This window comes from Lissotriton vulgaris, chromosome 5, assembly GCF_964263255.1.
Source record: "Lissotriton vulgaris chromosome 5, aLisVul1.2, whole genome shotgun sequence".
In the NCBI taxonomy this organism is placed as follows: domain Eukaryota; kingdom Metazoa; phylum Chordata; class Amphibia; order Caudata; family Salamandridae; genus Lissotriton; species Lissotriton vulgaris.
Window position 1 is genome coordinate 857,603,047 of NC_141693.1, and position 144,179 is coordinate 857,747,225.

At 45.3% G+C, this 144,179-nt stretch overlaps 1 protein-coding gene across 1 annotated transcript; it reads left to right on the forward strand.

Moving 5' to 3' along the window:
* Positions 1–21,019: 21,019 nt before the first annotated feature.
* RASGEF1A (RasGEF domain family member 1A) lies at positions 21,020–105,033 on the forward strand. Its single transcript, XM_086922419.1, has 13 exons — positions 21,020–21,348; positions 62,792–62,971; positions 70,996–71,124; positions 81,520–81,657; positions 83,639–83,860; positions 84,956–85,030; positions 86,425–86,520; positions 89,215–89,317; positions 90,241–90,320; positions 94,910–95,101; positions 95,550–95,673; positions 99,120–99,192; positions 101,083–105,033. Exons 1-13 carry the CDS (start codon positions 21,343–21,345, stop codon positions 101,105–101,107), a joined length of 1,443 nt encoding a protein of 480 aa, XP_086778545.1. The 5' UTR covers positions 21,020–21,342; the 3' UTR covers positions 101,108–105,033.
* The last annotated feature ends 39,146 nt before the right edge of the window (positions 105,034–144,179 follow it).

A 144,179-nucleotide genomic window follows, 5' to 3' on the forward strand; every position in this document is an offset into this window, starting at 1 on the left:
GACTAACCCTTTTACAAAGACAAACATGAGCATTTTTGGTAACAGACAGTCCTTCAAAGTGGGGCAAAAAACGCAACAAGCATATATCCCCTTTAATCCAGAATATTAGACCCAAGGGATAATTTGGAACGCAACCTGAAAAAACACATGAATGAAGATGTGATTTCGTAAAAGTCAAAGTGAATAATATAATATTTTACTTTTAATACATTTATGAAGAATCTAGAATGCTGAACACCAGAATGAAAGATAAGCGATGTCCTATATAAAACAATAAGCTAACCCTGACATTCACACTTAACAGGGTACTAACCATAAATATAAAGCTATACTGCAACATAAACCTAAACACAAACCCATCCCTAATCTTAAACAAATCCTAACTATAAAATGAAACATATCCCTACCCCATACACAAATCACAGCTTTTTAGCCCTTTCTCAGACATGTGACCTAACTAAGTCAACCCACATTCTTACTGTATCCACAACCCAAATCTCAATCACACCGTACACTTTAACATTAGTGCAACCATTACCTTCCAAACACCTTTAACCACTACTAACCCTCCTCCAACACAGCTAAAAATTTATTCCTTATAAATTCTAAACATGCGCATTTCTGCATTTTGTTTTTTGTCATGTTGGGTTTCTGCATAATGTTTTTCTCATTTTCAGGTAATGCCCATCAGATTAAGCCTCATAAATGTCCTTCTCTCACACACTCTGCTTACAACATTGATCCAGTTATGTCACCCTTCACATGTCTTCTCGGTCGTTACGCAATGTCTTTAATTGGCTACTGAGAATAGATTAGGGAGCATCTCGGGGTAGGGCAGGTGCTTCTTTACTTCCGTCTGGTTTATTAATAGCCAGCTGTATCCTTAGCTTACAGAGGGCGCGCTTCCACATCCAGGAAGGGCAGCATCTCCCTTGAGAAGAAGCGGTGGTGGGCATTGGTTGGACGTCTACGAAACAAGCAGCCAATCTGCACCCATAAAATAACTCCTATGAACTGAAGCAGATTGAATAGTATTCGCAATTCACAAAATGTAAGAAGCCATTGCTCCAACTCTCTCCCCCTTTTAATGTGAGTGACAGCATTTATTTCCTGATCGCGTGTGCACATCCACCTAAAAGGAAGCGTTTTTCAGTCCACTAGTGCTGGTTGACCCATACCTTACTTTGCCAGTGCTTTTTGTTTCTTTCCCATTGCTTATCCTTTTTTTCAATCGTCATTTGTGTGCGTTGACTTTGTCTTCAGTAATTCAAAGCCAGGAGAGACTTTTCTTCAAGTCAATAAGAAGCGCATTTTTCCTATGCCATCTATTAAAACTAATAAAAAGTGTCTACACTTTTTCTAAGTGGCGGCCGCTAGCAGGGGAAATCAGGGGGGCAGCGAGGGTTGGGGGGGTAAAAAACACCTTACCTGCAGCCTGGTGTCTGCCTCCTCGACACCTCTTCAGTTTCGATGATGCTCACACAGGCTCCAAGATTCCCCTGCGCCATTCCAGAAGCTACTCTCAGGCTGGTATGACCAAGTCTGAGAAAAGCGTAGTGATTGGGCGGGGCGGGCTTTTTACACGCTCCAGCAGGGACTGGAAGCCTGTGCTGCTGAGCCATGCTGATAGATATCTACAAGCAACACGTTTTTTGGGGGGATAGTTGATTAAAAGGTGAACACCTTTGAGCAGTGGCGGTAACAATCACCCCGGCAGTCCCCTTTGGTGCAGGAAGACTTCGAGCTCCAGGGGGGCCTCCTTGGGCACTGTGCATTGGCGGCGGGAGAGCTCCTGACTGGGTCCAGATCATGTGGGGCCACCTCAATATACTTTGCAAGGGGACCCCCCCTCAAGTTTCGTTCTGCCACCATCTTTGAGTCTTTGTACGCCACACTGGATATTTGAAGTTTCTTTTAGGAGGCAATTTATCCGGTATCCAAGAAATGTTCATGCTTCAATAGAGTGACGTGTTGCAATGGGCAAGGGCTTCGCTGAAGCTGGATGAATTTCTTTTTACGGTTTGGCATTAGCCACAATCTTTTAATTGTATTCAAATCATATGTATGATATACTTATGTAAAGGGACTCTGAGCCACCATCTTTGTCCAGTGATCTATTATCGGAGCTTTAAGTGGGATGAAAAAATAGGGTGGGGTGACAGGTTTTAAAAAGGGCTTTGCCAAAGGAGCATAACCGGCAATGTTTTTCACAGAGGCATATCCATATAATTAAGGGTGTGGCTTACAATATTTAAACTGAAATCCTGTTCTCGTGTCGCGTGACATCTGTCAAGTATTTTCGTGCCTCTCTGTGAACTTTCTGTTATGGCATTCAGACAGACGGATATACATCTATACCCAAGACAAACCTTTCCCTCCCCCCCACACCTTTCTGAAATCTTTCATTTGCATAGCTCTCACCTCATCTCCTTCCTCTTCAGCACCCTCAGGTCACTCTCTCCTACATGTACTTGCTCGCATCTACTTCGCTGCACCACCATCCCCATACACAATATACCCACTCACCTGTAACAGCGGCATGTCACCCTCTAAATATTTCGCCAGCTGTGTACGTCCTTCACACACTTTCGCATGTATTTTTCGAGTAAAAACGGAAGGTGCACTCGTTGTGAAGTCAAAATGCACGAATCAAAATCTGTTCCAGAATTGCTTCTTTTTATTTGAATTAATCTTTAGAACTGTTCTAAAGATTAATTCAAATAAAAAGAAGCAATTCTGGAACAGATTTTGATTCGTGCATTTTGACGGCGGGTGTGGGAAGCGATTGCACCACTTTCAAATTCATTGTACATGTGGACTGGATGTGCTGGACCTTGGTCTGCCGTTTGCTCTTTCTTTGTCACTTTCGCATGTATCACCATTACAAATGGCACATGTGACCATTGCTCCACCCCAATGACAGGCACGGTCAGAAACTTGCACTCTTCCTCCAGCCTCAACTTTGGAGCTCTCAATTATAAACGCCCACCCAAATCCTGACCTCACAGAGACAACTAGAGGTGATCAGGAGTGGCCCGTGCAGGTAAGAGCGGTGGGGCCAGGTTAGGGGGAATTCGACAGATGACCACGAGGGAAAATTAAATAAATAATTAATTTTCCCTCAACGTCGTCTGTTGAAATCCCCCCTACCCGGCACCACCGCCCCACCACTCTTACCTGCCCGGGCCACAGCTGGAGGTGATGGAGTAGTTAGTGTTCACTATACAAGACTAATATGCTGCACAGAAATTAAAAAATATATCCTGTAAAAAGCAAACAGTTTAGGAAAAGCAAGATTGAGTAAAACATGTGAAAAGTATAATGGGGCCACATCACTGACTTGGATAGACTTAACAGTTGTTAAAGTCGTTCGAAATATCAGTGTTTTTGCCTGCAAAGTTAAGGACATGAATAGAGAGCCCATTAGGGACCCAATTAAATGTCAGTTTTTAATCACTACCGGTCTGAGACTTGGAGTGGCCAACATACAGCAATACTGCCAGTGGCCAATCTCACGTTGAGTGTCAGCATTCAGCCCTTTCACAAAGAGCACATCCCCACACAAAGTTTTTACCTTCAGTTCCAGGGACTATTATGGTAATGTTTGCTTTTTGAAACCTAAAAAATATTTTTGATTCATCCGTTTTTATAGGTCTCGCCTACGCAGCACGCATGCGCTGCAAAGGAAGGCCTTTAGCCGTCACTCTGCTCCTTTTCAAGCATTGCTTGTGGCGGCATCTACCTAGCGGGAGCGCGCAGCGGCACGCCACAAGCAAGAGTGCAGTGCATGAAAATGATCAGGCTGTTCGCTCAAGCGCGTGTGCACGCGCCAATTGCGTATTCAAGCTTTTATCAAATTCTACCAGAATGTTTATTTAGAAGTGTTTTGTGCCCAGCATGGGAATACGAGGCCTACAGTAAATCACGCATCTTTCAGCTTTATTAAGCAATTTGATCTCAAAACAGTATGCACTTGAAAACTTTTCATGTCGCACTGCACAGGAACATTATCATTTTCAGCTTTTATTGTTTATTCAGTAATCCTGTTCCATATGCGCGCGTGTACAAGCTGACACCTAGTGACTAATAGTGGTAATAATAAATAATTGTTAAACATTGTACAATTTGCGTGAAATAATGATCTCATATGGCGGCGCGGGACGGAACCGTTGCAAGCAGATTAATTAGTTTGGAGGGTTCCTGGACTGACTGATTTTTTTTATTATTATTTCTGCCTCTTGCTAGATTTTCTTCTTTCAGTTAAAAAACGTGCATATCTGCTTTGTTGTTTTTTTTTTTATACAGACCCTGGGAAAGCCAACACCGAGATTCAAACCTGGTTCCTTAGTCTCAAAGTTAGCAGCTCTGTTCTTTATTTGTTGTGGCAATAGGTGCCTAGACAGGCTTCATGCGTAGTTTCTTCTGTCCTTGATTTCTTGCCTTGACACTTTCACACAGATGATATTCTTTGTTCAGTGCAGTGGATTGCTGTTTAACTCCACGCCTTTTGTGTGTTTGTTTGGTTCTGTTTACCACTTCCATTACATCTCCTGCGTTCGATCACGTGAATGCTGTACTTGAAAACTGAATGTGGTTTCGGCGTTCAGGCACCTACACTCTTTTGGCGGTTCGTAAAGGCGTTGCATTTACTCCCAAGGTAATTACTTTCACTCATACCATGAATGGTAATTTCTTGTTTCCTAAATATATTGCACCACAAGAGTAGCCTTCACTGGAGAGTTTTTCAGTCAAAGCTCCTGCCTCCTTCGGTCACAGCTATTTATTTCATGTGGCGCCACTGCCAGCGGATAGTTGTGTTATGATGAAATCTTCTCATTGACATCCAAAGAAATGTATCCGCTATATAAGAACATGCCTCTTTCACCTTTAGAGATGTACGGCCAGATTCATCAAGCTTAATTGCGCTCGCAAAGGGCCAGATTCTGAGAATCTGGCCCTTTGCGAGTGCAATTTTTGCATTTGGGATTCATCATCCCAAATGCAAAATTCGCTATTAAAGAATTCACACATTTGTGAGGAATTGCATTTAAGGAATCTCTATTTGAGATTCCTTAAATGCAATTCATGAACCATTTTAAAATTGCGAAATCGCAATTTTGGGCCGCTATTTACCGCGAGGTCAAACCTAGTGGTAAATAGCGAAAACTTAGAAAAAAGCATTTAAGTGCATTTTTCTCAGTTGCATGTTACACACACACATGTCCTTTGGACATGTGTGTGCGCAACACCAATGTAGATTACATTTTAGGGGTGCTACAGGGTGTCCTTTGGACACCGCTGGCACCCTTGAAATCGCTTCCTTATTTGTGATTAGTTAATTGCTAATCACAAAGAAGGAATGACTCCCCATTCATTCCTATGGGCCTTTAGGCCCATAGGAATGAATGGGGAGTCATTCCTTATTTGCGATGCGATTAGCAATTAGCTAATCGCAAATAAGGAATCAGTGGGAATCGCAAATTCAATTGCGATTCCTACATGAATCCCGTTTTGCGAGTCCTTAATAGCGAATCCTTAAAATTCGCTATTAAGGACTCGCAATTCCTTACCTTGATGAATCTGGCCAGTAATTTCCAGCAGTTTAACTCGGAGTCTTTGTTTATTCCACCACTTCCGCTTTAATTAGGCCCAGCCTTTTTGAACACTAGGGGTGCCGTGGCTTGTGCTAAGTTTATTAATACAGGAGTTGTTTTGGTTTAGATTGCATGACTGCCACCTTTGTTTGAATCAGCATTGTCTTGATTCAGAGGTATTGCATAATTAAGGCTCACACACATATATCATGTTACAAAAGGGTGTTTGCTCGGTCTAACTTCGGATTACATTTTTCCATCAGGCCATGTCTCTTAATGTCAGTAGTGCACCAAAATATAATATCATAGAGATGGTTCCCATCTCCATTAATAACGTCGGAACATTGATTGCTGATACGAGCGTAAGCGCTCCCTTCTTGCGATCACCATAACTAGTGCATGATGGAAAGTGTAGTTTCTTTACGTCTCAATGTCTACACCTGAGCAAGTGATAGTGTTAAACACATGTACCTGAAATACACATACAAAATGGCACCACACAAAAGGCATTCAGATGCCAGCAATACACCTCGTTCAAAGCACGGCTGTTGCAACACAATTTATTACATGCAATTGATCTATGCATTCGAAATGGGCACTTTTCACAGCATGTGGCTGAACACTCCATGATCACACCTCTATTAACTGTCCACAATATAGCACACAGACTCCTCTCTCTCGTGGCACTCACCAGTTACCTCACTTCACTAATACCTCTCTAATTCGTAGAACTACAAAGCCAAGCAAATGTGCAGGGCCGTACTGGCCATAGCGGGCACTGGGCATTTCCCCGGTAGGCTGCTAGGGTGGTGGCTGATTTGGGCACCTGGGGGCCGTTTTTTACAGGGACGTAACAAAATCGGCCGAAACCAGCCTTGGCAAACAGCTCAGCCGCGCTCCCAACCCCTCGGGGGAGGGCTGGCCGAGCACTTTGCCAGGACCTGTTTTGGTTCCCAGTCCGGCCCTGCAAATGTGCAATATAAAGACAAGTTTCTTTAAAAGGAAAAGGTAGTAGGCGCCCTTACATAGAAAGGACAACCAACTCTGCCCATTATTCAAATTCATTCCTCCCACGACTCGAGCTGCAAAAGACATGGAGTGTGTTTGCTCACGCATGCAAACCGCTGCACAGTCTGTTTCTGTGCGCTATAGATGTTCTTCCAGTGCTTGGAAGTCCAACAGACGAGTAATTAGTAACAAATGGATATGCCTGTGCTTTCCATGCAGTGTGGGGTTGCATAACACTGAAGCAAATCTGCACATACTTAACACCACGCCCAATGCTTTCTGGCAGTTAATGAAAATATCAATCACTTCCTGACAAAACAATAATTATAAGTAATGTGCTTACATATTTATTTGATGTTTTTTTTACACTGGCACTGACGCTGTCCCAGTCCTTCCTGTCCTTCTATGCATTAACATGGCATTATGCCTAGAAGTGATCGAATTAACGCTGGGCAACCAGGTTTAACTTTTGGCAGGAGATTCCACATCTTCTGCTTTTGGGCAAATCACATACTATCCCCATGCCTAAGAATGAATGTGTCCGTTTGTAATGTAACTGGTGCTTATGTGAAGTGTGCTGATTACTTTGGCTTGAGTTCACATTATATAAAAGTTCCAGAAACAGCCAAGACTAAAGGCTTATTGTTTTAGAGGACATTTTTTAATGACAGGGGTGTGACTTAATCTGGTTATATCTATACAAATGTTTTAACTCTGCATACATCATGTGTGTGATTTTCCTTAATGGCCAAAGCAAGCTTATACAAACTAATTTTTATTTGTGCACATCCGCTAAGCGCCTATATTCACCTCACTTGACTTTCATCTTTCATAACTACCATCTTTCTTCTCTTGTATTTCAGCTTTTTATTTCTGACATTACCTACACTTTTAGTTCTCAAACATTCTCATTATTTCTTTAAAAACAATACGTTCACAATTTGTTTCACACATTTTCACATTCTCCCCTCCAATACTTTTCTTTTCTCCCTAATTTTCATATATTTTCCTACAATTCACAATATCCTTAATATTCATTTCTATCACGTTCACACTTCCTTTCTTTTCCTCCACTTTCTCTACTCTGTTTCTCTCTTTCCAATAATCCTCTCAACATTCCCGCCTACTCTTTTGCTTTTCTGGTATAGTACTCTTTTTCTACTCTCATGCCTTCTCTATTTCCATCGCTCACATTTACCCACACACTATCTATTCCTCCTCTTTCATTTTCACTAATTCTCACTGTTCTTACTTCAGTGACCTCAACTTCCATCTTGATATCAACAACCCACACGCAATTTCTTACTCTTTCTCTCTCATTTCAAAACAAGCTGACATAATTGCCAGCAGCCACACTGCTCTACAACATAGTTTAAGCACGTTGGCTAAGTCAATAACTCTAGCTAAACACTTATAAGGACCCAAAGGCGAGACCTATTGGCTATGTCAGTGCTTGGGTATTTTTTAGATGGTCGAAGGGCCGCCAGTTTCTCTAACAATAAAGTTTTGGAAAAGCCATGGCAAAACAAAACATGTATTGACAAAGCCCAAAGCTGTAAGCCAGTGCCAAACCTATTGGTGTGACCAATGCTTGTTCTAGCCTAGAGTACTTTGATGCTTTGGCACCCCAATAGCATTCTGAGAAAATGTGTCGCATATTGCATTGTTTCAAGATGTGTTGACGCATGCCCATTGGTTAATATCTGAGAGGCTGTGGGAAAGTCTGGTTTCCAACTCCAGTCGCTTGGTTCCACCATCCACAATTTAGAGGACATCTACTTCTCTTTGCGGCAAGTGGCAGGCTGTGCTCCAGTACAGGAATTTTCCTTTACTTTTTGGATCTTGTAACCCCGGTTCTATCGTGTGGTAAACTAGATTCTCACAATGGAAAGGAAAAACTTGGACTGCTGGTCAGCCAGGGGCCTGTGAAACTTGGCAGGTTCAAGGGCAGAAGGTTAATGGCATCAGTGCTGCACAGCCCTGGTATTCAACTGGGCAGCTCCCAAACCCAGCACATCTGACCACCCTACCCCAGCCCTTGAGGACTGCTATTGAAAGTCGTAGATTTCTGGTGCCTTTGTCACTTTCCCCAGCTCCCTGAAATTAATTGCAGGAGTCTCAGGGAGGCTTCAAGAGAGAAAGAAAGAGAGGGAAGTGACAAGAGGGAAGGTAGAAGGAAAGTGATCAGAGTGGAGGACAGGAGGACAGGGAGAATGGATGGATTGAACGTGAAAGACTGTGCAACGAGAGGAAGGAAGTAGGGGGGAGGAGTTAGCCTAATGGCTAGGGCAGTCAACCTCAAATCTGGGGACCTCAAATCTGGGTAACTAGGTTCGAGTCTTGGCAATGATGCTGAACATCCTGTGATTCTGGGCAAATCACGTAATCTCCCCGTTCCTAACAAAAATGAATTTGTCCTCATGTAACTCAAGTGGTGCTATGTAAAGCGCTCTGATACTAGATTCGGGTCAAGTTCGCGCTATATAAAACTCTGTAAAAAAAAGAAAAAGTAGGGCCAATTTTAGCTTTTTTTTTGTCTGGGCTTGTTTGCGTTCCTCAGTCCTGCCCTGGATGCCACGGACTACATCTGGGTCCCTCTGAGGCACGAGTGTGACTTGTGAAAGAGCCCGACTTGGCCACCATGCAGCAGAGAGATTCAGCCCAGCTTGTGTGCAGACCCAGGAAGAGCCGGAAGCAGCGAGGTGGCAGCGCCATGTTACATAAAACTAAGCTCCCTGTCACAGGGCCGTCGGGTGGAATGTGTGCGCACAAGTTCCCACGGGGATCCATTCTACGCGGTGCTGCTGCCCTGACACCCAGACGTACAGTCAGCGGATTTTGAGCAATTTGAGAGGCTGTTCTCCTCTGTATGAAGCAAGAGCCGCCACGTAAGGTTTCTCAGACATTCCTCAGATTTCTGGAGAGGAACTCTAGTATCTGTAGATGTGCGCGACAAAGGAAGAGAAAGATGGCTGAGTATTTTTTTTAAAAATTACCTTAACATGCATATTACGCCCCAAATTCTCGTCTGCCATCACCGAGTGACATAACGTAAAATGATGAGCCCCGCCTGCAGAATGTGAAGAAGGGTCCCAGAGCCTTACCATATTTCATAGATATTCACCAGCCTTGAGTGGAATGGAGTCCCTCAGAAAGTTATTTTTGTTTGGGGGGGGGGGGGGGGCGCATAGCTGGACTGGCCAGCCGGGGAGGAGGGCAAACCCGCGGGGGGCTGGAGCTCCAGGAGGCCGATTGTGACACTTGGAGGCCGGTTACACTATCCCGGCAGCCTGCATGACATTTTAGATTAGTTTCAAAGGCTAATGAATGGAAGAATTAAAAGAAAGCCTCTCATAACGGTACCAACATGCTCTTTTTGTCGACAGGCACACTATTTTTTCACAAGTGCATGTATGGTTGGAAGCCGTGTAGAAACAGCGCTAAGAGGCAATTTGCTAAACTCCAATGTACAGAAATATTTTAATTTATTTATTTTCAGAGCAGCCAGTAAAACTAGCAAATGTAATTGAAAAATTGAGCAGTTAACATGCACCTTTTGGCTTTACGTTTCCAAAATTATCCTAGGGAAAATCATTCTGAGCAACTTGTCGGGAGTCACTCATTTGATGCAAATGGGGACTGAATTTATTATTTTTGACAGGGCTGTTTGACATTCCCCGCCCGGCCCTGGGTAGGGGTCCCTAAAGGGTTGGGAGCCCCCTGCGCCATGCCCCCACCACCAGCTTCTAATTAACATTTTTAACCTGTCTCTGTATTTGAATTTTTCGACAGTGATTGTTGAAAACTGAGATGTTGTTGTGGTTGCTGCCAGTGACCCTTGACCTCAACCACGCAGGACCAGGAAACCCTTCTATGCTGTGGCGGCTAAAATATGCAGACCAGGGTCAGTGGGACCTGGCATAGTTGTCATTTTTCTTAGATTTTTGTTTGTTATATTGAATTCAGGCTTAGGTGAAAAAAACAGAAAACAACCAATTGCAACTATATAAATCTCCATGATACTAGTGACGTTGCAGCTTGCGATGTAGACTACCGTATTCCCTGGGCACCTGCGAAGAAACCTCTCTTAAAAGCGTTAAGTCTTGTGGACAGGGCAATGCACTGTGCGGACGTCCATTAGGGCAGCATCGGCGCGTTGCATCCTGGGAGAGACGTTCTGCCAAAGAGAATCATGGACCGGAACCCAAACCATCTCGCAATCCCTGGACCAGGCCGCGAACCTGAATTTCTCTTGAACCGCTGGGCCCAGTGTCCTGAGACGTTCAATGTTGGCCTTCATTTTACTCAACTGTCTGTAAGGTGTTTATTCTTCTAAGTCACCTTCTATGTGAGTGATGTAACCTTTGCTGGACACTCATGTGTACTGTGTGATAATTGTGTTATACCATGTCTAGCTCATCTTCCTATGTAATATGCTTTGACTATTTGACAAGGTCCCCGTGAACATCCCCCGACAATAAACAGCTACAAGCATGAGGCCTACCTTGGCCTCATCGCCTACCTGCCACACTACAGCTTCTTCTGCCTGTGAAACACCAGAGGCCATAGTACACATAGTACACACCAGCATGGGGCAACATTCCTGCCTGCATTTTATGTCTTGCCTCCATGGGCACTTTGGTATTACACAAGGGGTCACAGATGAGTCTTTAATATGGATCATGTCCATGCAAAATACACACTAATGAAGATGACAAGTGGGTGTTCCCTTATTTGCATGGTTGTGTGCCATTTGCAAAAGAACCCGTGCGCTGCCGCAGTAGTACAGACGTGGGCGCAAGGGCAAAGAAGCCCCTGATTTTCCATCACAAAGAATTAGGCCAACATAAGTATTACCCTTGGCAGGGTACATGGCAGCCACGGTCGGTAGTAGGAGTTTCTGCAGGGTGGAGACGTGGGGAGGGGGAGGGGCGGGATGGGGGTAGTAATGTATGGATTACGGAGTTTAACAGGTAAGTAAACATATAAATAAATAAAACGAATTTCGTTGCACGCACTGCATCGCATTTGGTGATGCAGTGCACGCAACGAAATTAGTTTTATTTATGTATATGCTTACTTACCTGTTAAACTCCGTAATCCATACATTACTACCCCCTACCCTGCCCCTCCCCCTGCCCACGTCACCGCCCTGCAGAAACTCCTACTACCGACCGCGGCTGGTACATGGTGCTACTAGGGGCGCCCCAGGCATCCGCCCTGGTAGGTGTAGTCAAACACTGCGCCCACCGGAAGGGGAATCCCCCACCCACTGGCACGGGAATCGCTGTCTCACCTTAGAAATGAGATTGGATTCGCTTCCAATAAAAAAAGGAGTCAGAGTTCTAAACTGTTACACCCTCTCTCACAGTTTAACTGCTGGAGTTTCCACAAACCACTGGGGACAGCACAGTTTTCCTGTAATCTGGTGCCCTGATCTGATCTGCGCTGGTAAAGGTGGACCGCGGCACAAACCATGGCAGTGCACCTGTAATTCAGAACAAGTTCGGTGTGCAACAAAAAATTATTTATAGCCGCGGCCCATGCAGGTAAGAGCGATGGGGCTGGGTTGAGGGGGATTCGACAGACATCCAGCAGGGAAAAATTAAATAAATAAATAATTTTCCCTCATTGTCATCTGTCGAAATCCACCCCCCCCCCCCCAACCAGGCCCCAGTATCCCACCATTCTTACCTCACGGGCTGCGGCTGCTTATTTATCACAGTCCAAGGGGACTCTCGTAGACACACCCCATGACTCCCAACGTCCAATATTCCACAAAGCAAATGCCACGTTCATCCACTCAGTGCATGTCTCCTGTAATAATGAGGCTGTAGCTCACCCACTTAAGAAAAAAAATTGGCAAAGCCAATAGTTCTTGCCTACACGGGTTACTGGCTTTGACAATTTGGTAGCCATGTTGTACAACAGTGCATCACCTATGCAGCATGGCTGGAAGTTAAAAAGAAACACGTGTTTGCAATGCAATAGGTCTCGCATTAGTGAAAGTTTGAGCTATTGGCGTTGCTAATAATAATGTAGCGCCAATAGCTCAAACTTACATTAAAAATCAATTGCAGCACTTGCATTTTAGCTTCAAATATCATAAGCTAAAGCGTAGGTGTCGCAATTGCTTCCAATGTAGACAAGTACAAAAAACTTTTTTTCTTCTATTACTTTACTTTTGAAGCAATGGTCGCGCCCGCACTTTAGCTTGAGATATTTAAAGCTATAGCATGGGGGCCGCAATTGTAACAAAAGTAAAGAAATAGAAAAAAAATGTTGGACGCATACATTTTTTTCTATTTATTTATTTTTGTTACAAAGGCAGCCGTGCTGCCATTTTAACAAAAGTTAAATAAGTAAACCGTAAAAAAGGCATGTGGCCACATTTGGTGCCGCAAATAACGAAAGAAAGGCGTGCCGCTATTATGTTAGCCGAGGGGTGCAGCGCTGGGTACATTAAAAATTAAAAAGCGTTGTGGTAGGGTATGTCCGGTCTGGAACAGCAGGCAGGAGAAAGCCATTTAAGAAAATAGTGCTCTGAGGCTGTAATTAAAACGTACTAAGTAACAACACATGTACCAGGGGGTGTCCTCATGGGAGGTTACAAGAAGAGAAAATACGGTACAAAGGAGGGACTACTAAGGCTATTAACCAATGAAAAGCCATAATTTACAAAGTTCAGTGACAGGAGCCAATTAAAAAGATGGGTGGAAAGTGGGCAGAGCTTCATGCCCATATCCTGAATATAGCATGTCTCGAAGAGACAGTGCAAGAGATGCCTAGGTGAGACCTAAAAAAGCACTATGGCATCAGTACTAGCAGTATATTAGTGCTGTTATTTAACTGCTGTAGGCAACACGGGGTAGGTAGAGACAACATGCGGGTAGAGAAAAGAAAACTCGATGATGCAGCAAGAATTATCCATGTCAGATCGCTTTGTGGTGGCCAGTAAGGGAGAAACATGGGCAACAGGGTAATTGGGTGGGAGGGACAAGCAACACTGACAATAATAGAAGGGGACAGGCAAGCAAAAACTGAGGTAGGGAGTGCAGGAGGGTAGTTGGAAACAAGCACAAAGGAAGGAGAAAAGGTGGGTGAGGGCAAGCAAAAACAGAAGAAGGAATACAGGGAGGGTGGGTGATGCAAGCAACAACAGAAAGAGGGAGGGTGTGAACCTAGGTGGTAAAAAACATCAATTGAAGAATGAAGGGCTGGTGGATTGCTTGTGGTCAGGCAATAATGGAAGGAAGGAGCGTGGAATACCTGGAGGGGGCATGCAACACTGGTAAGAATAGGAGGATGGGGGCTGGTGTAACAGACAGCGGAGGGGGCAGAAGTACATGAGTGAGGTAACTGAAAAAGAAGCACTCCAGTAGAGTGCTTAAATACACCTAGTATGGTGCACCTACAAAAATGAGCACTGGAAGGACTCAAGTAATGCATTTATGCACTGGGGGAGAGACAAACACATGAGGGAGAATTGAGCTTTTAATAGTTGACCAATATCAAGCATGCCAGAGTAACAATGAAGCTGACCAATTGTATGCCATTGGTTGTCCCTACGATTCAGAAAAGGGGGTGGTGATGAACAGAGTGTCTGAATTAAGCAGACCACTCTTACCCAGTCCAAAGATCAGGGCTTGATCCATCACCGTTTTTTAGCTCACTGCACCATCCCAGCTCAGAACCTGGCTACATGCAAATTAGTCTGTTCCTGTCCCAGTGCATGATGGGAACAGGGCAAACCAAACTACCAAGCCAATTCTTATACTGGGAAGGAAACAAGCTTCCGGGGACCGGTTTCTGGCATTTCAGCCGTCGTCGGCCCGGCTTGCTTGAATCCTGATGGTGCAGTGAGCAAGGGACTCATGTCTGAGCATGGTGATGGATAAAGCCCTGATCTGTTGACTGGGTATGAGTGTTCTGTTTAATTCAGATACTCTGTCCATCACCACCCCCTTTTCTGAATCGTTTTGTCCACCATAAGCATGGAAGGGTGTACTCAGATGTGAGTCCCTTGCTCATTGCACCATCAGGATTCAAGCAAGCCGGGCCAAAGACGGCTGTAATGCCAGAAACCGGTCCCCGGAAGCTTGTTTCCTTCCCAGTATAAGAATTGGCTTGGTAGTTTGGTCTGCCCTGTTCCCATGATACACTGGGCCAGGGACAGACTAATTTGCATGTAGCCAGGTTCTGAGCTAGGATGGTGCAGTGAGCTAAAAAACGGTGATGGATCAAGCCCTGATCTGTTGACTGGGTATGAGTGTTCTGTTTAATTCAGATACTCTGTCAATCACCACCCCCTTTTCTGAATCGTTTTGTCCACCATAAGCGTGGAAGGGTGTACTCAGAGGTGAGTCCCTTGCTCATTGCACCATCAGGATTCAAGCAAGCCGGGCCGAAGACTGCTGTAATGCCAGAAACCGGTCCTCGGAAGCTTGTTTCCTTCCCAGTATAAGAATTGGCTTGGTAGTTTGGTCTGCCCTGTTCCCATGATGCACTGGGCCAGGGACAGACTAATTTGCATATAGCCAGGTTCTGAGCTGGGATGGTGTAGTGAGCTAAAAAACGGTGATGGATCAAGCCCTGATCTGTTGACTGGGTATGAGTGTTCTGTTTAATTCAGAAACTCTGTCCATCACCACCCCCTTTTCCGGATTGGTTGTCCCTAAGCCCACTGGTTGAAAACAAAGGTTTAGAAGAGACAGCTCATCCGCTGTCTAGGCCAGACCTAAAAATCACTGCCTCAGCATCTGCACCACCTAAGACCCTCATCCTTTGTTTGGTCACATTACCATCCCCTATGCTCCTCTGTAGGCTGACACTAGGATTGCTGTGGAAAGCTTGCAGCACTGTCCTCAGCCCTTAGAGTTCCCACTCTGCCCTCAAAAACCTATGGATTTCAACAACCATATAAAGAACATGACACCTCTTCAAACAACCATAAGCCACTCATGTCCACAACACCTACTTGCTGCCAACTCAATCCAATTGTAGAATTGATAGCATACTCCACTCGCATCTTCATGCCATGTCATGTTATTTTATGTTGTTATTAGAGTGCTCAAACACCCAAAGGTCTCTTGGGCTATCTCAACACATAAGGTAAAGAAATGGTGGTTGAAAAGCTTTAGATCTTAGATGCTTTGATCCACCTTCCTCCAAAAACACACACAAGCTTGCTGGCCTATATGTATCGTTTATGCTCAGTTTTTGTAACACATTTCTTAGAATATAATACAGTGCCAATGCTTATTTTGTGAGTAAACAGGTGCCAGGGCCCTGTTATTGCTCAGAAGGCCACTGCAACTTGCCCAACCAACTGGAAATCACGTCACTGCCACATCCTATTATAAACGCTCACTACTAAAAATACTAAACATCACACTTCTATAAATGTCGCAGTTTAGACAATACCAAAGTGGATGAGAGACGGAGCGTTTGAGCAAATCAAACACTCACCCCCTGTCAACTGATCTTGGTTTAATCCATCATCATTCTTTAGCTCACTCCACCACCCCAGTTCAGAGATGGCCATATGCAAATCAGTCTGACACTGTGCCTCATGGGAACAGTCCAGCCCAAACTGCCAACCCATGTCTTCACTGAACCAGAAACAAGCATCCTGGGACCGGTTTCTGGCTATTCAGCCGTCATCAGCCAGGCTAGCTTGAATCCAGTGGTAAAGACCCACGTCTGGGCATACCCTGCCAATTTAGGGCGAACAAAGCTATACCAAAGGGGATAATGGACGGAGCGTTTAAGCAAATCAAACACTCATCCCCAGTTTTTTGGTTTTGCGCAGGTTAGACAATTCCAAGCCATACAGAGCATTAAGAATGGACTGGCCGCTCTATGTTTACGTTGAGGGAATTTGTTAAGCGCACTTATACCAAAAGGTCTCTTGGCGCTATAAGGGGAGGGAGAAGCTTCCTAAGGACTACTAACAATAGGCTAGAGTGAACAACCATGTTTTCAGTTGTTTCCTTGAATTTGGTGTTCTCAGATGTTAGTCTAATGTCCATTGGCACGGAGTTCCATAGAGTAGGGCCGAGAACAGAGAAGCAGGAGCCATCACTTCTCTTGCGCTTGAATCTTGGAATATTCGCCATAAGCATAGTGGTTGTTCTGAGATTCCGTTTGGGTAGATACCTTGAGATCTTAGCAGATATGAATATGGGGCCCTTCTCGCTAAGTGCGTTGAAGGCCATGCAGCCTGTCTTAAACATGGACCGTTGAGTCACCGAAAGCCAATGTTATTGCTTCAGAAGTGGTTTGATGTGACAGTGTCTAGGTTACTGAAGGACCAGGCTGGCTACTTGGTTTTGCATTAGCTGCAACTTATGGGTCTGATTAGCAGGGAGCCCTAAGTAGATGGCGTTGGCATAATCCAGCCTGGACATGATCAGTGCCAGCATGATAACCGTGCTTGCTTCCCTGGTGCAGAATTTCCAGATTTTCTTAAAGGTCCTCAGATAGTAAACGCAAGAGGAGGTAACCAAGTTGATCTATTCATGCATGGATAGCTTAGCATCAATTTTAATCCCCAGACGTTTAACCAACATTTTTGGAGGTGGGTGGAGGGCCCTATGCAGCTGGCCAGTGTGCTGGCGTACACTGATCAAGTATATTATTAGAGATAACTATCTCAGTTTTATCCGAGTTTAATTTGAGATAGTTATGACTCATCTAGTCTTTAATGAAGAGCATGGTGTGTTGGAAGAATTCCTTAGATTCCTCTGTCTCATCAATCGGGAAGATCAGCTGCATGTCATCGGCATAGTTATATACCTGCAATCCCCTGGTTTTCAGAGCATGAATCAGAACATATATATAGATGTTGAACAAGTGAGGGGAGAGAGATGAGCCTTGTGGTACAAGTGATGTTGACAACAAGTGGTGTTGACCCAAGCTCTACCATTGTGTTTTTAAATATGCAGTTCACTGGTAACAGATGTGCTCTTAGAGAAATAGACAGCGCCACCATGTGGTGGGCTGTGATACGTAGCCCCTTCTTAACCCCTTCTACGTCCAGCGCGACACAAATTTCGCGCCTGCGCTGGACGTTCCATTGAGCGGACGGGGCCATGACGGAACAGCTCCGTCATGAGCACAGCTCAACCGCGGCTCGTGACGGAGCGGCTCCGTCACGAGCATGCGAGCGCCGCTCGGCCCCCTCGCCCCTTAGCGCTGCGGCGGAATTCCCGCCGCAGCGAAGGGGTTAAGAGCCTGTGTAAACAAATGAGTGCCAGTGTCAGTACTGGAAAACTCCAGCACAAATTAAGCACTGATTATAACCCCTGGGGATTGGGAAGAAATACATGCAAATTGATCTCTCCCTCTACCCAAGATGTTACGATCAGAGTGGCAAACTGGGGAACCTGGTTTGATTCTCGGCTTCGGCTCAACATCCTGTGATTCTGGTCAGTTCACTTACTCTCCTGAGGCCCGTAAACAATACTTCCGACCTTGTTTAATGTAACTGGTACTTATGCAAAGTGCTTCAATACCTTTGGGTCGAGTTTGTTCTATATTTTAAGAACCACAGAAACATGCACTGAAAGGTAAAAACAAAGCCTTAACATAACAAATAGATACTCCTTTACTAGCTAATTTGCACAAAGTGAACAATAAAACCCGGATAAATCGCAGCTTCCCTTAATTGTGTGACCTTATGTAAATATTTTATTTTACCAAAACTTTATTTTCTTCATTATTTTGTATGAAAGCACTTTCCAATATGTGAGTTTAGACTACCAGTTGCATAAAACTACTACTTTTGATAAGAACTTTCTCACTGGAGTGCTATAATGTGCCCCATTGGTGTCAAAACGTAAAGGAATGCTCCTTTTTATTACATTTTGAAGAGACTTTATCCTGTTTTTCGCGGTTATTGCTGTATGATTTACATAGCAAATATTGTCAGGGCTCAGCTCGTGCACAGGTTCTAAGATCCGAGTCAGACCCTTGGCTCGGCTCTGGCTGGGCTCTCCCTGTAAATTTGCTGGCTCACCCGCCTCTAAAAAGGGGCACACTTATATTTCCCTGAGCATGTTGAAGTCAGACAGAAACATAATTCAGAATCTCTAGTGACTGGCTCAAGATTAGAGTCATAAACAACAACCTCGCCACGTTTCCCGTTCCAGGAAAGCCTGCCGGAGTCTCCGAGACCTGTAGAACCCCCCCCCCTGCGCAATAAAATAAGTTATAGGAAATACTCGCGGGACCAGCCGCGCAGCAGCTGAAGGCGATGAAAGTGCAGTGGGTGGACTCGGGGAGACACGATGCTGCGCGTGCTGTGGTGAATCGAGAACCATGCATGCTCTCTCTGTGCCTGTGGCATGAAATGGGAGGGGCGTGCTGGAGGTCCCGGAGGGGGCGTCAACGGGGATGAAGCTGCGGTTCAGTACATCGCGCCGTTCTCAGACACTTTTCTGCTCTACCAAGCTATAAAGTGTTCTAATTGATATATCGATCTGAATGTATTTATTGGGGAAAAAAACTGAGCCCTTCGAACTGCAAGGCGTGCAAGGCGAGCTGGCCGTGCACATGGCATTTCAGCTGGATGCTGGTAGCGGTTCGAGGTGAAAGCTTGTTGGGGGGGGCGGGGGGTCGTGTTAAGTTGTAATCCACTCTAATGCCTTACCCAGCAATCGTGCGCTTTAATGCCCTGTCATATTATAAGTCTGCCTAATAACCTGTTATGCGGTGAATCCCTTGGATGCGCTTTCAGGCAGCGCTTTAAATGGAACTATAGAAGTGCAGGTACTCACTGCTTCGAGTACTTGTTTGCGCCTGAGAAGTGCTGGTACCCAACCATTAAATGTATTGGAGAGGTGCTGAGTACTCTGCCTCTCAATTAAAGAAGTGCAGGTACGCAGTAACAGGCAGCACCGGCCTATTTAAAGCACTGCTTTAAAGTTATACAGCGCCCTGGTAACCAGTATTTACATAAAGCCGGCTGATGCCTTGGTGCAACAGAGCACTTTTAAGCAATGCTATAAAGCCCTTTGATGTCTTTTAGTGTTATGAAGCCCTCTTATAAACTGTCTTTTTGTAAAGCGCTTTGATGCCCCCATGTACCGCAAAAGTTTTTTTGACAAACAGTCATAGGAAAATTGGAACACGCCAAGTTAGATCTCTGACGTCCTTTCATAGAAGGGATGGTGTTCAAGCACCTCACCCCAGAAAGAACCCTGATGCCAAGTGATGCTTCAAAGTTCTACGATGCCATACCATATTGTAAATGCAAAACAAACAATTGAGTTGACTGAATGCTGAACAATGTCATACATTCACCCCCATTACACAGATCTGGGCCTAAATCCATCGTTTTTTTGCTCACCATGCCATTCCAGTTTAAACCCAGCCATATGCAAATCAGTCTTTACCATGCTCCCCATGGGAACAGTCCAGTCCGAACTCTCAAGCCAGGTTTTCCCGGGACCAGAAACAAGCATCCTAGGACATGTTTCGGGGTATCACCCCTCATCAGCAAGGCTAGCTTGAATCCAGTGGCATGGAGAGCAGGGGTCCCACGTCTGGGCATACCGTCCCACTCGGAGTGACAAATGCAAAAAGAACATTTGATGGACAGAATGCTAGACAATACCAATCATTCACCCCAGTACAAATAAATGGGCCTAAATCCATTGTTTTTTTGCCCACCATTCCAATCCAGTTTAAACCCAGCCTCACTGGGTGGGAGGACCTGACTTGGCAGTTCGGGCTGCACTGTTCCCATGAGGAGCAGGTCAAGACTGATTTGCATATGGCTGGGTACAAAGTGGGGTGGCATGGTGAGAAAAAGAACAACGGATTTAACCCAGATCTTTTGACTGGGGCTGAATATTTGATTTGTTCAGCATTCCACACATCATTTGTCTGTCTTTTGCTTTTATACGATATTGTAAAGCGCTCTGAAGCCAGACATTTCAATGCGACCTGACCTTTATTAAAAAAAACGTAATGATACATGAAAATGAGCTTGCCCCTCTCCTCACAGAAAAAAATGGTCACACCTTCCTCAGAGGTCAATATAAACTAAATAAATGAAATCACTTTAGCCAAAAGCACTTAGGGGCAGATTTACAACCCCCTTGCCCCACTTTATTAAAATGACGCCAAGGTGGCCCAAGGGCCTTGTAAATAAGCCCCTAAGCATTCCGAGACGTGCATACTTGCAATGCAAAAAGTGAAACCACAATTCCCAGAATGCCACTGTGTTCCTACAAGCACTGTACATGGTCGGGGCGTCTTGGGTTGCGACTGGCGGGCTCGGCTGCTACAGTTCACTTTATAAGCCGGGTTTCCTTCTCGGTCGCTGAGGGCTCAGTGCAAGGGGCGTGCCCAGCGAAGGGGGCGTGGCCTGGGAGCAGGGCTGCCTTTAACCTGCAGAGCGAGTCTTCGCCGGCCCAGGAAGGAGGAGGCGGTGTTTCGGCCGGGAGTATTCAGAGCGCATACAAAAGCCGCAGCGCTTGGATCTCTGGAAAGAGAGGCGCTGCAGCAGCCTGTGGGTTCAGAGTCGGAGCAGGACCACCCAGGGCAGGGCGCAGGAGACCACCCCCGCCGTACAGTGGAGACATACATAAACACCCCCACGGAGGGCGGGCTGCATTGGCTTGAACCGAAGGATATTTATTCTTGCTGGGGGCAAGCACTGGACTTCTGAAGCCCCCACCTGTGGATCTCAACGGGGACCCCACGGTTCCACAGGCGCCGCCTGGTGCGCAAAATGAGGGTGAGATTCTGTCCTGCAATACTGCTGTTTGGGGTTTTGACAAGGCGTCGGGGCGGGTTGAGAACATTGGAATTCCTAGGGTTCAAAGAATGTGTGGGAGGGCAGAGAAGACGTCAAAATGTCACGACGAGCTGTGGGCGCTCAGTGTGGGTACCTGTCAGTCTCTCTCACGCCATCTAGTATTTTAGTCAGTCGTTGCAGTGTGTTCTTCATACCCCTCCTCCCTGTGTATCCACCTGTTGATTTCTGCCACTTTTCCCCCCCCCAGGGCGTGATTTTTGCAGCGGGTGGGGTGTTGAAGTAGGCAGAAGAAATTAGTTTGCATTTATTTTTGTATTGTTAGTAAAACAACAAATATGGATATAATTCAGGGGGGCTGGGCTTAGTTGAAAAGTGAGTCTTCCTTGAGTCTTCCCGTCGTTCTATATCACATCCTCATCCAAGAGCAGGCTGCCCCCTCATGTATGAGGGACAACGGTTCTATTCCAGAGGAGAGCCGGGGCCGGCTTGTCTGACAGTTTTCCCGGGCGGGGGCTGCGGTTTCTGTTTGAAATAAGTAGGTGGCGCGACTTTCCCTTTCCACTGGCCCCGCTGGTAGGCGGGAACCCGAGAGGGGTTCACATTCACATCATACGAAAGAAGTAGATAGCGAGGCTGGCGGGCTTCTTTAGAGTCTACAGGGCTCCCCCTGGTGGCCAAGGTGAGGAGGGCGTCTCTCTTCCCGGCTCTTCATTGTAACTTGTTTGTTGAAAGTAGAATGCGCAGCGCCTCTCGGGTACTTCCCGTGCAGGTCAGATATTTCGGTTTGTGGTTTCAGAAGGCACGTGCGGCTTATCTGATCGGCTGTCTTCCTTGTTTGTGTGCTGCTGTCACGAAACTCTTGCGGCTCGGCTATGGGAGCATTCTTTCTCCGTCTCCTTCAGTGTACGGTTCGAGTGTGTTTTGCTCCATCCTTGTGCAGTTAAAATGTTTCTGTGATGCCATAACACGAGGACATTCTACCCACTTAACTGTGCTTTTAGATTGTTTTTATTGTAAGAGTGCGCGGCGCTTGTACCCACTGTGCTTGCAATGCAAATCAGGGCGTAGCTTCCGTGGGTGCAGCAGGTGCAGTGGCACCGGGGCCCAGGGACCGAAGGGCCCACTGAACACAGATTATTACTGTGTGTTGTATTTCAAACACCAGGGCCGCTTCTGTCCTTGCACTATGGCGCGCTGGCTACGCTTCTGGTTAAAATGTTTCTGTGACGCCTGACAACTAGAAACCCCCCATTGCCGTTTCCTTGACATCATAAACGACGGGTTCCTTTTTTCCTTGCATTGTAGTTGGAGTGCTGTCATCATTCAAGGAGGTTCCACTACTGTTTGATGTTATGCTTGTGGGTATTTTTCTGGGTACGCCTTCTAACTAACCCCTTCCCTCTGCAGGGTTTTCTGTTGTCAGAATTTTCGAGCGATGAAATATTTCGAGAGGCCGTTATGTTTTATCCAAGCGCAGTGAGAACGTTTGGGTAAATTCGTAAAAATAGCGAGTCTCCAAAACCATGCTTTGCAAATAAAATGTTTGTGGTAGTCAAACATGAGGCTCCCATAACCCATTCTTGTTGCAGCTCCAGAACTAATTATCGTGTCAAAAATACGGGCGGCGACCCCTTACAAACGTGCCTAGCAGTTACGTTCTGTCATGTTATAATCAATGGGTCCAAAGTGTTTGTATTCTATTATAATGCAACCCGTTTCCCTTTCCTCACTCTCTGTGATTGCTGTCACGAGGAACTTCAAGCGCGCGCACGCTACCCAAGTGCTGTATACAAGTTTGGGTTGTGGAAAACCAGGTGTGCGGATCTCTCGTTGATTTCCATGTGCCTTTAGAATGTCCGCGTGATTTCAAAATGCAATACGGGCTCCTGTCTCTGATTGATCAAGAACAGTGGGTAATAATGTAGCTATCCTGATATTGATATTCAAGTTCGGTTCAGCGTTCTTAAAAAACACAGGTCTTAAACATGAACTTTTTTTTTTTTTTTTTTTTTTTTTAATGCTCCGTTCCATATGTTGTGGTCAGTATCGGATGGTGAATGTGATTTGGGTGGACATACCCATTGGTGCAAGACACAACTGCGCTGCAGGGCCATAGCTTGGTGTATGCTTCTTTGCCCTCTCCAGAGCACCTGTCTGTAAGCACTCTGAAGTGAAATGTTAATTAAACCATTCATCTCTGCTGACTTGTTTCGTAAAGGACTGAAAAATATAAAGCTGTGTTCACAGTGGAGAAGTGTGGTTCACCGGTTAGAGGCGGCAAACCCAGAAGCATAAGTCGGACCGGGACCAGGGTTCAATTTCCGACGCGGCAGGGTATGGAACCAATGTCAGCGGGCTCGATAAATCTCGCCTCGGTGCCTCTCTAACCATGGGTCCCACGCTGCAACTCTGGGCAATAGCTTGCTTAATCTCCACAACGGCCCCTCGCTGCCGGGGATGCCTAGCTTCACCTTGGGGATGCCCAATAGGGACCATCTCACAGGGAAAGCCAGGACGGGTTCCCCAGCGGCACACAGCGCCAAGAAACCCTGGGGTGAACGTGCGCTCTACAAATTCATACTAACATAACATAACACAGTGATCCCTGGAATGTGTGACCAGGCCCCTTCTGCGAGGCTGACGTGTGTAGCGTTTTATGGACTCGTTTGTGCACAGGGACAGGCATCAGTGCCTTGTTAAGATGAATGTGTGTAGCACCTATACACTCTTTTGTGGTGCCAAATAATCCTCCCCGAGGGGTAACTTTACCACTGAAGGCAACAATATGGTAATGATGAGGCAGCTAGGCACGTAGGGAGTGTAGACTGGGGGGCTGTGTTTAAAGGTTGTTGTGTTGGCGTAATAGAAGAACAGTTCTCTTGCTCACAGCTGCTAGGTTAGAGAACTGGAGCGATGGGACAGTCTCCAGCCGTTTCAAGTGATCGGTTGGTTGGAGTGTTGAAGGGATGGAGAGGTTGGCAAATCACTGAAAGCTCAAGCCAGATTCCTAGCTCTGGCTCAGCTCGAGATCCTCTTGGAACCTTGAGTCTGCTACAGTGAAGCAAGCTTTCATGCGACTTCTGCTAGCCACCCGCCATATATCCTCATGCACCAAAAATTTAAGGTAAAACAAACTTTTATGTAAAATAGGAGATTGAAAGGGGTACCCATCTAGTAGCTTAACTGGACAGGGTGAAACCAGATAATCTGGGCCCAAACCAGTCTTACTTGCTTTACCAAATAATTTGATGTGGCGTAATGGCCAGAGCTGCCATCTTTGGAATTGGTGAACCAGGTTTGAGTCTGGGCGTCGGCTCAACATTCTGTGTTTCTGGGCAAATCACTTAATCTCCCCTGTGCCTATTTCAAAGTTGAAACTAAGTTCAACCTATTGCTTTTAATAAATGCCTCTCAATGCAGTGATTATGCTCTGATGTAGTACTTTCAAACACTTCTGAATGTTAAAGCAATACACTTGTTTACATTTTGAAGAGGCGTCCTGTTTTTAATGATCTTTGTTGCACAAATTACATGGCAAACATTTTCATGCAAAATATTCACAATTGATGGATGGAAATGCAGAACAAATCAAAACATTCACCTCCCAGTCAAGAGATCTGGGTTAAATCCATCATTCTTTTGCTCACCATGCCACCCCAGTTTAGACCTGGCCATATGTCAGTCAGTCAAGATATCTTTATTCGACTTTAACCAAGTCATACAAAGAAACATAAACAATAAAAAACACATGGCATAAAAAATACATATATACAGTTAAGTGTTTAAAAAAGTACTATATACATTGATTTAAGAAGGCGAAATTTTACCAGCAGCTTTCGCCCTTGCTGCGGCCACTAAAAAGTTAGCAATACAAAATGTTGAATGTGGGTTTGACGCAAGCTGTAGATAGAGCAGCGCCGGGCGCACCTGAGTAAACCCTGCTTCTCTCAAAATGGGGAGCAAATATTTTTTCCTCGGCTCCTGATAGTGGGAACAGAACATGACGATGTGCATTGTGTCCTGCACCGAAAAGTCATCGCAGCTACACGGTGGTGCTAACTCTGGCTTCTGCCATTTCTTAAAAGAACCCAGATAAAAATGTATCAGGTTAAACCTGAACTTTGTTAATAAAAACCTGTGGTAGGGATGTGTAACAAAGCTAAGATAAGGGGCGAGTAAGGGAGCGCTGACCAGGAGATTATGTGCCCTCACTGCGGGCTTCAATATTTCAACATCCTCTCGACTAGCTGCCTTCTTTTCCATAAATGCCTTTTTTATGAGGGAAATATCTGATGCCTTAATTTTTTCTGGACATAAGAAAAGTTCTGGACGGTCTAAATCAGTGAATGACTTCTCTAAGTAGGACAGCCATGGGATGCTCTTAGATTTATCTAGGGAGAGTACATCTTTCAAGATGGTATGGTTCAAAGGGAGATCGTCGTTCAACCACATTTTCAGCCATAAGGTCAGCGGCGCTAGGTTTAATAGATCCGACAGGTAGGGTAAGCCCACCTCCTGATGTATTGAGTAAGTTGGGGCTGACTGTGGTAGGGAGAGGAGAGATCTAATAAATTTATTCTCCGCTCTCTGGATAGGCTCGAGGTTAACATAACCCCATAACGGAGATCCATAAAGGGCTATGGCCACAGACTTGCACCTATAGATCTTTAAAAGGGCTTCCATTGGCCTTGCCCCCAGCTTACCCGCAAAGCCAAGGATCGCTAAGGAAGACCTGGTTACCGCCAATCTTTTAGCTGTTACCTGCGGCCCCCATGTTCCCTTATTATCGAACAAGACTCCCAAGTAGGGGAACATAGTGACTTTCGAGACGGGGACCCCATTACAAAAGAATGATTTATGACGTTTTTTTGTGCACTCCCTCCCCATGACCATCGTGTGAGATTTGGACACATTCACTTTCAAGTCCAAATTGTCCATAAAGGAGCCGAAGGCGTCCAATAGGTGCTGCAATCCGACGCCAGTACGAGCGATCAGCACCGCGTCGTCCGCATACAGGAGTGCCGGTATTTGCACGTCTCCTGCGCGCGGAACGTCCGCGTCCTGACCACGCAGATGTTCTCCTAGGCCATTAATGTACAGGGTGAATAGTGTTGGGGCCAGGATACACCCTTGCCTTACCCCCTTTAAAGATTTGAACATGGAGGTGCACCTGCCATTGGTTGAGACACGCACTGCGGCAAATAGTTCCCGGTGCAATGCGGCCATGAATGAAACCAAAGCTTTGTCAATACCCAACTCTAATAGAATCGCCCACAGTTTTGATCTATTTACAAGATCAAACGCCGACGAGAGATCCATGAAGGCGAGGAATACGGAGCCCTCCTTGGCGACTGTGTACTTGGAGATGAGTAGGTGCAGGTTGCAACATTGCTCAATAGTCCCTTTCCTCTCCCTGAAACCGTATTGTAATTCAGACAGCCCCCCGCGGGCCTCAACATTCTCCCTCAGTCTTGCTAGAAGTACTCGACCCAAGATTTTTACAGTTGAGTCCAGGAGGGATATTGGCCTATAAAATGCTGGGTCGTCCCGCCGGCCTTTGTTTTTAAAAATGGGGACGATGATGGATTGAGCCCATGAGGTGGGAGCTAAATTTCCGTTCACCGCGTTAAATACGTTTGTCAGGACCTCAGCCCAGAGTTTAGGTGAGAACAAGAAGAAGTCTGCAGGTACCCCGTCTGGCCCAGGAGCCTTATTTTTTGTGGTTGCCAGCAGAGCTTTTTCCACTTCTTGGGGGTTGAAGGTGATATGGTGACCATCGCTGTACGACAGTGAGTCTTTCTTTGTTCCTTCGTCCTCACCCCCGTATACTTTTTCAAAGAAGGACAACCAAGACTCATCAGTGATCACGCAGTCCATGGGGTCGTTGGTATCGTCCAGGAATAAAGGCTGTTTGATTATTTCCCAAAATCTCCTACTGTCTTTCAAAACAGCTGCCGATAGGAGATTCTCCCATGTTTCGTGTTTGATATTATCTTTGCGGTGCTTTATGGCCGCTTTGTAGGCTTTCCTTAAGCGCACAATGTCCTCTTTGACCCTAGGCACAGATTTAAGGGCCGCCAATAATTCCCTGTGAGCTTTGGAGCATGCATGGTCGAACCAGCGCTTGTGTCCATCAATACCCTGGATTGGTTTAACAAGTAAGTCCTTCGAGACCTGATCACAAATTGCCTCGTAAGCTGCAATGATTTTATGCCTTTGGGGACCCGGATCTCTGCACTGCTCCACGTGTGCTTTTATTTTAGGATAACACTTTTCATAAAAGTTTTCCGGGATGACTTTAGCCCACTTGATGCGTCTGGCTTGGTCTGTAGACCTCAGGGGATGGGTAGGTTTGTGCTTTGCTGGTGGTGGCCCCAAATGAGCTCCCCATGCCACTTCGAGCAGGACTGGATTGTGATCACTATGGATTGTAGGGACTGTGCGATAGGCCATAAACCGCTGCAAGATGCCTGGTGAAACAAAAATGTAATCAATCACTGTTCCCTGATGAGCTCCGTTAAAGGTTGGATTTCTCTGCCCACAGTCCGGTTCGTGTAGATCGAAAAAGGCCAAGAGCTCCTCGAGCTCCTGCCCCTCGGCGGAATGTTCGAAATGGGGTCCACGTGTGGCTGCCTCATCAGCCTCGTCAACTTCTCTACCCTTGCAGGCAGAACCACATGGATGAATGTTAAAATCGCCTAAGAGAATTAACTCAAAAGAAAAATCGATATCTTGTGAGACTGAATTTAAAATATTTTCCAAAGTAGCAATGTTGCGGCCGCTGTAGTCACTATTCCCGGAATTGTAAAAATTAACAAACAGTGTCCTGCATTCTTTGTTTATCACCCTCTCGACTATCAGGATATTGTCAGATTCAGAACTAATCTGCCTGTAGGTACCTTTTAAGGCTAATGAAAATAGAAGCGCCAGGCCGCCTTTGGCTCTACCCGCTCTGCTGGGTCTTGCAGGTTTAACAAAACTAGAGAACCCATCCAGCCAAAAGCTGTTTGAAGTGTCCCACGTTTCTTGAAAGGCGATGATATGATGTTCTGAGACAAAGCTCAACCAGGCTTTGTCCTGACGTTTTGCATTTGTCCCTGCTACGTTCCAGCTTATGATCTTGCATGGAGCGGGCGATGATGGTTTTTGAATAATTGGAACTGCCGGGACTATTCCGACTGAGTGTTGTAAAACCAAAGCATCACTTACTGGTGGTGACTCATTTGGTGCCTCCCTGGTTTGCCTAAGATCTGTATCAAGTCAATCACATATGTTAAGATCCGATAAAGGGGCGAACCTGTTACCTGTGCTAACACCCCAGTCAAACGGAGTAGCCACCTGGCCCTGGCCATGTTGTAGTGGGTTCCATGTAAGTAGAGGAGTGTTGGGGTAATGCGGTAACTGAGCGTTTCTCTGCCACTGAGCTTGCCTAAAACCCCATGTGTTGCGAACCTCGCCCGGCAAGCCCCCATCCCAAACACTACCTCTTGGTTCACGCCCCAGGGCAGACCTGGTGTTCAGGTCTGTTGGGCGAAAAATTTTTCCAAAGTCCTGATAGGCTGTGGGCTGGAGCCAATCATTCGGGTGTCGGGGTCTGGCGGCGTCTCTCCAATTATTCCTAGTGGTGTATCTATTATAGCCATTAGGGTTAGGTAAGGTACGAAATTTTGTCTTATCATAAAAGAATTTGAGAGTGAGAGGCACTATGGATCCTCTGCGTCGTTGGGGCGGGAAGACATTATTCAGAACATCTGGAAGGACCTCCGCGTTAGCGAAGTTTAGAATGACACAATCCCCTGTGAACTTTTTGGGCTTACTTCCTATCCAGGATACCCTCCTGGACATAACGATATCTCCTGCCAACTTATCGTAACCTTGGGCTGACATATGCATATTATTAGTGAGCCAATACAGCGCCTTGTCTTTTAAATCCAGATTGGACTCTGTTTTGCCTTCAGCTAAGGTAGGGACATTTGCCAAAACCAGAACGACCGGTGAGGCTTCCAGGATAAATTCGGCAGAAATATCCTCCTGCTGGATCCCCCTGGGGGCTGGGGTTGTGCTGGTGCCGGGGTCTACTGCATCTACGGCTTGACCAATAGCGGGCAGTGAGATTGGTAATGAGGAGGGTGGGAGCAAAGAATCCTGATGAGTAGATAATGGGTTACTTGCATTTGGGGTGTTCTCCTCGTTAATAGGTATCAAGTTTGAGACGAGAGAAGACAAGTTTTCCATCTCTTCCGCCAATTTGCTATGGGCAGTACCCAGTTTTTTGACCTCAGATGTTAATTTATCCAGCTTCCCTATCAGGGGTTTAATTATGGTCTTGATTTTAATGTCCATCATTTCCTGGATTCTATTAAAGAGATCATCACCATTGTTGCTTCCAGAGTCAATCACGATATCAAAGTCAGCCTGTTTCCCTAGCCGCTTTGGAGGTGGGGTGGAGGCCTTTTTCCTGCCAGGATGTTTCCCCCCCCGTTTAGATGTAGATTTGCGGCAGGCTCTGACCGCCCGTGTTGCTGGCCGCGGTGATTGAGGTTCTACTTCCGTGCTAGATGACTGGTGATTTGGATCGTTAATGATGTTTAATGATAGATCTACTGGGTCTTCTCTGACAGTTTGAAGATTATCATCGGCGTTATTGATGTCCTCACAACCATTAGAGTGAATGGTCAGGTCTGTGAGTTGTATTGCGGGGTTCACTTGCAGTATGTCAGATGCCCCAGCGCTAAGTACACTTGTGGATGGGCTTTCAGGAGGCATAATGGGTGACTGACTAAGTCCAAGGGATTGCCTTCGCTTATTATTGATGTCATTTACCACTTGTACCATGTATGAGTCTATAGTGTTCACTGTCACCGCCTGTGCTGGTAACCGTTTTTTTCCCATTGCCTTTTCAAAATGTATGACAACTTACCAACGACTCGTCTTCAGCCGAAATTAGCCTAGAAGAGAGCCGATGTGACTAAACGACGGTATCTGTAATGATACAGGCCTTGTGTGTCCCAGCGTGAAATGGCACTAAAATGTTACAAAGGATTAACACAGTACCTTGATGCAGATGAAAGGGTGAGGCCTCGCCTGGCCTCCTCGTGCCTCTGAGGGCCTCAGAGGGCCCGCCCTTTGCCCGGGCTTCGCCTGGGCGTCCCGCTCGCGTCCCGCGACGCGGGTGGCTTGCTTCCTTTGAAGCCCCTCCTGTCGCGTTGAGCGCGTCAGGGAACGCGCCGCCGCAAAGGCTCACGGGAACTGTAGTCCCGGAGCGGCGGCGCGACTGGCGGCAGAGAAGTGCTGCTGGCGCTGGACCAAGGATGTTGGGCTGGGACTGGTCTCCTCGCGGCTCTCTCTCCTGTGTCCCCACAAACGGTAATCCTCTCACTGCTCCGGTACTCGTCTGGTCAGGTCAGGACCCCCTGCTCCGCCGAGGGCTTGCTTCCTTTGAAGCCCCTCCTGTCGCGTTGAGCGCGTCAGGGAACGCGCCGCCGCAAAGGCTCACGGGAACTGTAGTCCCGGAGCGGCGGCGCGACTGGCGGCAGAGAAGTGCTGCTGGCGCTGGACCAAGGATGTTGGGCTGGGACTGGTCTCCTCGCGGCTCTCTCTCCTGTGTCCCCACAAACGGTAATCCTCTCACTGCTCCGGTACTCGTCTGGTCAGGTCACACTGTATATGAGGACCGTCTACATTTTTTTCTAAATATCTCCAGTCTCCCCACAGAAGCTCTTAAACCTCCGATTGACTCTATATTTTCCTTCCGACTACAACCAACTTCAATATGCGAAGGCGAGGGGGCCTGGCCATATGCAAATCAGTCTTCACCCTGTGCCTCATGGGAACAGTCCAGACCGAACTGCCAATTCAGGTCCTCCCTGGACCGAAAACAAGCATCCCAGGACCTGTTTTAGGGTTACACCCCTCTTCAGCCAGGATAGCTTGATTCCAGTGGCATGGAGAGCACGGGACCCATGTCTGGGCATTCCCTTCCCACTCGGGGTGGCAAATGCAAAAACAGTTTATGCCATGAGGCACATGGTCAAGACTGATTTGCATATGGCTGGGTTCAAACTGGAATGGCATTGTGAGAATAAAAACGATGGATTTAGGCCCTTCTCTGTACTGAGGTGGGTGTATGACATTGTTCTGCATTCTGTCCATCAACTGTTGTTTAAACATTTTCCTGCATCTGCTCTAGCACAGGCTCTTAGAGCCAAGTCGCACACCTGGCTCGTACCTGGCTATTGGTTTGCAGTCTTGCCTTGTTTGAGGGACTGCTTGGTTGGAGTGTTGAAGGGATGAGAGGGTCTCATGCTGTTTAAAGCTATTGATCGGTCGGAATATTGAAAAGACGGGACGGTCTGAAGTTGTTTCTGAGGGGCCTAGAGTTTGCGTTTCGTAGTAGTGTATAGTGTCTGAGATGCCCGTAGGTTGGAATATAGAGTGCATGGGAGGCTGTGAGTCCTCTTTTTTTTTTTTAAGCCCAGTATGTTGTAGTACTGGTGGGATGATAAAGTTTGTAGTTTTTTCCAAGAGGCCATTAGGTTTGGAGTTTTGAAAGGACAAGAAGGTCTTCGGTTGTTTCTTGAAAGCCGGTAGGTGGATTATTGTAGGGTTTGAGTTATTTATGAAACGCCTGTATTTTAGATTGTTAGAGGGAATGAGGAGTCTTCTGTTGTTTCCAAAAGGCTTGTTGACTGGACTATTGAAAGTATGATAGTCCACAGTTGTTTGAAGAGGCAGCTTCACTGGAGTATTGACAGGATGATGGTCTTTAGTTGTTTCAAGAGGTTGGCTGGTTGCAGTATTGAATGAATGAAAGTCTTTAGTTCTTTGACTAGGCTGCTTGGTTGGAGTATTGAAAGGATGATACTTTTTGGTTGTTCAATGATTTTTTATTTTTTCAAATTTTTGTATTTTTTGTATTTATTCATAATGTTTTGTGTAGCGCGAACATGAGCCTAGTGGGTTTCAGAGCCCTTTACATGAAGGGATGGTAGGGTATAATTGAACCAAGTAAAATGATCATATATATGAATGAAGTAAAGAGCCTTGAGAATACACAAATTATTAAGCTTGTTTTCAAAGGTAGTCCGCAATGAAAAGATCAGGCATCATAGAAAGAGTCACAGGTATGGTTACACTCAATAGATACAGATGTGATGGCCTAGGGTAAAAACTTGTTCATCAGAAATGATTTTGCTTTGTTGGAGTATTGACATGATAATAGTCTTTAGTTGTTTCAAGAAGCTGGTTGGTTGGAGTATTGACATGATGATAGTCTTTAGTTGTTTCAAGGATTTGGTTGTTTGGAGTATTGACAGGATGAGAGTCCTAAGTTGGTTCCCAGAAGAAATGTTGCTGGACTGTTGAAGGGACAGGAAGGTCTCGAGTTGTTTCTTGAAGGCCAGTAGGTTTGATTATTGAACCAATGAAAGGATTCTAGTTATCTGAAAGACCTGTGTGTTGAAGGGAAGGTTTCAAGAGGTTGGTGGGTTGGGTATTGAAGGGATAGTAGTATTTAGTTGTTTCCCAGAAGAGGTTTGGCTGGAGTGTTAGAGACTGGAAGGTCTTGCACTGTCGTTTTGAAGGTGAGTACGTTGGAACGATTCAGTACTTGTCCTTTGGGGCAAGTTCTGGTTATTGACATTGATAGATCAATGAGCCAGGGATGGCGGAGTTGACATCACAAACTCTTTGACCCCTGATCACACTATTGACTATTTAATTTTCCGCACCTGTCGCTCTTTTACAGGCTCCTGTCTGTTTTTTTTTGTTTATATTATTATTCTCCGGGGTTAGAAGAGGGACACGGAGTCTGAACTTCAAAATACAAACGTGGCTCTGCAAGAAGTGTGCTTTGTTTTCCTGCTGCCGCTTTAATGCCCTGAGGCCAGGGGTAGCAGGGCCACGGCCAAAGGTACAAAGGGGGCACGACCCTTAATTGCCACCTGTGCTTTTAACCCAGCCTCTCCCTCGCACCACGCTCTCTCTCGGTGGGCTGACCAGCAGTTTTCGTCCCCCACAGAACTGCCCGTCGCTCTTTCGGAACCGACATAGCAGCACGTGCCGGTGTTTGCATCTCCTCACACGTCCTTCCACCCCTCCCCTCCTCCACAGCCCCCTGTATTCCGACCCTTGCTTCCCCGCTAGCATGATCCTTGCTAAGCAGGTCCCTGGCGTGTCACGCAGATAATTACATTTTAGATGTCAGAGCTGCCTGTTTCCAGCTGCCAAATCGAATTGACGGTGTAAATTGCCATTGAAGGAGCAAAGCCAGCGAATCCGTGTTTTCCAGAACCACCTTCGTCTCTCCTATGAATATTGAAGGCTCTTTATCCGCTGCTCTCTCTTCACCTAGGCAGAGGGGTTGTTCGAGTTTCATTTCCTGGTTGTCAAAGCTGGAACTATATGAATGGATTTTTATATGTCCATTGGAAATCAAAATGACAAAGGGTGGCTGGTTTATAAACTGATTAAAATCTTTTAATGGTGCAGTATTACATTGCAGTGTTACATTGCAACACATATTTAATTCGTTTGTGCCTCCAGCGAATGGGTGCCATAAATAAACTGAAACATCCGCGCCTCTTCCCATTATGTCTAATTAACATGCCATTGACGATCCCATCTTAAATAATACATCGTGGCTAATTTTAATTGTCCGCTTAGCACATTATGGTCAATTGTAGGGGTGTGTGGCTTTTGCGTAATTTGCTTTTACGTAATTATACTAAGGATCAGACAAATTATGCAAAATTACACTTCATTATGTGAAACCAGCATTTGGCACTATGTTTTAGCGCAATATGAGTCCCAGCGCCCATTTTAGCGCCTTTAACTAAAAAACACGAAAAAAAACTCCAGTATCAAACAACAGCTACTTGCAGGCTATTCTTTTAATATATTTTTTTAAAACATTTTTTCCATGTCATTTTCCATTTGGCCCAGTTAACAAATGATGGGGTCATTAACACATCATGGCCTGTTACAAGTATGCCTAACTGAATGATCACTGCCAGTTTCAAGTATGACCCTTAGCATATAATATACATTTTCCATTTTGCCAACTGGTGCATACCAAACTGGAATATGAAAGTCAGCACGTTGTGATTATTGTTTAGTTTATTTATTTAGCTTAGTTAATTAAAACCATTGCTATAAAAAAACATATTAAAACAATTATCACATCAAGAAACAAAGCTGGAGAAATACACTGTCATTTGTGATTATTGTTGGATTGCCTCCAGTTAGCGCATCATTTCCAGTTTCCAGTATAACTGGATAACATCAACTACTTTCACCATGTCCTTGTAGGACAGCACGGCCACTTCCAATTTTGCCTCTTTGGTAGAATTGCTCTTTTCACTTACAGCCAGCTAAGACATCGTGGTCTTTTCCTTATGACCAGGAAGGACTGGAGATCTGTTGTGAGGATTTTCTGATCTCTCTCAGGATTTCCTGTCATTACCAAAGGTGAGACTCTTGTGTTGCCTACTGCTGTTGGTTCCTTTCTCTGGGATGGCCCAATGAGCCTCAAACCATCTTCATTTCTCCTTGGTGTTGGTTGACCACCCAAGACTTGGTCTATGGCAAGTCATCTGACAGTGGAGTCGGATATAGGGTGACACAATTATGTACATACATGTGGAGCCAGGATTACTACTTGAAAATAAATATCACTGTAATAAAGACACAAAATAAACTTTGAGAACAGTGGTATGCTCAAGTTTCAAGCCCTTAAAGTTTCGGATTTCCCATAATCTAATGTCAAGGCAGGGGGACAAGTCGGTGCTTCAGATGTCTTCGTGGGGCTGTCTCCTGGTACAGTTGTAGGAAACTTGGGGCCAATGCTGCCCCATTATTCAGAAGCCAACATGCCGCCGGAGCTGTCCACAGTGCTGAAAATCCTTAGAATTAACTTTACAGATGCCCAAGGGTACTTTAAAGAGAAGTCACAAGATTCATAGTCTGGGGGACTCGCTTCTGCATGTTCCCCTAAAAAATCTTTAAATCAATGGAATCCGATATCGCACTTTCTACTGCACAAAGTCAATAGTTTTTTTGTTTCTTCAAGCTTTTGGACTTGGCTGGAACGTTCCAGCCGGAGTAGAAGGTCCTTGTCAGATGCCAGGACCAATATCTTGGAATCTACTTGTCTTAGGTAGACGTGTGTAATGTGTGGGTTGCAAACCCCTATCCAGAAGGCAGTTGTGTACTCTATATTGTTGAAGGCTTCGATGCAATCAGAGCGAATCTAGGCAGAGGTGGTGCATTCTGACAGCATTACTGTATAGCGATGTAGTGTACTTGGAGTTGTCCTCCAGTGGTGCAGCAGTGGGTCATAGTGCTAGCAAGGAAAATGCCACCGCTCAACCGCCTAGTTGGGTAGAAAAACTAAATATTAATCAGGGTGCAGTGGACCCCTTGGCTCCCTTCTTCCTGGTGCCAATGCACCACTGATGACTATGTCCCTGGTGTCTTCCGCTCTGTACCAACCCGAAGAAAGGATAGGATGGATACCCTGCATATGCTGGTATTATTTATCCTGATGTCTTAGTTTCTGCTTCATGAACACCTGTGTTTAAAAAAAAAAAAGCACTACCTTTTACAGTTTCTTCACTTTGCAGTTGGAAGTTGGAAGTTCAATGGCTTGTGATCCTTTCCTCCTGCACTGATGAGCTAAGTCATCGGCCATTTTGGCTACCCGCCTCTGGATTTCCCTCAATCTGCCTAGATCTTTCTAGAGAGGTGGCCGGCAGAACCAATGTACAGTAACCCAGGTAGGGCCTTCAGAAATGGACTCAACACTCCACTTGGGAACCTATTGCAGTACTGTAGATGTGCCCCAACTCCCCGGAAATGGACACAATACTCTAGACTGAAACTCTGTTATTCCTTGAGAACTCTTGGTGTGACCTTGCGAACTGGACTCAATGGTACTGGACGTAGTGGCCTCCAGAGGTGGGAGCTCTACTCTACATGGGCTTAAAGCAGTGATATGAAGAATGGTGTTCTTCTCTCCACAACCCCATCTCCACCTTTATACTTTCCCCACATTCTTTTATTGCTTTCTTCATCTTCAGTTTTGAAACTGCGCGGAACTAGATTTGTGCGCCGCTTGTTATTAGCGAACTTAATAAATGAGATGAACGGTTATTTTTTGTAATTAGTTCTTAGCCTGCAAAGAAAAATGCACAGGCAATTTTTTTTTTATACAACTAGAGAATTTACCCCCAGTAAAGAAAAAAATGTATACTGTTCTTGTAGATTTGATGTGATGTCAATTAGGATAGATCTATTGAGCTGTTTAAGAAAATGCAGATTACTTCTTCATCTGAACTCCAGAAGGAGCCTGGTTTGAAGAGAAAATGGCTCCCACAAGAAATTTGCTGCATGAACCAGACTCTTGCGACAATGTTAGCCAAATTTCACAAAATTCACAAGACTTTGTGGAGGTGAAAAATCAACCGCCCGTAATAACTTTTTTTTTCCTGCTTAGCGCTTCTTATTGATCTATGTAAATACCTGATGTTACTATTACCCAGTTTAATGATAACTTAATTTACGGACTTCCAATGGTGGAAGGCATGACTCTGGCCTGCAAGGACTCTGATCTCGAGAGCATCAGATCACCCCAGATGTCAGTGGTGGGCGTCAAGTTACTGAGCCATGAGTCTGGTGACTCATGTACTGTGCCCCTGGAGCCGGGGCCTGATGACATACTGTCAGCTGTCTGCCAGAAAGCCTTGGTGAGAGGGTTACAGTCACGTGGGTGCTTATGAACAGGGTAAGGACAAGTGGAACAGCACAAAGGGAGGGGCGACCCTGGAATTCTGCCAACCGGGGCTTGTCTGACGCCCGCACCCCTCCCTCTGTTCTGTTCCACTTGTGCGTACCGCCTTCTTACTCCGTGTTCCCAACAAGTCGCTCATGTAACAACTTATGTAATCGGTCACATCGGAGAATGCCATGCAGAGCTACGCTCCTTTGCCAAGAATGGAAGTTAGGGAAAATTGGTCACGCGTGCGCGGCCCTAATGACTGCCATTGTTCTCAAAGTCTCGGGATATAAAACAAAAACATGGCGGCAAGTCAGCAAAATAAATACCGGGGGAACGGCGATCAGAGAGAACTCTCAAATTCACTTTCTGACGATTTTATTTTTAACAAGACTCAAATGGCCTTAGGAGTTCTCGCCGTATTTTTCTATAGAATTACTGTAATTTTGGCACTGAATTGTCACCACTTGCATACTCGTAAACATATTTCATTAAAGGATTATACATATTGCTGTCACCCCAGTGGAATTATACTTTTGCTCCCTCCTACCCGTAACACTCTAGTTGCCCGTGACACCACTGGTGAGTCTTGCACCAGGATTTCATTTCTTGCTGGCTTTTCTCCACCGGGGACAAGGCCCTGTGTTTCCCTGCTGAGCCTGACCCCTCTGCCAGACCACCATCCGCTACTGACGTGCTTGTGTTATGCGCCCCTGTGTAACTCTTGAAGACTGGAGGTCTAGTCAGCTGGTGATGTGTGATTGGTTCTCTTCCTCTCGTCAGTCAATGTGTCCCATTCATTGAGTTGTGGTTGAACATTTTGGGTGATTGATGGGTGAGATGGAAGGTCTAACGAGATGGGCTTAACTCAGAGTGTTGCTAGAATCCTTAGAGCAAAGGGCATAGGTCACATCAGACCACCCCTCTTATTCGGAAATAGCCGTGTGGTGAAATGCGCATGCCAAGAATAATGATGGGCTTTACATTTTTTTTGGCATGGAATGTGGGGACCAGCTGCTTTTCTGGTAGGAATAATTTGCAAATGGTGGTGTTTTTTGGTAAGGACATAGCACAGTACAACAAGCATGCAGTGCTGCTCGTTTGTGTAGACAGTTTTGCCATGGCGTATTTTGTAATTGGTACGTAAAACCTGTAATTTTGTATTTTCTTTGAAGGCAGGATAAATGACAATTAAGGGTTGTTTACAAGCAAAATAGGAAGGCGTGGTTCGGAGCCTTAGATTTTTTTTACCACAAATAGCTGTGATTTGTTCTTTGGCACAGAGCCCGCGGTTCCTGCCTTCCAGATAGGGCAGAGGTGAAACCTGACGTGCATGCCTCATGTTGGTGTCAGCGCTCTTAGTTGTAATTGGGACCTTTAACTCTGAAATACGTCAGGAGCTTTTGTCGACTCAGTGCAAATTAATTCGGCCTTTCCAACTGCGCCATTGTTAGGTCTCCCGATTCAGTCCTAGAAATGTGTTCATTTTTTTTTCGAAGGCTTTTTTTTTGCCTCTCCTGTAAATGTGTTTCCCTCCACAAATAGAAACTATTACCGTAGCATCTGTGTATGGCCGTGCAGTAGGAAATGTTGCCAGGCTTCTACTCGCTAAAAGGACCTGTGAATGGGTACATGCACCAACATGCATGTATAAGCGTGTCGATGGAGTGCAGACCTCACAGGCTTGCGCATAAAGGCCCAAAGGTGCTAATCTAGTTGTACATTGCCGTGGTTCCGATGACCGCATTTATACACCTGAACACCTGGTTCAGAGCAGAAGTAGATCTTTTCTCAGGTGCAGGCACTAGCAAAGGGTTTGAGGAAACCACAGGCGCACTTTCACAGGGTTTGAGGCAACCTTGGGCACACGTACACAGGGTATGAGGAAACCATAGGCACACTTTCACAGGGTTTGAGGAAACCATGGGAACTCTTACACAGGGTTTGGGGAAACCATAGGCACACTTTCACAGGGTTTGAGGAAACCATGGGAACTCTTACACAGGGTTTGGGGAAACCATAGGCACACTTTCACAGGGTTTGAGGAAACCATGGGAACTCTTACACAGGGTTTGGGGAAACCATAGGCACACTTTCACAGGGTTTGAGGAAAGCATGGGCACACATACACATAGTTTGAGGAAACCATGGGCACACTTTCACATGGTTTGGGGAAACCATGGGCACACTTTCACCACAGGGTTTGATGGAAGCATGGGCACACATACACATAGTTTGAGGAAACCATGGGCACACTTTCACAGGGTTTGAGGAAAGCATGGGCACACTTTCTTTCACAGGGTTTGAGGAAAGCATGGGCACACATACACATAGTTTGAGGAAACCATGGGCACACTTTCACATGGTTTGGGGAAACCATGGGCACACTTTCACCACAGGGTTTGATGGAAGCATGGGCACACATACACATAGTTTGAGGAAACCATGGGCACACTTTCACAGGGTTTGAGGAAAGCATGGGCACACTTTCACACGGTTTCAGCATGGCAGATTATGGCTATTTTAAGGGCACATAATTTGGTTCTGGGTAACAGGACGTCGTTTTGCATCACACTGGCAGTGCTTGGCGTCACAAGGCTACTGCCTTCACGAGGCAGCTGGGCTCTCTTGAGAGTGGAATTTCTCTTTGCTCTACACATGGATTTATGTCAGCTGCAACCAGGTGCTCGAAGTGTTGGTCTTCAGTATGATGCTTGTTCTTACAATATCCAACAGATGTCACCTGGTCTTCCTCATCTGCGGTGGTTTCTGGGTAATGTCTGCATCGCTTGAAGGCTTGAAGCAATTGGACGTGGCATGAGGCAAGGGATGAGGAAGTTGAGCCCGAAGCTACAAGAATGCAACAATGTGTGTTTACACCGTCCTTCTCGCCCACGACGTCTCGCAGTGGAGTTGACTTTGGCTCAGTTCAGCAACCGCTCCCTGGGCAAATACAGGAGCACATCTTGTGACGGCGTGGCAACCACAATACAGCTTGCGTGCTTCACCCTGCCTGCACGGGGAAGCCTCAAGCCTGCCGCTGCACCAAGTAGCTGCAGCCGTTGAGCATCATTGTGCAATGTTTAAGCCATATATTCAGGAAACGCTGCCCTACAATAACCCAATCCTGCTTTGCTTTTTACTTCCTGCTGTGCTGAGTGGGACTGCTGCAGGAGTTTGTCATGGATTAGGTCATCTGTGTAATGGAGCCTCAGTTTCGTAGGTGTGTTACACTAGGATGTTGTACAAAATGAGCTGAGATCCCTGCAATAGCTTATCCTTGATTCATGCATGGCTCACTGTGAGCTATTTTGGGGTCAATAGCACGTGAGCATTGTGAACCTGATGAAGAGGTCACCTTATTGTGGAATTTGCATGGTCTTCACGATTTACATAAACTGAACATGAATGAGTTCCAATAGCAGTCAAAAAAACTAAGGGCACGATGAAAAATTATTTTGTGGTTGCAACACCTACAATTTGCAAAATCCGAGGGTTTTGGGCGAAGAAAAGTCTATTAGTTATATACTAAAACCATTTAGTTATTCTTTAACTTGTTACTGAATAGGAAAATTGTTTGAAACGTATAACAAATAATATTCCGAAAGGGCGCGTTTAGGGCGTCCCTTCCAAATAGTAATTTTGTTATAATATGTATCTATGTTTTAGTTGCAAAACATTGACATTTTATGAACACTTCAAAGGAGGTGGTAACCCATTCGCAAATGGGCAGGGGTCGGTCCACTTTGTGAATGTTCAAGGAAACAAATATATTGAAATGCATGCAGTGGTCCATAGGACAACTACCAACTCTCAATCAAAACCATTTCTTTTTAAATACCACCCTGATACCTTTAAGGAAAACGGGCAGCGTTTATATATATATATATATATTTTTTTAAATGCCATCAGACAGATGGTCTGCCGCCCGCAACAAGCCACCTTCCCTGTGATGGCATCCAAACGTGGAGAACCTTCATTAATATTGATGCCGTAGATTGGATTTCACTCACTACGATTCAGAATATTGTGAACTGATCTAGCATTGCATAGGTCGATTTGTAAAATTCCTTTCCGTTCACAAAAAGTTGGTGTGCAATTTGTGGCCACCTTTTGAGAGGAAATTTCGTACAACGTGCACTAATATGATTAAGAACTTTGATGAAGCACTAGGCCTCTGTGTATTTCTAAAAAATTGTTGTGTACAATGTTAAGATGCGCTCATCAGCCTTGCGGGACCGCTCATCCGTGCTGTTCCCCAAGCTACTCACTTAATTGATGGCGTTCTCTGCTCCCGCCCCCACCATGTCCATGTAGCACTAATTATGTTCAATGCTGTGGAGAAACAATGACGGTTCTTACTGCGGCCTCCCGACACACAACTGTTACTATGGATGCTGGAGGGAGTACCACATAGTATAGGCGATAGTGGAGAAGTGTGGCTCACTGGTTAGAGCAGCAGACTATGATGCAGAGGTCTAGCCCAGGACCAGGGTTCAATTCCCCGCCTCGGCGGGTCTTGGGCTCAAAATTCCACGGACCTGATAATTCTCGCCTCTGTGCCTATTCTAATCATGGGTCCCACTCTGCAACTCTGGGCAATAGCTTGCTTAATCTCCAACGGCCCCCACAACGCTAAGGATGCCTGGTCTCCACCTTGGGGGTGCCCAGGAGTGCATACCTCACAGGGAAAGCCAGGATGGGTTCCACAGCGGTATTCGTACAAGCGCCTTGAGACCCTTGCTGGTGAGTAGTGCGCTATACAAGTATCAATTTACAAAAATTTTTATAGTGCATGGTGAACTGCACCATAAGACTGCATAGAAACTGCATATTAATGTAGGAGATTTGAAAAAGTGCTCTGTTACCATACAATGTCTTGGCGCTTGTGAGGTTACCATCGGTCATTCTGCGAGACTGGTAATATGTGCTGTGTGCCAGGTGATAATTATTAATACCTAATTTTTAATAAAGATCCCAGGGACTGAGTAGCAGTACTGTGTGATCTGAGTACTGCTGTTTTGGGTGGTGTAGAAGTACTAGGCCAATCTAAGATACAAATATTATCTTGTTTGCTAGAAGTGGCTCTTAAGTAGGCCCTGCAGCAGTCCAAAGTTGAAATTAGAATAAATGTAGAGTTGTTTTGCTGCTACCTTACATAAGGTGTTTGCGCCCATTGTTTGGGAGGTTCAGCAAAACTAATTTTGTTTTCAGCTGACAGAGGGCGGGTCCGTGCCCGGTTAATAGTTCGGTTTCAGGAAGGGTGTCCCCAGGCCTGTGCACAGGTGATTGACTGGGACGTCCTGTGCTGCCTGGGGCAGGGGCCCCGCCCTCGGATGGGGCCCTCGCTTGGACTTGTATCACTGAGATACTCAGCACTTCGACGGTGTCTGTTGTAGCAGCGGACCACCATTTGTTTTCATGGTCGCGCGCATAGTCAACTCAGGGCGACATAACATTCCCCCGCCCCACATACCCAAACCCGCAAAGGAAACACAGACAATTATAAGTTTGGGTAAAAAATTGCTGCAGGATTTATTTACATACAACATATGTAAAGATGGTGGGTTAGCTTACGGGCGATCCAGGACAGGCCGCATTCTCGCCACCTGTCCGCCTGTTTGAGCCAAACAGCACAGTGGCGAACCACCCAACTGCTGTATAATAGAATTAAATACTGACACACCCATTTGCTGGGCGTGACTAGGCAAACCCCCGGCTGCACAGGCCCACAACCGCCCGAAGGACTACTGGGGCGCCGACACGGATTCCTGCACCTCCCATGAGGTTACAGGTTAGGCTCTGGCACCCCTATGTGCCCGCTGAAGTACATCATTTGCACCTCTCTTCTTCCGGATCGCCCCGTAACTCCGCCTGCAACGAAAAACAAACACATTACAACACCCCCACTATTGACACTCTGGGTAAGAGGAAGGGAGGGAAAAGAGTGTCCAGCAAGATCGCGACGGCGTCCGGGCGGCAAAGAGGCTTAGGAGAAGGGCACCGCAGCATAAGTACCCCTGAAGCCCCTCCCCGCCGCCCGGACGAGATTCTCGGCCGGCCGCCTCCTCCAACCGGTGAGGCGGAAGTGCCGGACATACCAGTGGGGGCGGGACCGCCCTCCTTGACTAGGTGCCCGCCCTCTTGATGGCCACTGCGTGGCCTCGGGCAGGCGCATAGTCAACTCAGGGCGACATAACATTCCCCCGCCCCACATACCCAAACCCGCAAAGGAAACACAGACAATTATAAGTTTGGGTAAAAAATTGCTGCAGGATTTATTTACATACAACATATGTAAAGATGGTGGGTTAGCTTACGGGCGATCCAGGACAGGCCGCATTCTCGCCACCTGTCCGCCTGTTTGAGCCAAACAGCACAGTGGCGAACCACCCAACTGCTGTATAATAGAATTAAATACTGACACACCCATTTGCTGGGCGTGACTAGGCAAACCCCCGGCTGCACAGGCCCACAACCGCCCGAAGGACTACTGGGGCGCCGACACGGATTCCTGCACCTCCCATGAGGTTACAGGTTAGGCTCTGGCACCCCTATGTGCCCGCTGAAGTACATCATTTGCACCTCTCTTCTTCCGGATCGCCCCGTAACTCCGCCACAGCCTGTGCGGTGGTCACCGCTGCCGCACAGGCCCCCCACCATTGTCACCTATTCTACCTGCATCCTCTGCTCATGAGTGCCTCTTTTAAGTCCAGCAGAAAGAGGTCTAAGCCAACAGGCGTGAGGTGAACACCATCCTCCTCAAAGTACCCCTTGACCTTTTCCTGAATCAAGTCATGTTTAATGAAACCCAGCCCTCTGCGCTGCGTAAACTTTTTCATGGCTGCATTTATGCGCCTTCTAGTTCTCTCGATTGCCTCGCTGGACTTAGCACCCCGCCAGTGTCTCCTGGGCACTAATTCAGACCACCAGACCTCGCATTCGCGCAACATGCTGCCAATGATACCCAGGTCTGTTTTCATCTTGAGAAGCAGAGCGGACTTCCCTACAGAGGTAATGTCATTGCCACCCAAGTGGATTATTAAATGCTGGGGAAGAGGCCCCCCCCCGGGCAAGGATCTCCCGCAGTCGAAAGAGTAGGCTATGCCAGCGCATTCCCGGGAATCCCAACCACACGCACTCTATCTCTGAGAAGGTACCAGTCCACTGTCTGATGGCAGCCCATCGTGCCAATCTGCTGACCATAGAGTGCCCCAAGACCCACACGCGAGCACCTGTCAAAGAAAGACGCAATATGTTCAAGGGTGTTTATTCAAATTCACATGTTTATACAAATATACGAAGCACAGCAAACAAAATGAACACAAAACTGAAAAAGGGGATCAAGGCCTAACATAACACCTATAACAAGCAGATTCCCAACGCCCAACCGACTGCACCTGCCCAGGGGACATCCCAGCGCGGAAGGCCGAAGTGGCCGCACCTATGCGGAAGGAGTGACTAGAGAACTTCTTCCCTAAAACCAACAAGCCAGCCCTATCAAGGCAAGCCAACATGATCTTGTCCATTTGATATTTTGTTAAAGGGCTGAAATCGGCATGCACTAGGAGGTAACCAGGCCCCGACGGGCGCAATGCTAGGAAGGCTTGCAGCACTGCCACGGGGCAGTAACGGGAATCCCCAAGGGGGGAGAGACTAATAAGAGACCCCTTACCAGACTGGTCAGTTTTGGATCTTCTCAGCTTAATAGACAACCCACCCTCGAAATTAATATCCGCCACACCCAGGGCATCCATAGAGGTATCTGACTTAGAGCGAGCCACCAGCTCACTACTCCTGAACGCACCAAAGAAAGCTAGGACAAAAGCAGCAGCGAAGAGGGCCTCCTCGTACCCGGAGTGCACAACTGCTTGCAACATGGCCTGGAGAGAAGGGAAATCAATGGGAGACCTGCCATCTGGGGCCCTAGGATCCTCCCGCGCCCAACCCTTCAAGGCCGCCCTAATCGCAAAAGAAGAAGTGGGATCTTGCCCCCCACCCAATCGAGCCTCGTGACCAATGGCCGCTAGGTGGCCGCAAACCCAAGAATGCGATTTCAACTGCTTCTTAGCCCATACTATAAAGGCATGAACTTTCTTCTCTAATGGCAACGTTTGCAAACCCAGGTCAGTGATAACTTTAGTGAATGTAGCACGGTGGCTTGAGTAGCGCTTACGTGTACTCAACGCTAAGGATTTTTCGCCTAGTTCCCTCATGTGCTGCTCCACTCCAAGATGTGCCAAAGCCTTGGCGCAAAGGGGGTCATCTCCTCTCTCGCCTGGGGGCAAGCTGCCCGGAAACGATCCAGCTGAAAACGAGAGAGAGCGTCAGCTGCGACATTGGTGACACCCACAATGTGTCTGGCTCTAAATTCGACATTGCAAAACAGGCACCTGCTAGCCAGTTCCCGGAGTAGAGACAGCACCAAGGGGCAGCTGGCAGACAACCCATTGATCGCCTGCACCACTGCCATGTTACCTGACCAGAACAAGACTTTTCTGTGGGACAGGACCTCAGGCCACAGGTGTAAGGAAATGACAATAGGGAAGAGTTCCAGGACAGCAATGTTGGAAGTAATGCCCCGCTTGCGCCATGAATTGGGCCAACCCTGCGCGCACCACTGCTCTCCCAAAATGGCCCCAAAGTCCTCGCGGCCCGAGGCGTCCGTGTACATGTTTAACTCTGGACTCTCCACCCACGGGGACCTCCACTTCACGGTCCCATTAAATTCTGCCAAGAAAACATCCCACATCCTCAAATCCTTCTTGAGACCGGAGGTCAACCTGACAAAATGGTATTGTTTGTTAATCTTAGCAGTGGCTTTGGCCAGGCGCCTTGCAAAGACGCGCCCAACAGGAATCACTCTTGCAGCAAAGTTTAGCTTACCTAGTAGGCTCTGAATGACCCCCAGAGGCGCTTTGTCTCTGCCCAGCAAAGCTTGAATGTCACCCCTCAAGGCCACCACCTTTTCTGCTGGAAGACGGGACACTCCCTGTACAGTGTCAAGCTCAATCCCCAGGAAAGTCAGCACCTGAGCAGGGCCTTCGGTCTTACCTGGCGCCAAGGGCACCCCCAAGCGACCAGCCAGCTCCACAAAACAGTCCAGGCCCTCTTGGCACTCCTGCGTGCCCTCCCTCCCAATGAAAAGGAAATCATCCAGGTAGTGAGACACCGCAGCCACATTGTATTCCTCTGTGAGGGCCCACTGCAGAAAGGTGCTGAATGCTTCAAAGAAGGCACACGAGACAGCGCAACCCATGGGCATACACTTGTCGAAGTAATACCCCCCTTTCCATTTGAAGCCCAGGAGATGCTGACTGTCAGGATGGACCGGTAACAAGCGGAAAGCCGCCTCTATATCTGCCTTGGCCAGCCAGGCTCCTTCTCCTGCCCTCCTCACCAAATCTATGGCCATGTCAAGAGAACAGTAGGAGACCGAACAAGCCTCTTCAGGCAACCAAGAATTGACAGAGTTCCCCTCTGGGAAGGACAAGTTGTGTATCAACCTGAAAGCCCCAGGTTCTTTTTTAGGGACCACACCCAAAGGGGACACGACAAAGTCCTGGAGGGGGGGGACAGGAAAGGCCCAGCCACCCTCCCCAAAACTACCTCCTTGGTGATCTTTTTGTCGACAACCTCCGGGAGCTCCCTCACCAATTTTGGTTTTCAGCATCTCTGCTGACTCTAGGACCCTGATCGGGGATCTGGAAGCCCTCGAGGAAACCATGAGACAGGATATCCCTATCTTTCACATTGGGGTATTTATGAAGGAGGGCAAGCAACCTAGGCAAAATGATTGGGGATGGGCCTTTGGACCTAAGATGGGGAGGGTCCCTGACGGGCAACACAGGTGGGCAATGGGGGTGGATGAGAAAGTCGGGCTGCTGGGGCACCTCAGAACCGGGGGAAGGGGGGGGGAAGTCCCTGGAGATACTACTTGTCTTTGCTGGCAGCGTTGGGGGCGGGGGATCTCTTCTCACATGAAGACTCGGGGTGGGAACCACCGCACCTGCTGCACGCATGGGAGAACTTACAGGCTTTCCCCCAGGTGCAGTTCCCCGCATTGAACATCCTGCAGGAGGAAGGGGCATACTTCTTGGCGAATTGTTTGTTATAACCGCCCCCCCACGGCCCCCACGAACGGACTGGCGAAAATTACTCTTCTTCTGCGAGAACTGCTTCTCATTATCCATCTTCCTGGCCTGGACAACACTGTTACCACTTTCTACTTTACTTTTGCCCATATGAGCAATCCACAATCTGACCTCAACCTGGTCCCATTCCAGTTCGGGGCAGACCGACATCTTTTTACGGAACTCGCAGTCATACAAGTACCACCCCATCCCTGATGTTGCTTCCGCTTCATTAATTATGACGCTATTGTATTGGAAAAGACCCTGTGCTTGATCAGGGAAACGCTCAGTTATGACAGCCGCCAAGATGGCGAAGGCCTGACGCCAGTTTTTTATTGTCTTCTCAGGCCAGGATTGGAAGCGAGCTTTCTTTTCCTCATCTTTAGACCCCATCCTTCTCACATCTACCCCATCCGCCCCCAGCATGAGGAGCGAGAAAATGTCTATGAACTCCCTCCTCCAAATGCCTTCCTTAGCCGCCTGAGGAACCTGCCAGGCCAGGGAGCATTTGCCTGACAGAAGGGGAGCCATGGTCATGAGGGCTGTGGGCGCAGGGATGGACACCACAGCTGTCGGTGGAGCCACAGCACTAATAGTTGGCAAGGGTGGAGGAGCGGCAGATGCCCCCACCAATGGCTGGACTGCGACCACCGCAGGCAAGAGGGCTTCCTGGGGCACACTCTGCACCGGCGGCAAAACCTGTGGAAGAAGAGCTCCCGGCACCAGACTGTTGGGAGAGCTGACCGTCGGGACAATAGGAAAACTGACGGGACCCGCATTAACCACCCCTTGGGAAGGAGTACCGCCCCACACTTGAACAACATCTGCCTCCCCGGCAGAAGACAAAGGGGCCACTGCTAAAGGTGGCAAAATCACAGATTGCATAGAAACAGATGACCGTGACTGGGCAGGGCACAAACTGGCTCTAATTTCAGACATAAAAGACGCCAGCGAGTCAGTAATCTTACCCAGGTCCGCCCGGGTAGCGAATTCCGCACTAGAGGCCGCCAAACGAGGAGGAGAGGGGGGGCACACCCGGACCACCGCTGGGGGGGATGCGGGGGCGTGCACTATCACATTTCTGACCGGGTCAGCCGCCCTGGACTTTGCGGGGGGCTCCGGTGGGAAGTCCTTGACTGTTGGCTTCCTCGTGCGTTTAGACCTCACTGTGGCTGTGTCCTCTGCCACCTCTATTTCAGTTATTTGTGGGGCCGGGGCCGGCCCTGGTGCTTTTGGGGGGTTGGCTAGTAAAAGTCCACTCGCCCACGCCACCCCATTGGCCTTTATCGCATCCAAAAGGGCTTTCATCTGAGGGTCCTGCGACGGTCCTAGCCCAGAATCCTCAACCTGGGATGTCTGTGAGAAAAGAGCGGGGGACCCCTGACTCTCCATGCCGCCTTCGAAAGTATCCTGCAAAAGAGATGACCGTGAGCAACGTATTCACACGACTTTCGTCAAGCCAGCAGACACCTTCCACCCCCTGTAAGCTCTCACCCCAAAGCACCCTAAGACACTAGACCAGGAAAAGACTTGTCCCTCCAACAAACTCCTCCTAGGGAAGGCCCACTCGTTGCACTAACATACCTCTGCGAATATCCTCGTGACTTTGCTCGAAAGTAACGCACCGATGCAGTTCCCCAAAACGAGTAAAATTCCTGAAACAACAGAGTGGGCTGTGAGACACCTGAATTCAAACATAAAATGCCCTTACCGGGACACAATGAGCGCCCATGCTTCTAAACCGCCGGTGAACACCCCGGGGGAAGCGGGCCCAAGAAGGCAGGAAGCGTGAGAATTCCTACACGGGAACACCAAAACGCACGCGCATGAAAACATACCTACACTGTCTCCGCGTAGGCGTGGGCGCAATATGGGAGCGGGGGGGGGGGGGGGGGGGCGCGGGCTAGATGCACCGATGCCTGGCAACCCCGGAAGGCCTGAGTGCGGATGCGACTGCACGCAACGGCCGGAATCTGTAAGAAAAAGGAAAAGGCATGTAAATAACCGGGCGCCGCCGAGGCCGCAATAGCCGGTGCGCGCGCCCACACAGAAAGAAAAGCCCATGAATCAGCCTCGACAGACGCTTCCTGGAAAGAAGACCACAATATTAGTACATTTTGCATGGGTGAAAGGCCGGCGCCAGGCCACAACACCCTAGCAGGCCCGGGACCCTAGCAACGCAGGCCCCACCTTCCTCCCCCTCCAAGAAGGCAAACTCCCGCCAGCGCGATCACTCCGCGACCTCGGGAAGGGGGCTTTCAACATAGCGGACTCGCTGCGCGCCCACCGGGTCCCCCCACCACGCGCAACACCCTGACCATATCGGAAGAATGAGGCCTAGAGAGCACGAGGGCATATCGGTAAAAAGAAACATTCGGCCAAATGATGCACACGAACATAGCCAGCGTAGCACACTTCGGAGGGGCCATCCCACCAATACACTGAAAACACTGGCGAAAACCGCATAAATTAAAATGACAGCAAGCGTGTGGCCGCGAGGGGGTACCGCCAAAATTGCTCGCCGGATCCCGCGCCCACAAGGACCGGACACCGCCAAGCTCAGCGCTCCTCCCCCCCCACACCGCTACATACATTGAATAACTGTTAAATGGTTCCCCGCATCCCTTCGAAAACATTCGCCGCGCCATCAGAAGTGTAACACAAGGCAACCAGCATAGCGATGAGACAACAGTACCAGCATGGATACGGCATTGCTAAAACATGGATCAGATAAGCACAAATCATCGATGAAACTACGATACAACATGAATGAGCCTGCAGACTGTTAGCTGGTTCCCCGCCTCCCTTCGAGAACATACGCCGCGCCTTCAGGAAACGTAACACAAGGCATAAATCATAGGATAAGAACTACAGTACTACATGGATACGGCATTTGCTTAAACATCGAACAACAGATGCACAAATCGTACAATGAATCTAAGTTACGAACATGAATCAATCTGCGGACTTTGAATATAACGTTTAAATAAAACATTGTGCGGCAAACATACCATGAGCGACTGGCAGGCAATGGGGGAAAACACACGCGCACAATCCGAACATTTTACCTTAACCACAGCGTGCAGCCCCCCCCTGAACAAACCGCACGCCGACCAAAAACATAAAATGGCCACCCAGACCGGAGTAAGGAGGGGCGGGGAAGGAAGAACGGAGGTAATGTGCCCCCGGAGAATACAGGCCCCATCTTGCGGCGACTGCACCCTCACCCCTCCCCCTAGGCCGCACAAATTTACAAAGGCCCGAAACCGGGAAAACCGGGGCTAGCCGACCTAGGAATCACAGCGGGGCCCGACAAGTACAGGCCGGACCCGCACTGCCCATGCAGACAAAGACCGTAACAGCCGCGGACGTCCCCCCCCCCCCACAGCAGCCCGCTCTAGCGGGCCGCCTCGCCAGGCTCACACCTCACCTAGAGGGAGCAGGCGGCAACGCAGAAAGGGGGGGGGATGGGGTAGGCCCGAGGCCACGCTCACCTCAAAACGACGAGAGAAACGAAAAGAGTGTCCAGCAAGATCGCGACGGCGTCCGGGCGGCAAAGAGGCTTAGGAGAAGGGCACCGCAGCATAAGTACCCCTGAAGCCCCTCCCCGCCGCCCGGACGAGATTCGGCAAACATACTCGGCCCCCCCCAAGCCTGTGGTGGCCCTCCGAAATGGGTATCCCTCCTCTACCCAGCACCAATGCGAAAAATCTGGGAGTAAGATGGGATGAGAGTCTCTCCTTTTCTTCACATATACAGCAGGTCTCTGCGTGCTGTCTCCATAAACTAAGAAACCTTCGCAAATTTCTGTCCCTCCTGCCTGAAGACTGTCGCAAGTCGGTGGTCCATGCTACAGTCACTTCCAGACTGGACTACGCAAACGGCCTCTACCTCGGCCTACCCAAATATCTGGTGCAACGACTGCAGATCGTGCAGAACGCGGCTGCGAGACTGCTAAAAAACATCCCTTTTAAACAGCATGTCTCTCCGTACTTGCGCGATCTGCATTGGCTCCCTGTAGCCTGCAGAATCAAGTTTAAAGCTCTAACTCTGGCGTTTAGAGCCCAAAAGGGGACCTGCCCCTCCTATTTAAAGCTTAGACTCCCCAGATACTATCAGGAGAGATGCTTGCGCTCTAATTCACGAAACCTGCTCTCCATCCCCCGCGCCAAGAGAGCCAGACTCGGAGGCAGATCTTTCTCTGCCTGCACGGCGACACTCTGGAACGCCCTACCGGTCAACATCCAACTGGCTCCAACGGAAGCCAGTTTTAAGAGGCAGCTAAAGACCTGGCTCTTTTCCCAGAATAACTAAACACTCTCTCCCCTTTCTCCGCCCATTCCTACCTGGAAAAATGATCACTCAGCGCCGGGACACCTCCTTGTGAGGTAGCTGTTCGCGCTTTATAAATATCGGTATTATTATTATTATTATTAAGCCCCTCCCCGCCGCCCGGACGAGATTCTCGGCCGGCCGCCTCCTCCAACCGGTGAGGCGGAAGTGCCGGACATACCAGTGGGGGCGGGACCGCCCTCCTTGACTAGGTGCCCGCCCTCTTGATGGCCACTGCGTGGCCTCGGGCAGGCGCAGAGTTTACTGATGCTGATGAGCGCGTGCCTGCAGGTGCTGCAGCCACGAGCGCAGAGCGCGAAAATCCAGGACCAGCGCACCCGGTGTTTGTGGTACACGTGTCTCCAGACCCTGCAGTGGCGTCCCATAAGGCACTGCGAAAGAGTACGCTGCGTCTCGTTGATCAAAGCGGAAGAGAAGAACCTCCCAATGACCATAGAAACCCACTGACTGGAAGCAAGGTAGCTCGCTCTCAGATATCAAACAAACTGGGAGACACTCAGGTGCTCCTCACTGACCAGAGACAAAATAAATTCGAACAGGTGCCTCTCAATGACGGTAGAATAATATACACTGAGCGCAAATAGGTACTCTTCCTAACTATAGGTATATACACACTGACAGCAAGGCGTGTTAATTACACTGACCCGCAGCACATGCAAAAGAGGGAGCAAACCTATAGGCACTGACAGCTACAGAAACACTTTGCACGGACCACATAAATATACACGCTGCAGCAAGCTAGGCCCCCCAATCCTGACCATTGGGACAGAGATTGGGAGCAAGAAGGCACTTCTCATTGAATTTAAAGTCACACTGCCCGTAAGGAGGATGCCCGTCCCTTAGAGGTGCGCGAGCCACTGAAATCGTGAGCCAAACTCGATCCAGATTCCTGGCTCTGGCTTAGATTGAAGCCCTTTTTTGACCCCTAGCTTACGCAAATATAAACGTTCATTAAAAAAATGCAGCTACTTTGTCATATTTTTATTACATGATGCTTGCTGCATAGTTTACCTGGCACTTATTTTGAGGGCTCGGTCTATGCACCGGCTCTTAGATTCATACCAGACCCCTGGCTTGGTGTTCCCTGTTAAATTGTTTAACTCGCCCACCTCTCCTCTCACTTTTGCTAGAAACTTGCACACTGAGAACAAGTGAGGCACCTCACACCAGATACACACTGACAAGTTGCCATGCGTGTTGAAGGTGAGTCTATCGCCACAGGAATACACCATTAGCAGGTGATGACCCTCTCGCCAGAAGCACGGTCTCCACTGGAGGGGGGCGGGGGGGGGGCGGTGTAGACCGTGGTGGGGGGGGGGGGCAGAGAAGTGGGGGGGGGCGGTGTAGACCGTGGGGGGGGGGGGGGGAGAGGGAGAGAGAGAGAAGTGCCTCCTTGCAAGGAGACAATTGAGCTTTGAACCTGTGTTTTGGACACTTCCGCCCCCATGGCTCTGCACCCTGGAAACGACCTTACCCAGAGCACATTTTTCAATGCGAAATTAAAGTTTTTTACAGTAAATGTCTGTACATGTAGTAATTAGCACACAAAATGTTTACCATATTATGAGGCGCCATTTTCGAATGGGGAGAAAAAAGACTCACTCTGGTCCTCAGCCGACTATACTGATGGGCGAGATGCCGCCACCTTGGACCACAAACACCTATACACCGATATCAAATCAAATCAAATCAAATAAGACTTTATTTCGGTTAATATTTCAAACCATAAAATACACCGATATCAAGAAAGAGGGTGTCACTGACCGAAACGTATCACTGCCAGCAAATGATGTTCCTGGCCCGGCCACAGACCCACAACTGAAGGGCGCTCTAGTGGGTTGAGAACTGTGTGTACATTCCAAGATCTCGGGTGTCAATCCCTTCGGGGTTCACCCCACTCTTCAGTGTTCAAATGTTGATTTTAAAATGAGTCGGTGGGCCTTTAACTTGAGCATAAATAGCCGATGCCGTGTGTGATGTGCAGACAGACCACCATATAAGCAGTCAGTGCGTGTCAATGTACATATTCTATCCATCCACTCACAAATAATTGAACGAGCATTTGACCAAACTAAATTTGATCACGAGTGTAGGGTTCGCCCTACCTCAGGCCTAAGTCCTTCTACGTGATGCACAATAAGAGGGGAGGTTTTGTTTTTATTTCATACACGCTTTGCGCAGTTGTTGATCCGTATGGCAACAAGCACGCTGTTTGCTGTAAATACTCGGGCTCACCTTGGCTTTGGAAAGCGGGCTGTTGTCGGGGAGAGGAGGGTACCTTTGTGTTGAGACGGCTTTGGAAGAAAGTGTCCTTGTTGTGTTGGCAAGAGAACGCACTTGCGGCGCTGTTTTAAAGCCCAGGAGCAAGCACAACAGATTTTTGTCATTCCAGCCACTGTAAAACAATGCGAGCAGTATAGCAAAAACATGTCGAACAGCATGTCGACAAAAGAATAGCCAGACGGGTGGTGGAATGTTCTTTCGCGGCCAAGTGTTGCGAAAATAAACACACCCGTTGTACAAGCAGGTTATTGTGAAATACTGGCTGGACTCCGGGCCGATTACCCCGTAGGAGACTTCCATGTCGAACGGAATGTTTGGTGCTTCTGAAAGCCGGGAGGGCTAGGACGGAATCATTTCATTTCAGTCCGGCTGGCAGCGTGGGTGTCGATTTTGCTAAACGGGCACAGCGAGATGACATAACTCGTCCCTTTGACTCCCGATAACCTCACACGCCTGATGTGAAGCTCCTCAACATTGTCCTGTTTGCTGCTGTGGAAATGCCAATTAATGCACATTAAAGAAAGTTAGAAGGCTCTTACAGTTTGGTTTCCTTTCTGTGCCTGTAGCTGCTCCAATGGCCCATGAGACCACAGTAGTGGTAGGCGTACAAAAGAGCAAGCACGGGGTAGTACCATTGCTTAATTTGTAAAATCAGAGCCAGGGCCCTGAACAGGAGGCCACTGCAGCTTGCATGACCCATCGCCCTTGTCATCGGTGCCAAAACAACTACTAACCTCTCTCTCGTCTGCGAGTGTGACACTTCAGATTATTCCAGGGCCCCAAAGCTAAAGGAATGGTGGAGAAGGTGGGTATTAGTATTTTTTTTAATATTTATTGTATTCATAAACAACCATTATTCTGTCATCTATAAATTAGATGAGCAGCTCCACCATGTGTCAGACTGTCATAAGTGTGGTGTTGACATTTAAGTGCCGTTGCCGAGCACCGGAAACCAGCGGCTCAAATTAAGCACTGAGGCCCCTGATTGACATCAATGTTGGCTAATATCACTGCCATGGCAAGTGTGTGTACTTGATATCTGTTTACATTCGTAAAAGTAACAGTTGGCTTTCCTGTCCTTAATGACCCGATTCATGCAAATAAGAAGTGCTGGCATGTTTAAATATGCACATGTCCCACCATTACTACCTGCGCAGTGTGTACATTTTAAAATTACCACTGCTCGTCAGTTCCTAAACTCAACCTGCTCTTAGTTGGGTATTTCTGGGCCTTCCCCTTGCTGGTTTTTCTTTTTGAGGTCTTTAAAAATCATTGCCCACGTGCATCAAAATCAATTGCATTCGCAAACGTTGCGAATCGCAATTTTCGGCCGTTTGCGAATGCAATTGACTAATTTGGAATGCATCATGCATTTCGCAATTTTAGGAATCGCAACCATGTTGCGATTCCTAAAATTGCGATTGCATTTAAGACATCGCAATTTCAGATTTCTTAAATGCAATGCATGATCCATTTTTTAATTGCGAATTCGCAATTTGGAAGTGTGGTAAATTAGCATGAAGTTGAACTTCATGCTAATTTACGGAAAACTTTCAAATATGCACAAATCGTATTTTTGAAAGTTTAAATTTACACACACACACACATGCCCTTGGGGCATGTGTGTGTGTAAATTGCATATAAAGTTACATTTCAGGGGTGCAGGGAGGGGTTCTTTGGACCCCCCCCTTCACCCTTGAAATTACATTCACATTTTGCGAATCCCAATTTTAAATTCGCAAAATGTGAATGCCTTCCCATTCATTCCTATGGGCCTTTTGGCCCATAGGAATGAAGGGGAAGGGTTTTCCTTAATTGCGATTCGCAAATTGTGTATCGCAATTAAGGAAAACAAGCATTTACAATGCAATGGTTTTGCCTTTGTTAAAGTTAGAGCTATTGGCATTGCTCTTGACATTTTTTTTTTATTTGTTTTTTTAACATAAATAAATGGCATTGCCATTTACAATAGCAGGGCAGGGCACAGGGAAGGGGGGAAGGGGGGGCGAAGGAGAGATGCGGGCTCAGGGAAGGGGGGGCGAGGAGAGACGAAGGAGAGCTGAAGGCTCTTGTTGTAATGCTTGCATCGATGAGATGGTGGATGTATGCATGCATGCATGGATGGGTGTATGGATAGATGCATGGATGGGTGGATGGATAGATGCATATATACAGCCAATCCCTCAACAATTTATGCAATCCACCAACCAACAACCTATCCATGCATCCACCCATACATCCACCCATACATCCATGCATCATGCATACATCCATCCATCCATCCATCATGCATCGATCCACACACTGTGTCCCACTCCGACCCCTCTAAAAATAACTCATTTTTTCTGTATATAGAGATGACTGTATTCACTAGTATATGCAGTAGACCTTTCTACTCTAGCCTGTTGACCCCACGAACCATAAATGACAGACTGACATTAACCGGAAGCTGCGTCCTACTCAGCTAAAAGTCTGCTGTTGGGAGTCCGTCCCACACCTTTATTCCGCTATTCATGACGTTTCCCTATAAGGTTTACATGTGTATGTTCCGTTCCACAGGGCAGGGTCACAATCTTTTTCAAAAGCGGTAAAACAGTCCATTTAATCTATTTTCCACCTCACACTGGGAACCCATTTACGTTTTTAATTACATTTCTATAGATTGCGATGTTTTAATAATTAAAACACACACAGTAAATAAATATTCCCCCCCCCCCCTCATGACCCCTCTACACACACACCCACACACACCTTCTACACTCACCCCTATCCGGTCAAGTACTTAGATGTAGACAGAACAAAGTATTACAAATACCCAGAGCTAAAAATAAAAAAAATCCCATACAACTTTAACCCTGTCCATTACGTAAAGGAAAGACCACCATCAGGTAAATAAATGGTAAATTGCAGACTCATCACATGGCACCTGGCACCTTTGTGATACCTGAACACAGCTGCCCCTTTATGCGTCCACAAGCACTGAAAACACACAATTTGTTAAAAGTAACCATTATAGTGCGAGACCTCTCTCTCTCTCTCTCTCTCTCTCTCTCTCTCTCTCTCTCTCGCCGTCCACCCATGTGTAGCCCCCGACTCGTGCCATGTCAGGACTCGTCCCCAAGAGTATCCCACACATTCCCCCTGCAAACCCTACCAACTACTGATCGTTTTCGCCCCCTTGGCCCTGGTGCAAATATCACCCGCCCCTTTCCCAGTCCTGATCTCCCATGGGGATCCCACAGAACATCTTCCCCACTTCAGACCCTCTTTCCTCCTCTGAACCCTGCTCTACACACCACCCCAACTGCGCGTCTCCACAACACACCCCTTCCCCTGCCCTCTCCCCCCCCGTCACACACCTCCCCAGCCAGGCCCCCTCTCCAGCTCTCCGATCTCCCGCGCCCCCTCTTACCCTCGAAGTGGCCCACGCCTTCGTTCGCCCTGCGGGCCTTGGGTTGTTCGGGGTCCTTGTCCGCCATGGACTCGGTGCTGCCTCCGTCCGAGTCCCGGCTCCACTGCAGGGGATGTGTGACTGTGAGCAGCTCCAGCAGGGACCGCGCCGCGAGCAATACAGAGCAAGGGGGCCGAGCCTGGGTGACAGTGCTGGGCCCGCCCACTGCTACAGGGGCGTACCTCAACTCTCCTCCTTGCCTCACCACACCCACAGGGGCGTACCTCAACACTCCTGCGTGCCCCCCACACCCACTGCTGCCACGGGTAGCGGGAGGGAGCCTCCCCTAGCCCCAAATAAAACAAATCGACTCACCTGCACCTTGCGACGGTGGCAATCTCTTAGGCACTTCTCCGGTCTCCCTCTTCGGCATGGGAGACCGGCAACGTCCTCCGCTTCTCCCGGGGCTCCCTCCAGGCCACGGGAGCCCCGCGTGGGCCGCCATACTTCTTGCCGTCTTCCTTCTTCCCCCGGGCTGCGGGGGGCGGGCACTTCCGGCCGGCCGGCTGGTCACTTCCGGGTCCCCGCGGGCAGCCTGGCGGCCCGTCTCTAGCTCAGGCAGGCAGGCGGCGAAGTTTCCCGAGGAGTGGGCTCCCTCGCGGACCAGCAGTGACGTCCACGCAGCTCAACCAATCAGCTAACAGGAGCAGGAAGGCAGGTGCCGGCAATGTCGGACCAGATTCGGGGGCGTTCCCGGCTTTTGGCTGACGTCGCGTGACGTAGCCAAAAGCCAAAAATTCTCAGGAACGCCCCCGAATCTGGTCCGGCATTGACGGACAGGCCCGTCTTCCAATGGCTAGCCTCCATTTATGGAGCTAGCCAATGAAAGACGGAGGCCGTTCCTGTCTCCCATATATATCTCAATAGGTTTTCGCCTGCGCGAAAAAGTTGCGCAGAGTGCATCTTTTCGCCAGGCAAAACCTAAAAAACGATTCGCAAAAATGAATGCGAATTGTTCATGCATTGCCGTTTGCGATTTCTAAATTGCGATTCCTTAATTTTCGCAATTTAGGAATCTCAAACGGCTGCAATGATGCATGTGGCCGTTAGACCCTCTCGGCGTGGCAGTGTAAGAAAGAGTAACAAAGGAATGTACTTAGCCTTTATTTACAAGTGCCTCCTCTCGTTGCAGTCCCTGGGTAAACGGCGTTCGTGCAGGGGCTCGAAATTACAAGAGGTACGATAATGTTCATACCATCCACATAATGCACCCTTTAAATTTCTGTAGGCCAAACCTGCCATAACTTAGCAAAGGAGAAAAAGACCCAGTATATAAGAGGGCATGCAGGTTTTATTGCGGAAATCCCCATGTTCTGTCCAGTTAGATGGACAAATTCGTAAATGGTGCAATTTATGACACCTGGGCCATACAACAGAGTGCCCTGGTGGTGCAGTGGACATGTGCACCCACTTTGTGCGCCCCCGGGTCATTTTGGTATTTCATAAGGGGCCGCTGACACTTGTGTGCCACCTTCTGTAATACATTTAGCTCTGGTGCACATGCAGCACCAGGTCTATTATTAGACGTTGTTCCCTCATTTGCTTGGGGGAGTGGCCCTTTACACATGAGGGAATCACTTTGCCTCTGCTCCCGTGCCGTACATATTGTGGGTGCAGATGCAAACATGCCTTTCGGAGGTACACTCAAAGTGAGCCACAAACAGGTACTGCACTTTCAGTGCACCTCCCAAAAGGAGCCCTCTGGAGAGGTGAAAGGGGGTTACCATGGACCCCTCAGACATCCCCCTTGCAGGCGGGAGGCAATCACTCACTGCAACCACCTGCAAAGGGACCTCTCTCCCCTCTTGAAAGTGCAGGCGGGTTGCAGCCGGCACTGTGAAGCAAAGAGGCTTTGAAGCAGCTGCTCCATATTTCACTTGAATGTGCTGCCCCCAGTTCGACTTTGCATCTGCTCTGAGAGCAACGCTTTCACCATAAGGGGGGCACACTTTCCCTGTTTGCACACAGCACACTTGTGTTAAACTGCACCATGTCACAAACAAGGAAAGTGTGCCCTTATGGTAATAAGTGCAAAAACCACAGTTGATGGACAGAATGCAGAACAAAGTCATACATTCACCCCAGTACAGAGATCTGGGCCTAAATCCATCGTTTTTTTGCACTCCACACCACCCCAGTTCAGACATGGCCATATGCAAATAAGTCTGACCCTGTGCCTCATGGGAACAGTCCAGGCCAGAACTTAAGTTCAGTTTCCATCGCTTTTCTATACTTTCTACATAACAATCAGAAAAGTCTTCACCTATAAGCAGGCCTGCCTATCTAGCAGTAGAAGCTGAAGTAGCTGTAGAAATAAAGCCCAAAGCCAGAAGAGCATAAAGAAATTAATTGCGTGAGGAGAGCTCTGCTCCGCCCTCGGAGTATGCAGAGATATGCCTACTCCGGAGTAGGCAACTCTCTGCACACTCCGCGGCGGAGTAGAGTTGACCAGCACCCGCCTCCACCCCTCTCAGTAAGAATTACATTAAAAGACATTAAATGGAAAATAACAAAGACTTACCTTGACTGTGGAATCCCTGGGCTGCCGTCCTCTTCCTCGTGATTCACTGTGATCTGCGCATGTGCGCTCGCCCTCGCATTTCAGATCGCCGTGAAACGTGAGCAGAATGGCCGCCCAGGAACGCCGCACTCCAGGTTAGTTTTCATTATTTTCCCCTTAATGTCTTCTTTTTATTTAATTTCTTACTAGGAGGGGGTGGAGGTGAGCGATGGAGCGGAGCGTAGTTGGGTCCCAACTACGTGGACCTGCGCATAGTCCCTCTCCGCCCAGGCATCCTAGCAACATTGGGTTTTTTTTGGGGATCTAATGGTGGGCTGCTCTGATCATAAAATAAGCTCAACTAACTGGGGAAAAAAAGGCAAGAATCAGAAAACGAACTTGCTTGGTTAACAGAAAAAAAGGGAACTCGAGCAGCTTTGTATCTCTGCTGCTCGTTCCCAAGCGGAGGTCTGCAGGCCATAAGGAAAGGTCATGCCAGTTCGCCAGCGGCCCTCGGGTCGTACATTGCCCACAGGCATAGGATATGTCCACACGTGGGTAGCTTGCTCACTGTGCCATAGGATCCATGCTATGCCTCCCTTACAAGGCCTATGTAGGCCACAACTGGGATAGGGTTGTCTGTGGCCCCTACTGGAGGGGTCCCCACCCGGCAGGTAGGGGTAGGACTGTTCCCATGAGGACCATGGTCGGTACTGATTAGCAAATGGCGGGGCTTTTGCTAGATTGGCACAGTAGCAGAACATTTTGGTTTGGAATGATAACCTGAGCGATTGGCAGTGGTTAGCATTTTGCAAGCATCCCTCGCCATACCATATGTGCGTACTGTATAGTACCACACCCTGCCAGGCATACCTAATCAAGGCCTTAGGCCCTCATTAAGAGTGGGCTGGAAAATTCAGATGAAATGCACAGTTGGCCCAGCTATCATCTGATGCTCCAAGCGGCACATGGACTTCTGCAGTAGAAGCATAACCCACTGAACTCGGTATATTTCTGGTTTACTATGTGAATGACCAATATTGCTTCTGGTCACAGTAATGAGTTTCCCAGAGCCCTATGCTGTGCTGTTATGGAGACTGCACAAAGAGGCTGTGCTGAGTAGGGAAAACATTCTTACACACAACCTCCACATTTTTAACCTGTAGACCAAAGAGATGGCTCTGCTGTTTGACAAAACCTCTTGTCACTGCTGCTCATCTCTGCTGTGTTTATAGCGCCTTGAAATGGATTTAAAGTGAAATCGAATTCTGGTGGTGGAGAGTGGGACAGGAATGAGTGGCCACCTATAGCCTGTGAAGATGCCATACAATATTATCAGATAGTATAAAGTATTGTAGGATAGTTGAAGGTCAGAATAAAATAGTTTAAGATCTTAGATAGTATTAGGTAAGCATATGATGTCATAAGATAGTATAATATAGTATAAGTCAACATTAAGTATTCTACAATAGTATAAGGTAAGTATAAAATAGTCTAAGATGTTATAAAATATTAGAAGTCAAGAATAAGATAGTATAAAGGTAAAAGTCTGACTTAATCTAGAACCGGTTTCTCTAAAGTTTGTCCTGGAGTGCTGAATCCGCATGTATCTAAATGGGGATAATCTTAAAACCTGTCTTGGATCCGGCCCTCAAGGACCGACTTTTGAGAACTCTGATCTAGAAGAGCTTTATCCCTTTTTTGTTTTGTTTTTCATATACCCAAACAAGGGTTGAGAAGACATGGTGCCATTACATGATGCATCTGTCCACTGGTCTGTTGTGTCATTTTATGCTTCTGAAAAACAAACTGGTACAAATTGTATCTTCCCCTTCTGGTCACTTCAAAATCAGCAGGTGGAATCAGGTTAATGATGAAAGGGCTGATGTCACGTTTTGGACAAAATTAGAAGATTGAGGTTACGCTACTAGCCCCATCTGGGCTGCCGTAGTTTACCAATGATAAGTGTAGAGTTGGAGTCGTGGGATCCTTCCAGGGTTGTAGGATGGAGGCTGTTGTTGCCAAAGAGGACAAATCAACATGCAGTGCACAGGTGTATGATTGTGTCATCATGTGGCTTTGGAGAGTTGTTCTTGTACTTTTGAGTAGGTGTACTGTATGTAGGAGCACACACATGGAGATTTCATGATCGAGACAGAACGCCATCTGCATGCACAGTGTGTCCTCCCACAATCGTGAGGAGCGGGCGTGGTTCAGTAAGGCCTATGTACAATCAAGGTCGGGCGTGGTATCCTGAAGGGTAGGTCTGGGGTCATCCAGTGCTGTGGTACTTGGCTGAATGAAATGGGGTGATCTAGCGAGGGGCCACCGTAGTGTGCAACAGTTTTTATGACCTTATGGAGTCATAGGTCACTGTGCTGCAGTGGTGGGTTTCTGGGGAATAGATCCAGTCTTGTGGCCGGAAGGAGTGGTGATCTGGGAAGAAGGTTGGATCTTACTTTGTAGGAGTGTGAGTTGTGGTCTAGAAATATTGGCAGAGGATGCTACATTTGGCTTGACCAATGAGGGGTAGCCTACCTCCTACCCAGCTAACCACAAGAAACACTGTGTGATCTTGGATGAATACTCCTCTACATTAGTCACTTCAGTTCCCTAGGACTGCTTAGAATTCGGGTTCAGAGAAGGGAACTATCTGAGAAACGAGAAAATGCACACTATAGAAGTGAAATTGACTGTAATGTGCGTGAACCACTTAAACTCATAGCTGCATCTTATTGATGGAGTCCATAATACTCCCTCCCTACCATCCATCCCCCTAACCTCATCCCCACGCGTCCCCTGTCTGGAGATGCATGAATATCCCAACCACAAAATTGTGAGATTCATTAGGTCTAAAGTACACACGCACATTTTTTTTAAAGAATAATGCATACATTAAAAAAAGTAAATAACTTTTTTCTTTTCCACAGGAAACTATGCCCCAGACGCCGATTTTTCCCAGCATGCTCGGTTCCAGCTGTAGTGGGCAGGTGCAGCCAGACATGGGCGAGCGGAGCGGTGACCCTGTGTATCAGGATGGGAATGTGGTGTCCGGATCACTAGAGGCGCTGATCGAGCGGCTGGTACCGACTGTGGATTACTATCCCGACGTGAGTTGTGGGTTCCTTTCATTTGCGCACTAAAGGGGCGGAGCAGGGGAGTCCACGAATTGTTGGGAGCTGTGCAGAGTCCTTGCTCCTATCATATGCATTCTAGAATTCCCCTCCTTCCTAGGTGTGCCTTTTGTGTTACTTTGTACCCGTTTGTGTTGTGTATTGGAATGTAGGTCGCTGAGCCTTTTAAGACTGTATGGGCTTTGGCTAAGCGTGTCACATGCCCAACGTGCTTGATATGACCGAATTTCCCTCACTGGGAGAATGGATGCTTCTATTAAGAAGGCAGGTGCTAGGCGAAATATGTTTGATTTTCTTGAGTTTAGAGAATAGGCCTGTGAATCTAAGAGATTTGAGCTAACCTCAGTCACAGCTTCACGGCCATGGGAGTTGTGCTTCTCACCAACCTCCCTGGGTGCCTGCCTACCACTCAGTTTCTCCTAGTCTTTAGGTACAGATTCTCGCTTGTTGGAATTTATGCTTGAGCCGTCTTGTAGCCATTTCTAGGGCCTTGTTAAGTATCTTCACTTTCTTATGAGACCGAAAGAGACATGCACAACTCTTCACCTCCGCATTGGTCACTAACTAGTTCAGATACTGTCTGATGCAGCCAGTTCAGTTCAAAAGCTTTTATTCGATTTGTAAAACAAACCATACAAGCAGAACAAATACATATATTACATAAGTTCCTAAGATTTCATCAAAATGCTAGATCTAAAAACCAAAATAAACATAGTATATGATATGTATAAAAACACAATGCCAATTGGCTTGTAACTTGAATTTAGTATGCACTGAACATCGATTTCAACCGTAGGTGAACTGACCACAAATTCGCCTGGTTGGCCAAGAACAATAGACAGTGCTTAATTTGTGTTAAAAAAAAAAAAGTAAATGCCAGGGACCTTCTCGGAAGGTCTTGCAGCTTACAGCATCCAGTGCCCCTGCCAGCACCGCCAGTAACCGTGCCAGCATAACCAATGACCATCGCACTTCCATAAGTATGACAATTCTGACTACTCCAGGCCACAGAATACTATAAAAGAGACACAGATGGCAGTTTTTATTCACTTTTAATGTATATTGAATCGTTAAACATTGTGTCCACTCATTTCAAAATTTGATCGACTGCGCCACCATGTGGTAGAATGTCATGAGAACCGGTGTTGAGACTAAAGTGCTGGTGCTGAGCGCCAGAAACCACCAGCTCAAATTAAGCACCTGCGATAGGTTTGTACTGGCTACTTTTCTTGGATCTTGATTGCTTTTGTGCACTTGAATGAAGTCTTCCATAACTCACTGACCGACCTAGGAAACTGCTCCTCCCCGCAATTCGTGAGGAGTGGAGTAATGCGTCTACTTTAGAATCCCCTGAAGGACAGGTCAGAGAGGAGGTCTGTTGCGGGTTGAAAAAGATGAGTCATCCTCTGACCACCTTTGTGGCTCGGACATCAAGTCTTGCATTTATAAAGATTCAAAAGGGATTCTGCATATTACATTAATAATCTATAACTTTTGTGTGGTCGGAACCGATGTCTTTCTTTTACTTAACTGATGGGCTGTCTCTGCTCCTTTTCTCTGGCTGCACAGGTGAGAGGTCGAATTCCGACTTTGCAAATAAAGGAAGCCTGCTTTATTCCTGAATCTTTATAGACCAGGATGTGCAACTACGTCGGTAACGATCAATGCTTAATTGTTTTTTGGCAGCCACATCAGATGCATTTACATAGAATTAATCTATACAAAACTTGTCTACATAGTGGTCGACCCTAAAAAAAATGGTATTTAACGGGCTTTGCACTGGGGACCCGTGTCACAGATCTTACTCCCAAACTCTTCTAGAAGGAGCACAGCGAACAAAGTCCTAGGCCGTCTCCTGCTCCCTGAGGAGTTTTGTAAAAGATACCAGATTGTGCATTATTCTCAGATTGTTTACATCTGCACACTGTACATGTATTGTTCCATACGGATCTTTCATAACATTTTCTGGGAAATGTACAAATAGTTCAGACAAACTTCTCAGCCTCTCAGACTTTATCTTTGAAAAAATTCAGATTTCACAATCTGCCTCCCTCGGTATCTGGCTTCTTGGGAAGGAAAACACAGTAAACTCTGTAAAATTCCTTCTTGGGCCAGATCTCAAACTGGTGACCTTTCCGTTGACCTGGCGTGAGTGCGCACGCGGGGAGCAGCAATGCTGCACTGTGGCACCCGGGCCTGTGTTTATCTGGGAAGAGATTGAGAATAGCTCCTGTGACTGCATCGAGAACATTGTGTTTGCTAAAGGGGGTGGGAAGTTGCTGTGGTTTTGGGAATGGAATGTCCCAATACACAGCTTTGTCGCCTCATTTCGTGTCAGTGGGTCATGCTGGTCACAGGCAAACAGCCACATGTACCCAAGATTGGCCTGGTACAGCAAGAGCGGAATGTCTCCTTTCGTCTGAACATTTCTCGATCCTAAAGAAGGGGTAGGGTCAGCAATACTATCTCGCATTCAGTTTATTTCGTATTTATTTATTTTGTCCCGCGAGGATGCTTATAAGTCGCTCTCTGAAATTAGAATGGATGCCTTTTTTTTTTTTTTAATTTTGTATCTTAACTTACATGATTTGAACAAAGGGTATATTGTTCAAGATGTTGAAATTACTAACCGCACCGCCCAATTTTTTTATATTGCTAAAAGAATGACTGAGTATAGTGGAAATAAGGCTTGAAAATTGATTTATGTGTTTTAATACACTACGTTGTAGAAATGTAATAGCCTAGCATGGCACTTGGAAGTAGTGCAAAAAACTAAGTTTTAGTTAGTGCTATGCCGAAGTCAGTGGAGGTATTTTTTTTTATCAAACTTTGATCACGGTTAAAAGGCGGAGTTCAGCAGGATTTGATACTGATGCCTAGCGGGAATGCACACACTATCAACCATGTTCACCTAGAATCTGCCTCAAGGTGAGCTGCGTGCATACACAAATTATTGCAGCTTGAGCAGAAGCTTCAAGCCGCTAAAGTGCAAAACCCCAACGTTATAAATGAGAAATAAAAAAATGTGTAAAAAAGGGCTTGAGTAAAGGCTAAGGCAGCTCGTCATTTTGGAAAGCAAACCATTTGTGTTGTTACACAGCCTCTTTAAACCATAGAGTACAAACAGCCCATATGTTCTTCTTCCAGTGGCTTTTAGGTGCAAACTGCAGGACCTCTCAGAATTGCTGACTATCTTGATCTGTGTAGAGTACGTTCATTTTTGTACAGGGTGGGCCCAGATTCGCTGATGCCTGTTATCATTTCGGTTTCTGTCGCCTCATTTTTGATGTGTGACATTGAACTGTCGCTGACACAGGCTGTTGGTAAATTTCCGTTCTGAGCAGACATGGCTGCGGCAGGCGTTCGGCCGACATGTCACCACTGACAGTCTCGCAGCGATTCTCTCGCGAGTTTTTAGCTGTTGCAAGACTGCGGCACACCAGAAGAAGCTCTACGGCCTGGGAACCTTGAGCCCACAGGATCAGAAGAAGGAACCAGAGGCTTTGTGGCTCAACTCCACTCAGTTGTGAAAACAAAAATGTAAGAACTTTTGGGAAGCGAATTGGCGCGACTGCAGGGTTTGAGCAACCGCCGCTGCACGAAGGCCCTGCTGATGAGAGGTCTTTGTGCCAGCTGGCGCCTTTCTTCATGTTCAATAATCGTCAGAGGAGTTTACGTACACAATTTTTTTTATTATTATTTCATGTATTTACAACTTCCTTAGGAAATTAAACCACATGCCAATTCACAGAAATAGATTACAAGATAGCTTAATTTACTGAGAGAGGGGTGCAACTTGGGTGGTACTTTATGGGCACCCATGCCATACTCTGATGGCATCCCTCACCTCTTGGTGCTGTGTGGCTGCCTGCAGGTCCAACCTTCAGTCAATCAATCAGGGGTTGGGAAAGCAGTACTACTCACCTGTGAGGGTCTCAATGAACTGGGGAGGGGGGGAGTGGGGCGGCTCGGAGTGCTGGGGTCATCCAAAAAGCCAGGCCTTGAGGTCCTTCCTGAACTGGGGCAGTGTGGGAGATTGCTGGATGTAGAGGGGGAGGGTGTTCCAGGCTTTGGCTGTGAGGTAGGATAAGGACTTTCCTCCTGTTAAAGAGAGCAGGTTTAACAGGGAATTTGGTTAATTAAATTAAGTTGTCTTTGTCTTTATCTATGTCTATCATACTGTAGATTTGGGTACGCATCACTGTTTAATTTGTGGAAATATAAGTGCTGTGCTCTAAACTTCCTTAGTAGGTCACCATTGTTAGTGTTCACTTGCGGCATTTGCTGGCCACCTGCAGCCAAAGCCAATAGCGATCACCCTATCCTTTATTGTGTTATAGTTACCATGTCTTCGCTATTGCTGTGTAAAGTACTTCCTTTTACCCCAACCAGATTTGCACAGCACTATAAAAATGACTAACTAGGTTACTTGCCTGCAATGGGTGAAATTGAGAGCACTTATTTGATTACACTGAGATTTTAAATGTAATTAATGGTTGCGGGGGAAGTGTTCTGCAAGTACAGTGCTGTCCTGAACCACATAAGCTGAAGTCACCCAATGCTATTCAAGCCAGTGGCTAACCCTTCTTGAGGGCGTGGCAGGCCTAGAAAGCTGGCGCCACTCCCTTGCAGAGTTGGCGCTATTTTTAAAAATATAAATGTGTGTGTTTCTTACAATTGACAGTACTGCTCTGCAGCCACAAGTCTTTCATGCAAAATGGAGAACTGTCTTTTAATTCGTGCAAACATGACTAAGCCCCTCCTTTAAGTGTAGCTGCTCTAAAAAGCGTTCCGGAGCCAGAAATATAAAATACAAATAAATATTCTGGTTCATAGCAAACACTCATCCCTACACATTAGCTTACATTGAGAAAGGTATTGCTATTTGATCCATTTTCCCACTGACCCCTTCTGTCATTTTGCTCAAGTCTCGTGTTATATTTGTAATAGTCTCCTAATTTGCAGGCAGTTTCTTTGCTATCTATTGGTCCCCTTAAATGGATGCAAATTACCAAAAACTCGGGATGCTTATGCAGACTGAGTGATGAGGATGCACTCTTCTGAATGTGGACAGCTTGCTGCTTTTTCCCTGTGTGCCACTCGTGCACAAGGGTTGCTGTCCCTGACTCTTGAGCCATATCGAGCTCACTTGTCACTGGACTAAGTATTCGGTAAGAAGTGATATGCTGCATCTTCCCTGCTACACATTTTTGCCTCTGAGCCCTCAGCAGAAGAGGGAGGGCGAATTGTAAGGATGTTTATTTCCATTGGTGCTCTAATTTTCTGGGGACCTGGGGCAATTAGATTCAGGATTCTAGAAAGACCCTCCCACTGGAAGTTCATTTGACTAAAGAGCAGGACTGGTCTGCCAGGACATTTTGAAATGGATTATTGCCTCTGAAAGAACGACTGGTTGGTGCAGGGAGAGTCATGTGTTCCTGCTATATAAATGAGACTGCCATGTGCCTATGGTTTCTTTAGGAATTTCCAAAGCGGGGTAATGGGTCAATTCAAAATGGCCGCCAGCAAAGGCAAATGTGTCCCAAGTAGATTGTGGAAACTAATATATACTGTGCTAATGGGGTTGTGGGTAGGTGGGAATGGCTCAATATAGCTGAATTGTTGCCGAAAGGGTAAATGTGTTTGTTCAGTAAATGCACCAACTTCTCTGCTTTAGTTTGCCACCAGGAACTGGCTGGGAGTGGAGAAGTTTAGGTTGATAAAGAATTTCCAATCAGATGGTAAAAAGACTCTGATAAAACCTCTTGAAACATGTTGTTCTGCCTGCTCGGAGCAAGTAATCATAGAAGTGGTCATATTTTGTTGATTCTGAGACAAGAGCCTGTCCAATTGAGCCACTTAGATTTCTGTGTGATCTAAAGCAGAAGAACAGATTGAAATCTGTGACCTGTCTTTAAGGTCTGACTACCGTCCCAAAATGTGTGCAGTTCTAGTGTGTTTTGGTCGGGCGCTCGCCAAGACCTTTGATTTTACTAATATTATATCTATAATAGATTTCCTTAAAGAAGCTTTCAGCCAGCCCTCTTCATCAATTGATCGGTAATTGTGTTAGTCACAGTTTTGTTCCACCCACTACAGGTTAAATATGGGGCAGTGGATAAGCACACTTCAACCATTGGCTAACGTCACCGTGAGTGACTGCCTTCCACTCTTTCGCAATCAGCACATCCACACACAAAGTAGTTCCCAGGAGCATGATTTATTTAATGCTGCCTTGGCTTTTAGCGAATCTCCTTTGTGTTTTTTTTTTGTTTGTTTGTTTTTTTAAGATTGAAGGTCCAGCCTCTTCTCCAGCAAAAGTTTTGATAAACCATGGCAAAACATAGAGAACATTAACCAAGCCAAATGAATATTGGGCCAGTGCCTAACCATTTGCCTTTACCAATGCTTGATTGTCTTTGGGACACCTGATTACGGGTGAACTGAACCAAGACCAAAAACTATTTGAAGGCGCACTTCGCTCGCACATTGTCATGGAACTGGGGCCTCAAATACGTGTATTGTCTTTGGAACATGGGGTTCGGAGATGAAAGTATGTTCTCGCCTTCGACAAACCAATAAACGGTTTAAAAACCACTTTCCCTTGCTGTTTGGTCTGCAAGTACTTGCCGTTCATCTGCTCGGTTCCCGCCATCCTAGGGCGGGTGAAGCTGCCGGGAATTCAGTCCCTCTCCTACATCATGTCAGTTCCCTAGCCAAATATGTATTTGATACTCTTCCCCCTCCCCCCTGCAACACACGCACATACTGTTGTAACATTTTCACTGATCACAGGGCTCGGTAAAAAAAGAAAGCGTTATGTGCCGCTGTACAGTAATCGTTGGCATATGAGAAGTAACCCCAGCCAGGTCACGTGACTGCTAGCTGTGGGAAAGGAGGCCGGGAAAGAAAACACACATTGAACTCAAACAGATTTGTGGTCACAGCCTGAATGTGGGCGCTCTGAAGCACAATTTTCACACAAAGGCGGCAGGGCCAGTCTAAAGGGGCGTCGAGAGCGCGTGGAGCAGTTAGGCCTCCGTTTCAGGAACACGTATGCTACCAGACTGGTTCTGTCGATTTTTATTTTGTACACTGTGCCCCAGAATACGCTGAATGTTGAGCTATAGTGGAAAAACTCAAGCTTGTCTCTAAGTTTGGTCAAAAATCTTCAAAATTATTTTTTGGAGGCTTTCATGGGCTTAGGCATTTCCTGACTCTCCAAAATGGTCTCTGTGCCCCTCAAACCCCTCTGAAGGGGACTTAAATATAGGCAGTATATTCATTGAATGTATGAGGCATTCCCTTACCTGGAAAAAAGTTCTGCCTACCAACTAATTATTTGGCATGTGGTATCCTTGATCACAGCTACACACACGTGTGTGTGTGTCATTAGCTTTGTGTGTCGAAAAACTGCTGTTGCTGGTTGAAGGCACTGATGTGTTTGTGGAGCGACTGTGGGCCACCAGCGCTTGGTGAATGGAGTAGTGTGTGATGTGTCGAATGCCGTGCTAGTTCTGGGTGACCGGAAAGTGAGTGGGCCTTACTGCCATTAAAGGTGGTAGTGTTTTTGAGCAGTGTCAAGGCTCTGCTGGAGTTGGGCAAAGTCCCCCATGGTTCAAGTATGAAGAATACCTCTGGAGTAGGTTGTAGTTTAAGTAGGAGGTATGGGAATCCCTAATATCTCAGATGTAGGGTGCACTTGATGCAATGTCCCTACTGTCTCCGGGAGTAGGCAGTTGTAGGTAAGAGGAGTGTGTATTCATGGTGTGTCAGGATAGGTTGTAGTGAGTGACGAGTGTTGGTCCCTGCTATATTAGTGATAACTGGTGGTCGGTGCTAGGAGTAATGCCTGCTATCTTGGAAATAGGTTGTGGTGGGAGTTGAGAAGTGAATAAGGCCCCGGTTATGGTTTGGGTTTATTCATTGTAGTTTGTGCAGGGAATGTTCTAGGCATGGATTCGCATTCTGATGCTTTGTTAATTTCTTCCGTTCTGCAGCGGACCTACATCTTCACCTTTCTCCTGAGCTCTCGCGTCTTCATTCACCCCCATGAGCTGCTGGCCAAAGTGGGTCAAATTTGCATCCAGCAAAAACAGCACCTGGAGACGGGAGCAGACGCTGACAAGGTAACTGCACACAATTACTTTAACACTAATAGAGCCTCCTTACCATTTTATTTTGCTATGTTGTGGTACTGTAGTGGGTTTTTTTTTTTTTTTTTTAGATGTACTAAACCGAGTGCCTAAATTTGAGGTCACCTTATTCAATATGTTCCCAGATCAGGATCCGCAGTGGCATAAGCTTTCCCCACACTGATCTGCCTCTGTGCCCTTATCCGTAAACCATGCCGCTGCTGTGCGGACTGTTATTGGGGATTTTCACTCCAGAAAAAAAAGGCTGGGCAGTGTGCAACTTTCACAGGCCACCTTTTAGCAAAGGTGAGTCCAAGCAAAAGCTCATAAGTTGCATGATCTAAGAATGGGTGCTGTAACCAATCCTTTTTTGCCCATTTAGAACCGCATTACTTTAAATGTAATATTAACAGTATTTCTATCCTGTGCATCTGCTAAGGATGTGGCCACGTCTCGCTTGTGGACAGTTCAAGAGCTCAAAGCTTCTCTTGTTCTGGTCCATGTGAAGTGTGCATCACTGTTTATCTGGGCCTTGGGAGGCATGAGAACTTGCCCACAGGGGGCAGGGTGGCAGCATTTGCAAGTGTAATGATTAAAGCAGAACTTAGACATTTTAATTGATTTGGGCACTTTCTTTGTTTTTGGATGTGCCGGAAGATTTGATGACGCGGGGATGAGATCTGGTTTGGGCCATGCTGGGTGGATGACCGGAGGTCAGTGTATTGTAAAAGTTCTTTAGAGAGTGACACGTTGCTATTGGGCTTACCTTTGGAACGATGGTGGATCCATAGAAAAGACGATGGCGTAGAGGTGAGATGTGCACCTCTTGGTACGTGAAGACCTGATACTGGTGGCATGTACATATTTGCAGCTATCTTGGCTGTGTGGCACATAGTGTTCTGTGCAGAGACTTTGGCACTCTGTATTGGATTAGCGCTGCTTGTCTGTCATTGGTATGGACATATGGTATGCCATTGGTAGGTTTAATCTCTTTAATGTGGCTTGGTTTAGCCACCTAACAAACTATGGTATTACAATGCAACACGTTCTACTGTCAGCGTAGGTACAGAGGTGTATTTAGTGTTTAGTATTGTTTTAAAGCAGCACACTGCTCTCTGAAAGTTCTTTTGGTGCTGTGTGTTTCTTTTGGGTTTTTGCAAAATGTTTCAAACATTTCTTGTTGCTCTGGCTGCTTTGCTTTGTGAGGAGTGGGTACACTGGTGCGTTTCATGCCTCCAACTTCGCTTTTGTGTGGTGACACGGTTGACATTCTTGGAGAGTGTCAGTTTCACATGGCCCTTGCACAATTGTCGATTCACGCACTTTAAAACATTACAGTTTATCGAGTTGGGAAATTGTGTGTATTTTATAACAGCCACATATATGATCCCTACATTATTGACTGGTGCCTTGACTCACTGAGATGCCTTACTAATATAAATTATTTTCCGTTTTATCTTGTAACCTTATGATTGGTGCATGGGTAGTTCGGTTTACTAAAAGGCACCATTTTCAATGCTACTCAGTAGTTGTGTTACAGAAAAATTAACTATGAAAGTGCAATTTATAAAATCCTAGAAAAAGAAAGGAGGCATTGCAAGGTTACAAGTTGTGTCATTTTTGGGGTGAAGCTGGGTAATTAATGTCATGTCAAGAGAGAAAATGTACGCTCATCTGGTAATATTGTCTTTCTCTCAATAAGTGATCATGCCTTAATCGGGATTATGAGGAAACGGGTGCTAATAATTCACCAGTAAAGTCACCACTTCCTCTTGTCGGAACCACAAAATACTTTTCAGCATCCTTTAGACACGTCCAGTAGGAGGAGGCCAGAAGGTCTGTTAAGGGTGCCTATATGCACGTGAGCCATGAACTGTCATCCAGAGCAAAATCTCATGTCCAAAATCGGGAGCTTGCTCGGTCAATCGAAATTCAAAATACGCAGTCTCTCTCTCCCTGGCTAACTGGGTCTGTTTCGTTGCAAAAATGCATGGGCCGTCTTCAACAAACACTGTTAAAACAACAACTTTGACCTGCATATGGAACTAGACATTTTGTGCACGATTTTTTTCAATTGCAAAAATCAGTTGCCGCAAAAAGGACAACAGTTAATTTTCACATTTATACCACTACCAGGCTTTTATATCCTTCACATTGTTATTGCAAGTTCCCTCTCCGTGCTTACAGTTAATAACAAAACTCGAAGGGTGTAATTTGAAAGGTTCGTAAAAGTAAGGATCGCCACTCACCCTTAACTATATTTGAGGATCTTAAACTTTCAGAAGTTGACATTTATGGCTGCAGGGGCACTAAGCAAACTTTGCAGAATTATGTTTTTTTTTTCTCTGCCAGTCTACGGGGCTCTGATCTCTACCAGCGCTATATATGAACCCCGGCCACAAACAGGGCTCTAAAACATTTATTATGTTTTTGAATCGAGTTGGCGCAGTGGGCTGGCATTCTTTCTGGGTGAACAGGCCTTGGCGCGGCTCCGCGGTTCTGGGCTCCTTACGACCATTTCAATCATTCCTCGACCTCGGACGTCATCACGGCGCGCTGCTGTGACGCAGGAGTCGCGGTGCTGACCTCTGCCTGTGCGCTCTCACGTTCAAGCCCCCGTGCTCGGCTGCTTTGCGTTCTTGCGCAACTTCAACTGCATTCCGGCCTCTGCACTCCGGCGCGCGCTGAGCCAACAGCTGTCAGGCTGCGGTTGGGAGCAGACATACTGCCCGTCCCCCTGTCTGTCCTAAGCACGTTCCGAGGCCTGTGACTCACACCTCTTGGCTTTGTTACAAAGAAACTATCCAGAGATGCATCCTTCACACGGACCACGGTGGCACCTGTTTCATTTCCAAAAGAGGAGCGCTCGCGCGCGAGATGGAATGAACCACTTACTTCCCGCTGCACGAGGAGGAGGGGGGTTATAAATTGGGAATGCAATCCTGTCTATGAAGCTGAGTGCTTTTTAACGCAGCTAGTGGCCTCGCATCTTGAGTTCTAACATTTGTGTGGCTCCTCTTTTCTCTGAGGGGTCAAAGTGCTGCTGGGTGGACGAGTAAGCGGCTAATCACTTTGTTGTGACTGGTTAGTCGAGTGGATGAGTTTAAAAAGAAATTTATATGGGAAAGAGTTTCGGTGTCGTGCATTGGATTGGGGAGGGCAATATTGAATGTTGTATCAAACCTTTTGCTGCACTTAAGCAGGGAGTGAAGCAATGTAGGAGAGGTCGAGCAGTATTTGCATATGCTACCCCATTTACTGAGCCTGATTGGAATTTATAGAGTTGCCTTCGTGGGAGAAGCTTAGGCGTCATGAGTGATGCTCAGATGGGGTGCTCCAATCGTTCTGCAATGAACTTTAGGCTCTACTTGTGCATGGTAAACACAAAGATGATGGACGGAGCGATGAAACTTTTCAGACACTCGCCCCCAGTCGCAGATCTAAGTTGAATCCATCATCGTTCTTTAGCTCACTTCACAACTCCAGTTCAGACTTGCTCACTTTGCCACTGGATTCAAGCTAGCCTTGCTGATGAGGGGTGTTACCCTGAAACTGGTCCCAGGGTGCTCGTTTCCAGTCCAGGGCAGACCTGGCTTGGCAGTTGGCGCTGGACTGCTCCCATGAGGCACAGGGTGAAGACTGATTTGCGTTTGGCTGGGTTTGACCTGGGGTGGTGAAGTGAGCTAAAGAGCGATGATGGATTCAACCCAGATCTGTGACTGGGGGTGAGTGTCTGAAAAGTTTCAGTGCTCCCTCCATCATCTCCTTGTGTTTGCTCTGCTAATGCATGGCCCAGCTGAATGTTATAAGAGGGGTGGAGCTGTACAGACCAAGACTAGCTATTTCGTCAACGGTCTCCGGCGGTGGTCTCCAGCTACACCTCAAGGCTCTGTAGTTTTCAAAGTAGCATGGATACCTACCGATTGACCAAAAGGAACAGGTTTACAAGAAATGTTAATGTTTACGGGCTCCTGCCCACCATGGCTATATCCACAAAACCGTTAGATAGTTATTTTGGTGAAGACCATTACAAACATTAAACATTTTGGATATATATTTGGAATATTCAATTTTGCGTACGGCTGGGGGTTCAGAGGACACCACTGGCGTCTTACCTGTCTAGTTCGTGGAGTGATGTTGGAGCACGATCTTGAATGGAGAAAAACACACTGGTCATCACGAAGCGACCTCCGGTGGAGGGTAGAGCAAGCTGAATGTTTGGAACCTTGATGTGGTGCATGGAGGTTTTGGAGAAGGTTCGGCTGGCAGGGACTTGGTTGCAACTGTGGACACGTTGGGTGAGGTTATAGAAGAATCAAGATATTTCTGAAAACGAATATGAACAGTTTGAACATATCTTAACAATACATATCACTTTTAATTTCCTAAAACTCTCTGCACCAAATAAAAATCGCTTGTGCTCTTGTTAAATACCTTGTATTATAACTGCTGCATATGTAAAAAGCAAAATGACATAAAACATGGATCTAGATGAATGAAATATTCCTTACAACTGCTGAGAAACTAGAGGCCTCATGACCATTTTAGCTTCTTGTGAGTCATAGACCCCCCCCCCCATGCTCAAACTTGGTAATAAAAAGCATATTACATGGCAATCGGCCTGGATGGACCAGCGCACATTGCATGACACCCTGCATAATGCTCTTTTTTTACGCTAGTCCAAATTACTGTTTCTACATGCTAAATGTGCACATATCTGCTAGGTTCACCTCAATTTTGGAAGTGAGAATGGTTTGATTTAGAAATGTCTACATTAGATTGCCACTTTTCATATTATGACCTAGGAATACGTATAATGAAGGCAAAGAAAGCATTTTTTATTAACGTTCGTCTGTATGTGACATCAAGAACACTTTAAATTATTTCGTAGGTCTTAATAAGTGATGATTTAAACATCACTTGTTAATAACCACTAGTTTTATTATCCCAAAAGAATGACGAACAAATACATGGAGTTATGAGTAAGGCTTGTTACTATTCATCTTAGGAAACCACTTTAGGACTACCTGCACGGTACGCACGGATATATGTTCTTTTCAGTGTTGTGGCTTTATTTCGGTTTACAATAAATTGATGCCAGCAACGTTATGCAAGTTGTGAAGTAATTTTCAAAAAGGCTGATATATATTCTATTTGTAAGAACAGAATAGCACTTAGAATACAAAACTTCACAATGAAATGACTGATTACACATTTTAGTGGAATTTGTTTCTTGTTTGTGTTTGGTTAGAAGCATAAATTGTTCCATACGTTTCTCTGTTCGTCTGAAAGTCAGATGGATGCAAAACCGAGTAAGTTATAGGCACCAACTGCCGGCGTGCTGCAAATGCAAACGAAGTGATGCCGCCACATGGGCTAGCCGGGTTAAAGCCAGTGGCACCATCACACTGCTGCAGCTGTTGTGCTCTGTGCTGTAACTAACCACTAGCTGCTGCTGTTATCACCACCGCTGCGTGCGTCACCAGAGGCTAAGGGCTCGTTGCAGCTTCCTGTCAGAGACACGAGGACGGCAATGTTGGCTGCCTGCCCTGATCTAGCAGTTATCACATTGTCCTCCACGAGAACATCTTGTTTACAAACTAGCATGGGGCCCAGGAGATAATATGTGGATGATGTTAACCAATAACCCCTCTTCCTGACTGTGCCCAAGCTTTAGTTCCAGAGATGGTACTGCCAGGCAGAGCGAAGGCAGAGGCCTTGGCGTGCTCGGGGAAACCAGGGGTCTTACTCCTGTGTTGTGGCTTGAGGGGAGTCTTGGCACCCAGGCGCGAGGTTTCATAGTTTTATAGGTTAACCTTTTTAGCTTTTTTTCTTTCAGAGTCTGGCTTTGGCACTTTTAATCCATTCATGTATGGCTCTTGGGGTTAGTTAGTAATTCAAAAAATATATATGGTTAAATGCATTTCTATAATGTATTTTCTAGAGGCCCTTTAACAGTTTTAAGGTTTTTGTTGACCAGCGTCAAAGTTGTGTATTTGATATTGAATTTGGTTGTGCTTCATATTCTTTAGATATGAGTGATACCAAATAGTGCAGACTAGGAGTAGACTAATGTGTTTAGTAAAGGAATATATTGGCTAGTAGCCAGTTGGATACAGTTATGGATTAGTGTAAGTATTATGATTTGGTCATTACCCTGTGTGGGCCATTATGTGCTTTGCTGTATGTGCCAAAAACACTGGTCTTCTTGCCCTGTTAATTTTTTACCCAAGTACTTTGTATTTGCAGAGGTTATGTACGCAGTGCTGTACAGTCCCCCATTACTGTTTACGCCAATGTCCAATTACAGCCTTGGGAACCACTTAAACTCCTTGCCGACTTCCATCTGTAGTATTCTCTTACTGACCAGTAGGCGTCACTGCTACTACACTCGCTTGTGTGCGCCTCTCTGGGAATTGGCCAATGCCATACCATGGGGAACCACTGGGTATCACTATTGCACCAGTGTGTGTGCGCGTCCCTTCCGCTTTCACTTTAATAGTTAATTGACTCTGCTAAGTAAACGGCCCTAGAAGTGGCACAGAGAACGTCAATTTTTATTGGCTAACTTGTTTCTTTAAGAGTTGAGGAGGGCTTTACGTAAACTATTTCTATACAACCACCATCACCGAGACAACCTGGAAGCAGCACTCTAAAAGTGGCCAGATGCTGCCTCTTTGTCCGTGCTGAAGGCCCGAATTATCTGCTTCTGTGTAGTATCAAACAGTACTTCTAAAAGAGCAACATGAAATATCTGGGCTTTGGCGACTCACGTCACTGCACTGTTATGGGCGATTCCTACTCTGTTACTGCAGCTGCGGTCTGTGTGTAACATGAAGTCTTCACAGCAGAGCCAGCGGCATATTAGAGGTCGAACCAACCTCTTGGCGGCCAGAGAAGTGAGTCACCATTTTATATTATTATTTAGTGCTCATAAATTTGTTTGCAGACTTGCATTGGATACCAAAAGCACTACACGGCCTGCCTTCTCAATACCAAGTTTACACTTTGAATCTTTGAACAAGTGAAGAGGCCGAATCCGGCAAGCCCAATTTGTCTGTGTCTAACCAGTGAAGAGGAACCGGGGTCATTGTGTACCCACAGTATTTATTAAACCAGCATTTGCAATGCAATAGGTCTCGCAATTATGAGAGTTTGAGCTATTGGCATTGTAAATGACAATGCCTTTTATTTAAGTGTTAAAACAGATCAATAAAAGAACATGATACTTTGCAATGCTAATAGCTTAACAGCTTTGGTGCATCGGACGTCCCCCGGCCGTCTGACGTCACGGTGGATATGTGCGGAGGACGGCCGGGGGCCGTCCGAACAGCGCTCGCGTGAAATTCTCCCACACAGCGGGGGCATTCCGGCTGTAGCTAAGTGGTTAAACTATTGCGAACGCAAAACCTGTTGCATTGCAAATGTGTTATACATTTTTTTAAAAAGCATTAAGAGAGAGCGTGTCCTGCCTGCAACAGCAGGCAGGTCAAATCTGTTTGAGAAAATAGTGCTCAGAGGCTGTAATTTAAAGCCTACTGAGCAACAACAAACTTAACAGGGGGTGTCGCCATGGGAGGTTACAAAATGAGACAAGTCAGTACTAAGGAGGGACTACTAAGCCTCTTGACCAGTGAACAGCCACAGTTTACAGTGGACAATGACGCAAGTCAATGAAAAATGTGGGTGGAGAGTGGGCAGAGCTTCAAGTCCCTACCTAAGTACAGCATGTCTCTCAGAGCAACACAGTACGCTGGCCAGACTAAACCTAAAAAATGCACTGGATAGTTATCGCACAGTCACAAGTACTGCTGAAGCCGAGATGGGCACATGTTAGTATTCTGAAAGTTCATATTTAAGCGGGCTGCACACCTCTACTTTTGACAACTATCTCCAAATTTTAAACTACGAACATTGTAACTGTTGCGTGCTCATTGGCGTCGTGCCATGCCCACACTGCACGTCTAAAACTTAACAACAACAATTTAGGTGCAACTTTCTGCCCCTAGCCATTGGCACAGCATTTTCAGGGGGCCTCGAAACGGGTCTCTGTCGGGCTGTTTTGTGCCCTTGCAAAGGCGTCCCGTTTTTTTCCGGACTGCAGTGACAGCAGGCACATCGATGTGTGCCTGCTCACTTTTCACTCGTGGAGAAGTTATGGCATGATTTAATGCCAGATGAGCGTTCTAGGGAAAAGGAAATCCTTTAACCCCTCCCATGCTGGTGACGGAAGCGCTTCATCACCAGCCTCGGTCGCGCTGTGCTGGTGACGGAGCGGTTACGTCATGGCTCGCTCGGCACGCCTGCGCGGCCCTGATTTCGCGCCTGCGCCTGGACGTTCCATTGAGTGGGCGGGGCCGTGACGGAACCGCTCCGTCACAAGCACAGCGCGCCAGAGTCGCGTGACGGAGCAGTTCCGTCACGAGCATGGGAGCACCGCGCGGCCCCCCCCTCCCCCCTAGCGCTGCGGCGGAATTGCCGCTGCAGCAAAGGGGTTAAGAGTCCTTTTCTCTCTGGATTTCCCTTCTCTTTTTGTAAGTCTGGCGCAGCAACATCGTCGTGGTGTCATCATGGCTTTAGATGGAAGCTTTTTCAATATTATATACAAGCCACAGTTGCTGCTTATTTATCTTATGCAACTAACAACCATTCTGACTTGTTGTAGGTATGATGTTACTTGTTGCATTATATATCTAGATGCAATGACAGAAACAGCAAAATTCAATTTGGGAAGCACACTATGCTAAGCACAGATTTTTACCTTGCGTGTTTTTAAGTTACGCCCTTAATTACATTGGCCACGCCCTTTTGAGAGACCGACCCGTTTTTTTCATCCCACTTAAAGCCCTGATTAGAGCCTTCTTTCCAACCACGTACTACACACTTGCGTCCTCTTTCTCCAGATTATTGAGGGTGACTGATCAGGTGTATTAATCCTTGTTCACCATTGGCACCGTTTGTGATCGTGGGCAAAGAAACACACAGTTGCTTTTATCCTTCTTCACCTGTGCTTTTGGAATACTCAGTTTAAAAGCTACCACAGGGTGTTTCTTGGCACTATGCGTGGATTTGGTAATGAGCCTCATGCAGTATTTCTGTGGTAGGGCCTACCCACCGTCATTGTATCCCTAAAATTATCAATCTTGCAGACAGCAAGCGAGCTTGTGACGAAGCTGGAGATTGCTAGCAACCGTAGAAACTAAATCTTTTAACCCATTTTCCTCTACCACCGAAAATGTATATTTTCGGCACACATTTTAGGATCCATCTATTGATGAAAAGCTATATTCTAGCTATCTTTAGTGCAATAGCAAGTAAAAATAAGTTGATTCTGCTATACCCCGACATAATCATGTAAATGCCCCATCACTTTGAAATATACTAACTAATCACTGTCAATAGTCACCATATATACTATGAAATTGCCCTACTTTTGTAAAATATGACCAAATAATGCACACAGATTTTGTGTCTGTGTGAATTGCCTATGCTACACTAGATTGCCACCAGATTTAATGTGTTATCATGAAAGGCTACGCGCACGTCCCAAGTCACTCCTTTCCGGAGTGGGATAGTTTCTAAAACCATCAGATCTCTGTTGTACTTCTTTAGAGTTCCTTCCATATACAACCTTCAGCTTTTCCACATGGTTTCATCACAAACGTGGCACAGTCTGAGGAGGAGACAACTAGAGTGAGTGGGTTATCTCTTTTTACCTATTCCATCTTAGTCGGTTAAAATTCCGCTAAGGGTATTTGTGTTTTTTTTTTCCTTAAAAAGAAACATTGTATAATTTAACAATAATTGACTATGTGCTTAATGCAGCCCCGAGAAAGGCCTGTAGCCAGTTCTGTGAAATGGGCCGCCGAAAGAATAGCCTGATTGAAGGCAGTATATTGGCATTCAAGTTGATGGTTCAGCTGAAAAACTTCAGTATATGTGTATATCACATATTTTATAATTGAAAGGTTGATTTTATGGAGATTTACCTGTGTTTTTAATGAGTTTTATTGTCTGGTGAATGTATGTTTTTTACAAGGAGCATAGAGTAGGACATACAATCAAAAATGAATTAATGTATTCTCGCTCTACGTCACTGTAACGAAAAAGTAAAATGTTTATTTTTTATTTTCTACCAAGTGTTATATTCGTATAAATAACTATAATTAGGCATTTGGCTAGTTCCTAAAAATATGAGATTAGTCCGTAGTTTTATTTAAAATGTGAAAAAATATTCAAAGACTTGAAAGTAAAATTCCTCCAGTGATTTGTTTTGATATATTTACACATACATTTTGTATAGGTTTTCATTGCTTCATGACCATTTCTGTTAAGTTGAAATCAGTGACCCCAACAGTGTGTCTAAACCTGCTGCTCTTATCTCCACAGGCCAAGCTCAAGTCCTTTGCTGCCAAAATCATTCAATTGCTGAAGGAGTGGACGGAGACCTTCCCATATGACTTCCAGGACGAGAAGAGCATGAGGGAACTAAAAGAGATTGCACACAGGATCACACAGTGCGATGAGGTACATGCCACCTCGCAGGACCCTGGGATAATGTGCCCTAGAGTATGAAATGTGATGGATGCTGGGCGGCTAGGCACAACTATGGTATCAGTGCTTAATAAAAAAAAATGTAAGTGCAGGGGACCAAAGATTTTCTTAGCAGCCTGCTGTGGTGCTACCGAAAACCAGTGTTACCGAATATCAAGGGTGTCTGGTCTTCACTCCTCATCATGCCTCTTTCTTCTACTTCGCTACACTTTTATCTCATTAACCCAATACTTTCAGGTGCTTTTTCATCCCTGCTTTCTCACAGTTTTCCTATCACTCTCTTCCACCAACTTTCTCCCTTTGGTATCATTTTCTGTGTCTTTAATTCAGAGTTTGATGAAAATAAGTCACAGTCACTAAAAACCAGTGGTTGTGTCCACCACTGGTAGAAATTGAGCACTGTTTAGAGCCCCACATGTTAGGCAAACTGGATGGTGGTTGCGGTGTGTACATGTCTGCATGGCCAGTTCCAGCCAGTGTGCTTTACATGAGTGGATAGTATGCTACCAGTTATGAATAAACTTCTGGTGTCATACTTTGAAACTTGTATGGCCTAACAGGCCCAAAAGGCTTATGGGAAAGTCGCTACCCTAGGCACATCCAATCTGCCCCTTAGTAAGAGCCATCTATTCCAGAAAGTGTACACAGCATGTACTGACAAGTGTTCCTACCTCGCACAAACCTCCTGCCCATCCGTGACTCGTCACATTCATGGGTGCCAGGTCCCTACACTCTAAGCAAAATATAAGTTCTGCAAGATACCTGTAGTCTGCCCAACCTGGCTGAATCCAAAACATCCAGTCACGCAGCGATCATTGACGTCCGCCATGTTCTCCAACACCCCTCCCCCGACCTCCTTTCTGAACAATGTTTAGTAATTCAAGCCATTGTGGTTAGATTGTCTTTCTTGTCATTTTATTACAAATTTCAAACGGGGATAACATTTTTTTTTTAAGTGTCCACCCCGCCCAGCACTTCAGTGTTTTGTTTACATTCAACACATCTTTGCAGTCTTCTTTTAGAAGGTCAAGTGAATCTGGGAGGGGTCAAGATAGACCTAAATACAGTTACTTGAAATTACTTGCTTAGTGTTTAAAGTGACATTTAAAATGTCACCTTGTTGTATAGTGATGGAATCGTTTCTGTTAGAGTAAAAGTGCCTCCTGATAAATAACCGAGACCTCTCCTCCTCTTCTGCCTTCTCTCATCCGTTATTGGGGTCAGAAACTACCCGGAGGCAGCTGCGAAATACCATTTACACTTCAGAAACGTTGTTGGGCTATTTATAGGTCAGCGAGCATTGCTGGAGCCAGCAGGAGCACAAGTGCTTTGTTTTTGAAGTGTCATGGGAGCTTGGGGAACAGGTTTTTCAGCAGCGTGGAAGCGGTGAGAGGAAGCGATACCACAAACATATGATAAATAGTACCGTTGGCACATGCGAAGAAGGATTTGAGTTTCGCTGTTGACAGTTTTGACTACAGTTAGGGATAAGAAAGTGGTCCAGTCAACCCCGCCCCCAAAATGGACGCCTTCTGTCTAGGAAGGCAACAGTTGCAGCTTTATTGACTAAGCTTCTGGGATCCTGAGACTGGAGATTTTGCTTTAATCAAGTAGTTGGTCACATGATCTCAGCAGTTATTAGTCATGTGAATGGGGAACTAATTCTTGAAGTAAACGTCTCACCACTTTTAAAGAGAACTCATCTTTTCTGGATCACTAACTTGAGAAAGACTCCGCTTTGATAATGTAGGTCTCTATTACTCCAGTAGTCATTCTTTCATGAGACTGAAGTCTTAATTTTTTTAGAGTGCGTGTGTGTTTTGTAATACATGACAATTTAAAAGCACAATAGATAGCAAGTGTGTTGGATTGGCCATGTATGGGAAGATGGCTCTGTTTGGTGTTTATCTGTGGCTTCTTATCCGTGTTCTTTTCTCCTTTCACCTACCCACAGGAGAATGCCACAGTGAAGAAGACTATCTCTCAGATGACGCAATCTCTGATGCGGGCGCTCGCGATTCGTGGTCAGTTTCAGGACATTCGGGATAAAATCCGGCAGCCTGTTCCCGACAAGGGCACGATCATGAAGAACAAGCCCCAGTCCGCGCAGAAGGACGTCCTGAGCTTGTGCAGCGAGCCGTCTGTGCTGGCGCAGCAGCTGACCTACATCGAGCTGGTGAGGCGGCAGGAAAAATTGGGATTTCGAGGTTTAGTCTTAACCAGAATTGGGGGGTCTCTGGAGAGGGTTCTAGATCCTCCTGCTCAACGTCTGGAACCTGTGGTGGGACCTGGAGTTTCAGGGTACTGTATAAAGGGCCTTAGTTTTGAGGTGTGTGATCTAGCTCTCCAGACCTTCAGGACTATAGAGGGAAATCTGAAACCTCTAGGTTTGACTTTCACAAGACACTGGTATCTTGGACTTTGGTACCGCCTTCATCCTAGGTTGCATGCCCTTTAATTTTTTTAGACATCCAGATATTATTCTGCCTGTGGGAGCCTTTATCATGTAATTTCCACTGTAAAACATTGACTCCTACTCCATCCACCTCGGGCAGGATGTCCGGGAGTTGTATGTTGGACTGGGAGTAATCGGACATTGCCGGCATTGAGGAGATGCAGTTCCTTTGGGGTGTGCTGGTTGTACAGATAACAACCTTACATAAATTGTCACCATGTGATTGTGTGGAGAGATGGGCTGGGTCTTGGCGCGGCCATGGAAGCTCAGACACCGTGTCTGTAGACTCCCAGCCCTGCCTAACCAGACACTTGCTCTCCCCAACAACGAAACGGAACTCATTTGGAGTCCCCTCCAGTGTCCTAGGTTGGTTTAAATGGCGTTCACTAATGAGCTGGAAACATGTTAGGTGCCAGGGTTTCCAGCTCACTGCCTGACAGCGGCTTTTCACCATGTGGGCATGTAATATGCGAGCAAACCATGTATCACACAGCAGGGCTGAGGATGGAGCACAGCTGGTTATCATGTCCGCATTTCATACAAAGGTGTGCTGCATACACAGGCTTTCTATTGATCATTTCATAGCTTCCTATTGGCCACAGTAGGCATCAGTTACAATACACGCCCTGTTCATGTGCTGATACCATCCATAATTGTAGGCGTCCAGGGCCCACCAAGAGTGCCCAATCTTGACACTTGTGCCATAAGCGTCCATCTTTGGAGGTCATGCCTGGCGATCATCTTTCTGGTGTGTTAATACTTGACTGTGGAATCTGCACTTAGAACTATGATTAACTTTTTCTCCTTGGCCTTCAGGAACGGCTGAGGAACATCTATCCAGAGGATTTGATGCAGATCGTGTGCCACATGGACTCGCTGGATAACCATAAGGTATGTACATGCAACAGTAATGTCTGCTAACATGTGCGCCTGACAGTGAGTGGACTCCAGGAACTCTCAAGGGAGTGAGGTTATTCCCAGACTGGTTTAACTGAATTTGAAAAATCATATTCTTGGCAACGATAGAAACAGCTAAATACAAGTCGGGCGGCACACTACGCTAAGCGTGGATTTTTTAGCTTAAGTGTTTTTAAGCCACACCCTTAATTACATTGGCCACGCCCCTTTGAGAGACCCTCCAGTTTTTTCACCCAATTTAAAGCCCTGGGTCTCCTTGTTGTGGACATTTTAAAGTAAACCTTGATAAGAGAATTGACTGAAAGGAGTCGACATGTTCGAATTGACATTCAAAAGAAAATTGAGGTTGAATTCCACAGAATAGGATAGTCCAGTTGTCATTCTGTATTTGTACATTAATTTGGAACACACACTTTGAACCAAAGGGGTCCTCATAATGATAAAATCTTTTTTTTGCGTCTTGGTCAATTGTCTTGCTTCACGGTCGACTGTGTATGTCATGCTTTACCCCTTGTGTTTCTACATGGATCAACACTGTCTGCTCATGCGTCTCTCGCTTTCTTCCCTCAGTCTCGTGTCTCCGCCCCCCCCCCCCCCCGTGCGAGTGCAGTTTCCATGTGTGATTTCCATTTTTCCTTTGTATTCTACAAAGTGGTGAGAGAAGCAGTGTAAGTTAAAAAAATGTGTAAGAAAAAACAAGAAAATGCTATATCTGCAAAGCCCTGTAATCGCTATTTATGTAATATTACACTGCACAATTAAAAAAATATATATGTATCTGAGCTCATATTTAGCTTATCTTTTTCTTGCTCTTTTCTTTGTCACTTTCTGTCTCTTTTCCGTACACAATCTTTTCTTCACGTGTCTTTCTCATCTCATCCCCCTTTACCGAAATCTGTTTCTATACTTCTGACCTATACCCCCGCACCAGGGCTCGAGTCGGGGTACAACGCGGGTGGACGGCGTCCCCCCACTTATTTGAACTTATTTTACTTTGAGTTTCTTGTCTCCCCACCCTCTCTTTGATATATTTCGACGCTCTGTTCTGTGTATATGTGCTTCGTGGTTCAGTGTCTCGTGTCACCCCCTCCAGCTAGTGCCAGGCTTTTAAACAACAATCATTTCCATTCAGTAACTCGAAATTGTCCCTCTTCCATTGGAACTGTGGGTGCAAAAACCCCGGCATGCACAGCACTCTTGTCTAAAGACCCTGATTGGCTGATGTCGTCTGATACAGTGTGGCCTGGTGCAACTCACTAGCTTTGCACAGTGCAGATTACCAGACACTCTGATGGTGAAAAGGCTCTGGTAGGCAATGTCTGCATCTGTATTACTTTAGTTTACACCCCTCTCTTCTCCCTTTCCAGTGCCGGAGTACAGACATGGGAAAGACCTACAACCTGGAGGCGTACGACAACTGGTTTAACTGCCTCAGTATGCTAGTAGCCACTGAGATCTGCCGGGTGAGTTCAAACGTAAGAGTGTGTTTGCGCACATTTGACTGTCCTTGCGATGTCACAGGTCACGCGCGTAGGACCGTTGTCATGAAATATACCCGGGCCACTGGAATTATCTGGCATTGTTTGCCAAATTATGAGGTGGGGTTGATTAAATTATGCGGCCCGGAAAAGCCAAATTATGTAGCGTAATCCAGCACATTTTATGATTGTATTATGTCATTATTTTGTCATTTTTACACTTGTTAACACTGTCTGGGCATTGGTTGCATCTCATTTATTTCAGTTCAACACTTAAATATATCAATAAGCATCCAATAATGTGACCATTCAAACTTTGGAAAGGACCGTTCACTGTGCACTGTGCGGCAACACCTATCGCTGCGCCTCTAGTAACTTTTGAACCGTTTGAGCTAGAAACAATGATTTTTTTTGGGGGGGGGGATTAGTATCTGCAAATTATGCAGCAGATGGGGGATTTTCTGGCAAATCTATAATGATGCGAAAAGCGACGTGGCTGCATAATCGCATTATTCCAGTGGCCCTAAATATACTCCGTGTTTCAACTATGTTTTTCTTCGGTGGCTCTTCTCGGGCAAGTGTTTAAAACAGAGGAAGGTAACACTTTAGAGACTACAGATTCCCAAGGCATTAAACCGACTAAATAACACTTCCCTGTTCACGTCATCCAGACACCATGCACCTGCGTCCTCCACCCAGCCCCCTAAGAATCCAGGCATACATTTCCTTGCAAATGAGCTCACTGGGGAACACTAGACAATCGGCATCACAGGTAGCTTAAGTCACTACTAGCCTATGCGTTACTCTGATAGCCTTAGAAATCCAGAACTCCATGGTCAACAATCCGATTCGGTTGTCACCGGGTTTGAAGCTCATCGGCGTTGATGGGCGATGATAAAAGAAAGGCACCCCTGAAAGCAGCGAAACGCACCATGTACAATGTAAGATACCGCACAGGCAGGGGCCTGACAGCGAGCACAAACCATGTGGAAATGTACACTCCCCATCGCTTTAAAGATCAAGCCAGTGGCAGATGTGAGCTGCATTGACGCTGGTAGCCTAACGGCTAGAGCGGTCGACCTCGAAGCTGGGGAAACTGGTTCGAGTCTCGGCAGGGATGCTCAACATTCTGTGATTCTAGGCAAATCACTTAATCTCCCCGTGCCTACCAAAATGAATGTGTCGGTCTGTAATGCAACTGGTGCTCATCTAAAGCACTCTGGTACCTTCGGGTCGAGTTTGTGCTATATAAACCCCCCACAAACATGTCCACAAGGATGTTGCTTCTTCCCCCCTCGGCAGCCTTCTGAATGTTACTAGACTCACCTGGGAAAAGCCAGCCTGTGATGTTGGCAAAATTAGATGTATGAATGGATGGGTTACGCTCGGGTTGCATTCCCTGGTCCTCTCCTCTCTAAATGGCTACATCCCTGGCAGAGCATGCCTTTTCCTGCTTAACCTTATATCTTACAATAAGAGCACATCACTTTTTCTTGCACTGCTGCCTTTGGTTATCCCCTTCGCTGCGCGTGTCAGCCAACGGCCGTCGCAAGCAGTACCGCTGTAGTGTTGCGCAAGTCCATTGGCCGAAGCAGCTCCGCCCAACTAATAGAACGCCTGCGGCGGAATTTTTGCCGGGGTTAAGAGCATCCTCCCATTTCTTTCAGTTTTAGCACTATTAAGATCCAGGCTTGTGCTGTATGCTTAGAAATGTATATAGCAAATACTGTCTCTTTGTGACCAGGGAGGGGGTAATATGGGGCAGAGAGTGCTGTCTCATTGCAGCGAATGATACTTTTCATTCAGTAGTTTGCAAGAAAGTAAGACAGTTGGAGGATTGCTGTATGCACTCACTAAACACTGAGGTAATCCGGATTAGACTAGTAACTCAAGTTACTGACCCCATCAGGATTACTAGTCCTGTAGGAACGCACAAGATCAGTATATTTCACCTGCTGAAAACAGGCAGCGTGTGGGTGAAATACCAGATATATATATCAACCTGTGCAGAAACACTGATTTCCATATGTCATTCCCAAAAAGCTTGCAATGTGCAGAAATTCCTTACCCCAGAGTTACTCATGCCTGCTGCATCAGGACTTTCAGGGGGAGTGGGGGGAGGGGGCAATGCTGGACCAAAATTTTATAATGCTCATATTGGGCCCCTTACTAGATGTATTCCTGAGTTACATAGACATAAATATAATTGGGGAAAGAACAACCTTCTAACCTTCCACACAGCACAGGAGCATTGGTGGGAACTAGCTCAGCTTCTAGCCTTTACTTTTAGATTAACAGACAAACAAGGGACAGACAAAAGAAGAACACTGAACGCAATCCACTGAGCGGACCTCATAGCAAAGTGTCGAAATAAACAAAAGCTTACTACAGAACATTATCCAACCGGTACTGAAGGCAGCTTTGTCTGTCATTTAGATAGGTTTGTCAAAGGGGTCTATTGATTGGGCTAAGATGAGGAGTCTCATTATGGGCGAACCTTGAAGTAAGGTTGTGGAATAAAGCATGCAGACCACTTCCCCAGCAAGCTCCTGTTTTTTTTCCTTTTTACTGTCCTAATCTGTAGTGAGCCTCCCCCTATCTCCTCACGGTTCAACCAATGGACCAAGCCAGGTTGTGTGGAAGAGTTTGTCTAAAGTATCCCTTCTTTCCGGCCTGCAGGCGGTGAAAAAGAAGCAACGAACGCGGATCGTGGAGTTCTTCATCGACGTGGCTCGCGAATGCTTCAACATCGGCAACTTCAACTCCATGATGGCTATTATCTGTAAGTACACACATGATGCATTTCCAGCCAATCCAAGCGGTTCAGGGTATGATTAGCCACACACCTGACACGTTCTCCGAAGGATTGGCTCACTTTTCATAAGGGCTACATTCGTTTTACAGCATGTCAGACCCACCAGACGAGAGACTTTTTCTTCTTAAATAACCAAATTTAAACTATTATGTGGCATGCCTCGCAGTCGGTGAACAAGTGCCTCTTTGAAAATAAAATTAGGTGTAGACATTTGTGAATTGTGTGGCAAATTAAAACATCTGCACTCTGGTCCCTGGTTTATCTCAGTATCACACAGTATTCCAGCACAAACCGGAATTTCAAGAGTGGGTGCAGTGCAAGGAGGCTGTGTGTTCTTATTTCACAGATGATTGCCCCGCAGTTTGTAAAAAGGGAAACATTTTTGCAACCCATGCCAGCCACAAGTGCCTCTATCAATACATGTTTGCAGCATGTGTTACTACAGATCATATACTTTGCATACTTCTGCCATCTAGTGTTCAAATCAGATATTGCAAGTTTTTTTTAAATTTAAGTAGAGGTTACGGTTTTAAGGTGATTTGTGACCCCCTCCCTGAAACCTACAATGCACCAGGACATAGACTCCCCCTTAGATTTTTTTTTCTCTCTGCCATTAGGTTTAAACTTATTATTCAAAGCTCCAAGAATGTCTTCACCCAACACTAGATTGGAGGAGGCGCAAAGCATGTGAACCTACAGCTCTACAAGCTGCAAACCAGTAGTTGTGGCTTTAAAAGGAGATTGGTTTATTAATATTTGGCACATAGACCATGGGTTCTGTGTTTTACAGTGTTCGCTTGCAGCTCCGCCAATTTTGTGGCTATTGAAATGAGAACATGCACTGAAGCTGGTCATTAACATTACTTTTTCAAATATTATTTTTTATACAGCTGGAATGAATTTAAGTCCAGTGGCCCGACTGAAAAAGACGTGGTCTAAAGTGAAAACTGCCAAATTCGATGTATTGGAGGTACGTGCAATTATGTGTACATTTTTATTCTAAGTTTTTGGGGGGAAGTGGCCAAAGAGTTCTCAAATCTTAACTGGACTTTATGCAAATCCAGACAAAGTGCTTTTTTCAAAACCACACCGAGGGTTCATGTAGAGCAGGTTAAGATTCTTATGTCTAACTGGGCTAGACCAAAAACCTCTCTTCACCTGACTGCATGTGTGCTCTCTCTTACACTCAAGTGCAAACGGCTTAAAAGGCGATTTGGTGTAGCCATCTTCCTCTCATTGAAACCCACTGCTTTGCACCGCTGCTTCCTGCACTTTCAGTATATGAGGTTGAAACAGCGACGTTTAAAGAGGGATTTGACAACATAAAATGGCTCTTCAGGTGTTCACATCTCAAACCGAGATGTTTGCTTCCTTGTAAATTCACAGCATTGAACATAGGGAAATGTATCCTGTCATATACAACAAAAGTATTAAAAAGTCCATGACAGCAAAACACTGATTAAATCAATTTTCAATCCACCACGATAAAAGCTTTATTATAATATAGTTCATGGCAGCAGATAGGTAACAGAATACTGGTGATGTCGCTCAGCGAGGTAATGTTTGCTGCAAAACCTTCTACGCTACTATGGTGTTAAACTTGAATGTTGGGTAAGATTAGCTTTTCCAGAGACTGAGGTAGTATATCATTAGCTTATACCCATTCTTCATATATTCAGCAGTTAGGAAAGCAAAAAAGAAGCACTTTTTGTGTAATGCTGAAGTGTTCTGGAAACTATGATGTTAGTATGATTAAAACACCCTGATGATGCACCAACGACGGATATTCAGTGAAACCTGCACCTTATGTGTGCCATGTAGTTTTATCAGTAGCCTTATATGCCAGTGCAATTTTAGTGCCCATTTCATTGGAAAATGTGATGTCTGTAAATGACAGTGTGCTACCACACGATGCTTTAGTTGCATAAAAAAATCACCATTCTCATTCCCATTAAAGCAAAGTGTGTTCGAGTTTGGCTTCTGGTTCTAAAAGTTTGGGAAGCACTGTTCTGCACCAGTGCTGTCCGTAGAGTTATTACTTCACACTAATCCTGAGTTGTAATGCTAGTGCTGCTAAAAACAGAAGTGCTTGGGGTTGAATTTCTTTCATTTGTGAGGAGGAAAAGAAGTTGCAGTATCAGAGGTCTCACCTCCAAGTTCCTTGATCATAGACTACATTATTCCTTCATGTTCCATGCATAGGCACTGGAAGGCGGGGTGCTGATGCATCCCCAGAATAACCATGATAGAGTTCAGAAGGTGATTGAGCCCTAAAGAGGCCTTTAAACTTTGCCTATTTCGTCCTAGTGGCTGAGGGTTCAAAGGAAAAGTTCAAATGTCCGGCAAAGTCTTCTGATTCTATTACTAGCGAAACTAGTGTTTACTTTTCTTTCTCTGACTGCAAATATTTACAATCGACCTAGGTGACATTCAGGCCGGGGTTACAAGTAGTTAGATTCGACTTTTTTCTAACACACAACAGCATTTAAATCCCTGTAAATGAACAATAGCGATTACAAAATATTGAATCAATTTGGAAGTACAAATGAAGCATGATTTTGAGGGCAATTCTGCAATATTATGGCAACAACAAATCAAGGCACCGTATTTGGAGATGTGCAAATGATAAAACATTCTCTGAAGCCTGAGTTCCACCCACTCTCATTTGCGCTATATAGTTTTATCTGTAAATTTAGTGGCCATTTCAGAGGAAAAGTTGCTGTCTGTAAATGACAGAGTGCTACCGCGCCAGTGCTCCGAAATGCACCAATGGCTACATACCACACCCATACCACTCTCCTGCTGAATGGGCGTGGCAGATTTGCGACTTTTGTTCTTTGTGTGATGCTTGCATTTTTCACAATCCTTGTGACTTCAGTAATCTAACATCAATGGCAGCACCTGCCTCTGAAAATTGTTCCAGCACCAGTTGTTCCTTGCATAGGTTACCATGACATGATGCACAAAGTCCCTCGTGCCTCAGTTCAATTAGCAGGAACACTTGCAGACACAACGCAAGCATTCAGAGCTTCCTGGGCACGATGCACACTCCTGTCTTTGGGAGGATGAAAGGCTGAGGGAAGTTGTTCTAATTCCAGCATTACAAGCTCCTCACAGCTGGTGACTTAAACAGTTGAGCTCCTGGGTGCAAGGCAGCAAGCAGTCTGGTCTGCACGAGGGAAGACGTAGAATTTGAAACCACTGTTGAATGGAGCTTTTTATCAATTTATTTCAAACAGTCCGGAAGAAACCATGCAGCCTGCACGACCACGTTCACATCCAGGTGACAGCTGCTATACGCAAATCCTATTTTTTTCAAGAGCAGCAGGTGTTTTGGCTTGTGTTTTGGCTTGTCAGTGTGACAACCATTTGCAAATTGCTCCATCTTGCGCTGGAAGCTCGGTACTGCACCCTATTACAAATGGTCAGTCTTCTTGTTGGATGAATTAAAGTCCTATTAGACAAAAGAGGCGACACAGAATTATATGATTTGTATTTAAAATTCAACATTCAAAACGTCCTTTGGCTGAATAGAGTAGAAAATAGCAGTGGGCGGTTTAGGAAAAGTCGTGCAACGTTTCAAACTAGAAACCCTGAAACACTTACACTCGCGTTATCTTGAGTCCTTGAAATGAGCTCTGTAAAACCATCTTACCACCACCAGGTCTTGTCAAAATAGACGCTCGGGTACCTTTTTACCAACGTTGGAAATTTAAGATAATGTCTTTCTGTAAATTTCTCGCTCTTACCCTTAGTACCTGACAGGATATAAAATATATTGTTCTGTATAGCCCAACACAGTCATGCTAGCTTAATGGTTTTGAAAAAAAATCCGATGTTCTCGGAAATGTGTCACAAAGTAAGAAAAAAAGGTTGTTAGAGCACACAAATATATTGATAGAAAAAATCTAAGATCTAATGGCAAAGTGCACACATTCGTAGAACTCTGGATGAGTAACTGTGAATTACAGGTATGTTTTTGGCCGAGGGGTTCTGAGTGCTATCAAAAGGGCGAGAGTAAAGCTCAAGTTGTTTATGATGTCTGTCTATCGGAACCCCAAGGTAAAAAAACATCCCTGTAGTTCCCTTTTTACCCATTCTATAATTGTATGTTCTGTGTGTCCCCCAAAATCATCTGCCCCTGCACTCCACTACTACGCAGGGGCAGAGGCGTAATGAGAGAGGCATAAATACATTACATGGCCTCTGTGGTGTGTCGTGCTTGCATGTGTGTGTGTTTTTAAATGTATTTCCTATGGAAACACGATCCTGTGTTTTAATTTTTATATATATTCCATCCGGCCGCCTGCCACCCCTCCCCATGACCAATGACGGCCAGTAATTTTGACAGGGATCGGAGCCGGTGGCCCACACACACACACATACATTCACACACATTCATTCACAAACGGCCAAATATACACTCATGCACGACACTAAAAAACAAATTTATACATACATACATGCATGCACCAAACATTAAAAAAAACATAAAACTTACCTTACTTGCAGCTCCGGGAGAGGAAAGCCTCGGCGGTCCCAGAAGGTTTGGGACTGCTGCATTCCTTAATTGGTTGACCCTATGCAGCAGTCACTCATCACTAGTGGGCTGGGGCCAGTGAGAGTTGCTGACCCCCACCCTACTCTGTGATGAGGTGTCACTGATTGCACTCTGTCTTAGGCAGTTCATGGCTTACCACTGAATCGCTCAGATCCAAGGCAAATCGGTGGCGCCCCCCCCCTGTCAGGAGCAGCAGGGCCTCGAGGCACTTTTGCCAGGCTGAGGAGGTCATGGCCACATGGCTGTGAAATCCTCAGCCTGGCAAAGTTAGTCTCAGCCAGGGGCCTGCGTATTTAGCGGATGTCTATCTCCTGGCTGCCTGGCCTGAACAAGAAGAGTGTCTATCAGGCTGACCTTCACTCAGCCTAACGGACAATTTTCTTCACTGGAAAAAGGAGTGGGCATGACCCCTCAGGCCATATGGAAGGGCCACAGCTGCCCACGACTCGCTGTGCCCTCTCCTGAAGCTGTGCTTCCTACCAGTGAAGCTTTGACCAGCACTCAAAGGGACCAGACAGAGCAGCCTGGAATTCAGTTATGATGTAACAACAGTGGGTAGTTGCTTTTGTTAACAAATGTTGCTCCGTTGCAGCAGTGAGTTACTGGGTTTGAACTCAGTTACTAACGCTAGTGGCTCTCTGCCAGATACATTTATAACAATAGTGTTAACAACTTGGTCTTTTGCATAACACATGCCACAAAGTAAACTCTCTTTTGGTGCTTGGCTAGTAAATTCTATTGCCCAATTCAAAGGTATTCATTTTGGCGCCCATGGGAGTATGAAAGGCTGTTTCTACCCCAATGGCTTTTAAATATGTGGCCCACAAGTTCAATATTAGTCTTTGCAACAGGTGTTCAACCTACCAAACTATTTAATTGGCTTATTAGGCTGGCCTTGAATGGGGTGCAAGCTTCATGTCCTAAAAATAAAACAAATAAATAATCCTGGTGATGCCCTCTTTGTCTCACTGAAAATCTGTTTCTTGCTTTCCAAATAGCATCACATGGACCCCTCCAGCAACTTCTGCAATTACCGCACCGCCCTGCAGGGGGCAGCTCAGCGATCGCAATCTGCGAACAGCAGTCGGGAGAAAATTGTCATTCCTGTCTTTAACCTGTTTATTAAGGACATATTTTTCCTCCATAAAGTTCACTCCAACCGCCTGCCCAGCGAGCACATCAACTTCAAGGTGAGACCAATGATAACACAGCCTTTTGTTGCTCTTGTCGTATGTGTTCCCGTGATGTAAAATTTACATGAGCTCATCACAAGCAGTGATCATGGTGGAGTGAGGCAGGCTCATGAGTGCCCTTGCTTTCATGCCTTGATGAGGATGACATGTCTCCATCCAGATGGCCGAGACAAGCCATCTTTATGAGGTTTCAGACCACATATATAAAACAATATCTCCTTCCTAAGGAATACCCCAAAAATGGCTAGGAAGGCAGCGGGTTAACGTCATGCTTACAGAAAACATTCCGTCTGGCATTCTAGTTTGCGTCCTTATCCGCTTAGTCAAATTGTTTTGTATAGGACTTTTTAATCCAATCATTAGAATTGGAAGCTCTGAGAATGGTGAACTAGCTCTGTTACTACACTTTAATGACATCATATCATTTGTTCCCTCATACCGACAGAAATTTTGGGAAATTTCCAGACAGATCCATGATTTCTTGAACTGGAAGCAGGTGGAGTGTCCATTCGAGAAAGACAAGAAGATCCAGGCATACCTGCTGTCGGCGCCCATATACTCCGAAGAAGGTAGTCACAGCTGCAGCGTTCATGTGAAACACATTGTTGCTTGGTTGCTCTTGGGCAGGGGTCAGAGCCATAAAGGCAGAGGAGTGCTGAATGTCTGATTTGTGAAATTGGTCCTAGTTCAAATAAAATATTAACTTCCTTTACCTAACTGTCCTATACAAGACCACTCCAGTTATAAGCATTTATTCTCCTCTTCCCCACAAAGTGTTTTAAAGGAAATTAAAACCAATTTTACTATACCAGCATACTTTTTTTTTTATGCCATATGTAATCCTTTGTAAACGAATATATTTTTTGGGGACACATTTTGTCGTCCAACAGATGTGAAATATGTAGCATGCAAAGGAGTCTGTGTTGGCCAGTGGAACAATGTACTCGAGAAGAGGCCACAGTACCTCTGAGCTCATATTTCTTTAGATACAAGAAACGACTAGTGTTTCACCTAGATGGTGCATAGCCTGGTGTGAAAAGCTAATTTGTTATGGTGTAAATGGTCTGGTGACCACTGGGCAATAGCATGCACGTTGATAAAGATGAGTTTAGCTGGGTCCAGTTCACTCCTATTAAATACACAAACAAGACGTCTTAGCACCAAACCTCATTCTTCAGTTTGAAATCTCTTCTGGATTCACGTGTTGTGCATTAATCCGCTAGCTAGTGTCTGGGAGCGTTTAAAAGTAACCAAATGTTTTTTAAAACGCGTGTTCGTTTTTTCTCAAAGTGCATCAATAGGCCAGATTTTTAATACTTACTAAGATATCCTAGCTGAGCGCTAAAGTCTGTAAAAGGTTTGCGATGTGAAGAAGTCACCTTGTTGAAAATGAGTATTAAAGGGATCTATATCTGAAGCCGTTTCAGAAGTATCTGTGATACATTAACATGCACATTTCCTTTATTTAGATGTAGGCAAAAACCAAGAAATTTAGATTGTCCCGACAAGATCTTCCTGAATGAGTTTGGGGTAATTCACCAAAGTGTTTGAACCCCTTTATTTTGAAAGTTTTATATAGCGCGGACAAGATCCTTGCAGATATCAGAGCGCTTTACAAAGAGAAGTACATGGGCATGGTTAAACAGATAAATCAATAGGTCAATTAGTACAAGTAGGTGGCAACTAAGCCCAACATGAGTACAAAGTAGTACAAATAGGTGGCTACAAAGCCAAACATGTGAGTAATAGGACAGTTAATACAAATAATCAAAAGGGTCAAACATGTAGTATAGATCGGTGCAGAGTACTAACAGTGATCAAGATAGTAGTTCACGTGTATTTAGCCATGAGGATAGCTTTTACTTCATTTTTAAAGAGTGTGGTGGAAGAGATAAGCCTGGTTTCGGGCGGGAGAGAGTTCCAGATCCTAGGCGCCATTCCCGAGAAGGAGCGCTTATATGTTTTTTCCTTCTGGAATCTTCGAGGTTTCAACAGAAGATTGTTTGTGCCTCTGGTGTTTCTAGCTCCTCCAGAGATTGTCAGTGTCTGAGCGAGGCATCTGGGTGAGTTTAGATGTACCGCCTTGTGTCATGCAGGCGATTTTCAGATGTATTCTAGCTTCAAATGGCAGCCAGTTCAGGGATTTCAAGTCGGGGGTAATATGGGAGTGTTTTTTTGACCCAGTGATGAGTCTCGCTGCAGCGTTTAGAGAAGCTCTTAGGGGTGCGGTTGTAGTTAGGGGGAGTCCACAGAGGGCGATGCTGCCGTATTCAATTCGAGGGATGACTAGTGCTTGTACTTCGGTTTGGAAGTCTTTGGCTGGGAAGAAGGGTTTAAGTTTCCTCAGAGTGTTTATCTGGAAGTTTGCTCCCTTTGTTGCCTTGCTAATCTTAACCTGCTCTACATGAACCCTCGGTGTGGTTTTGAAAAAAGCACTTTGTCTGGATTTGCATAAAGTCCAGTTAAGATTAGATAACTCTTTGGCCACTTTCCCCCAAAAACTTAGAATAAAAATGTACACGTAATTGCACGTACCTCCAATACATCGAATTTGGCAGTTTTCACTTTAGACCACGTCTTTTTCAGTCGGGCCACTGGACTTAAATTCATTCCAGCTGTATAAAAAATAATATTTGAAAAAGTAATGTTAATGACCAGCTTCAGTGCATCTTCTCATTTCACTAGCTAAGAGATTGGCGGAGCTGCAAGCGAACACTGTACAACACAGAACCCATGGTCTATGTGCCAAATATTAATAAACCAATCTCCTTTTAAAGCCACAACTACTGGTTTGCAGCTTATAGAGCTGTAGATTCACATGCTTTGCGCCTCCTCCAATCTAGTGTTGGGTGAAGACATTCTTGGAGCTTTGAAAAAGAAGTCTAAACCTAATGGTAGAGAGAAAAAAAAAATCTAAGAAGGAGTCTATGTCCTGGTGCATTGTAGGTTTCGGGGAGGGGTCACAAATCACCTTGAAACCATAACCTCTACTTAAATTAAAAAAAACTTGCAATATCTGATTTGAACACTAGATGGCAGAAGTATGCAAAGCATATGATCTGTAGTAACACATGCTGCAAACATGTATTGCTAGAGGCACTTGTGGCTGGCATGGGTTGCAAAAATGTTTCCCTTTTTACAAACTGCGGGGCAATCATCTGTGAAATACGAATACAGTGCTTCCTTGCACTGCACACACTCTTGAAATTCCTGTTTGTGCTGGAATACTGTGTGATACTGAGAGAAACCAGGGAACAGAGTGCAGATGTTTTTAATTTGCCACACAATTCAACAAATGTCTACACCTATTTTTATTTTCAAAGAGGCACTAAAAGTGAGCCAATCCTTCGGAGAACGTGTCAGGTGTGTGGCTAATCATACCCTGAGCCGCTTGGATTGCCCTTTCCATCTTCCCAGTTGTATCTTTTTGAAGAGCAACTTCTAGAGGGGGATTCTTTTCACCCCATTTTGTATCTTGACATAGTTCATTCGCTTTAAGGTAGAACTTAGAATTGTGAGTAGTACAGTACAGGACTGTCCAATCTAGTCTTGGAACTTCACTGAGGCATATTATCCCCCAGACATTTAAAAATGTTCACACAAAAAAGAAAAAATGTTCCTACCCTTTGACTAGTACGATTCTGTAAAATAAAAAAAATCGGTCTAAGAAGGTTGGTTATTGCAATGTCCCCGTTTAAAAAAAGGAATATTGCAGAATAGAGAAAGCTTTGGGATGGCTTTCTTACTGTTTGCACATTGATCTTCTTGGGTTGACATCAGCACTTCACAGAACAAGGTTTTGCTGCCTCTTTCTTTCCCTTTTCCTCATTAACATTCTTTTATAATTCCCTATTGTCTGTTACATTTTGCGCACATTGGTGGGTAGCGGGGGTTTCATGGTGGCAGTATTGTTCTTTTATCATGGAAATGAGGAAACTAAGGAGCAAATGAAAAATGGGCTTAGTGAAACAATTTAGGGCCCTACAGTTCTAATGTCCTTTCTCTTCTTCCATAGCTCTGTACCTGGCTTCCTTTGAGAGCGAAGGCCCTGAGAATCACATGGAGAAGGACAGCTGGAAGACGCTCAGGTATAATCTTCTTGTCTGAGTCATGAAACTATTTGCATGCAAAACTTTAGTTTGACCTCTTGCTTTTTGCCTTAAGACCTATCTTAGATACTGACATTTGCTCTGAACAAAAAAATGTTGATTGATTGTGGTGGTACCATGTCATTGTTGCCTCCGCTTGTGTTTAGTGGTCTGTTTATAACAAATGAACCTTTTATTCGTGTGTGTGTGTGTGTGAAAAATATTGAACTTTTAAAATGTATAACCGACTGGTATTCTCCCTCACAAGGGGCCATTTTTCAACTGTATAGATATTGAATATTTTTGGGGGGGCAAACTTCACCTTTTTGTTGAAATGGCATGCTTTGTAATGGTACCTGCATTTTCATGGATTCGTTGTAATGGCTTGCGTTGTAATGGCTTGCGTTGTAATGGCTTGCGTTGTAATGGCTTGCGTTGTAATGGCTTGCGTTGTAATGGCTGCGTTGTAATGCCTGCGTTGTAATGGTAGTTCCTCTCGAGCAGACATTAATGTTTACTGATGAACCATTACACCCTAAAAATAACGAAGAGAAAAAGTAGCATTTATGCTTTCATTACACCACTGAAACAAATATATGGCCTTTAGTGCAGTATATGGGACTCTGCAGAGTTATAGTTATAAACAAAAAGTAGTATTTGGGGTTCAATGAAGGACTTTTTAGATGTGACCAGGGATTAATGGTAAACCTTCTCAAGCCATTTCTGGGCTGCTTGCAGTTAACCTATTCGGTATATCCTTTTCCAACACATACTGCCCTGTTTGTGGACTTGAAGTCCATTTGTACATTCCATTACAAAATATGTTCCCGATTTAAAACCTGCATGTGATGACAAGTCTATGAATGTTCTACTCCTGTACAGAAGTGTATTGCCAGAAAGGTGGTGAACAGTTTCCATGTACCACACAAATGTACAGACAAGGGTGTTTGTTTTCAGATCTAGCGATAAGTCTAGATCTTTCCATTTTAATAAAGTAATATGTCTTTAATATTTACTTAACTTTACAGGGGCTTTCAGCTAGCTGCCTTCACCCAGTAGTTTGTGGCATTTACATTTTTCTTTCACCCACTACAGCATAGAGCATGATGCATTGAGTCAGCCCACTTCTTACACAAAATGTGAGCGGTACCCTTACAAACGTTGGGGACAGGGTCAAGTGCAAAAAGTCAAAATGGTGTCCCCCACGTGACACTTAATTTCCTCACACGCTGAACGCTCTCCTATTCACACATCACCCATACACAACCAAAAATACTGAACCCAATTATATGTGGTGATTCACTTTATTTCTATAATAGTGGTAAATAGTGGTATGAAAGTGCTATTATGAAAATATGAAAAATCTTTAAAACAATGTTATTTCAGTTTAAAACGGGGCCCTTTCTCTTCTGATATTGTCCATCAATTAATGGTATCTAACAAATACAATTCATACATCAATACATTAAATCAAAATAATCACATAACAGATACATATTCTAATCTGGCAAACGACCACCCAAATTCATAGATAATCTAGAGAAACATGTCGTTGTCAACGTGGCGTTTCGGTGGATGGTGCTCGATAAAAACCACCTTCAGAACTCTAATTTTGTGACCACAATCATCTGTTTAGTTAGTATCCAAAGTATGCATGTGGATTTGTGAAATGAAATAATTGCGAAGTATACCGTTGTGTGGCTGAGCTAACAGAATACAAATCTAAACTGCTGTAGCAGTGCCATCTAGTGGTCATTGACAGAATGGCACCAAGTTACAGCTACATTTTTGAAAAGAAATGAAGCTCATCTTGTGTGGGTGTCGAGAACTATGCTGTGGAAATGTTACTTATGCAGCAAATCTTACTCCATTTTATCTATCTTTTTACAGGACGACCCTTCTGAACAGGGCCTGACTTCGATGGGACAAAGCACATGGAAGAAATATTTTTTGCTCCTAAAAGATAAACTTTGAAATGAACCTAGCCTCACTGGTTGAGTAGGGTTTTGTAAATACATTTTTATGATGAAGAAGAAGAAAAGAACATGCTATAGATGTGTGTATATATATAAAGTTATATATTTCATGCGTCAGATTTTCAGCACTTAAGACCAGAATGAAGAAGAGAAACTCTTAATTTGTGTTGGTTTTTTTGTTAAATTAAAGGGCAGGGCCCATTTTATGACCGAAGAGCGGCATCATGGGTGAGAAGCTCTTGACTTACTGTTCTGAAAGCCGAAGACTGTGGCCAAAGGACTACAATTTCTGCACTCTCCTCCAGTTTTGTTGAACGTTCATTTAAGTGAAGAATTAAGAGGATCAGACCAAGCTAAGAGCGGCCATTCCGAGAAAAGGACACACATCTATAAAAAGAGAGAATGTGATCAGCCCCTCCTGGACATCTAGGGGAACAGCAGCCACAACAATTGGGCAGTTTTGAAATGTCACGTCAGATACGAATCAAGAGGATCTTCCCTGTCTATTGGAGACGATGATCGTGGAGAACCAGATTTGTCTCCAATATTAAAGTAAAGTGAAATCTACAGTTTAATTGCCAGCTTTATTCTTTGGCTTGCCCGGGGTGGAGTTCTCTGTAAAACTGGTAGCCCCTACAATTTACCATGCATCTTTTCTTCACCCTGAAATTATTCCTGGCGTCTCCAACCTTTTCTGTACTGAGAGCTACTTATGTTCAATGAAACGCATTGACAGCTATTCATATTATTAGTGCTGTATAATTAAAAAAATTGTGTATTCAGAATAATTCAACCAAGCAAAATCTTTCTAAGTTAATAAGCTGCACAGGTGAGCTACTGAGGTAGCTGGAGAACTGCAGTAGGTCACGAGATCCTGGTTGGAGACCCCTTATTCAACTCTCATTCCCATCCTGGAACACAAATACTTGTTAGAGGGTGAGGACTGCCTCCAAAATAAAAATTTCTATGTCACTCCATCAAGCTGCCTTAAGTGTTAAGCTGACAACCTCCCCCTAAAAAAGGGTGTAGGGGTTGGGGGGTGAGTTTACCATCTCTATCCTACTCCGTGAATCACAGAGAGGATTCACTACATCTCTAGATATGATGCCCTTCCGAAATAAGTTTATGAATGTAAATGCTGGGGGTTCTCAAAAGAAACACATTTGGGTATTGTGAGGTTGGTGGAGGTGTTCTGTTCTGTAGTCATTTCTTTCTGAAATATTTTGTTTTGATTCATACATGGGGAAATTACTGTGGAACTTCGAGCATCCTTTTTATCAGTACTTGTGAAGAGTGTATATCAACAGGGTTTTATGACTGTTGTATATTATTTTGACGTGTTTGTGGATGTGCCTTTTCTTTTGAGAAATCTGTACTGTGCAAAGTTGTCAACTCGTATAGAATTCAAGATGGAGTGCTGTTTGGGATGAGGGTGTGTAAGATATTGCCATGGTTTCCCTAGCAACCGCACTACATTAGGAATACATTTTGTGTTAGCAGCCCACATGTTCTAGCAAAGAGGATAATTAATTTATTTTCATTATACCTAGGTTTGTGAGTGGAGGCCTTTGCATGGTCATGGGCATGTGGCACTCTGACTTGTTAATTGTGGTGTTCTAGATCACTTCTGACCCCATTTCAGCATGGATGGAGGTGTCTGGAATACCACTCTAGACTGAAGGTTGAACGGCACCTAGAGATTAAAAAAAGTCTTTGTGCTCTGCCACCCTGGCCAGTACATATGGTGTTTAGAGCCTTGCCAATAAGTGCAATAATATCCATCTACATGACCCAACCACATATATACTCCCCGTATTGCATATGTCGCCGACATCGCTCATATAAGGACATGAAATTCTTCTATTTGGTCAGGAAATGTAGGCACCCCAAAGCTGTTCTACGAACAAGACCACAGTATATCTAGAAGACCAGAAGATGGATTAGACAAAGCCACTCTCTGAACTCATCGTTCTTTCTTGGACATTTTTTATTAAATATCACTGTAGGCTCCACCTCCACGCTGATGACTTATTATTCTAGAGCATTGTTTGTAATAGAGGTCACGTCCAAAAACATTTCCACATTCATCCATTTTTTGAGTTGTAAATTCCTGTATGTAAATTTACTCTAACTTGGGACACCCAAAACGTGTGAGAGACGTTAGGCTGGATAAAGTAGCACATTGATCCCTAGTTTTACAATACAGTGCATATGATATCATATGAAAGACACTTTTAAAACCTATGAGAAATTATTGCAGATCTCCTGCTCTTTGCAAAGATTCCTAAATTTGGTTTAGAACGAGATGCTGACTTGTAAGCCCCTTGATTAAAATATATATACTTTTATTTTATTTTTTAAATACATTGCAGGCGAAGTCTGTCTTTAACATTTCAGGCTGTGCCTCAGCCTGCAGGCATGACAGAGGTGTCGTCCTGTCAGTCAATCCTAAATGACCATAGGGTATCCCAGCTCTGCATTTCACACACTGGGACACGGGAGGCCCGATTTGCCAATGTAATCATTTGCAATCCAAGTGCCGCCATAATACTGAGGATTTCCTGGCATAAAATGGTGGATTCGACGATGCATCCGCTTTTAGATGTATCCTTTGATCTGCTTCATGAGCTAGGAATAAGAACTTTCATATTTACAGAACACGATGAGTACTACAGAGCATCAAAAGTAGATCTCAAATGCTCAGAAGGCTAAAGTTCAGCAGTCCTAACCAAGCTTCAATGAAACTGTGCACCCCAGACACTAGAGTGTAATTTATTTAATAAAACATGAGCGGTTTTCTGCAACCATTTGTAAACAAGCGTGATATCCCAGTACATTCAGAAAGGGCTTCTGGTCAACAAACAGTCTTCTGTTGGGTGCCGTAAAAATGTACAAGTACATTCATCCCAAATCAAAGAGTGGGCATAGGCGAGTGGAATTGTCCTATAAACATACGTGGCATCACTTTACTACTAAATCTACCACTCCTTTCAAAAATTGATCTCCATTGGCAGAAATGTGATTGTTCCCCAAAGCGTACTTCCTCCTTGGTGAGAGCCAAGAATGACCGGTATATATCCCAGGACGAAACCCAAAATCCCACTCCATAATTTCACCAGTGGTTAATGTCCAAAAGTCTTTTGTAATAGAATAATCTTTGCGTTACTTTTATTTTACTGAAAATAGATTAAAATAAATGGTTTGTGGATTAAGGGGGGGGGGGGTGGTAATCAGTTTCCATAGCAACAAAAGGATGCTATTACAAAGATGCTGCTCTTCCCTGATGTAAATAGAAGAGAATGAGGCAAGGAAAGGCAGTTGCCAATGGCAACAGTTCAGAATACAGGCTGGCTCTGATTCGAACACTGCTGCTAAAATGTTCCTGTACCAGAGAGTCGTTGAGCTTACAAATATGCGTACTGTATTATTACAGTGTTTTTTTGCACTTTCATCTCTAAGTGTTCAAGCTAGATATTGGACACCTGGGGACACTACAAAAAAGGGATTGTATATCAGCTTTGTGTGTGTATACTTGACATGTTTTTTTTGTTTATTTTTTTAAAAAGCAAAGCTTCTAATGGTAGAAATTATATATTTGAAATGTACTTTTAGAACACTACAATGTGTTCTGCTAAAAGCTTTCTTATCGGACTGTGCAGCAAGTCACCCACACTCTCTGTATGTTACTTGAAGCGAAAGCAGTTTGCATTCCAGTATCGATCTTTGTGTTTCTCGCACATTCTAAAAATCTTCATTCTTTTGTTGTTCTGCAGTGAACTGTTAACTATTAGCTGTACCATAAAGCAGATTTTTCTGTGTTTTGACTGGATGTGCTTGCATAATAAAATATTGAATTAGTTCAAGACACGTGTCTGCTAATTGTTTCTTCCAAGCATGGCAAAGAAGCCAAGCCTCCTTCCTTTTGTTTTTGTTTCGAGCAATGAAGAGTCGTTTCTCTGTCAGCAAAGTTCAAAAACATCCTTGAAAATGCAGACTTTGATTTACCAAATTCGCTTTGTGAACCTTCTCAGTTGTTTAGGATGACTGTAGATTTTATTTTTTATTTCATGAGTACAACTAAATGACTGCTAGAATCAGAACTTAAACACACAATATTACCTATTCTCATATAGAGATAGTGCTCCTTGTTGCGGAAGAAGACCGGTTTGTTGACCATTTCAAATTGCAGAAGTAGTGAAGGCGATTCTTAAACATGCACATTGTTACTCAGTAACACATAATTTGCCCTTTCTCCATGAGTGACACTGTTGCAGGGAAATGTATATTTAGGCATGCATACAAAGTGCACATTTAATCCGCATTTGCCCATGGCTTTTCTGTCCTTGGTTTGAGGGCTTACCTGCTAGCTGACGCTCCCGCTAACACCCTTGGTCTCCCTCCCGCCGCCGCTGCTGGTCATCTTGCGGCTGCCAAGAGGAGGGAGACTACATTTCCCAGCCTGCCCTGCTCCCACCAGGAAAGCCGACACAGCTGCCACCGCGCCCGGAGGCGCTTTAAATTCCTGGCAGACCCCGCATCGCGGGATCACACCGGGCAAAGCCCGGGCAAAGGGCGGGCCCTCTGTGGCCCTCAGTGGCACGAGGCGGTCGAGGTGGCCAACCCCCTCTTGGCATCGCAGGAGATATTTCTGTTGGGACAATCCTGGACACTGAAGCTTAGCTAGTAAGATATTGCACTATTGTCCTGTTAAGCATTGTTCTGTTTGTGTTGTAAACGGACCGTGTGGAGTATCAGTCACCACCCGTGTCATCTTAGTTACCCCATGTAATATCAATACTGGTTTGTTATCTGGTTGTTTTCTTACTGATAATTGTCCCTTATCTAACATAGGGAACAAGCAGTATATATATTAGCAGTTCGTAATGCCTGCTTCTAAAGCCAAAATACAGGGGAGGCTAAAAACTACTCTTCCTAGCTTGACGGCGATCGACCGTATGCTCCAAAAGACCATTGGGGTGGTGGCAAATGCCATCGAGCACAAGGAGAGGCGCCTTTCGCTCCCCCCCTCATCCACATTAAATATTGTAGGGACAAGCATTAATTCACAGGATTCATATTTGGCTCCTTCTTTTGTATCCCTCCCTGGTACTAAACTTGCCCAAGTCCCACTAGAAGAGGACATTTTTCAACGGATGTAAAGGCGTTATCTGTTAGATTATCTCTGTCACCTGCCTCCCTTAATATACGCTCATCATTGGGGAAGATTTCAGTAGCTGTCACCCCACCGGCTCAGGTGGGAAATGTCAATTATGAGGGTGATATCAGCATCCCACTTGAGCTACGTGACCAGTCCCTATCCATAGAGATAAATGAGAATGGAGTACTTGAAGATAAACTACTAGCATCCACTTTGGAGGACCCACTACTAGCTGACCTAGTACTACCCTCCCCTATCGAGGTTCAACAGGTCCAGACCACCCGGCAAACTAAAAGGAAACATAGGGGTAGAAAAAAGCAAGGTGGTTGTGCCAAGATGGCTAAAATGGTGCGTAGCCCGCAGAGGAAGGAAACCACACAAGAGAATTTAAGCCCATTGGTTAGGGGAATTGGGTCCGAAAACAAACTCCCCTGTTCCAATTCTGATTTTATGACAGAAGTTATCGGGAATATGGAACATTTACTTGGGTCATTCATAGCTCCTCTAGTTCATAGGGTTAAAATTATTACAGATCAACTGGGTGAATTTGAACATATGTTAAAGAAGAACGTCGACCAGACCAGTGAGATAATAATAATTAATTTACCCAAACATGTCCCTGTTAGCCCATCTCTACCTCCTGCTTCAGTAGAAAAAAAACAAGAAAGACCTTACAATCGGAACCAGCGAGGGTAAGCAGGACTTCTAGTACTGCGGACAATAAGCCCGAACAACCTATGAGGAAAACAGGGGTTGGCCAGAAGCAAAAGCAAGTAACCGACCAAACTGGAATCACCCAGGTGGAAGGAAATAGGCCTCATCCCCACTTCAAACACCCAAGGGGTCTTAGGAGGAATGTACACCTTCCCCCGCAGGCGACCCCATTTGTAGTATTATTGACGGGGGTACCAGAACTAGCGATCGGTAAGACAGAAGACCACCAAATACTGAAAAACAAAGTTGTTCATTAGTTGGCAAGCAACAGGCCATTGCCTCCCAATCTTAATGGTAAAATACTTCATGTCAGAAGAGTAGGGTGGTTGGGTCATAGACCAAAGGATCTAATGGGGGATGTTGTCATAATAAACTTCAAGGACCATAGAGTAGCTAAATATATAGTCGAATGGTTCGACGACAGAGCTGGTGAAGAAATTTCTACCAAGGCATTAACCTTCTTCTAACCCCAGTCGTTAATATCTAGAACTCCTTTTCCACTATCCGATTCGGAGCAGCTGTCTCACCATAGTCACTGGGATGTCATCCAGAGCTCTTAGCCAATTTCCCTACGCTACATAATGAACTCTTTGCAAAACTTAAAACTATATTTGTTAAGAGTTCTCCTTTGAGTACTGGAAGCAAAAAGTTGAGAGCCTGCTCATGGTTCGACAATAATTGTAGACAGGCACAAAGGTCACTATACATTGCTATAAAATCTAGAGTGCAGGATTCTATTCGTAGTTGTAGGGCCATCTACAAGGCTACCCAAAATACTGCTAAGAGGAACTGGGATGAGGAACGTTGGGGAGTACTGCTGGAGGCATGTCAGGGGCGCAACATGACCACATTTTGGCATCATCTCAAATGGGGCAATCGCCCTCAGGATGCAGCCCCCTCAAACTTCGTGGAGCCTAAGGAATGGGTCACGTATTATGGAAATCAATTTAAAGTTAATTATTACATTACTGCTACTTTGCCTCCTATTATTTGCGAGGATACCCTGGTTTTTACTCCTGGCGAAGTTAGGGCGGTCCTAAAGGCTATTCCGAGTGGCAAAGCACCTGGCCCTGATTCAATTCCGGCTGACCTGTTTAAACAGGACCACGATATTTGGGTTCCCTATCGCACAGCAATGGCCAATGCATTGGCAAAAGGGGCAGGGGTCCCTGACTCTTGGCTGGGGGCAGAGATCATACCCATTTATAAAAAAAGGTGACCGCTCCTCCCCGGCTAATTATAGACCAATCAGTCTTATTGATGCTGTCTAAAAGATTGTGGCCCGTCTTCTTTTGGGCCATGTCCAGTGTTTGATGTCGGATTTTGACATTTTATCGCCCTTACAAGCAGGCTTCCGTTCACACATGGGGACTTTGGAACAAGTATTTAGGTTTATGACACTATATTGGAAGGTGGTACATATAGGGGGGGTTTATTATTTGTGGCCTTTGTTGATCTTAGGTCCGCTTTTGACCTCGTACCCAAGACTAAGCTGTGGGATGTCCTACTGGGGTAAGGCATGCCAAAGGAGCAGGTGGCCTTACTTATTAACATGCATGCAAATACCTATGCCAAGGGCAGGTGGGGCAGGCCAGGTGAAGTTACAGATAGCTTTGTGGTTGCTAAAGGGGTAAGGCAGGGGTGCACTTTAGCACCAACCCTATTTTCTCTCTTCATTAACGGGGTAACATTATTTTTCTAACTTCCCGACGGATCCGCCCTCTCTTGCTGGGAGGAAAGTTCCCCTGCTCATGTTCGCTGACGACACGCTCATAATATCTAAAATGAGGCAGGGTCTCCAGCTAGCAATGTCCCGTTTTGAGCGTTTCTGCAGCGAACATGAGCTGGAGGTGAACGTTGGGAAGACTAAATTTATGGTTCTCCGGGGCCCAAAGGCAATCAAAGCACAGGTGATGATGAATGGTGTTACCCTGAAACAAAGAGAGGTGTTTACATATCTGGGTATCCCATTGAGTGAAAACTTAAGTTGGAAGCCCCAGTTGGACCTTCTGTCTCTCAAACATGCCCAGCCTGGGGGAGCCTTATTGAAGGAACATTCAAACCAAACCCCTGGCACCCATGCTTAAAATCTATGGCTCAAAAATCCTACCCTCCATTCTATATGGTGCTGAACTGTGGGGATATAGTGATTTATCCAGATTGCAGGTGGAGCAGAGTAAATTCCTTAGATTGGCCACTGGTTTACCCCAATCTACCCCTCGCCTTCCCCTACTGTCGAATCTAGGTAGTAACCCTATAGAGGATGTGGCACGGTATAGACCACTAGCGTTTTGGCGGTGCTTGTGGTCTACACCGAAACTCTCCATGTTTGCCGAGGCTATCCAGGAGATTAAGGGACTACATGGGTCTTCGAGGGTACCCTGGTTATCTTCACTTGGAGTGTCATTGCTGGACATGGGATTGGAGGCCTTGTGGGTAAACCCAGCCAGTGCCACTTTCCCTTCCAAGAAGTCCCTTAAGAAAATATACTGGAGAAGGATCTCTGATAAGAGATTGGTCTCAGTGAGGGGGCCTTCTATGACCTCGGCTTTCTTAGTTAATAAGGAAGTCCCGTGCTTTGAAGGTTATTGGGACCTAATAACTAAACCTCTTGATCGGAAACTGTACCACCAGTTGAGTGGGCTCACTTCCCCTGCGTGGGCTTACACATTCCTGGCACCTTGGAAGTAGTGATAAATGTCCTTTTTGTATCAAGGCATTAGAATCTATCGATCATTTTATATTTTGCTGTCCAATGTATGCAGTACCCAGACGTGTCTGGTTAAAACCTGTGTGCTGTTCTTTGGGTACTAGTTCTGCTATCACTGCAAGGAGGATTTGAAATCGGATACTACACCCTATATTGTCATTGGTGTATCTAAGTTCATTAGCTGGGCCTGGGCCATACGATCACGGAATTTGAAGCCCTGATTTATCTGTCGCTTTTATTACATTTTAACCCCTTTTTAAGCATTAACTTTGATTGTAGATGGTTTCGGTCATGTGTCTTTCGATGTGATATTTAATATGCTTCTTATATAGATTTTAACTTGTTTGGTATTTATTGTTTTAACAATCATGGAATGTATTTAGATTAAGTATTTCTGTCTTTTATGATGCAAATCGAATAAAGACTACTTTGACTGACTGTCTGGCACATTTAAAAGTGGTGGGTGTTGGATTGTATTCTAACCAAATGCAATATAGCTTCATCTGTTTTAATATGATTATGAATTCACAAATGTAAAGCACTTGAAATGAAGGTACTTCAGTCTACCTCTGGTCCAATCGTTAGGCTCCATTTTTAACCACGTTTGACAGCCATTGGAAACTACAGGCCAGATTTGCTAAACACTTGCACTGTTCTTGCATCACACAAGTTGACGACAGCCAATGCAAGTGCTTAAGTTACATTCATAAAGCTACACAAATCGAGATGTGTGGAATGGTGTCACTTTCAGTCTTAGAATAACACAGCACCTTGCTCTATCTTGCATTACCCTGCATCAGGTAGGCATTACATGGGTGGAGGATGGACGTTGTATTTTGACGCCATCCCAGATACACTATACTAAACCTGGGTCTGTGCCAAAATGGTATGCATACCAGAGCAAGGCGTAATGAGGAGAAATATCTTTAGCTCCTCGTTACTTTCTCTTTCCATTTATGCTGCATTCTGCAGCACACATAGAAATATGCTAATTAAATTTAAGATTGTTTCTGTGCAGGAAGGTTATCCCTTCCTGCATAAAAAAACAATCCTGCGCATAATGCAGGCACCCTTGCACTACTGTGCAAGGGAGCCTGCATTAGTGCTAGGCTGCCTAAAGTGTGCTAGCACCATGAGATCAGGAGTGCATCCTATCTTAGTAAATATTGTGCAGTTCTGCTCTCTTTCCCACAACCCAGCACATGAAGTTGCCTTTCTGCATTGCATGATAAGTTAGTAAATCTGCCCCAACATCTCTTTACAAAGGAATGTGTTCACAGAAGTCGCCCTAGCTTGAAACTGGATAACAGACCGAGCAGCGTAAAATACATGCTCACTTTTCTCTGGCTATACGTTTTTTATCGCTAGCAGCATGTGGTCAGCTTCACGTTTGGCCTCTTAATGTTTTTCTTAACCACAGCTTATGTCTTATTCAACTTTGATTATAAAAATATACAATATTTAAAAATATATGGGGGCATATGTACAAGGGCATTGCGCTACCTGCACGTCGCTTTTTAGGACGGTCTGGTGGTGCCATGCCCTGCTCCATATCTACAAAGCAGCGTTAAGCCACATTCCTTGGCTTAACACCACCTTGTAAATATCGTACCCTTTCACACAGGTATCTGCATGAAAGGGGCATGCAATGGGTTTTTCTCTACAACCCACTGCTTTTATTTTAATCAACAATATTTTTATTGACATTTTTCAAAAGCTTATCACAGAGTGCCATTATAATCCCATCTCTTACATCATACAATAGGAAGCTATAAGGAGGTACAGTTGCTTCCTTTCAGAGGCAAACGTGAATAAACTATTGGCATGAACAATAAAGTGGCACCGCTGATTACCTTCGTACATTAGTCAATTAAAGCCCCAATCCCTCGCAACTCCCCCCACCCCCTAAACATAAAGGATGCATTGGGATCTGTTGATTCCTGTTTAAATGTAAGGATTGGTCAGGCAGACCAATGAGACCTTTACCCCACAACCCCATCTCTGGGCCCCTTCCCACCACTCCATGTGCTAAAACTGGAAGCGATCTAGTGCCTAGAAACGTGTAGGGCGTGCAAACATGGGAAGGTGCAGCGATAGGTACTCCATCAAGGGTCACATGTGTACTCTAAGTTCCTAAAGTTGTCTGTTAACATGTTCGCCATTCTTTCCATAGTGAGACCCTGCCGTAGGCGAGCGTGCATCTGGTCAGGGAGGGGCCTCCCTCTGTTTCTATGCTGCTGCTACTGGTTTGGCTGCCCCTAGACACAGCCAGAGAATGATTCTAGCACTAACTGTCTGGCGTTTGAGAGCATCAGAGCGAAGACCCAGCAAAGTCCACCCCAGAGCAGGAGGAATGGGGTAACCCAATGTGCCCTTGATTTGAGCCAGAATCTTTGACCAGAATGGCCGAAATGTTGGACAGTCCCACCAGATATGTCTGCAGTCCCCTTGAAGACCACAGCCTCTCCAGCATAAGTCCAACGTCTCGGGTAAAATCCTTTTGAGTCTTGTGGGATATAGATGCCAATCACTGAGCACTTTGTAGTGAGCCTCCCTTGTTCCCATCAAGTGATTGAATTTGTGTATGTCCATGTATAACTTGTCCCATTTTTGTGGGGCTCACCCCCAAGAGATTCTCCCTGAAGAGCATGTGTCTGGGCTGTTCATTCTGCAGTGCAGACTGCAGTATTTTACAGAGGTGTGAAATCGTACCCTTTGTACCCTTTTCTAATTTTGCCAGTTTCAATAGTGGTGTGAATTCTCTAGTCGCAGCTTCCTGGATTCCCCACGTTAGGACCCAATGTTGCAGCTGGGTGTAGTGGTAATGTATGTTGACTGAAAGATTAAACTCCCTCTGGCAGTGCTCGAATGCGAGTATGTTCCCCCCTATGGAAGATCGGAGATCGTGAGACATCCCCCTTCCCTCCACGCGTCAAAAGGACCAGGGCCTCAGCTGGTGGAAATGCTGGATTATAGTGTATGGGGGTAAACGTTGAAGGGAAAGGGGTCAAAGCCAACAGCCTGTGTATGTGGCCCCACACTTTTAGGGTCGTTTTAGTAGGTGTACTTATATTACTATTAGGCGGGCGTTCCGCTTTGCGTTTCCACAAAAGATCCCAGATACTCCTCCCTGTCACTGCTCTATACATATGCAGCCAGTGTTTATCTGACACCCAAGATGACCATTCTGTAGTCGCCAGGAGCTGAGCTGCTTTATAATATAGATTCACGCAGTGAAGAACCCCTGTTCTACTTCCATCAGGAGGTCCTGAAAAAGGTATAGCACCCATGGCACTATCATCATCTTAATCACCTGGATTCTGCCTATCCACAAGAGGTATGCAGGAGTCAATCTTTAAGATAAGTTTTTATTTGCTGGAGAAGTGGGGGATATTTTGCCCTATAGAGGTCTTGAAGCTTGGGGTTATTCTAATTCCTAAATAAACAATTTGTTTTTAGCCCATTAAAAGGGTGTGGAACTAACTAAGGATTCCATGTCCCTCTGAGGCTCTGTTCGGTTCAGCAGGTAGGTTTTAGTCTGTTTAACCTGTAGCCCTGCAACCCGTTCAAACTTCTGCAGTTCCAAACCTCTGCAGTTCCTCCATCACCCTCACCAGTGAGGTATCCGGCGCTGTGACTGATTGGAGCATATCATCCGCAAAGAGGGAGTTTTTATGTTCATCCCCTCAGAACGGAATGCCTTGGATCTCAGGAGTCATATGAATTTTAATTGCCAACGGTACTATACTGAGGACAAACAGCAGTGTGGAGAGGGGACATCCCTGGCAAGCCCCCCTCTCCAAGGCAAACACAACTGAGCTCACCCTGTTTACCAGGACCCTGGCGCTAGGGAATACATAATTCCCTCCTATGATGGCTATAAATCTGCCATATTTCTCAAAACCTGGAAGAGAAAGGGCCAGTCCACCCGGTCGAAGGCCTTCTCGGCGTCTAGCACAAGGAGGACCGCTGGTAACCATTTTTTATTTTCCTTTTCCACGAGGTGGAAGACCCTCCACAAGTTGTCGTGAGTTTGCCTGCCGTGAATGCACCCAGCCTGGTCTGGGTGGATCAATTCTGGCATTAGTGAATCTAGCCTACTAGCCAGTAACTTTTTATAGATTTTTGCATCAAGGTTGATGAGCGGTACGAGCCACATAGTTGAGGGTCCTTCCCTGGCTTGGGCAGCACTGAAATAATAGCCTCCCCCATAGAGTTAGTCACCCTCCCCATCTCCACCATAGAGTTGTAAGAGTTTCCCAGGTGTGGGATAATCTCCGCCCCACATGTTTTGTAGAAATGCTGCCCGGGCCAGGTGATTGGTGTGGTTTTAGATTAGTTATAGCTTTACTAACTTCCTCAGGTGTTATCAGTGCCTCCAGGTAGTCATTCTGGGTTGCCGAAATTTTGGGGAGTTCTCTCTCCTTTAGATATTGTACTTATGCAGCTGTTTCCTAGCGGTCTGCTTGCTAAAGTTTTTGGGAAAAGTGGCCAAAGGCATGCACCTTATCAGTCTCTGGGTTACCGTATCCGCCCCCCTTTGTACATATATCTCCTATATAGTCCTGTTCCCTTTTTATCCTTCGCTTACTGGTCAGATGCGCTCCCACCTTGTTGCCCTTCTCGTAAGTGGAGCATTTCAGGCATAGGAGGGTCAGTTCTGCTCTTTTACTGTGTATAGCATTTAATTTACCCCTAAGAGCTGAAACCTTTCTTTGCAAACTAAAAATAGGTTGTCTTTTGTGTTCCCTTTCTTTTAGTTCTGCCTCTTTCATTTCTGCCTCCAGTGCCAGTCTCTCTTGTACTCTGCACTTGGTCAATTCTGCATTAAGCATGATGCATTGTTCTCTCAGGACCACCTTGAAGGCGTCCCAGTTAGTGGCCTGAGAGGTATCTTTGGGATCATTTCTCAGGAAATACTTCTTAAATAGACTTGCGTAGTTCATCCTGCAACAAGCGGTCCTGTGTGATGGCCACTTGAAAGACCCATCTCTTATATTTTGAGGGGGGACTATCCCAGGTCAGAGTTATGGGGCATGGTCCGATATGGTAACTGGGTGTAATGCTGGGTACCTCCACCCAAACGCTCCGTCCATCATCCCCTTTTGTATCGCTGAGTACCTCCAACCAGCATTGCTGGGGTTAAGGTTTTACTCTTGAAGATATAGTCTATCTTAGAATAAGACCTATGTGTATGAGAGAAGAAAGTGTAGTCCCTATCGTTATGGTGCATCGTTCGCCAAGTGTCCATTAGCCCCAGCTCATTAAAATCTTTTTTCAGGGCTTTAGTGAAGGTGCTAGATGTTGACCTTTGGGGTTGTGCTATCCACACCCGCCTCCAATATCAAATTAAAGTCCCCTAGTAAGAAAATGTCCACCTCCGTGAACCCAGCCAACCATAATAGGACCTTGGAGATAAACGTAGTTTGATTAGAGTTGGGCGCGTAGATGGAGGCAACGGTGTAGCTGTGGCCCTGCAGTTTCCCCTGAGCATAACTATTCTGCCCTACTTATCAATTTTGCTGCCCTCTGGCTGGAATCACAGTGATCTATGAAAGAGCAGTGCAACCCTGTTGTGTTTGGTTGTGGCGGATGATCGATAGACAAGTGAATATGCCCTCTGATTCAGCCGATGGGCCTCTGCCCTGTTCATGTGCATTTCCTGCAATGCTACGACATCATGCCTTTGGTCTTGGAGGTATTTCCATAGTTTCTGGTGTTTACCCGGGGAGTTAAACTGTAGGAGTCGGTGCTCAATGCACAACAATGCACAACCATGGGTAAGCCCCTCTCCCCTCCTTCTCCCCCCTCCCATATCATGAGTGATCTCTTGCTCATGCTCCCCGCCCTATCCGTGCATGTCCCGTAAAGTATTAATGTCCCCTGTGCATCCTAAAAAGAACAACTTAACAGACCCAAACCCGAACATTTGGGGTCAACTGACGCATCTTCCTAGAAAATACTTTAGTAAAGTACATTTGTCATGTACCTACCACGGACGTATTGGTCCATGTCTGCAAGTGGCGATCTGTAGAATGCGATAATCAAGTCACCTGCTCCTGAGTGGACTCCCACAGGCCTCCAGTAATGTAAGCCCCCATTCAGGAGCCCCCTCGGTCCTCCCCCTATGTGGCCTCCCCATAGTTTAATGATAAATCTCTCCTCCTCACCTCAATCCTGGCCCCAAGGGGTCAGCCCCAGCCATCCACCGTGGTCAGCCCCTTTGAGCCGTTACATCTTGTTCCAGTCCCAAGGGATGCAACACCTCTACCTCCAACTTATCTTGTCCCCTGGTGGTTATCAAGTCTCTCCCCATTCTGGGATACCTCCAACCTCCCGGGTATATTCGTATAACTGTCTCAGACCCTTGTCTGTAGCACATGGCTTTGAGTTCAGGTATCGGTCTGGGTCCTCTGTCATTTTGCTCCGTCTCACACCAGCAGTGTCATTTCTGCTTTTGAGATTTTGTTCTTCTTTGTTGTTGCCATAGTCCTTCTCCCTGTGATTCTGCTGTCCCTCTCCTTGCGTCACCTTGTCTAGCTCCTTCTTCTGGGTCTTCAGGGGGTGCCAGGCCCATTAGCTCTGCCGCTTCGGCATAGAAGGTACATTGGTGTTGCCTATTGTGTAGGGAGAAGGCGATGCCCAATGGGTCGGTCCATCTGTATTTTATGTGATCGTGTTGCAGCTTCTCTGTAATTGGTCAAAGCAGTTGCCGGCGTGCCAGTGTTGCTGGTGACACACCTTGATAAAGATCACATTTGAAGCCTTGGAAAGAGACCACATCTTTTGATCTAGCTGCCACAAGCATAGCCTCCCGCATTTTGTGAGATTGTAATTTAGCCAGCACATCTCTTGGACGCTTCTGTTCCCCGGATGCTGGTGGACCCTCTCTATGCACCCTGTCAATTTGTATCTTCATGCCTCCCGGGCCAAACACTACCCCAAACATTCCCACGATGAAGGCTTCCAGATCAATCCCATCTGCACCTTCTTCCAGGTTCCGCAATCTGGCATTATCCCTCCGGGCTCTGTTCTTGAGATCTTCACATTGGAGGCTATTAACTTGTAACTGCTTGTGGAGCCCTTTTGTCTCATTTTCCTTTGCACCATTTTAAGCTCCAGCTCGTGCACCTTAGATTCCACTTCTGCAGTATGGGTGCCCACTGGGTCAACATTTTGTTGCAGCGTTGTTAGCTTGCCTGGAATGTCGAGGTCTGCCTTTTTTCTTCCCTGAGCTCCTTCTTAAAGTCTCTCAAGTAGTCCAGCAGGTCCTCCTTGGTGGTGGTATCTCACCCCCCTTGTCCGCCCTCTGGCAGATTCCCTCTTGCTTCTGTAGGGGTAAAGTAGCTGAAGACTTTGGGGCATATTATCAAGGACCAGTGTTAAAATTATCACCGTTTTATCGGCAGGAAACTGCCGATAAAACTGCGATAATGGGCTTGATGATATGCCCTTGTTAATTCCCATAGAAGCCCATGTTCCGATGTTAACGTGGGCTTCTATGGGAATTAACATGAGCGTATTATCAAGCCCATTATCGCCATTTTATGGGCAGTTTCCTGCCAATAAAACGGCGATAATGTTAACGCCGGTCCTAGATAATATGCCCCTCTATTTGTTTGTATTTCCTTTTGTATCATTTTCCATTGCACCGTTTAAGCTCCAGCTCGTGCACCTTATATTCCACTTCTGGAGTATGGGTCCCCACTGCGTCGACATTTTGGAGCGTTGTTAGCTTGCCTGGAATGTCGGAACATAGTGCCTCCATTGACCCATCGAGGTCCGCCTTAATTTCTTCCCTGAGCTCCTTCTTAAAGTCTCTCAAGTAGGCCAACAGGTCCTCCTTGGTGAGTGCTATCCCACCCCCTTGTCCTCCCTCTGGTGGATTCCCTCTAGCTTCTGTAGGGGTAAAGTAGGCAAAGACTCTGTTTGCATTTGAGCATCCCCCTTAAGGCCAAGTGGTGCTTCTTGTCGTGCTATGCTCCTTCGCTTGAACAAAACGTCCAGCGCCTGGATCTCTGTCGACCCACAAGGTTCTCCACAGTCTCGGGCCCACACATGTGGCCTCAGTGTTCATCTCTATTTAGGTGCTCTGGTGGAGGCCACTCCATCCCCCCTTCTGCCTGTTCTCTGTTTAGGCTCTTCCACCATTTGTTAGTCGAGAGGCCTGGTGCGCCCCTGTAGTCTGAAGCTCCCTTACTGCCCTGTTGGCCCCTCAGCCTGTACATCCACGCTGTGGAGCACTGCTGCTGCAAATGGAGGCCGTCCTTGCCCAATCACTGTCTACTAGTGCTTTTTACAATGACCGGTGCAGCTCTAAGACCCCTGGGGGCCTGCCATTTTGAGGGCAGGCGCCATAATAATTGATGACCTATCGTCCCTTGGCACTTCCACCGCTCTGTGCCTGCTTATACCCGACTTCCCCATTGTGCTGCAGACAAATTCATCGCCTCTGTGTGGTCTCACTGTACCTCTCGAGTCTTTGGGCCTGCCTCAGCTCACCGAGTCGCCATCTTAGCATCAGGCAACAGCCTGCCGCCTCCACGTGTTCTCCCGGTGGCCGCTCCGGTACCAGAAGGGGGACAACCCTCTTACTTGACTGCTTTGCTCCCCTGTCGTCAGGGAGTCCCTGCCCGAGAACGCTCGCTGCGGCCATGGCCCACCCTTCTCGTTGTCTCCTACCAGCTTCACGGAGCTCTCATCTCTGCTCCTGCATTTTTCTACAGAATGCACCTTTCCTGCAGCCTGGGTCGGCTCTCTGGTCCTCCCAGCGTCTCACTGCTGACGGTTTCCTTGATGAGAGCTTCCGGCCACCACCCAGCTGCCTTGTAGTTCCACTACTCCTGCGGCGCACAATGCCTTTTAGCAGTTCCCCGTCTCCTCTCAGTGTCTCGGTACCTCTGGCCTCCCCACACTCCTTTGGCAGCAAAGAGAACCACCCCACAGGAAATTGGGGGACTTTATCTATTGGCTCGCTGCAGAGCCTCAGCGGATTAGGTCCGCTTGGCCATCTTGGTTGGCCATGCCCCACCCACTATTTTTTTATGCTGCTCCCAGATTTACAAGGATCTGTAAATCTGAGGCAGCGCCAAAAAGTAACGCCACTGAAAAGCAGGTGTTACATTGGTGCAACGAGGAGACATACTTTTCTTTCTCCTCATTTTTGCTCTTTCTATGTTTGCTGCATTCCGCAGTACATATAGAAGGAGCACATCGCCTTTAATGATTCTTTATGTGCAGGAAAGTGTCCCTTTCAGCACATAAACAATAATCCCTGCAACGGAGACACACTTGCACCATGGCGCAAGGGTGTTTGTGTTGGCACTAGGCAGCTTTTTTTAGTGCCAGTGCAAGGGCTCACTGGTGTGGCTCACTGGTTAGAGGCGGAAGACCCGAGAGCAGAGGACGGCCTGGGACCAGGGTTCGATTCCCGACGCGGCAGGGTCGTGGACCAGGGTCAGCGGACTCGATAATTCTCATTTCGGTGCCTACTCTAACCAGGGATCACACTCTGCAACTCTGGGCATTAACTTGCCTCATCTCCACAACAGCCCCCCACATACGCCGGGGATGCCTGGTTTCACCTTGGGGATACCCAGTAGGGACCATCTCACAGGGAAATCCAGGACGGGTTCCCCAGCGGTCTACTGCACAGAGATACTCCTTCGGGAGTCGATTCTAGCGCATTACAAACCCACAATTAATTAATTAAAGGGAAAACAAAGGAGTGTGCCATATTCTTGTGAGTACAGTCATCCCAGCGTTCTTTAAATGATGAAGCATGGAGTTGCTAAATTACTTGCAGTGCCTCGCTTCGCCATTTATTTGTGAATATGCCCCAATGCCTCTTCCCATAATTTTCTTCACAGATATAATCTCTGGATAGATTTATTTCTAACTTTCCAGCATTATCAAATTAACGTCTATAATGATACCTGGTTGGACTTTGTTGTTTTAAGTTTACTGTACCCCCTTCCACCTTGGTCTACGGGTTGCTCATGTGTTTTTTCACGTTTTTTACGTAATGCAGAGTTGCCCGATTGTGAGAGTTTTAAATGTAAATGGTATTTTGTACCTGATTTTCATATATAGATACATGATCTCGATTTTAAAAGGAAGTATGAGTTTAAGAGAAACACCGAACTATTTGGATGAATACACCAACAAAAGTTTCAGTGGACCCTCCCTTCTAAGCTCCATGAAACCTCATAGTGCCAAAAACAGCACAAAAACACTCCTTGATAAACTGGAGAAACTTACAAGAAACATAAATGCACTAACTGCAAGCATGCTTTCTGATTATCTGAAATCATTATCCCATTTGGATTACAACACCTCGGAGATCTTTATTAATGGCCCGAGATATCGTTCTGGGTTCAGCCATGTAGCAACTCCTTGCTCCCACGTTTGGATGGTGTTGGGCATCGACCCTACACTTAAAGACAGTGAAAAAGAACTTGAAGAATTATTTGAATTAGAAAGAGCTATTTGAGGGTCTAATCCACGGAATTATGCTAAAAGAGTTTTAGAGAAGTTGGAATAATCTATAACTGATTTCAATGTCATTGAACAAAACAAAAAAATAAACAAAATCTAGAGACAAAAAAATTATGTAAAGAAAGTAACACGTTCTATACACAGTCTCCAAACCAAACAAAAGTCCTTGGGGCAGATACAAAAAATAAAAAGACAGTCACATTCCTTGAATCATCAGTTCCACAGAAGACCCTCTAGAAAGGGCACATGTGAGTACTCTACAAACCATTCACAATTAACCAGGCTCCTATGTAGATCATATACTGGGGACAGGGCAGAGGACAGAGATGTCTTCACGGGACCCAAAGCTACAATTACCCAGATGTCTGACCAACACAACAGAAATATTACTGTTGGGGTGATCCCCAAGAAACACAACCCACATTTTGCCCAAAAACAATCATGGCGACATCTCCACTAAGAACAGATGGGAACCAGGAAACTTAAAACTATAGGAATAAATACCAATTTGTAATGTGTTAAAAAAAATACTATCTGATTAAAACAGACTTCAACAAAGGCCCAATATCATAAAATTAATAAACAACAGGATAGTGACACAACTAAGAAACAAAAGAACCTCACAAGGAATTATGTGAGGGACAGACAAAGAACAAGTGAAAAATGGTGAAGCTCACACACAGAATGATGGTTAGGAAGAACCCTCACTCACCAACCTGGTGGTGACATGCTTCATCATCGGGTTCCCACTGGAAGGACCTAGCGTCCTCCCAGTGTGCTACAACGCTTGTTTACAGCTGAGCTGGTTCTTGTGTGTGTTGAGGTGATAAGAGTAACCCAATTGTGCTCAGTGAAGTGCAAAAAAAGGGGGGAAGAAATAAAAAATGCTAGGTTGTGACTACCAATTATTTTATTATTAGTCCAACCAGCACTGGTTAAAAACAAGTGATGAGTGGAAGAATAGGGATAGTCTCAATAAATGGAGACCCCTAGTCCTCAATAGATATTTAGAATAAATTTGGTCAACATGTTTCTGCTGACAGAGCCCGAGTCGCTCAGCATTCATCAGGACCAGTAGTGTGATCCACCGGCGGTCTGCACTCGCTAAGGTGCATCCAACCATGAGGATATTAGTGTGAAAAAGGTTTAAAAAGTATTACTTTGCTTAAGTATACTCACGGCTAAAGCCGTAATGAGGCACACTCAGTTAATCGCTGGGGCCAAATACCTGTAAAACAAATTGTATTAGGCATGTTACAGATTGACAATGTTCAAATCTTTCGTGCAGTACTTTATGATCTCATTCCCTTCACCAAAATCCACCGTTCCCAGTGATCTCTTATGAGGAACAGATATGGAGATGTGAAAAGTGCACTTTGCTATATTAATTAGACAAAGTATCATAGTGTCTGTCTCAGATGCCTGGTAACATGTAGCAGGCGGAATGTTCCAAATCCACCAAAATAAGTAATAAGGTGAATCAAATGAGGATAGATTAGTTAAATATACCTCACGAAAGGTTTCTTTTTTTATGAAGAAAAATGCACTTTTAAAACGAGACAACAAAGTGCTCGATTATATTTGTCTTTGAAACAAGGAAAAAAGGTAGGTTTCCCAACGAACTCACAGGAGGCGTCAATTTGTCGCTTTACATGGGCCAGCATGGTGGGGGGTTATCTTCACGCCGCGTTCCCTGTATACAATGGAAAACACACACCGTTATCTCATGCGAGACGAGGGGGCCGAGTATGTAAACAGGCCACGACCTCTGTGTCCCATAAGTCAACAGTCATAGTCAGGAGAAGAAAACCGGGTAATGAGGGTTTTCTAGGGTCCTGGACTTGTAGTATAGGTACAGGGCGTCAGGACAAAGTAAATTAATCCCGTGCACTTACTTTGACGCAGGCGACTCCCCGCAGGTTACCTGACCAGTCACCACCGCAGCCCGAATTGCAATCGGAGCGATATCATAAAACACAGCAATGTATATTTGTTACATGAGGATAGCCACAGATTCTTTAGAGCATTAGACTACAGATCTATTTTACAAGCAAATCTTATTACAGGTAAAAACATGCCATTGGCCTCTGCCCCCCACCCCCGAATTCAGCGCTTCACTGTCTGCAATGCCCAAGGGGGGATCTCTATTGCAAAATTTGGTTTTGAATGAGACCATATAACTAGCTCTATATTTGAATATGTCCCTCACAACTTAAACAATAGGAAGTTGAGCCCTTTAACCCCTTCGCTGCGGCGGGAATTCCGCTGCAGCGCTAAGGGGGCGGGGCGGCCGAGCGGCGCTCGCATGGTCGTGACGGACCGGCTCCGTCACAAGCCGCGGTTGAGCTGTGCTTGTGACGGAGCGGTTCCATCATGGCCCGCCCCGCTCAATGGAACGTCCAGCGCAGGCGCGAAATTCGCACCGAGCGGGCCATGACGGAACCGCTCCATCATGAGCACAGCTCAACCAAGGCTCATGACGGAGCGGCTCCGTCATGAGCATAGAACTGGTTAAGGATCGAAAACAAATCATGAAATAGTTACCAAACCAGTTGACAAAGGTGGTGGTATAAGCATTATGGACAACCCACTCCAGAAATTACATTCTGTGGCAACTCTCCAATAGGGACCATTACTTACCCTTACATTCTAACCCCACCAAACACATTCAAAATCCTACTGTTTATATCACTAAAACTGCGGGAGAACAGGATTTTGTCAGTCACAACAAATTTATTTTCCTAAAAAAAAAATCGTTGAACACCTGTAATAAATATACATATATATTTTCTTCACCAAATGCCCAAAGCATGCCTGAACGCACTCACTGCTGCTGAAAACCAAAGCTTTATTGCATATGCCAGCCAGCAAAGTCACACCTGTAATTGAATTCCTGTTGCCGATGCGTTTCGAGGTAAATAACCTCTTCTTCCTGGGCGGCTGCTTAGAAAAGTCTTATGGATACCCAGCATGCCCTAAAATATTGTCCCGCCCTCAGTGGGTGTTGAAAAAACCATAGGTTTCAGGCCTTATATAGTTAGGAATTAGCATTTAAAAAACCTTTGAAATTCACTGAAAAAACCATATGTTTCAGGCCTTATATAGTTCGGAATTAGCATTTATTTTTTCTCTTTTGATTTTCTCAGGAACTACTGGAGGGATTTACACCATTTAAGCAAAAGGGTGATCTGCGAATCAGACTGTAGCCGTGTCTAAATGTCCTATGGAAATTAACATGGGGGAAAACACGTTTTGGGACCCCCTTTTTTCTCGGCCCCCGCTTGACGAATCTACCCAAGACTTTCAGGGAAGGAGCGGAACGGGTCATCTTCTTTGAGAAATTCGCGAAGATTCAACAACCGGCGCCAAAGTTATTCCCAATAGAATGTTGCGGATTTCCTATAGAAACTAGGTCCTAACTATATATACCTACTGGCGACCGCCAGTAGGAGATATATATATATATATATATATATATATATATATATATATATATATAATCAAACTTGTCTTCAAAGTGCATGCCGCACAGACAGGTATGCAGACACCAATAATCGCCGGAGTCAGACTTCTGTGTCAAAAGCTTTTTATTTCATTGAATAAATAATAGTGGTGCAAGCCGGACTTGCTCACTGATGACAAACGGAATAAGCTACCACAGTGCAATTTAAACGTTACTCAAAGAGCGCCAAAGCTGTTCATCTTAATCAACAGAGGCAAAGGACTACAATGCGAACAAACAGATAAATCATATCCAGTGTGGGCGCCATCTTGTAATGTAGTGCTCACATAAATAAAACCCTTTGCGACCTTTCAAAAATCATTACTTCAAGTGTAAACTCATATTTTCACTGTGGGATTGCATTGCAGTCAAATATATGACAAGTTAGAAATATATCACAGCAGTAAGAAAAAAGACAATAATAAAGTGCATAGTGCCATTGTAAACATTGTCATGTACAAATACGCATTATTGTGCAAACTTCTACATGCAAAATAAAGTTTTGTTATGAATACTCATATGTGCAAATAGATCATTAAGGTCTTTATATATATATATCTTATCCTTTCGTTGGAGTTTTGGGAGGATTTGGAGCGTTATATATATATATATATATATATATATATATATATATATATCTATATATATATATATAAAACCAAATCTCCTTCTTGCGAATGAGTAGAGACCACTCAGGGGAACACTTTGGAAGCACGCTTTATTCCTTGTGTGGCGAATGCATTTCGGCAATTAAATCAGCCTTCTTCAGCGCCCAAGTATCCAGGAGGTTTCCAACAAACAAACTTGAGTTCTGCCGCCCTCTTATTCGTTGAGAGCACGCTCCGCCCCCTGTGTAGATTTCAGCTCACCTGTTGTCAGTTCACATAGTGGATGTGGACTGCAACACCCAGAATGCATTGTGATGAGTCCAGGTAGGTGCTCCATGGGGAGTTTTAGATTTAGACAGTTTTTGGGAAAACAGTTCGGGAAAACCCAATTTCCTGCTTGTGATGGAGCAAAGCACCTCCTCGGATCTCCAAACCGCCTCAGCCTCAGAAATCGGGTGTTATGTCCGGCGGGGGCAGCAATAACAATGCATGCCGCCCAGTATGCGGTTAAGTAACCTCAAAACCGCCTTCTATTCTCCCCAAAGTTCATGGCGGGCCCCGACCTTCTAATACTTTAGACACACGAACAGCCGCCGCGGCAGCGAAGCCAGTGACATCAGGGCCAACTTGCAAGGCGGGGGTCTCTAGACCGTGTCACTGGCTGACACGGAAACAATACAACCAAATCTCCTTCTTGCGAATGAGTAGAGACCACTTAGGGGAACACTTTGGAAGCACGCTTTATTCCTTGTGTGGCGAATGCATTTCGGCAATTAAATCAGCCTTCTTCAGCGCCCAAGTATCCAGGAGGTTTCCAACAAACAAACTTGAGTTCTGCAGCCCTCTTATTCGTTGAGAGCACGCTCCGCCCCCTGTGTAGATTTCAGCTCACCTGTTGTCAGTTCACATAGTGGATGTGGACTGCAACACCCAGAATGCATTGTGAGGAGTCCAGGTAGGTGCTCCATGGGGAGTTTTAGATTTAGACAGTTTTTGGCAAAACAGTTCGTGAAAAACCAATTTCCTGCTTGTGATGGAGCAAAGCACCTCCTTGGGTCTACAAACCGCCTCAGCCTCATAAATCGGGTGTTGTGTCCGGCAGGGGCAGCAATAACAATGCATGCTGTCTAGCATGCGGTTAAGTAACCTCAAAACCGCCTTTTATTCTCCCCAAAGTCCATGGCGGGCCCCGACCTTCTAATACCTTAGACACACGAACAGCCGCCGCGGCAGCGAAGCCAGTGACATCAGGGCCAACTTGCAAGGCGGGGGTCTCTAGAAAGTGTCTCTGGCTGACACGGAAACAATGCAACCAAATCTCCTTCTTGCGAATGAGTAGAGACCACTTAGGGGAACACTTTGGAAGCACGCTTTATTCCTTGTGTGGCAAATGCATTTCGGCAATTAAATGAGCCTTCTTCAGCGCCCAAGTATCCAGGAGGTTTCCAACAAACAAACTTGAGTTCTGCCGCCCTCTTAGTTCTTGAGAGCATGCTCCGCCCCCTGTGTAGATTTCAGCTCACCTGTTGTCAGTTCACATAGTATATATATTTAATACTACATAAGGTCTTGAAACATTTGAAATATCCCCCCAGGAGAGCCACTATTTCCAAATGTATGTCTATTTTGAAACCTCTCGTCAAATATCTAGATCTCTTTAATAAAGATAATGGGGCTTATTTACAAGCCCCTTGCACCACCTGTAGGTAATTTTTCCCATGTTAAAAATTGTGCGACAGTGGCGCAAGGGGCTTGTAAATAAGCCCCTATGTACTGCTTACAGACACCTATGTGTGTAACAGTTTGGAACTCATAGTCCAGATTGAAGATCTTGATTTTGATGACACAAGTGAACAATTAGTTGGGCTCAACATAGAATCCCTTTATACCAATATTCCACAAAAATCGAGAATTAACATAATTATAGAACTTTGGGATTCAAGATCCTCCACCATTCTGGTTCCCACTTCTTACCTGATTTTGAGGCACCAGATAGCGCTCTCTGAAAATGTTGTTAATTATTAAGATACTTTTTATCAACAAAAATAGGAGTCTTGGTGGCGGCCTGTTTCACGCCCAACTTCGCTATTCTATATGGTCCTTAATGAGCGAAATCCATTCTTCCCTAATATTAGTCTATGAAAATGCTACATTGAGGATATCTTTCTAATATGGAGAGGCAATGAATAAGGCCTTACTATCTTTATTGCTTGGCTCAATGCTGGTCATGAACGTCTTCATTTTACTTCCCACTACAGCAAGACCACCCTATTCTGTTCAATCTCTTCCCATGCTCAAGGGTATGATACATTCCGACACTGGGATTTTAAAGGACCCTATCAAGTTCTGGGTAGCCACACCTCGAATAGAAAATAGGTACAAACCCGCCCACTCCGACTTGCTCAACATCAGGCGGCAAGTCCCCCCTGATTCCCTAGTTGTCACCACCGCTAGTAAAAGGGCAGCGGCCCAGGCTACAGGTGACGCGCTCTCTCCTGAAAAATAGAGCAAGGGGATTGTTGCTGCACGGTAGAGAGTACTGGTGGGTACAGCTATGCATTGGTATATCACCAATTCTGTAAGCATCATCTCCTGTTATTGTAGGGCTCTTTGGAATAAGATGGAGGGTCTTGTACAACACCTCCCTGATCAATATCGTAAAAGGGGGGGGGGAGCTAATTGAATAAGGGAAAGGCATCTCTATTGCTACTATTAGGTGTGCCCTGAACTCGTCTGAAAGCAAAAGACACACAGATGAGCCACAGATGGTGGAAGGAATGCAGAGCAAATCAAACATTCACCCCCAGTCAAGAGATCTGGGTTAAATCCATCGTTCTTTTACTCACCATGACACCCCAGTTTAGACCCAGACTTATGCAAATCAGGCTTGACCCTGTTCCTCATGGGAACAGTCCAGCCTGAACTGCCAAGCCAGTTCTTCCCTGGACCGGTAACAAGCATCCTGGGACCAGTTTCGTGGCATCGCCCTATCATCAGCCAGGCTAGCTTGAATCCAGTGGCACAGTAAGCCCGGAACCCATGTCTAGGCATACCCGGCACACTTAAGGCGAGAAAGCAAAAGACACACAGATGATGGACGGAATTCAGAGCAAATCAAACATTCACCCCCCAGAAATATATAAGAAATAGCCAGGGATAGGGTGAACACATTTCCGGTGTGATTCACTCCCGCACAGGGCGGATCGTCCCTTGCGTGGTGGTTAATTTTTACCGGAAATTTGTTCACCCCATACCTGGCTAGTTCTGTTATATTAATCACATGCAGCTATTGGGTAGATGCTCTCTAACATCTCGGGGTATATTTGTTATTACCCTGCATCTATTTTTTTAATTCATCTTTTGTCGCCTTCCCAAAAAATCTGGATACACCCGTATAATCTGTGAATTAATTCGGGGTTCGATGATGATCTTCGGTAATAGATCTTTTTTGGACGCTCAGTAAAAAGTCTTGTCCTGATGATGACCATGTAATTATACAAAGGTCGAAACGCCGTTGACGCATGTGTGGCCATAATTAATGAAGGACGCATCATCTAGCTTGATGTTGTTTCAGTTTTACCCTGAACCTCTTTTTACTATGTAATCCTTTCTGCTTGCCACTTGTCTGGTTTTGTATTGTATAGCACTTTTATATGTACCAGTGTATTGTTCTGAGCATTTGTCTTAATTGTTTTAATATTTATAAACTGAATAAAATTGAAATAGTTTTCTAATACCTCTTTTATATGGGTTTTCTATTTTTCTATATATTTGTTCTCCATTTTCTTCTTTCTTTCTTAACAAATTCAATTTGTCAGTGTTATTGATTGTCTATGTAAATAGTATCCTGAACCGCAGCTTAAATCCATTGGCACAGTGAGTCCGGGACCCACGTCTGGGCATATCCGGCACACTTACGGCGAGAAACCAAAAGACACACACAAACGATGGACAGAATGCAGAGCAAATCAAACATTCACTCCCAGTCAAAAGATCTGGGTGAAATCCATCATTCTTTTGCTCATCATGCCACCCCAGTTTAGACCTAGCCATATGCAAATCAGTCTTGACCCTGTGCCTCATGAGAACAGCCCAGCCCAAACTGCCAAGCCAGGTTCTCCGTGGACCGGAAACAAGCATCCTGGGACTGGTTTCAGGGCCTCATACTTCATCAGCCAGGCTAGCTTGAAACCAGTGGCACAGTGAACTCGTCTGATACAGCAACCTCAGGTGCCACTCCTGGCTCCGTGTTTGGTTTGCCATTCATTGGGGAGCACAAGTTAGGACCTCAGGTGACCACAGTGCTTGGCAAAAAAAAACAAGAAAGACAGGTTGACCACTAAAGCGATGAGTGCCTTCCAGGTCCCTTCTGACAGAGGCTCCTTTCAAAAGCAACAAAATAGAGGATGGTCCAAGGCTACTTCTGCAGAACGAATTCTCTTCTACCAGCGACCATTTTATCACCAAAAGAGTGGCAGAGACTTCTCACAGGGCTCCTTTAGAGGCAATAGTTCCAAAGACCGAGGCAGAGGTACTCCCTCTAATGGAGCTTCTAATTCTAAGAACTGACTCACCCCATATCTCTCCGATCAAACATTTCATGGCTGCCTGACCTAGCACTTGCAGGGCAGGTCACACACTGGACATTGTAATGCTGTTAAGGTGTCATAGATAACTAGATAATTTACTGTATTTGTTTTCTCTTGCAACAGCACAGATGTGAGGAGGGCAGTCATAACACTGTATTTGAGTTCCAGCACCCTCACTTCCATCATTAACTTTAGACTTCAGAGTGTAGTTTTGTTTTTGAGGGCAGTATAGGATTGTCAGCGCTACACTAATCTACATGTATTTTTTGGTCTGACTTGACGGGGCAACTGTTGCCTTAGCATATGTGAGCAACAAAAAAGAGAATTCAATGGTTTTAATGTTGGTTACCTCATGTGACAACCTGTGAATATAGAAGGTTATCTTTGTGAGAATTCTTGTTAGGCCTTCTTAGAAAAGATGATAGTTTCCTTAGCCAACTGTAATTCTGTATCCCGTTCAGTTTTGCATATGTTAAAATCAACAGGTATTTAAGTGTAGATTGTTATAACTCTGCATTAAAGCCTATAGATGCTTTAAAAGACAATAGGCTTTTAAGGGTGGGTTATTATACTGTGCTAAAGCCTGTATTATGTTACAAGGAATCTCACAGATTACTGCAGTAGGCAGAGGTCTTGGTGCTGTTTTGGTTACCCCTCTGACAAACTGTGGGTATATAAGATTTTCGCGGTCAAAATTGTTATTATGCTCCTTTGGAAGAGATAGTATTTTGCATTGCCAATTGCATTTGTGTACACCATGTATTTTATAGCTCTATGCCTGATGGTTGTCTTTGAGAATGCTTAAATTCAGCATTGGAGGCCTAATTTGGCAATTTTGACAAGCCAAAGATAACAGCTAGAGGCCTGATTGGTTCACTAAGAAAGCATATTTCCGATGCAAAAGGCCGGCTTCTATTTATTTTGAAATGTTTTGATAAATGCTGTAGGCCTGATATATTGATTGTGCAAAGCAAAAGCCAATAGGCATTTAAGGTTAGATTATTATTTTTCCTAATGAAAGTCTATATATAGGTAGATTACCTCTTTATGGAGGAACGGTTTTGGTGCTGGTTACAACCTCTGCCAAACCCTAGGAGGGGAAGATTTTTGCTGTAATAACTCCTGCTAAAAATCCCTTTCTATCTGCCTGCCAAGGTCTTGTAATAAAAAAATGATTGAATAATACATACATCCATTTATATAAATATGTACCCATATAAATACATAGGTGGCCTTTGGGTGAGCTCTGTTATGCCAGTGTTATTTACACTGTGCTTCCATCCAGTATAGCATACTGGTTGGGGCAATGGCTCAGTCCAATCATTGGCTCTGTTGCTCTGCGAATTACGGCATTTTGTGATCACACATGTACCTCCATCTAAAAAATGACTGAGCTTAAGTGTCCGGTATGGTGACCAGAGTTTCAAAGGAAAAAAACAGGACATGCTAAACTTAGAAGTAGGACTAAAGGGTGACAATGAAATGGAATTGGCATATGAGAAAGAGATATCTCTTCCTCTTTCTCTCTCTCATATACACTCAGAAAACTGTTCTGAAGGTTGCAGTTTAAAACAACGTTTCTAAACTAACACACTGCTACTTTTACAGATGTACCAAAATAGATATATTTAAGCTACATTTATCTATAGCATTTGCTTGGTACCTTGGTAAGTATTATGAACCTGGTGTATTTAACATAATGATGGCCTACACAGACTTGTTCTGAAAATTTTAGGCCAGAGGTCTTTAAGCTGTGGGACGTACCCTACTGGAGGTCCATGGCTTCATTTCCGAGGGGGTGGGGAGGGAGGGGGGGGGGGGGGTGCCTTTGCAATTACTTGTAATTGAAAATGGCCTGGAAACACGACATTTTTTTATCTGGAGGGTTCCAGGCTGTCTTCATTTATAAGCAGCTCTTGAAGTGTTAAAAAGAAGTATTGATTCTGGGTGCCATTGGGACAAGAGTCTGTGAGTTTGGTGGCAGAGTCAAAGGCTTGGCTAAAAAGTGCGAAATATTTCGTTGGTTTTTTTTTGCCTTCAGGTAACGTCATTTAAAATATCACATACATCATAAATTAAATGAATCAGTGAGAAATGTACTCTTTTACATTATGAAACCCGAGTTAGTTAATATGATTACTGCAGATGTATGTGTGACACCAGACAGGCACCAAATTGATCCCAGTTGGCGCAGTGGGGAATATTAACTTGTGTATTTATAGTGCTACCAGGTCCCAGCCTGTGACAGAAAGCACAATGAATATTTAAATCGTCATTTTAAAATAGCATTACAGTATGAGCTAGGCTGCTGCAAAATGATGTACTGTTTGAGATGAAACAAATGCGTTCAAAATATATACTTTAGAAGTACTTAATTAGGCTGTATCTAGTGTGAACATTTTTGTGTCTTCATTACTCCAAAACTCAGCTGATAACACCCTTATGTTACATCGTAAACAGAATACATCTTTGTCACCATGAAGCTTTTTGTCACTCCATCAATTAATGGCTATTGAGGAGGCCTGTTTCTTCATCTTTAGTTTTCTGTATCCCTGCCCTCATCTTCACTTTCAGGCAAGGGCACCTCAATGTTGGCATTAGCCGTTCATGGAGAGGCGTTTTTTGTAAGAGATGAGTCCACGGAGTGGCAGGGAGGAGGCCAACAAGGTTGCATTCAGATGTAGAGCCCTAATTCTCTGGACCCGTGGGGCCTCAGAGTAATGGCTCAAGAGAACATGGAAATAAGCAAGATCCAAGGGTAGTGTGAAAGATATGGCACAGAAGAGGCGGTACTAAGTAGAGACTCATTTGTTTGTTTACAAATGGGGAAAGACCGCTTTCTAAGACATGTCTCTAAGGAAAAGGGCAATATATGGGGGCTTTTGTTTTTCAGGGCCATCACTACCATTAGTAGGTACTGGGGTTCAGGGTGTACCCAATTGTGGATGTCTTACAACAGCAAAACAAACTAGTGAGGGCCCATTGCCCTTGCTAGCTTGGAAGCCATCCTTGCTGTCCTTTTTTAAAATAACACAAACAGGCAGTTTCATTGGTGCTGCAGGGCTATCAGGGCCACGTGGTATGAGGAGCCAACACTTGTATAGCCGAAGTTGCTTAGGGCCGTGAGAATATGGCTCAAAGTGGGGGAAATGCAACAGAGTTAATATCTTAGTTTGTCCTCATGGAGATGGTAGTGAGGTGAAGTTGCAAGATGGGAGTCCGGATTTTAACAAAGGGCTGAGGATACTCAGGTGCACTGGCACTGGGGCCCAGAGGACCGAGGGGCCCACTGCATCACACTTGTGACTGTCTCAGCGCAAAGAAGGGGAAATAGTATTTTTTCCTTTCTAGCATTGGGAGCTCTTGCAGAAAAAAGTGGGACAACATGTGGGAGCTTTTTTTTTTTTTTAAGCGACAGAAAATGTGTTTGAAGATTGTAGTGATGTTCAGGCATGGTAGAGATAGGTTGAAATTGGCAGAAATTATAGCCTTCGACTCAGGCTTCAGTTATCATTAGTGCAGAAGGTGCAGTTGCATTGGGCCCGGGGCCATAAGGGACACACTACATCCCGATTATGTGGAGCAATATGTTTGGGCCATGTACAGGTTTTGCATGATGCATTTGCTGGTCATACATCTCTCATTTAGTGTGCAGTATGACCTACATGATCTCATATGCCCAGCAACCTGTGCTCAGCCCTGCCCCCCCTAGCCCTACTCCTTTCCATACAGTTTTGGAAGACGGTCCAACTTGAAAACCATTTGCTTAGGGTACTCAGAGCAAAAGGGGTTGAAGACCTTTGTTTTAGGTTTCTTGTTCATTTGAAGTCTTAATTTACAAGAAAAGTTCATTTTTAAAGCATAAGTGTAGAGACAAGTCCTGCACTCTTTGCAGTATCCTTAAAGGGATTGTTTAAAGACATAAATATTATATGTCTCAATCATAAGGTGCACAGACAGCAACTGTCACTTTGAAGGCATAGAACACTCCTACATCATAGGTTCTATTGATGTCATGTTCCACACTTTCAAAGTGACATCACCACACATCTACCCCTTTTGTTTTAAATAAGTAAACATCCTACATATAATAACCAATATGAAATCTGACATACAAGATATTGTCAAACATTACAATCCTTTTGAACATAAATTACTAAATACAGGAGAAAATCTCATACAATGCATATCTAAACCCTATTAATTATACCTAAACTATAACACATCACCATCTCCCCCTACATTTCTTTTTTTTTTTTAAAGTCAGAATACATATTTAAAAACAAATATAAACTTTATCCTCATTACCTTGAAACTATGTAGTCCTGCAACCTTTTGGGTTTAGTGTGAATTTGCAGACTTTTCCTAGTTGTCATTAAATCATTCTAAGTGTTCTCAGTCATGTGCTTCTTATAATATTAACAGGTCTAGTATTGGTGAAATGTCCATATTTTTTTGTAGGATCCATAGCTACACGGGATGTACTCCACCAACACCCATCTGTCCATTTTACAATATTTCTGCGTAGGTCACAAACTTGCTAAGAATCCTTAAATTTCAGCAACCATTTCCTCATCAAAACAGGATTTAATTTTTTTTCTCGTACCCAGACACCGACTTTCAGTTTGCATACATTCTTACTAAGCAGTCCTGCCAAGTATCAAGCACCAGGCATTAGACTAACACATTTCAATGTGGTGCTCCGCATCACCGCACTGAAATGCATTGTCACACATAATGCATAGTGGCTGAGTTGCCTGTTAAGTGCTGCCTACAATCTGTGTGTATACAAAGAGTCTAAGGATAACCATAGACTGCATGTAGCACAACCCAGGGCTAAGAAAAGCCTTCAAAATATAATCATCTTTAACATTTCTTCAATCGAGTATTTCACAAATTTACAACAAAAAACACTTCAACTTTGCTCTTTTCAAAGTCTTCATTCATAAGAGATCAAAAAATCACTTTTAAAACACTATTTCAACGTATGTCTTGCAGTCTATCATAAAACAGAATTTGCTATAATCGAAAAAGATGACAACATAATCACTTTAACTGCATATTGTCCATAGTTATAAACTTAAACAAAAACATTCCCATTGCATTTCGGTTTCACCATGAACCCTTCTTCAGGGGGTATGTTGATTTTACAGAAATGATGTGGAGAAAAAATTGTAGAAATATTCTTCAGTATGTGTTCAGTCCGGATCTACAACACGATATCAGTGAAAAAACACTCAGAATCAAACATGAAAAACATGGTTATTGCTTCATCATATTTAGTAAATGCCTGAGATTTTCACGATCATAAGTAGAGGGGAGGTCAAGAAAAACACCACCGTAAAGAAATGTGCATATGGAAACCAGAAGGGAAGAGTGCCTGCTGACATCAAAGAAGTGATACCCAATGCCATAGTGCTGTTGTCTAAGAGAAAAAACTGACCTCCACAAATCGATTGTCCTCTAACCCCTGCCTAGGGTAGGGAAAGTGTACGTAATAGACATCATGAAAACATAAATGAAAACAAAACCTGACAGGTTGACCATAAATGCCGTACGTGATGTGCTAAAACACCATACTATGGAAAATAGTCCTTACCAAAAGACTTCTGCCGTAACTGAAAGTTTCAAAGAAACAGTAAAGCACGACCCTGTAAGTGTATTGTATAAATGAAATAAAAAGCCATCCTCTCGATATGCAAAAACGTTAAGACTCCATGCGTTTCAAAAAGAATCTTACCATAAGAAGCAAATGATGCCGTGGTGTAGCGTAGGTAATAGGCTCAGAGAGTAGAGAATGCTGCCAAGTAAATACAAAAGAGATTCAATAAGAACCTGTGTTTTCAAGTTCCGTAAACTACACGGGTGCAAAATAAACTACGTAACTCACCGAGATAAAGAAGTCGGTGTTTCTGCATTCAAGAGCTGTCCCTGTGCGTGTAATGTGACAATCACGTGAGAGATCACGTTGGATTATAAACTTATTTTAGAGTCCACCCAGTACAAGAGCAAAAGGACGGACTTCAGGGTACATGCCAAGAGGGTGAAGTGGTAGACAATGAGAAAGGACCAGTTCAAACTCTAGAGTACCAATTTAATGTAAGAGACATGAAGGACGGACCGTAGAGTGCTCCCGAGTTGAAACAAAACTTTATTACCAAAAACACAAATAACAAAACCAATTGCTCTATGTATACAATGTTATCTCCCGAAAAAAATGAGTCAAAATCGGAAAAAATAAAAAATGAACTCAGATCCTAATTTAGACCTATAACCTTAATAAACAAAAGGTATGAAATAGGAATGTACAGTTGTGGTCTGTAATAAGCTTCAGAGGGTTGCCGTGTAAGTCATGCCAATCTGACCTGAAAGTAGATATAAAATGTCTAGATGCACAAAAGGAAGTGTGAAAAGAAAAAAGAAAAGAGAAAAATGCTAGTTCAATCCCTTACAATCTAACGCAGGGGTCTCCAACCTTTTGTATCGTGGGAGCTACTTCTGGTCAGTGAAAATCGTCGTGAGCTACTAAACTCCAAGAAACTTGTGCATTTTTCAAAGATACCCCCACGCCTTGTTTCATTGACTTCAAGCCTAATTTCTTCAGAGCCCATACTGTGGTTTGAACAAAATACGTTCCCTAGAAACACTGAAAGGATTGACTTTGCATTTGTGTTGTCAAGAGTCGACCCATTGCAAGTAATAGTGCACCCCTGATAGCATATCAGCCCCCCTCATATAGTTGCTTATCAAATTACTGAATGATAATGAGCTTCCCAACTTCATCACAAACTACCATTCCATCTCTCATTCTAATTTCACCTGTGAATCATCTCACTTAGCGTGTGTTCTGAGCCTGTTGACAAGTTGCTTTTATACCCGGCCTATTCCATATTTTCTGAAAGGTTTGTTCTGAATGTAATAATCATTCAGGAGCAAGAAAGTATTTGCTCCACTGTAAGCATTTTGGAATATGGGGAGTTAAGTATAATTAAGCATGCTTCGTTGTTTATGTTCACTTTCCCTAACATAGGCCTGCTCGAATATAAAGGCTCAGTATAAGTGAAGTTAGTAATTAGTTCTGGTAGGAAGGCCGAGGCTTTGTGCACATTGTGGAAGTAGAAAGGGCGCAGAAAGGGAAAGATACATTGTGGGAGGATGAGGGCTCCCCATCAGGTAGGGGGAGTTTGGTGATAGATGCAAAGAGTAGCTCCGGTAGCAGCGATGTTGGCACTAGAAAGGAAAGGACTTTGTGTGGCAGTTGCACGGTGGGCGCTATAGAAGAGGAACGAACTGTGGCAGTTGCAGGGGGGTACTGTATGAAGAGGTAAATGTTGGTACTATCAAGGAACCGGGGCTTCATAAAAAAGAAGCAAAGTTGGTGCTACATGGGCAGTAGCAGGGGACACTAGTGTAGTGACTTTGGCATTATCGCAGGAGCACGGGGTGTGAGCTGCACACGTCATTAGGAAGGCATTGTCACTTACACCAATTTATTACTAATACTGTAAGATTAACCTCAAGGCTTTTTACCCTGTAACTGACACCTACTGTACGTGCCACAGGAGCCTGCCCTGCAAAGATTAATGGTCCAGGCCTCACCATGACTCCCAAGGCAGCTCTCAGAAACTTGCAGTCACCAACCCATCTCTAAAGTAAACTGAGAGCAGAACCTAAATGTGCCCCTGCTTCCAAAGACACAAGTGCTGGAAAACTGCTGGCTCCGTTTCAAAATGTAAGACGTGCAAAACACTCAAATTCTTATACATCGGAACAATCATATATGCCTGCTGTAGAAAATTGACACTCTCCCTCAAACCCAAAACAGAGGAAACTTAACAGTTTGAACCCCGATCTCGGGTCCACCCAAACCACCTACCGGCAGGCCAGAAGCTCTAGTAGTCTAGAAAAGGAAATTGTTTAAAGATGTCCTTCACTAAGGCACGCTCAAGAACGGTGTTTAGGAACGTCTTCCATACAAATATACACACTCCTGTTTTTTTTAATTTATAGCTCTTGCTGGTACAGTTTAGTCAGAGGCTTCATAGCGATTTAAATGTCACAAGTCTGCGTTACCCATGTTATCGACTTCAGGAAGATTAAAGGCTAAGTTCGCCTCACCCCACTGAAGCCTCACCCAGCTGGCGTTACACACATCCTCTCAGCAAGTGCTGGTACCTCCCGCGTCCCTCCAGGTCTGTGCTGATGAACCCCATGCATAACCTCTGAGTACGCTTAAAGGCACACTTTTTTTTAGACACCAAAGGACAGGTGTTGGGGTGGAGGAATGTCCCCTGAATGGCTCTGGAGAGCGTGGGACCTGTCTCCTCCAGGTCATCAGAGGAAGGTGTGTAGATTTGTGGCCTCAGCACACTTGACGCGCTGTATTCAGCATTTGTGTCATGGATTGAGAACCAGAACAGGCTTCAGTGGTTTGGAGCAGTACACCAGCGTGCCCTAGTCGAGTTTGACTACCACCAGCTCCCCCGGCCTAATATACCGGGGCTGACAGCGGTGGCAGGAAGATGAATGACGCAGGGCAGGTCATCTTACCGGACCCTTACATCGATGTCTACCCACAAGGGAGCCATTCAGCAGCTTGAGAGGAGGGTGGGGGGGGGCAGCACTGGGCTGTGTCTGACTGAAATTAACGCTGCAAAAAGGGTTTTAATCCCTACGGCTACAAGTTATTTTCTTAAATTGGCAACCACGTGACTTGACTAACATTAAACATCAGTGTTAATACCGCAGAGCGGCCTCTCCTATTATCAGACTCCCATGACCAACCGCTTCATGGCGAGAATACTCTGTCCCTGGCCTGGAAATTGATGAAAGGACCCTGCATGTTTGAGGCTTACACTGCACATGATGGTATGCAGGGTCTTTAGCAGGCCTAGTCTTTAGTGTCGTACTTCAAGGCCCCAGGCCGGGGGTGCGCACACGCTTACCTGCTGCTCTGGTATCAATGAAAATATTTGGTTGCGGGCTGTGCTGCTGAAAACTGAAGATGGCGTGGGTCCCGGCAGTTCTAACTGCTTGCACGAATGGCAAATCAGCTCCTCTGCCCTGCCACCCCTGTTGCAGCTCCGCACTAGCACCCTTCACACTCGGTGCTAGTGAGGTAAAGGCAGGGGCGCATAGATGGTCACGAGACACTCATCTGCATGTACAAAGGAGGAACGTCATCCTCTTCGGCCTGCCCCGCCCCAGCTAACCTCATAGCCAATCTGAGCAGCAGGTTTGGGTGAGTGCAGGAAACGGAGCTTCAAAACAGCCTAAAGAGCCCAAACAACACTAAAGGGCTACTAAATTGAGGAGCAAGGTGCGCGAGCTACTCACAGGGTCTCTGCGAGCTACCGGTAGCTCGCGATCGACCGGTTGGAGACCCCTGATCTAACGTAACAGCAGTATTTAACTTTAAAGGAAACATAACATTTCGTAAGGGTCATTCAGACCTCCTTATATAACCGTCCCAAGATATTTTATCCAATGGGTTTCCCTATGTGCTAGTTAGTATCAATTCCAGAGGTTATATGAATACATTCCAGGATGGTGTAATGCAATTGTGGGATAGTGTGTGATGTTTCTACCCTATGTTTTGCCAAGGATGAGCTGGTATTTTTGTTTCGGATTCTACTTTTATGTTCCACAATGCCTGTTTTAATCTTCCGGCTAGTCCTTCCTACGTATACAAGCCCACAGGGGCATTTAATTGCATAAACTACTCTTTCTGTTGTGCAGTCAGATGTATGACGGAGTGTGATCACTGAACCTGTATGTGGGTGTGTAAACTTATTTCCTGTGATAACATTGCCACATTGACCGCAGTTGTGGCATTTTTTCATGCCCTTTGTAACTAGCTTTTTCATCTATTTTAGAAGGTTTAAGCAATTCCCGTAGATTCTGTGGTCTAGTATGCACAAAGAGAGGTATGTCTTTAAAAATTTCCTTAAAGTCTGGTTCGTTTTCAATTAGTTCCCAACGTTTCCTTATCACAGTTTTGATCTGCGGCGCTTGCGCCAAGTGTTTTAGAACAGGTACCTTTCTCTTCATTGGTGATTTCATTTTTGGCTGTAGAAGATCTTCACTTTTTTCAATGAAACGATGCGTTAAGCTTCTTCTAGTGTGCCTGGCCTTTCCTTATCACAAACGGGAAGCGATGAGCCCTCTGGATTTTTTACCTCCCATTGCCATGACGCTAGCTCCGGAAGGGCCCCCTTTAGTAGGTTCACAACAAAGAGTCTAATGTCATCCCCTTCCAAACCCTCTGCCACTCCCAGCAGTCTAATGTTATTCCGCCACTGGCGATTTTCATAATCCTCGAGCTTCCATAGAACATCATCTGCCACTTTCTGCTAATCCTGTTTGAGAGACCTGAGATTATTAAGGTCATCCTCCAGCTTCCCAGTCCTTTCCTCGGCTTGGGTAACCCTCTCCTCTACCTCGTCAAACCGCTTGTTCATCTTTCTCAAAGTATTCTGGATTTTCCTTGACTCTTGCCTTGCCCTCCGACTCTCAACTCTCGCCTCGCTCTGCATGGTTTTTAGAGTACTAAATATTAACTCTAGAGAGACTGGCTGGGGCAATAAGTGAGGAGAAGCTTGAGCTCCAGGCATGGGAGTGACGCCGTCCTGCTCCAGGTAAGTTTGTGATGTAGCTGAATAGTCCAAGTCTAATTTCTTTGTGGGGTCTGTGGGGCTATCTGCGGGGGGTGTCGCCTCCTGGACACTCGCTTTTTTTTTTGAGTGCTTCTTTGAGCTGAGGTGCTACTTTCTGAATCCGTGGATTCCCCTGAACAGTCCTCCACACTATCCATAGATTGAGAGTCTTCGTTAACTGAGAAAAACCGGTCTGGTGATGTAGCACCACTAGCCCCCCACTCACTGAGGCTGCCCTGATATGTGCTTAATTGTGGGGCATCAGTTACTGCTGTATTTGCCAGAATTGCACAGTTACCCAGTCCCCGGTGCTTCAGCCTCTTCTTCTCCCCCTTCAGCCCCCTTGATTTCGTTATGCCCTCTTGTCTGTACTGCGGGCCCTCCTTCTGAGCCTTCTTCTTCTTCTCCCCCACTGTTTGGGCCGCGGATGATTCCCTCGGGCCAGGGGTACTTACGGAGATGCTGGTACAATTTTCGCCGGAGACTGCCACTCGAGCTTCTGAGCTGCTCTCGGGTTCCTGCCTCTGCTCCACCGCCGCCATTGCTGGTTGCTTGGCAACGGCAGAGCCGGTGTCCACGAGGACGTTCAGGCCGCCGTTCAGATCGCCGATCAGACCAGCCAAGCCCTCTCCTCACTTCAGCTTCCCGATTACAGCAACTCCCGCAGCTATGTTGGCAAAACTCTCCACTATCGTGGGCTGGCGCAGGTTGTTATCTTTGGATTTTTTGTTAGGTGGCATGGGTTTACTCAAGACACTATCTCGCTGTGCATTCGAGGTGAGCGATGCCTCGGAGCCTGCTTTTCTGCCTGAAAGTTTCCCTGCTGCACCTTTCTGTATCCCGGCCCCAGCCAGCGCTTTTGAGTCATTTCTTTTTTTATCCTTTTCGTTCTCTTTCCGCTCTTTCAAGCCTGCTGTCTCCTTGCCTACTTCTTTCGTTTCGTTACTCTTTGCATTTCGTGGTGGCATACTGCAAGTTACTTTGTTCGCTAGTGCAAACCCAACCGTGAGCTTCCTTTGAACCCGGATTAGTAAGTTCTGGATAATGTCCCCGGTGTGTCTCAGTATGCTTGCCCAACGACCGGCCTTGCTGCCTTGCACCTTCTGACCAAAAGACCAAGCACCCACTTTCATCTCCTGGGGGGTCACACTCTGCTCATCTATGAGTTGAGAGGGGGAGGAGGAGTAGGATGCGACTGCTTACTGCAAACCCTCGGCGGCCAACTTGCCTCCCCTAAGATGATTATATTTTGAAGGCTTTTCTTAGCCCTGGGTTGTGCTACATGCAGTTTATGATTATCCTTAGACTCTTTGTATACTGCTCTTAACACTGAGGGAAAGGGGCACATTCCCTCACCACATGTAAGCACGCCGCAATTCAGTTACCACATTTACATTTTCACATTAAACTAGATTATCATCACCCATAGACTAGGTGTGCAGGTCCATCCTAATTTTTCACATAGTATCTACTAGCGCCCAACTTTGGATCAGCACCAATATACAATATGTCCTGGCAAGATATATCAAATCTCATGAACAATCAAGCAGACACGAACGCTTATTCATCAGAAGATGCAGAATCCATTTATGCTTTAGTAAAAGAAGTAAGAGAATACAGCTCAACATCCGGATCCACAACACAGCAACTTCGACAACTGGAATATATGATGCGCAAGGAAGTGAACCAACGGTTACAAGCAACAGCATAGATTGAATACCATAAGGTTAAAAGAATCCCCGGTGGCTTAAGAATCGGTTTACGTCCAATGCACTTCAAGTTTGATAAAACATTCATGGCACGTTGGTATGCTATTCTCAATAAATGCTCCCTAGATCTGATTCTTCTGATTATAGAAGAGATTTCAACAGTACTAAGGGAACTTACGTATGATATTAACAAACTTAAAGATGAGATCATGCAACGGATGGAACAGGAAGACTGGAGTAAAGTACTAGAGAACATCAATAAAAACCTGGACATTCATGCCACAGAAGTACATGAACGTAAGATACGAAAATTCCGTAGAGACACAATAGACTATAAACTCGATGAAGTTTATTCATGGGCTGAGGCATATGCAGAGAGAAGGGTGTTCAAAAAACCTGGTGCTACCTCATCGGAGGAGAGCATAGTCACAGATCAAGATCTCTCTCTCTACAAAGACCAAGTGTAACCACAGCTGTTCAACCGACCAGTGGAATGACTGAACAGACAGCCACTACATCATCTGTCAAACCACCTTTGTTAGCGGAGGGCCTCCGCACGAAAACACCTCCCGACAAAAGCATGGGAAGCCCAAACGACGCACCAGGCTAGGAAAAGCCAAAAAAAATGACGGAAACAGGCAGACCCCAGAGGAACCTAAAGAAATAAAATCTCTAGTGATCAATATCTCAAAAAGACCATTGAGTATTGAGGAAGAAAAATTTTTGAATAAGGGAACTTCTTTTGTTCCAACATACATATCGCATTCTTTGGAAACGGAAGTGGCTCTCTTCAAATTCATGCAGAAGCTACGACTAAGATGGTTCTTCTATACCAACGTTCCACTGGACGGACACACACAACCAACACACAAATTTAAACCCAAGAGTAAATTCATCTCTCCCATCTCACACAAGACATTGGGCACATTCGAAACCCTGGTTAAAAAAGATCTTGAATGCATCTGATACAACTCAGTGCAGAACCCGAATCTTACGAAGAAGGAACGACGTATTTTGAACAAACTCAGACAGGAGAAAGGCATCACTTTTCAACCAGATGACAAGGGCGGAGCCCTGGTAGTCTTAGACACTGATTTCTACAACAATAGTGTGAATGCACATGTACATGACGAAGATACCTATATCGCGATGGGTCATGATCCTACTAAGGAATTACAAGAAACTCTCAGTGAGATACTGCAGAAAGGAATTGAAACAGGCGTGATCGATGAGAATACTAGGAAATACCTTATGAACATAACACCTAAAGTTCCTGAAATATACATGCTACCAAAACTACACAAGAACAGAACATCTCCTCCATTTTGTCCCATCGTGACAGGATGCGGATCGATTCATGAACCCCTGGGTTACTATTTGGATTATCATCTTCAACCGTTGGTACAGGCATGGGTGACCTATGTGAAAGATTCTACAGATTGTTTCTTGAAGTTGGAAGCAGTGAAACATCTATTTCGGGAGGACATCTTACTCTGTACTATTGATGTGGTATCCTTATATACCTCAATAGCCCACAATGAAGGGCTAGAAGCAGTAGAATGGAGGCTCTTAAAATCTAACATGGCCCATGACAAGAGTATTTTTTTTGTTAGAGGTACTACATTTTGAGCTGTATCACAGTTATTTCACCTGGCAAGGAGATTGTTATGTCCAAAGAACTGGAACATTCATGTGATTTCATGGAGCTCCTTCCTACGCAAATACTTTCATGTCTCATTTTGAGGACCAATTTGTATTGACTAACCCACGGTGACAAAAACATACAGCATTATTCATACGATACACTGACGACTTACCCGTTATTTGGAAAGGATCGAAGAAGCTTCTGGAAGAAAGTATCATGGAATTGAATAACTGCAACTCAAGGATACAATTTACATATGGAATAGATACAGATAAGATTCACTTTCTGGATACTGAGATAAAAAAACTGCATCAGGTCTGGAAACATTGGTATACAAAAAACAACTGATGTGAATAATGCCCTGTTGTTTTCAAGTGCACACCGCACTCTCTCAAAAAACATCTTCCCATCTCACAAATCATGCGAATTAAAAGAATTACCTCTGATGCAGATATATGTCAAGATCTAATTAAGCAACAAATTGCTAGATATAAGGAGAGAGGATATGCAGATGCAAAACTAGAGGAAGCTGAACGCATCGTTTCATTGAAAAAACATGAAGATCTTCTACAGCCAAAAATGAAATCACCAATGAAGAGAGAAGTATTTGTTCTAAAACACTCGGCACAAGCACCGCAGATCAAAAATGTGATAAGAAACGTTGGGAACTAATTGAAAACCAACCAGACTTTAAGGACATTTATAAAGACATACGTCTCTATGCGCATACTAGACCACAGATTCTACGGGAATTGCTTAAACCTTCTAAAATAGATCAAAAAGCTAGTTACAAAGGCATGAAAAAAATGCCACAACTGCGTTCAATGTGGCAATGTTATCACAGGAAATAAGTATACACACCCACATACAGGTTCAGTGATCACACTCCGTCATACATCTGACTACACAACAGAAAGAGTAGTTTATGGAATTAAATGCCCCTGCGGGCTTGTATACGTAGGAAGGACTAGCCGTAAGATTAAAACATGCATTGTGGAACATAAAAGTAGAATCCGAAACAAAAATACCAGCTCATCCTTGGCAAAACACTGGGTAGAAACATCACACACTATCCCATAATTGTGTTACACCATCCTGGAATGCATCCATATAACCTCTGGAATTGATACTAACATTGCCCTAGCACATAGGGAAACCCATTGGATAAAATATCTTGAGAAGGTTATACCAGGAGGTCTGAATGACCATTACGAAATGTTATTT

What these genes read in the sequence shown, in the direction of transcription:
- RASGEF1A (XM_086922419.1), top strand. An exon ending in CGGGAGCAGACGCTGACAAG is followed by an intron (nt 71,125 to 81,519) that starts GTAACTGCACAC and finishes TTATCTCCACAG; the next exon opens with GCCAAGCTCAAGTCCTTTGC. An exon ending in GCCCATATACTCCGAAGAAG is followed by an intron (nt 95,674 to 99,119) that starts GTAGTCACAGCT and finishes CTTCTTCCATAG; the next exon opens with CTCTGTACCTGGCTTCCTTT.